The sequence below is a fragment of the Prosopis cineraria genome, unplaced genomic scaffold, assembly GCF_029017545.1.
Source record: "Prosopis cineraria cultivar Desert tree isolate PC_DT_omini unplaced genomic scaffold, ASM2901754v1 PC2, whole genome shotgun sequence".
NCBI lineage: Eukaryota > Viridiplantae > Streptophyta > Magnoliopsida > Fabales > Fabaceae > Prosopis > Prosopis cineraria.
In genome coordinates this window covers 2,092,066-2,234,372 of record NW_026555333.1, presented here as the reverse complement: position 1 = coordinate 2,234,372, position 142,307 = coordinate 2,092,066, and the positions used below count along the sequence as shown (strand labels likewise).

Here is a 142,307-nt window from a genome sequence, read left to right as displayed (position 1 = left end):
CCTGGGCCTTGCTTTCATATTGGGCCCCCAAATGAAGTGTATTATTACTCGGTCCGCAGGTTAATTTGCCCGATATGGGATTTGGGAGAGAGCATATCTCCGTACATATGACAGAATACCGGAAAGTTGCATTTCGGGCAACGGTCGCCATGATATGAGTTCGCTTGCCCGGCTTTAATTCATTAATGTAAAGTAGAAAGCGCCAAAACGTAGCATCAGTGCTTACAAATCAGATGTGGCAAAATCCAAGGTAAGTCCAAATACATGCCGACAGAAAAATGGTTTCAGATTCCCCATTGTAGTTTTTATTAAAGCTCCTTTTCTGAGTTTTTCCCCCCTCCTTGGCTTGTCTCATTTACAGTCTGTAATCCATCTCCTTCTTTCACCACCCTTCTTATTCATTTCTCTCTCATTCCGATGTTCGTGGGGTTGATCATTCAAGGTCCACCCTTTTGGTTTTCACGTCTCTCTACTGGCCCCTTCTACCTTCATTTGCTTTTCCAGCCATCGGAAGGTAACCTGTCTTAATCCCGTACATTAGCTTCCACTATAACCTCCATTTTACATACTGGCCGTGTCATGTCTTGCTAAGACAAGACAAACTTCATGTCAAAAGTCCAGCTGGATGTTCACTGACTACCCATAATACGATTGGTAGCTTCAACAATTGAAATCTACCTTAACAAAAGTGCTCCCCTAGTTAGTCTGGCTTATTTAGTTCATTAATTTCGTCAAATAATTGTAGTTTTGGCAACTAGGTCAGAGGACAAAAAATGAAAAAAGCTCAGAGTAAAAGTAAAATGACACCGGTTTCTTGGCATGCAGCTACTTTTGACCTTTTGCCAGTGGCAGCAGGAAAAGTCCTATTTTTGATAAGAATCTAAAGTGAGAGCACAGAAACCCATGGCCATGGACACGGCAGGGTCACCAGCTTCCAAACGTGGTACCACCAATTGGGCCCCACTCTCATTCCTTTTGACCTTTATGGAAGAAGTGGGCGAGCAAAATTTTCCGTGGTCACTCCGCCATGAGTATTGATTGAGAGGGTAGCTAAACATGTGCTAATTGGCCATGAGTGCAAAATCACAAGTTGGTGTGCTTTGCTGTAAAATGCAAAGGAAAGGGAAGTCGGACGATTGAAGTTTAATCATGCCGGCCATAACTCAAGACATAATAATAAATGGGAGAGATCGTAAAAGAGAATGTGATCGCCCTGGATAAGAGTTCGGACAATGATTTGGGATGCACGACGATCCAACTTCACTCCATCATCCAACCGGTCCCCACACTGATGAAAAGCTATATATATGTATGTATGTATGTATGTAAAAGCTAAACAAAAGCTAAGGGGTTCTCTATGCGTGGATGAATTAAGGAATATGTAGCATGCCTTTTGTAAATGGGATGGAATCCGGAACACCAACCAAGAGAAGCTAGCTGAAGTTTTTGTTCACTAGCCTGCCTACCTTCGTCCATGTACACTTCGTACCCTTGGCAACAAGAAGCCTAGCTAGCTACTGCAAGTATATTTGTTGACATTTGGCGAATTTCTTTTAATCATTCTCAAAAGGCCAGAAAATTGTGTTTTCTGTACTGAGAACATCCATCTGGATGAAGTGGTGATCAAAAGTTGAGAACCATTATATTCTAGACGCTGAATTATTTCAGTGCATTTAGAAGCACCGGTCGGTGATGGTGCATGGGTGTATGGATGGCTGTGAAAAGACGAAAAGTGGATAGGTGATGTTGGTGGGTCCGAGTGTCTTGTACTGTATTGAAACAGACGAGGCACAGGGACATTAGCTAGCTTATCGTCCAGAAAGAGATTCTGCCAAAGTAAGCTTTTCCAGCACAAAGCCGAAAGTTACTGTGCTTTCCATTAACCCCGCCATATATATAGCCTTTACCCGGCAGCGCCATATATAAGGATATTGACTTCCCGTGAGCCATAACTAATAAAATCTTTCGGGGATCTGCTTCAGTTCACTTTCAGGGATTTACCCCAGTATGAATGATATTAACAGTACTATGGGTGAATTAGCATTGGTAGCAATGAAAAAGATGACTTTCTATTTCATTGCTCTAGTGGTGCAGACGTGTTTGCGATTTTTTACAGCTAGCTGGTATGAATCGTCTTTAGAGACCCTGCGAAGAGGATCGAGGAAAAAAATTATCAAAATGAACTGCTGGGCCTAAAATCCATTTCATTACATGTGCATTTCATTTTTGCCTTGCACCGGTTATTTAGAGCTTGGAATTTTTTCTTCTTTATATTGGAAAATTCTATAGAAAATCTGTTCCATGTTCAAAAATTTTGTCTTCAAGAGTAATTCCAGCACAGTCATCAGAACTTCACAAAATTTAGCGAAACCATTTTGTAAAATGAATATCACAAAATAGCAAAAAATTAATACAGAATAATTCAAAAGAAGCACAAGGAGAGAAGAAAAGAAGAGTGTTTGAAGGCTCTGAACTTAAGTCACCAACTGTGCTGTCTACATTGCCTCTTCCAAGCATAAAACTCATGAACACTAGGCAATTAAACACCAGCTAATAAAACCTTAATGTATTTAAAAAAGGTTTCGGAAAATAATGAAGTTTAAACCATAAGTTACAAAATAATAAATTAAATGATAATTAATATTATTAATGAAAATGATAATTCCTTTTGAAATATTATTAAAATATTAAAATATTCAACACTCTTTTTTTCTTTGATCACGAGCGTTCAGAATTGACATTATATTGGGCTATTAATATTAAGGAGCTGCGCACAAAATATTGTATTTCCACTAGCTAAACAAGTCTGCTTAGTTTTCTTGTTAGAGAAGATCGAATCCATATGTAATATCCATATAAATAAAAATAAATAAATAAATAAAATACCTCTGTAAACAAAAGGAGCTTTCAATTCATTTAAAGGCGCGGCATGTTTCTTTTGCAAAGATTAGACGGACGATTTATACATGATCCTTTTCCTTTAAAATTATACTCTAATTATACACGTTAGAAGTCATTTTCTGACTTGGGTTTCACTCTCTCACGTTATTGTGGATGGGGATGTAATTTTTTTTTTTTTAATTATGAAATCCTTGAATATGGGATACGGTCTCGTCCTATATTCAATCTCAAACATTCAGATTGATTCTGAAAGTTTTGATAATGATTTAACTTTGAACTGTTTAATTAATTGGCCAAAAAATGGTTTTGATTAAAGTTTTCTGTACAATCAGAGCTCATTTGGATTTTTGTTGGATATAATTAATTATAAAAAAAATTAATAAATATGTTTGATTTTTATTATAATTGGTTATGTTATAACGCGATCATATTTTGATATTTTTTTAAAATTAATTTTGATAAAATTAAAGATATTTGAATGATTTAGTTAGAATCAATTTTAAGTATTTAAATTACTATAAAGAACATTATCTTTTAAGGTATAAATATTAATATCATTGTATATAAAAATTTTAAATTTGTTAAACTCTATTCAACAAGTAAAGTGTATAATAGTCCAGTTAATATTTATATAATATTTAAAATATATATGATTAATTATGAAAATTATATTAAAAAGTAAAAGAATCTTTTATAAAAATATTATATTATATTATAGTATTAACAAGATTTTTTTTTCTCATCAATCTTCATCACAATCTACTATATATGTTTTGATTTCAAGATCCTGTAAATGTTACTTTTCTATACATATATTGATCCTGCTGGTTAAAGTCTTGGAAATTCTTGTTCACACCATCGTCGTTTTCAGGCAATATAAAGTGTGCCATCCTTCGCTGGAGATTAAGGGTATCTTTGGCAGATTGAAAATTCTGACAAATAATAATGAAGTGAAATGCAATAATTGATTATGAAAAGCAGTTTCAGATTGGTTGAGGCAAAACGGAGTTCCAGGGGAAAATCAATTACCAAAAAAAAAAAATTTTGAGGTGTTTGGGTTATTTTTAGCAAAAGTATGGTTTTGGTGGGTAGAATTGATTATACTAGCATATCCAAACCGGCGCAATTGTATATAATATTGCTTGCCCGTCAGGATCACTTGAAACTGTTTTCGGCGGTGGTTTCATGGGTATGGCTATCCCTTTTAGTTTGTCATTAATTATAAAAAATTGTGACAAGTTATAAATTTGTAAATTATACATAGCAGCATACAATTCGTGCTTCATGAAAACATTTCAATTCAAATGGTTGGGCAGGCGTTGGCATGTTGGTGTATCTGTGTGAGTGTGTTTCTCTCTTTCCTGTAAAAAATGAAGGATTAGATTAGGGGTAAACATTTTTAAAATAGTTGTGGGCTGGCTTTAATCTATACGTACTCTCTCTATACCTTTTTTTTTGTTTATTTTGTTGAAGAAAAAAAGAAAGTGAATTGAACATGTATTTATATTTTATCCATCCATCATGGCAGATACAAACGCATATTAATCATGGAAATGGCTCGGTTTGGTTACACATAAAAGGTTCAGTTTGCATAAAGGCATGTGATTAGTGTAGCTTCTTGCGTGGCGAGATGCAAACCCCTAAAATCTTAACCATACTCTGTTGCGTGACAAAAATCTAATTTAATACAGCCACCGACAAAAACCACCCAAACAAAGAAACAAATCTTGCGAGCTGGATATTGCTTTACCAGTCAACAATTTGATCGATCTGCTCTTGTTTTCGGCTTCCAAGATTTTTCTTTTCTATTAGAAGCATACCAAATGTAAACTGAATATTTAATGGCAATTCAAGTAAAACAAGAAAGAGGTAATGCAAAGAAAAATTCATCCTAACCCCTTTTTCATGTACTTTATGGAAGCAATGCCTGCCTCTTTCTAATAATGTTTATGCTCTCTCTCGATTCCTAAAGGGTTTGATTTAGAATATCTTATTTTTATTTTTATTTTTTTTAATATAAAGCCACAACAAACTGTATAGAGAGATTAAGATTTAATTATGTCTAAAATCAATAGGTTTCTACAGTTGTCCGATGGTTTATATAAAATCACAATATTGAAGTTGTCACATGATGGTCAATGAGCCAAGAGATATGTATAACTATTTACTTCTCTTTAAATATGATCAAAGATAACCAACTAATCTTTTACAATGAGATCTTTAATTTTATTGATAATGTCAAATAAGGAATGACTTTCAAAATAGTTGTGGCTAATGAGTGATAAAGCTTCCATTAAATCAAAGTAAATATTAACTTTGATTAATTTCTCATTCCAACAAAGCATTTGAAAATTTCTATGAGCTCTGTTGCTATGCCAGGGTGATAATTGAGATATTTGTGAAATTCTTTAATCTAATTTCTCTTATTGCCTCTGATGCCTCCACAAGTGGTAATGCCACTAATGCCAACCAAGCTATCAGTGTTAAATTTAATCCATCTAAGTTCAAGCGAGCATTGGCTGATTGTCTTTCTTTAGTTTGTTTTGTTTAGGTCTTTGCCATGCTTTTGGCTTATGACGTTTCTATGCTTTCTCGCTTTGTTTTGTCCTCTGTCAGACTCTTGTTTTGATTCCTGATGAATGAATCTCCTCTTTGGTGAAAAAAAAAATAAAATCTATTTAACATCATATCTAAAATCTGTTTTATTCAAGTGATGGAATTTGAATATAAGCTTTAGGTTACTGTGGATTTGTTGAGTGCAGAAAAAAATAATATCGTTGTTTAGTATCCGCATTTGAAGAAAAATTTATTGCATCTAGCTTTTCAAACGTTTTAACAAGCGTAGGTGAAAAGTATTTGCTAGGGTTTTATTTTTATTTTTTGACTTTGAAGAGGATCTCAAGTTTGATTTGATTTCTTTGAAAATAATAACACAAAAAAAAAAAAAAGAGCCTTACGTAGGGGGAGTGGCTTCGTACGGTCATATCGTTAGCTTGCAAATCGGATGCGCATATTGTCTTTTCCTCATCCCTCTCCCTCTTACCCTCTTTTTTATAATTCAATATTCATTCTTCTGTGTCAAGCAATTAATAAGGCCATCCCGGCGGATTCAACCCCCCACTCCTCCATCGTCGTCTTCTCTCCTCGATTCCCTAACCACACTTCACTTGTGCTTCTGGGTGCATCTCTCTTCTGCAACTCCCCTGATCAACTTGTAATTGCCCATCAAATAGCTGGTTTAATTTTTGGATATCTGACTAATCGCTCACTCCACCTTCATTATTGTCTTCCAGCATGCTGATTGATAATTGACCCAAAGGTTCGATCTTTATATAAATCACCCAGCTAATTTTGCTTTTAATGAACTTGTTTTCTTACAAATGAATAATGCTAGCTGTTTGCATACCAAATTGACGTGCGGGTTTAAGTGATCGCTGCAGATTTTGCATCATTGGAAACCATGAATACCAGAGTTAGGACACGACTTCAACCTGTCAAAGCTCCAATGACACCTGAAAAAGTAATCATAAATTTGCTCGCTCATTCTGCATTTAGTTCCTGTAGTTAGAACAACTTCGACTTCAATGGAGTTCGTGATTACTAAATTATTTTAGAGTGATATGAATAATTTCAAAATATGGCTTCGACTTCGATAAGCACAGCTTCCCGAAAGGTCCAAAAAATTCTAAAAAAGAAATCACAATTATTTCAAGAATATGATGGACCCGTCTGTCCCAGATTAAGGTGGAAGGGAGGAAAACCGTGACAACTGTTACCAAGTCTCAAGAGTTGAAATTTTTCTGTTTACCGTCATTTAATCTTTGTTGTTTGTGTTGTCGTAATGTACTGTGGATCCTAACTTCGTCGCCGTTGAATGAAAAGGCAGAGATGCAGGGAAGCTTGCGAAATGGCACGGCAAGAGTAGCTAAAGGTGGAAAAGCATCTAGCAGAGACAGAAAACTGGCTCTGCAACAAGAGGCATCCGCTTTTTTTGTCTGCTATGATTATTTTTATGGATTTTATTTTTCCTTATCTTCGACCGATAACGGTGCTGAATTCAACGTCATTCAGGTCGATAGGTTGAAGAAGAAGCTCAGGCATGAAGAGAATATCCACAGGGCACTGGAGAGGGCTCTAAACCGGCCTTTGGGAGCTCTGCCTCGTCTTCGTCCTTTTCTCCCCCCTTACGTCAGTAAATATCTCTCCTTTTCTATTGCTGATTTCTTGTTTGGTCCTTCTCTAAACATTAATCAAACGCGGCTTTTAGGAAAGAATGTTGGTCAGTAAGCATGACAACGATAACCGAATTAGGAACTTTGCAAAGACTTGTTATTGAAAGAGGAGTGGCAGAAATTTTGAGTGCTGATTGGATCTTTAAATATATAGATACTAGCGCTGCTGGCGGAAGTGGCGGTTCTGGAAGAGGAAATCGCAAGGCTTGAAGAGCAGGTCGTGGATTTGAGGCAGGACATGTACGAGGGAGCTGTGCACATGTCATCTCCTAGAAGGAGGATGGAGAATTTAGCTCATTTTGACAATGCAAATTCAATTGACAGCCCCAAGCCTGACAAATTGAAGTCTTTTCCCCAAACAACAGCGAATTCTGCTACAACACTTCCGGGTGAGCATTTCGTTTCAATGACCCAGCTTAAACTCTCTGTTTAAAGCATGCATACCTTGAGTTTCAGCTTCAGAGAATTTAATCCTCTTGGATTGTGTTTCTTATTGTCTGGCCAGAGGATAAACACGGAAAAGAAAACCAATCTTGTTCTAATTCTTCCAAGAGAAGCAATAAATCAAAACGTCCAGGCCAAACGGCCAAGACTGCAATTACAAAACTTCCCGTCGAAAACAAATCAGTGCAGAAACGTAGAGGTCCTCCACCGAGGCAGGTACTGATGGAAATGATTTTCAGTCGTGTGATAGGAGTATGTTAAAGGTATCCTTTAGAGTCAAAGGATGTGAAAATGTGAGTTTTCCCTTTCCAATTGTGCAGCCTCAAGTAAGGCTGAACGACCAGCCAATTGCGGAAATAAGAGATCTGAGTACACATGAAAAACCACCCGGAGATGAAAGCCCGAATACAATATCTGAAAATATTGTTAAGTGTTTATCAAGCATTCTCTTGAGAATGAGTTCAGTGAAGAATACTGGGCCCGCAGATGGTATGCCATACATAAGGATTCTGAAAACTCGAAACTCTGTTGAAGGAACAGAATCCTGGGATCCTTACGGTATCTGTTCTGAGTTTGGGAAGAGGGATATTGGTCCTTACAAGCAACTATTTGCAATTGAAGCTAAATCCTTCAATCCAAAAAGAACCGCAAAATCTCTGTTTTTACTGAGCCGATTGAAGTATGTCTTGTTCGACCCAAACTGTACTTTTTTTTTGCTTTTTCTTTCTTTTGGGCCTTCGTTCAATTCAAACGACACTACTAATCACATTTTTCCATAAGCTCTGGTTTTACATGTCAATTATAAGATAGAGAGCATTATAGTTTCCCAAAAATGCAGACTACTTTTTCGGAAACTTGCCTCTGTCAGCTTGGAGAACCTTAACTATCAGGAGAAGCTTTTATGGATCAACATTTATAAAATTGTATATATCAGTAGCATGAGTAAGTCACTTATTATCAGTCTTTTTTCTCAATAATAATTTGTTTCAGATGTTGCACTGTAGTCTCTTATTACTTAATCCATTAGTATAAAGGACATGCTAAAGAGTAAAAGTTCCACTCTACTTCAGGCATTCGTATGAATGGCGTCCCAGAGAGTCCCGAAATGGCTGTTTCGCTGATGCGGAAGGTAGGGCCATCCAAGGACCACTTTGGATTCAAAAAGAAATGTTTAATTTTTCGGGTTACAACAAGCACGAGCGCACCTGGGAGAATCATATTTATGTGCTAATTTCGTGGTACCAAGGCAAAAATTAAATGTGGGCGGATATGGCTAAGTGCAAGCCACCATAGAACATTGCATCCTGAGGCTTCCAAGATTTGGTTGTATGTAACATGACACCGCATCCCTCCATTGGCAAGCCGATGAACAAATATTAGTACAGTTAATGTCTCCTGAAGGACACAGAAAGTTCCAAAACTACTACAACAGTCAAGGCAAGACCCATTCTCTGGTTTTGTTGGCACTCACGCAGTAAGGGTCGACTTTCGTAGAGTTTTTCACTGAGCCTTTATTTTGCGAGAAATTATCTTATGAATTTGATGCTAAATTACAAATCTTTGTTTGGGTATGTGCTTCAGCCTCACCATAGTGATTGATCACTACCAACTTCGATGTCAACTATACAAGGATAGTCCTGAGTTTGATACAAAACGTATAAAAATTCATATGGCCCATAAGTTGTGAATAATATAGTTTACCTTAGCGTAAATACGCAAGATTCGTCATATTAAATTAAGATGACGCCTATTTTCATCAGAAAATACGGTGAAGAGAATGTTAATTCATTTAGATGTAAAATAAAACTTTAAAAACTAATGCTTGGATCCAATTTCAAATAAAAATTTCCTTGATATTGAAAGGAATGTTTTGGGACTCGGTATCTCAATTCATGCACGACATCAGAGACGGAGGTTAATTCTGTTATATTTATATCAATTCGTGCATCACAGTGGCATCGCGGGCCTCAAATTTTTGTTGTTTAGCACTTTTGGGCTGACCGCTGTGATACAAAGTCCAGAAGTTTGGGCTGATCCGAACCTCGTTTCTGGAAGAGCAGAGGTTTTTTTTTTTTTTTTTACCAGCATTGGAAGAGTAGGGTTGACTGGAACCATTTGACCACGAGCGGACTTTTTTCAATCATTATGATTACGGAAATTGGCAATTTGGCATGTCATGGCGATTGTATTTTCGGTGCCCACCGTCTTTTATTTTATGCGAGTCGAGGTCTGTTTCTGTCATGACAAGGATAACCACGCTTGTTGTCAGTATCGCAGGTGGTTACTTTTGTCCCTGGGCCACTCGATATTGATCCATGAATATATACAAATTTATTCCCATTATTTATGTTATATCATGATCACGAATTCACCGCCGCCACCATCATCTTTTTGTTTGAACTTCGAGTGTCTTTTTTCCCACACAAGTAACAAGTAAAATTCTAAACCTACTAAACATCAGATCAATCATTGAATCAGTCAAGGAATTAAAAGTTGAACTTATATTCAAACCAAATATAATAAAATAATATAATTTAAATAAAAAATTTCATGACGTAATATCTTATACAATACCACATATAAATTAAATACAATCATCAAAGCATAATTAAAAAACACAACATTTAAAATATTCATCTTTACAACCCTTTAATCATCAAAAAACCTAAAGCTCATAATAATCAACACCAAAATTTTTATTAATTTCATTCAAATCTTAGAAGTAGGAAATGAAACATTAGGAGATGATTAAGAGAAATCAGAACCACTTCCGACATCATCATTCAAATGTGGACATTATGGAATATTCATATCTCTTCACACTACTAGAAAATGTAAATTAGTAAGAGAATGTGGTGAGAAAATTTTCTATTCCTCTCTAAAATATCAAATTAGTAAGGAATGTTGATTTCGTACCTTGACTTACAGTTAGTGAGAAAAATAGTGAAGGACTACTAATACCTCTTTTTAATAAGATAATTAGCGAGAAATTCTATTCCTAGCTATTATTGCTAAAAAAAAACTTTTGACAATGACTTTAAGTATATATTTAATTATTTTTATTTAAACATAAAAATTAAATTTAGAAATTAACTAAAATATTCATAATAAAAATTATTTAATATTTAATATTTCTTATTTTAAGTTAATTTTCATTAATAAAATAATATTTTATTAAATATGATATAAATAATAGTTTAAATAAAATATAAATATTTTTAACGTATTAATAATTGAAAATAAAATTTAATATATATGTGTGTATTTTTATAATATAGTATTTGATATATTTATATAGTTAAATAATATATATTTAATTTTTTATATACTGACTGCAAGTGCCTTTCAGTTTGATTAGTAAAGAAAGAGAATCCAAGACTTGGAAGGGAGGATGAGGTCAGAGGTTTAATTCTTGGCTTTGACATAAATATAATGAATATATGACATGATAAAAAAGAAAGTAACATGACGCAACGTGGATAATAAGATATCATGAGTTGTCATATATGTGGCGGGTGATAGGGGTGCAAGATGGTAGGTGGCATGGTAGTTGACGAGGCACAAGATTATTGGTGACATGTCACAAGTTGATGTACACATGGCGGGTGATGTGGCATTACGTTTTTAAATATAGGCACATTAACATTAACATTAATCATTATGTGTAAAAAATTATTATTATTATTATAAATAGACATATTAGTAAGCAAGAACCTTCACTGTCTCTCTCAAAAACTGATGGAGCTGTAATATTTTCATTATGCATAGCACTTTTTAAATTAGTGACATCACCAGCATCAAACTCTAGAGTTAGCTCTTGTTCTTTTTCAACAATCCAAAGGTCATAAACTTTTAAAAAATATCTTTCATTTAATACTTCATGTACAAAATAATATTAAAAAAATAAAATAAATGAAAATGATAATATTGAAAAATAATTATTAATAAAATTTATTTTTATCAAAATGATTTATATTTTGAGACGAGGTAGGTAGTATTTACTCATTTAATTCTATTTATAAGTTATTTTAACATATTTTACCTGAATTGAAAAGAAAATCTTAAAACTCATTAATTTTGTTTAAAAATTTAATAATTTTTTAACTTTATTCCTATTGAATATACGTAATTTACAAACATATTTTTTCTTTTCAACATTCAATGCAGGGCAGATAAAAAAATTTATGATAAAAATTTAATGCGATGACTTATAAATAAGATAAAATATAAATCTTCTCTCTATATCTTATAAGTAGGAACAAAAGGAGAAGGAGTAAAATATAACCTAAATTAATTCCTAGCCATTCTTCAAATAATTAATGAAATGAAGTAATTTATGTATTTTATCTAGATTGCCCCCCACATAGGTTATAATAAATTGGGAAAGATGGGTGTGATGATTCGTGTATGGGATGAATTATAAATTTTATATTTGATGGGGATATGAATCAGTTCTATTAAATTATGGTTGACTTGAAAATGCAAAACAACTCTAGAAGATGCACCACCGTTACCATAAATGGGAAGTGGAGAATATTTAAAACCGAATACATTATCATTAAGATCTATATCAATCTTTTAATAAACAAAGAAAGAAGAAAAAAAGGAAAATAAAAACTCAAAGCCACATTGTTTATGAATCACAGACAATGTGAGTCAATCTCGTAAACTCCATGAAATGTGTCGTCTTGTTTGTTAGTTTTTGTCGTAATAACAATTGTAGTATTTTATTGAATCACGATAAGTACAAATTCATAGCCAACTTATGTTATTTTTTAATATGAACATGCTACACTCATTTAGAAGAATTTGAAAACATTACATTAGACAAAACAACAAAAAGTAAAAACAGACTAACCATCCTTAATCATCTAACGGGTGGAGTATCAAAAACTTATGCTTCTCTACCCTCTTACTCGAAACTCTTCTCTCCCTTCTAAAACTTCGAACACAAAATGTATTCTTTATTTTAAATTTTGGCTATGCATTGCAAAACATGCAGCACGCATGATGGTGTGTGGCATAGAAAGTACCTCATTTGTTCATCTAGTCTATGTGTAGCTACGAAACTTGCAAAGGCTATGGTGTGTGGTACAGCAGGCCTTTCTATGTTTTTCTTCCATTTTTTCAGGTCTAAGTGGCCCACTCCACTTTAGCCCCAATCTTAGGGTTGCAATCACAACCAAATAAGTTTATTAACCCTTTATAACCACACACACTACATTAATCTACTCCTCTACCCTCATTTAGTCGAATTAAAGTAAGGAGTTAAGTTTCAGAATGTTACACCTTGCACCATCTTTATTGTCATTTTTATGCACATATGATTAGAGTGATGTTGAGTGGGGGGGAGCTGTTTGGTGTCATTTGTGGATGGGTGTAAGAAGGATGAGAAACAGATATATGACTCTATCCTCGTGAATCAAACCATCAAGAGTGGAGGAGATTATGAAGTTTTAAAGGATTTTGTTGGTCTAAAGATAGAAGGAAATGGATGGAGTTTTGGAGACATAGGTTTGATGAGACAGAAAGCAAAGAGAGGAGAGAGTTAAGAGACAAGGAGAGGGAGGGTGAAAGAGAGTGAGAGAGAAGAGAAGGAGGGGGAAGATGAAGCTTGGTACGAAGATGATTGCGAGGAGAAGATGGAGAGGCAGAGAGTAATATTTTTATATGAGAAAAGATATAAAAAGTATTGAATATTTTGTAATGAAAACATTAAAAAAACAAATTTAACCACGTAACAGGAAAATAATGTTACAGGCACTGTGAATTGAATTTCTTTTTTGATAAACAAGGAAAACTAGAAAGTTAATTCTGGTGAACATAGAAGGCCGATGGCCTTTATCCCTATCAATAATCATAGCAAGATCAACAGGTAAGTGACGAACAGCATGAAAACCAGATAAGGCAGAGAGGCCCTTCTTTGCAAGCCAGTCAGCTGCTTGGTTGCATTCACGTGCTACGTGGCCGACTTGGACTACCTACTCTCTGGACAGCAATCGTTTTATCTCCATAATAGCAGCATAATCCTGATGCTCCATATTAATATTTTCTCGAATAAGAGCCAACACATCGGTAGAATCTGTCTCTATAATATTTCCTCCATATTAATATTTCTAACATTGAGAGATAAAACTAACTCATAATTAAGTTTAAAATACATGATGATCTTTTAAGTAAAGTTAAAGAAAAAAAATGACCATTGATCCAAAAAGACATGACTTTGATTTTACTTTTTATCAACCACTTGTTAAAAAAGTTTTAAGATTCATATTACTTTTCACTAGATGATGTAAATAATAAAACTGTGAATAGCCAAGTCCAACTTTTTATAAAAAACCTTAGCAATGTATTAATATGATTTTTTTTTTGGAAATACAAGACTACACAAATTTGTACAAGGGAGAAGATAAAAATCAAGTAATGTAAGATTTCATGAGAGACTTGCATCCTTAAAGTAGGTGATTAAAAACAACAAGGTTTAAATTTCTTAGTATGCAGGGATAGAACAACCTCATGGCCCCATTGATATAAATATGGGGCATTTCAAATGGATCCCCTAAAAAAAAGTAAATAAATATTTTGAAATATATATTTATAAATACATAAATATTATAATATACCCACTCTATTTAGAATTATAAAGTATTTTTAATTAATATACACCTTCAATAACTTAGTTAATGACATTTAAAATTTTATATTCTTTTCATATTTATACTTATTTAATAGGATGTCTTAATTTAGAAACTTTTTAATTATGCCTAATTATTAAAATTTTAAATATATTTTTTAAAAAAAATTATTAATTACACTCTAAAAGACTCAAAACACCTAATATTTTTTAATATTATATTTAAAAAGGGTTAATGATACTAAATTGATATAATAATATTAACATAGACATGTAACCATCAACCAATCATTATAAATGTATTTTAAATATAAAAAGTATGTCAAAATATAAACTTTCTATGTTTACTTATGTTGAAACTAGTATATTAAATATATAATATATTTATTTTTTACAATGCCATGTTGTTATAAATACCTATTACATTACTATTTTATATTATAAAATTGTTTTAATAAAGTTATTTATTTTTAATGTTAATTTTTTTTAAAAAATAACACTGTATAATTTTTTTTCCATCAATTTAGCCCCCACCCTCTACTTACCCTTATTGGGATGCCTAGCGTACAAACCTATGGTTGTATCTATCAACTTCCTTGAAGATATGATTAAGATGATGGTCTAATCTTTTATAATAAAATCATTACCTTTGTAGTTTTTAAAGAAGGTGACTTTTAAAGAAATTATATTATGTGAGTGAAAGGACTTTTACAATGGATGGTGAATTCCAACAAAGATAAAACCCTTTAAAATGCCAAAGTTTAGTCACAATTGTAAATCGATAATCAAGGTATTTGAAGAATTCCGTAAAAATTTTATTTTATGATGTTATAAGTTGGACCTCAATTGGATCAAATGACTTTGGGTTTGAAGAAAAGAAGGAAAGCAGCATTTGATGTGAGCCAAGTGGAAGAGGTGCATATTCTTATCCTAGTTCTGCAACAGTGACCATCTATATTTATGTTATGCCAAAAATGAAAAGCAACAACTTTATAAATAGAGTTAGAAAAACATGTTGGATCGACCCTAAAATATCAACCCTTGATGGGTTCGGATCCAAAAAAGTCAGCCCGTTTAAACTTGAGTTTTTTTAAGGGGCTTATATATGAAATTATCCCTCAGTATAACGAGCGTAAGGCCAGCCTTGCGGGCTTCAAACCCTTTTACATTTTTTTATTTTTAAAATTAAATAGTTATTCATTCCATTACAATATAAAATTCTCCTTTAATGTTAAATTACATAAACAACATCTTAATTCTTAATATCAATAGTATCTCGATTATGCAAACATTTTCTTATTTCAAATAAACATTAAAATTTATAAATTCCTAATTCAAGTCATAAAATACAAAAATATAAAAAATAATATATATTAAAAAAAATATAATTAAAAATATTAATACATATACGTAACGTGAATCAAATTATTGTCTAGAATCTAAATTGAATCAAACAATTACTTTTTTATCCAAATATATCATTGTATAAAATTAAACAAACCAAACTTTATCGAAAAAAAATTAAAACAAACTAAAGTATTACTCCGGAGTAGTAAATTTTAATTTAAAAAAAGACTATAATAACAACTAAATATTTAAAACATTATTAAAAATATTAATAATATTATCATCATAAATAATATTTTAAAAATATAAAAATAAATGGGCTTAAACGAGTTGGCCCTCGACCCTATAGGGCCAATCTGTTTAGGCCATCGGCCTATTAGGGCTGATCCTTATAAGCCTGTGTTCTGTTTTGAAATTTTAAAACTCAAACCTGGCCCTAATAATTATCAGGCTTAAATGGGATAACCCTATAGGCTTAACTTGTTTTCTCAACTCTATTCACAAGAGCTCTTGTGCCTACAAATAATTTTTTGTCCAGAAAAACCTACAAATTAACATATTAAATTTAATCATCAAATTAATGTATTAATTATCAGTCATTTTTTTATAATTTAAATTTATACTAAGCTAACTGTATCGGAACTTTATACTAAGCCAAAACTTCAAAAGAAATTAAGTTTAACGCATTTTATAATTTTTTTATAACGGACTATATTTTCAATTGATTGTTATTATTTTCATTCCTCAAAGTATTATTTTTATTGTTCACATATATTTTTTTATTAAAAACAATTCTATTTTCAATAAAATTAAACATTTTTTTTAATAAAAATTCAAACATTAATTCACCACATGAAAAACTAATCTTTCTGCTAGAGTCAATCTATTAGTTATCAAAATATTATTTTATGTATACATAATGCTCCACCCACTTCATCGACGGTACTACAAAATGGCAGAGGAAAACAGCCACACTAGCGGGACAATGCCTTGACATGGAAATGCTCCAGAATGGCAAGAGTTATCTTTTGTTTTGTTTTTTTTGTTTTTGGCCTGAATGACAAGAGTTATCAATGGATTAAATTCATTAAAAAATTTATTTTAGTTGAAGAATTCGTCCGCGTCAACCCTCCGGCCTCCGCCTCACTCATTGGCCAAAAAAAAAAAAAAAAAAATCCTGTGCACCCAGTCATTTATTAAATTCAGGAGTCGGGATTAATGATCCACGACGACTTGCAGGACGTTATGAAAGGGCGGCTCTCATACCCTAAATTCCTGTTGTCAATGAGTCAGCCAAACAAATAAATAATCCATGGTTGTCTTATTTATCATACTTTATAATTAATGAGTAAAATACTCTAACCATCTTCCTATTTTACCTTAATCACATAAATCTTCTTTCTATTTTAAAAACATGTTATTTAGTTCAATCCATTAATTTCATTAAAAATATTCTAAAACTTATTTTAAACTAAAATTTATATCAATCCTATTTATTAATCTACCCCTTAACCAAACAAACCATAGATATATTCTTTTGATGGTTACATAATTTTATTATAAACATTTATTTATAAACTTTAAATTTTAAATATTTGTATAATCTCTCAAACTTATATTATTTTATATTATGTGATAAATAATAATATATTTTTAATAATTAAAAAAATATATAAATAAATAAGTTTCAATAAATTTGACAAAAATTAAAATAAAATTTTATAATATGATAAAAATTAACAAATTTTATAATATAATGAAAATTTAAAAATGTATTTATTACATTTTTTCTAGTTGTATACAAAATATATTTTCTTGGTAAATGTAGATTTTTAAGAATTTTTATATTAAAGAGGGGTATTTTATTTAAATTAAAAGCTTAAAAGTCATACTTAACAGTTAAGCAATGGTTCAATAAATAGAAATAAAATTTCAAATATATAAAGAAAGTTTATGTAATACGTATTTTAATTTTAAAGGAGGTTTATATACATTTTCAGAATAGAGAAGAGATTTGTGTAATTAAATTATAATAAAAGGATGATGGATGTATTTTTCTCTTAATTATTAATAAATAGATGGATCCTTCGCTACTCCCTCCCCGCGTTTGTATATCCCTCTGTAACTGTCATGTACATATTTGGTTTCTGAACATTCTTTTGATTGCAAAAGTGGAAGTGATGGTATCCAGCGAGTTCAGTGGCAACAGGTCTTCTCTTCCACATTTTTCTCCTTATTAGTTATTACTCTAGCAATCCCTCCAGCCCCTCCTAAATTCCCCGGTTATATCGTGATTTCGACTGCTTCGTCACCCTCGACGATGCTCAATTTGCTGCTTCTTCCATCCAACAAGGAGGCGACAACAATTTTGCATTTTTTTGTTATTCAGGAATCGAATGCAGCATCTCTCATAGCTGAGGAGCTGTTTGTCGATAGCAAGATCAAGCCCTTGCAGGCTCACCAGTTCACATCTCTTACAAGATGCCCGATTGTGTCTCGTAGGGAGAGAAAGGTGTTGGCCACGTCTTATCTCCTATAAAGAACCCTGAGCCAAAAGAGAGACAAGGAAGAGACCGAACTTTGGCGATGCTATTTCCGTCGAATTCAGGCTGGAGAGGCGCCAGATCCCACTCTCCTCCACAGGGTTTCGCTATATACATGGGTCAAAGAGCATGAACAATGACGTCCACAGCATCAATTTGAAGCTGGCACGAGAGAGGAATCTTTATGATTGTCCCAGAGCTCCAGAAAATGGAGATTGAGGGATTTCTTGTTGTTTTAGAGTGCTTTTGAAGGGCCAAGCTCTAGCAAGGATTTGTAGAGAAAATACTCCACTTTGTATAAGAAACCTGAAGATGTCAAGTCCTCAATAAACAGCCCGACCGGGTCACCGAGAAGGGACCCGTTTGTCCCATGGATTTCACTACGCCATCGAGAGAGCCCAGCCCCGAGATTTGAAGAAGAAAATTTTCCTGCCTTACGAACAGGGCATTTTAGGCAGGCTTGTTGGATTGGGATCTCTCACAAGATAATTCATCCTTCTCAATCCTCTCCACAAACTTGTTCTTCACCTTGTTTCTCTCTCTATGTTTTTTTTTTTTTTGGGTTCGTAGCCGGTAGCCTAAATTTCACTTTTAGCGTGGGTTTGAGCTTTGGTAAACTGGATTGGTTATCCATTTAAGTGTAATTATATACAATAATGTGCATAGAACACTATTTTATGCACTACCTATATTTGTTACCTTTCACATGAATAATTTTGTACATAATCAAATAGTTCTTGCAGTATGTTTGTGTGTCATCTGCAAAAAAGGAAACAATTTAAAGCGGCAATGTTCATACCTTTTTTTTTTTAATTAGTTGCTGCAGCTAAACTATTATCAACCAAAACCTATTAGGGGTGGAGATTTGTGAGGGAAGTAGGTCACATGCATGCTTAATGAAAGATTAGTGTGCTGCATAAGAAAATTGTTCGACATTCTCGACACAGAGACAGGAGATGAATGAAACTGGATCATGTGATGTGAGAGCTTCCCTCTTCACCCCCCCCCCCCAAAAAAATATTCATGTTTTGGTGTAATCCAGTCCATTTGTCAATCTAGTAAGGGTTGGATTGCAAGGATGCCCTTCTATTTTTGTCATGAGAAGGTGGTTTGTCACTTTAGGAAAAAAATTTACTACCAACCAACTGATTATATGTCAAGTACACGTTAAAATAAGGATAAATAAGTAAATTATTTTTCAAATTTTAGCTTCAATAATTATAGACTTTAAAACTTATTATCATATAAATTATTCTTTCAATTTTTAAAAATAATACTATTTGGCCTCTACAGTTAAAAAGTTAATTTAACCATTAATTAATAAAAAAATTAAAAAAAATTTGATCATTGTCTGTAATTTTTTGGATCATTGTTTGTAATTTTTAATTTTTTTATGTATTTTTGGATATCCTTTTCTTTTGTTTTTGTCAACTAACGATAAAAGTTAACTTTTATTTAAACAGAAGTCAAATTATATTATTTTTAAAAGTTAAAAGTTGAAAAAATAATTTACATAATAAATAAATTTAAGATATATAATATTATTAGACTTAAAGTTTAAAGAGTAATTTGTTCTCATATTCTTAAAAGAAAAAAGAACGGAGATTTTGAAATAAAATAACAAAGACCGAATATTGATGGATAATCGAGGGTCCATCATCCTGAATATTAAATGAAATAATATCGTGGTTTACATTTCATATGGTTGGATAAAAGTAAGGGTTGCTCAGATTAAATTGAATTAAAGAAAAAAGAAAAAAAACTCTTGAAAATATAGGATGAAACATGATAGGCAGTCCATTTTTTTAGGGGACACTGATTTTCACGTAAGAAAAATCTTCTTTGCTTAATTTTATATATTTAAAATATTTATTTTTAATTAAATTAAGGCATGTATATTTTTTATTTATTTCATAATAATATTTATTATTAATATATATAAATATATAATATTAAGTATTTAGATCTCATCCTTTTTCATACAAGTACCAACTAATGCTTATTAGGGAGAAGGACAATTAAGTTCTAAGGAATGAATTAATGACAATTAGGTTTTTGATAAAAAATTTTATAAAATAAATATAAATATTAATTTAAATAATTATAAATAGGAATTTTTGCTACAATTTTAAAATTTACATTTGATATTCAATACTTATTTACAATTAAAACTCTTAAATTTATAATAATTTAAATAAATATTATTAATTTTTTTAAAAAAATTTAAAATTTAAAAATTTAAAAGCAAATCTCGGATTACAATCTTGTTATAATATAAAATTACAGGTCTACTATGGAAGCGAGATGATCATTGTATTCTCCTTGTTAGGTCTGTGCGGGATGCCTATAAATTCGAGATGCCTGACCCGACCCGAGCAAAATATGCCTAAACCGAGCCTTAAAAATATTGCTCGATATTATTTCGACATGGTCAAGTTGAGCCCGATTTTCAGGTTGGGCAGGGTTTGTGGCTGGGGTATCCAACCAATTGACCCTGCCTGACCCGAGATATAATATATTTTTTTATAAAAATAATAATATAGGATGTAATTTGTTAACTTGATGGAAACATAAATGGTGTTTAATTGTTTATCTTCACTTCACCCCTCATTTGTTCCTTTTTTTTTGTGAGGTGCCTGGATGATCAAGTTTGTAACCTTAAGTTAAATATTTTTATATTCCTTAGAATTTGGAACTACACAGCACTTGTGACTTGCATGAAAAATTCCTTCCATATTTGCTTTGCCATTAAGTTTTTTGATGACACCATAATATTTTTGCTAGTGATATTTAATAATCTATTACTTTTAAAATAAGAGCTTGAAGTGATTTTTTGATGAAAATAATTAATCTACTACAGTGTATATCAGATTTGTATGGATGGTTCTGATTCTTTATTTTAGTAGCACAAGGCTGGAGATCTTGCCCAAGGTGCTCGATCCATACCCGACCCTGCCCGCTCGACCCCTCCAAAGTCAGGCATCTTTCGAATAGGATTGAACTTTAGGCATAGTTTTTTTGCTTAAAGACATTTAGGACAGGGCATCAGATTAATGAATTACTTTACCGACCCTACCTATGCACAGCCCTACTCGTTACTTTCAGCAGCACACAAAACGTAGAATTTTATATAAGCCAAAAGGGCAACAAGCAAAAGGCAAACGAAATAGCATAAGACGGGAGAAAAGGGCCTGTTATAGTGGGCTGGAATAATGGGTCAGACTAGTGGGTCAAAATATGGGCTAACAAAGTTCCCGGGAAAAAAATAAAGGCGTTCGCCTTGCACATTAGGAACATGAAAGGGACAAGGATTGTATTGTATAACTCCGAGAAACCACATTGGGAACAGGATCATCCTCCATGGCCTTACTTGGTGGTTTATTAGCTCAAACAGCTAGTTGTGTTAGCTAGCTAGAAGTCATTCTTCTCCCCCCCCCCCCCCGGGGGGTTTTGGTGTCAACATCTTGCGAACATGATTTGACAAGCTCCGGTGGTGGTAGTGGCACTCCGCTACACCTACACTTGATCTCTCATGCAACAACAGATTTGTGCCTTGGCCAGTATTACTTGAGCAACTGGCATGAGATAAAATTAGTGTCAGCGACCTTTTGTAAAGCACGCAAGTGCTGTCCATTCATCTTTGAGGGTCAATTCTTTTGTAGGGCTGGTGAGTAAAACTTTGCCTGGAAGCACTAACTCATTATCCAAAATCTCTGAAGGAATAAATCACTGTCTGCTGATGAAGATGAGTTTCTCGCACCCTCCAGAAAACACCATCTCAGAGCCAACATTGCTTTTGTCATGTATATACCTTCCCTTATAAGCCACAAGCACCGAGCAGTTTATCAGGATGTCATATTAAACAAGTAAAAGCAAGGTGGAAATTGAATACAATCAATCACCCATCCCATCACTGCCTCAATAATTTCCAGGCCCCAATCTATTGTCGCCCTTCCAGTATTGATAATTAATTGACAATATCAAAATCTAGCCGAACTTTGAGAATGGTGGCCTGAAACAATTATTCATTCGTATTGGATTTTGGGAATATGCGGTAAGCATACTATAGGACAAAAGGAGAGAGGAACAGAGAGAGGGAACGAGATAGGTTCTTTTCCCCCCCCCCCCCCTTTAGTTGCGATAGGAATCAAACTCTCATGGCATACGTACCGTACATTGGTGAGATGCTGCTGGTCTTCCTGCTTTCACACCGGTGCAGTGAAGACGTATGTCCCACATGGGACAGCAAAGGCAGTTGCTCCAGACACTATTGGTATCTGTGTCGTTTTCAGTCATGTTCTCCCACACACATAATTTTGTAATGCTGCGCCCAGATATTATGTTCATCAAGGGGCGGCGTGCATGCTGCAGGCGTACGTATTGAGTGCACTAGGCGTGAATTTTGAAATGGGAAAAAACACGGATATGCAAAAAATAAGCAGATAAATATAGAGAAACATCAATTAATGAGCACAATACCAAAGGTAGCTTTAGCGAAAGGACATATGATCTGACAAATTAAAGGGGGCATTAATAAATATGAGAAGCAAAAGCAGGGGATGAAATGTATGGGGAGGGTGGGCTGCATCTCAAATAATTAGAGAGCGAAGGGTTTGGAAAAAGCAGAAAGCAAGTGACGTTGATGCTGTCTCTCAAATCATATGTATCCATCAGACACGCACATGCCCCTTTCCCATTTCCACATTACCACCATACTTACCCTTCTCGCTAATCACCATCACCACAACCTGTGGTCCAGCTAGCCTCCCCTCATCTTATCACACTGAACCCCTCCTCCATTTCACATACTTGGTCACATCCTGATTCCATCCAAGCTTTTCTTTCACTTGATCATCCCAATCAAGTAATTAATATATAGGTTGCTTAGTACTCGATCTATTTTATGAGCCGTGTCAGCGATAGATAGCCTTATATGATTGTAACCTTAATATGCCAGAATGCCATCCGTGCGGTCTAGTCCCAGCTGCAACCCCATGGAAACCCCGGGAATAGCGTACCTGCTGCGCCACACCTCCGGCTCCGGCGATAATAATAAGCGCAGCACCGGCAAGTTGTCCAGTGGTGGCCTCCTCAAAGTGTTGAAGCTCTTCCCCATGCTGACCTCGGGCTGCAAGATGGCGGCGCTTCTGGGCAGACCCCGCAGGCCCATGCTGAAGGATAATTCCACCACCGCCACCATCTTCGGCCACCGCAAAGGCAGAGTCAGCCTTGCCATCCAGGAGGATCCCTACAGCATGCCCGTGTTCTTCATTGAGCTGCCCATGCACACCAATGCTCTGAACAAAGAGATGGCCTCCGATATGGTGAGGATCGCGTTGGAGAGCGAGACCAAGACGCACAGGAAGAAGTTGTTGGAGGAGTTTGTGTGGGGAGTGTACTGCAACGGGAGAAAAGTAGGGTACTCGATAAGGAGGAAGCAGATGAACGAGGAAGAGGCGAACGTGATGCAGCATTTGAGAGTGTGTCCATGGGGGCGGGGGTGATTCCAAGCTCTGAACAAAGCGGGGATGGGGAAGTGACGTACATGAGGGCCAGATTTGAGAGGGTGGTTGGTTCCAAGGATTCTGAAGCTTTCTACATGATTAATCCTGATGACGCCCAAGGTCCTGAGTTGAGCATCTTCTTTGTTAGGGTTCACTAGACTAGATCCGTCCAATTAATTCATTGTACGCTCCTATCCTAATCCTTGTGTTGTTAGTAAAACTAAATGAGTCGTGTTGAGTTTGGCCAACCCGCCCTCTACTTTATTACCTGCCTTTGTTTCTGCTGCAATCAGGATAGAAAGTTGATTTTGTAAAGCCCCGATTCCCCAGAAACCAGCTGGTACAAGTCAAATGCTTGAAGTAGAGGATACAGCTTTATCAACAATTCATCTCACCGTAAATCACTCTCTTAACCTTGTTCAATTCATTCGGGGAGAAGATTCTGGAGTGGATATAAAGCAGGGAACTCCTAAAAGGAAGTTTTTGGTGATCAGAATCAATCATTAGAAATTACATTCACTTCAAAATTCGTATTAATTTTGTTAAACTAGAAATCTATTGCTTAATTTTATGATAAATATTATTTTAAAATTGATATAAATTATTTATAGCAAGTGTTTGGTTGTGGTTATTCTTTATACTTATGGAGAATTTAAACCCCAAATATCTACTCAAATTCATATCATCCTTATTTGAGTTAGTCACTTAGTCTCAGCTGCCTGCTTGTGATTAATTATTAAGGGAGATCTTCAATTGGATTGAGTGGACAATTTTCAACTTTTGATTTGTCTTCGGAAGAATGACATCCCTTCCGGACGTCACCACGTTAGACCCATAATCATGCAAGAAGGAGACAAGCCAGGCCACAATCTTTAGGCCAGAACCCCTTTTACTGAACTTTGCCCACAACGCATAATTCGTAATGGGCTTCACCACACTCTGTCCATACACACATCATCAATGGGCCCAATGCAACTAGGAAATCTCTTTGGTTTTTTTTTTTTTTTTTTTTTAAATATGCTCCGAGCACTCTTTTTTAGATACCTTATACCATCGTCTCGCAACTTCTTTAAATGGATTCTTTTTCTGTCATTCGTCTGCAAATGTGAAATCTCTGGTCAGTGATGTGATACACTCCTTGAAAAGTGTTTTTTTTTTTAAAAAAGTTTGGCTTAAATACCAGTCGCTTTGCAAGATGTCTTAAGTGTTACATTATTCCTTGTATTACTGTTTAACACACAGTCCTTAGTTTGTGTGACAATTAAGAGGTGCCGACAGCCTACTTATTTGGGATCAGCACCAAAACACTGCTGTTTGATAGTGTCTCTTTTTTTGTTTTTAAATCACAAACTCATAATAATAATAATGAATGAATATTATAAAATTATTATTTTAATATTTACTAAAAACAAATAAATCTTAAGATATTAAAATTAAACCTGAATAGTTGACTCATTGAAATTTAACTTAAATAATTTATATATAAATTTTAATTTGAACAATTTAAAGTTGTACTGAAAAAGTTAAATTGAAACAAAAAATATTTTTTTATTTTATTAATTTTGCACACTTGTCTATCTATGAAAAAAAAAATATTATTCAAAGTCTGATCGGATATTAAATAAAAATAAATTTCCTAACAAAAATTTAAATATTGATTTGTTACAGTGTAAGAAACTAACTTATTTTACTAGATTCAATTCTAATTTTAAGCTCTTTAAATTATTTTTTTTAAAATAATTTAAACTGTTCAAATTAAAATTTTTATTTGAACTATTCTGATTTAATTTAACATCTTAGTATTTATTTGTTTATTAAATATTAAAATAATAATTTTATAAAATTTATTTATTATTATTGTAATGGGTTGTGGTTTGAAAAAAAAAAAAAAACACTGCCAGTGCTGAGCGCCACAGATGAGCACAGAAACCAATTCCACTTATTTGTTCCATTTGATGAGGAGATGAAGTGTTGGGAAATAAGTGCTGGTCATCCCTCTTTAACTCTTTTGTTGGAGTCAAAAGAAACACCAAAATCATTGAAAATAATACCCAGGAATTCATAGTTTGATAATGGAAGGAAAAGGAATACATGGCTTGGGAACTGGACAGAGAAATTAAAACATGGTGGGCAAAAGCAACGAAAGTAAAAGCAACCAACACGGGATGGGTGAGATCATACTCATTGGAAGAGACTAATTGAAAGGGGAGGTGGGGTGCTGGGGAGTAGCGACGAACTTGGTGAGACCGGCGATGCAGTCGTAGCCATTGGCATCGGCGGAAGCAAAGTAGTAAGGCTGCCGTCGACTCAACTGAACCTCAAAACCCTGCCCACTCCCCTCCGTCGGGCTTCCCACCAGCTTCGCCTGCTTGAAATCGCACGTCACGAAGCTCCACAAGTCCGGCATCACGTACACGCTCTGAGCTGCCCTCCCTTCCGCCGGCGCTGCATACTTGAACACTGCAATCAAACTCACCCAATATAAGCTAAGCATGCATAGCTAAACTAATCCAACAGAACTAACTGATCGACTTAATTCAAAGACGAGACCCAGTGTGTCGTTTATGCGGAAGGGGCTGTTTCGGATGGCCCAGTCTGTGTAGTTTGTGCCGGCACGCCACCCTTGAGAGTCTCCCACCACAATACTTCTGCCTTCGCTCATTCCATTCGTCGCAACGCAAGCTATCGTCACTGCCACCAAAACTGCTCCCACCTTCATCTCCTCCTCCTCGATTCTGGCTTCTAGCTCCCTCTGATTCAATTCGATCGATGTTATTAAAGCCGATATGGGATGCTCTGCTGGTTGGTTTCCACCTGCTACTTATATGCCGAGAAATAGCACTGTTATGATCTATTATTAAATATTAATTGAGATTGATCTTGTATTCATTACCGAATATTTTATGCATTCATTAAAAAATATTTTTGTATTAATTAGATATTATTAAACTGGAATATTTCTACTCTATAGTCCATATTCTCCCTCTCAATCATAATATTGAATATCTTCAAGAAACTTGTTTGGTACAGAATATAAAACATTAAGTAATTTTTTATAATTATTTTTTTAACTATACCCTTACTTATTTTAAAAAATAATGCATTAAAATTTTAATTATTATTATCAAAGCACTTATATAAGGTATGTAATGAGAGTATTATTATAAAAAATTTTATTTTTTAAAAAAAATAAGATTTCAATTAATATTTTTTTAAAACTGTAAATTAGTTATCAATATTTTGTATTTTGGTTAGGAGGAGAGAATTTCATAACCTGCACAATTAATAGACACAGCATTTTCCCCAATTCTTTCATATTTCTATGTATTTTTTTCAATTCTCCCCTAGGCAGTGGAGTTGAACAGGACCTTGGCACTTGGCAGAATCTCAAACAAGTCCACATTTTCACAATGGGGGTAGTTGAATTTTAGTGATTATTAGATGATTAGGTCATTCATCATAAACTTTGAAAAAAAGTAATCAATCCAGATGGAGAAAAATACTTATATAAATTGAATGTATTATGTCATTTATAGTCTGTTTAATTAAAATATTTTAAATAAAATTTTGTGTGGCATTTTTTAATTGATTTCAGTTTATAATAAAATGCACATTTAATTTTTTATTTTTTTTCTATTATCATTAATATTAAAATCATGTATATTTAATATCACTTAAATGTTATATTTTATTGGACAGACTATAAATGACATAACATCTGATTTACCAAAATATTTCTCCCTAAATGGGTTGGGAACGAAAATCTAGAAAGCAAGAGTGCGTTATGGTCCTAATTAAGTTGGGCAGTTGTCCACAGAATGGAACTTTGAAGGTCTCCTTGGGTTGGCGAGGGTTTTATTGTATCTGCCTTCCATTTTGGAAGCGTCACGACTTGATCATTGCTGGCAAGCAACATTGGTGATGGAGTATCAAAAGACTTAACACCTCTCAATGAACAATTTGTTGCGATTGGAATATTTCTTTTTAATCATAATTTTAGAGAGAAACATATAGAGCCATCATTTTATCAATGATTCTTGTTATTAGACCCAGATCTAAATGAAGACTTCATCGCTCCCAATTATTTAAACATTTTCAAACTTCGAAAGCTAGAAATCTAATTTCTCGTCGGCCAACAAAGTAGGACAACAAACTGTTAACACCAGAAATATGACAATAAACTTAAGTTGGAGTCCGCAATATAATATACACGGCAAGGAATTGGCCAATCATATTATTGTTAACCTGTTATGAAATTTCATAATAAACCACCCAGCGGTGAGTAATAATTTAATTATTTACAGTGTTTGGCTTGGAAAAATGAAAAGAAAAGAGGAAAGAGAAGAAAAGAAAATGATAAGATAGTACACAGGATGAAGCAAGGGGAGGGTGATTGATACAGGCACCAGCCAGTAGCCACTGCCCGCTATTTGAAGATAGTCTTTTTTTTTTTTTTTTTTGTAAAATCATTTGAAATGACTTCTTAAATTATCTCAAATATTCTAAACCCAATTTTTCTATTCCTAAATTGGGAATGAAGCATGGAATGTCCTGGAATAAATATACTGGTGATTTAACATGTATGCATAGCTAAACCAAAATATATATATATATATATATATATTCTCAAATTAATTAATTTTTATTAATCTAATTCTTTATCCTGCGGAGTAGGCATCATTATAGATAAGGAGTGGAAGAAGAACGTTGTAGAAGTTAGCAGAATTGGAGACAGAATTATTTCTTTAAAAATGATAATTGGACGTGAGACTGTTAATATTGTTAGCGCTTATGCGCCGCAAGTCGGGACAGAAGCCAGTCTTAAGGAATTATTTTGGGAGGATCTGGAGGGGTTGATTCGACACATACCACAGAGTGAAAAGATTTTTATTGAGGAGACTTTAATGGGCATGTCGGGAGGGAAGCTGGTCAGTATGCGAGGGTGCATGGTGGTTTTGGTTTTGGAGAGCTAAACAATGAAGGGCAAACTCTTCTTGATTTCTCATTGGCGTATGATTTTAAGATTGCCAACACTTGTTTCAAGAAGAGAGATGAGCATCTCATCACCTACAAAAGTGGAACCTCAAGGTCGCAGATTGATTTTCTTTTGGTTAGGAACACAGATAGAAAACTTTGTAAAAATTGTAAGGTGATCCCTGGAGATGCTGTGTAACGACACAACATAGGGTCCTAGTCCTTGATGTGTGTATTATGAGTAAAATCCAAAAACGTCGACAAGTAGTAACACAAGGATTAGGTGGTGGCAATTAAAAGGTGAGAAGCAAGATATTTTCAAGCGAAATCTTTTGGATAAAGGAATTTGGGATTCTCAGGGAAGTGCTAACATCATATGGGAGGATATGGCTAAAAAGATACGGGAGGTTGCAAAAGTAGTTTTGGGAGAATCGAAAGGTCCTGGTCCGAGAGATAAGGAGTCTTGGTGGTGGAATAATAGTGTACAGGACAAAATCAAGTATAAGAAGAACTGTTTTAAAGCCATACATTTGTGTAACAATGAGGAAAATTGGGAGAGGTACCGTATGGCTAAGAAGGAAACTAAGAGAGCTGTGGGTGAAGCTCGTTCTAAAGCTTTTGAAGAATTTTATAAGAACCTTGAGACGAAGGAAGGAGAGCAAAATATTTATAAGATTGCCAAGAGTAGGGAAAGAAAATCAAGAGATCTAGAACAGGTAAGGTGTATTAAGGATGAGAGGGAAGAATTTTAGTTACAGATGATGAAATTAAAAATAGATGGGAGACTTATTTTTCTAAACTTTCAATGATGGAGAGGATTCATCTAGTAACTTGGAGGATTAGTAACTGGTGAAGGAGAAGGAGAACAAAATTTGTCATTCTATCGAAAAATACGTGATAAGGAGGTAAAGGAAGCTCTTAAGAAAATGGCAAATGGTAGAGCTAACGGACCTGATTGTATATCTATCGAAGCGTGGAAATGTTTAGGTGAAGAAGGGGTGAGATGGTTAACTAAGTTATTTAATGTGATTTTACGGTCCAAGAAAATGCCTGATGAGTGGAGGAGAAGTACATTAATTCCTATTTATAAAAATAAAGGAGATATTCAGAATTGTACTAACTATAGAGGGATTAAACTCATGAGCCACACAATGAAATTGTGGGAGAAAGTAATTGAGCACAGGTTGAGATTGGAGACAAGTATTTCTGAGAATCAATTTGGTTTTATGCCAGGTAGATCAACTACAGAGGCGATTTATCTACTAAGGGGATTAATGGAAAAGTATCGTTGAAAGATAAGACCTGCAATGCCAGGATAGGAATTATGTTATTAACACTGGAGGTCCACTTAAGCTGATGTTTTATATTCCATAAAGACATGAATTTCCATTGAAAATGTAACGCTGTGACCTCAACGAAATGAAGTCAACATTTTATTCCACAATTGGTGCTTTCATTTACAGCCAAGTAAAGAGCATCTCCGTGTTAAAATCAATTGACCTTCAAGCCCCGTAGCACATTATTGTTAGGCAGGCAAACAATGCATATGAGCATGTCTTTGCAGAGTCAATAACTTGAAGTGCATAATTGCATGAGAATGAACATGTATTGCGCACAGATCAGAGTCTGACCACAAGAAATCCATGTTTTAATCATTACTAAGATGGAGTACAGCATTAGAGTAAACCGTTTTTACCCTTAGTAGGAAAGCGATGCAGTCATCAAACTGTTTCTCTATTCGGTCCATTTCCATCTCACACCTTGCCTTGATAGCAGAAACAGCTCCACCACTGCCTAGGGTTTTTGTATGATATAAAAATCTAAAGCTAAGCCAAGGATGCGGTTAATGCGGCTGGCAATCAGAGCCCACTACATGCATAAATGACCGATGTAAATAAATAATACCAATTAAAACTTAATAACATGAAAACCAAAGGAAGAGACACGATAAATTACCAGCTTATCGGGAACCACAAAGCACTGCCGCTGAATTGACAACATGTAAGCCTCATGGACTTCAATGACTTCATCCAGAGATTTGGCTGCTGTCATACCTTCACATAGTTCCCGCCATGCACTGTGATATACCTGCATAGAAAGTGTACTGACAGGTAAGACGCACATGTTAACAAGTAGATAATGAGGAAACACGTGCATAGTAAGTGCCCGTGGATTTAGCAAAAGGACATGTGCTTTGCAATTTGCATACAAGTCTTCTCTATGAGTAACCCTTCTTTCCAATTATCTTAAAAACTGCATGTAGGTAAGTTTCTTACTCGATCCATCACATATTGATGAAAAGCATCCACAAACTGGAGGAGTTTCTGCTCCACCAACCAATGGCGTTTGTTGTTGTTTGTTGCAGATCCCCTACCCTGCAAAACGTAAAATCAAGACTGGGTCACAAAAGTTTCATACACCATACTGTTGGAAGATTATAGTTTGGAAAGAAGAATAGAGGGAAAGAAGTGAAGAAACAGATGAGAAGAAAGAGACGAGACAGAGAGAGAACAGAAAGGTAGGAATTCTGAGTAATACACAATAATTCATGATGCTTACATAGCTAACCAGCCTCTTATATAAGCCTCTAAGACCAATAATGTCTCAACCAACAAACGGCTAATTAACCCACAACTAACCAAGTAACTCTAACAGCTAGTTTTATTCAGAATTACAACTGCATAACAACCACAGATGGTGATAGGAACCCACAACTCTTAACGGCTTTCAGTAGAGGGAGGGAGGAAGCCAGGACAGAAGGAAGTAATTCAAGCGGTTTACGTCTAAAGCCAATATCAGCAGTTTCTAGCAGTTGTTGTGGTAGTTTACGATTCGTTATTATGCTGTAATTTTGGTGCCATTACTAGCAGTCATAGTGCATTAGGGGCCAGGCTTGAGACTTATTTGGACTTGTATTTGGACATTCTCCTTGGTTTATTGAAGCAAGTAATGTCTTCAGATTCAGGCATTATTATGTTTGGTAGAATTTCTGTCTCTCTCTCTTCTTAAAGTTAAACCCAAATCCCATCAGAGGGTGTCCAAAATTTAGTTAAAAAAAAAATTTGACCGTCATCCTTAAGAATATTTATACAAGGAACATGATGGAACTACAGCTAAGAGGCCAGTACTGTATAGAATTACCTTCCACATCCATCGTCGCACTTTATCAAGTACAAATTTTGCTCGCTTGACTTTCAACAAAAACCGCATCACCTAAATTTGAAACAAAAGAAAAAATGGGGGGCAAATTAAGATATGAAAGAACCAACCAGAATGCAAGAACAATAGTAATTTGAACTGTTAATAGAACCAAAAGGAAAGCCAATACCTGGTTATACTTCTTAATTGCCTCTGTATTGGCAATGAGCTCAAGAGGCCAAGGGACCTGCCAATTTCAATATGCCCTTTTTAAGTTGAAATTTGTAATTGTAATGAACAATATTCAGTTTTAAAAAAATTGAGGCTAAATGCTGACTTTATATGTGAATTTCAGCATATCAAGGCCATCGATTCCAAAGATATGGGCATGACCATTATGGGATGTTGAAACACTAGCTGTGGCTGCTTGCTCGTCACTGTCAACACCAAGATTTTTTGTTATTGACACTGCCAATGAATCTGGAGCACTTAGCAGCATGCGATCAGCAGAATTTCTGATTGATTCCTGTATTTAATATTCATAGAAAGATTCTTCAAATGGCATAATAAAAGGAGTAAAATTTACATAGCTCCTTGGTCCATGCAAATGCAATATTGGCAATCTCTTCATCCAATACAGGACAAGTCATGTCACATGCTATCAACAATTTGTTCGCTAATTATTATTTGGATAAACAGGCATAAATTATATCGCCCACAATTCTACATGTCCATTATCCTTTCTCAAAGTCTTTACTAAGTAACTTTTGAGACACAACTTCAGGTCCGTTTTTCCTCTCCATGATTTAGAACCCGTTTGTTTCAAAATTTTTAAGCAAAAAAAGCACTTTTTATTACTAAAAAAACGTTTAAAAAACTTGTAGGATGTTTGTTTAAACTTTCAAAAATAATCAGTACATTAAAAAAAAATCAGATCTCTAATTATTTTGACAGGCTCTTTCAAGCAGCATCTAAGTAGCGGAAAATCACTTTTCAGGTAAAAAGTGTCTTCTATATTTAACTTCTGTTTTTCATAAAAATATCCAAATAATAAATTACTTTTTGGGCAACCTGGAAATAACTTTTTTTAAAAAACAAAAAAGAGAAACTTAAACAAACAAGTCCTTAATCTCATCACAACCATGCAACCAACTCAAATGTAGAAATGGCACTGAACAAAATGGGTAGCTGAAAACTCCAGGAGAATAGATAATCACAAATTGGCTTTGTTCCAGGGCCAGCATTCAGACCTACAAAAGTGCACTGGGAAAAGATTGCACTACTGTATATTTCAATCCAAGTAGCTAACAATACATACATACAACTATATATGAACAAAAAGGAAGAAAGTCGAGGACTAGAATGATAAGAAACACAAGCACACTCAACAAGGTCAGAAGACCCAGAATGTTCAGAGTCTCCCTGCCATAATGACAAATCAGCAGAAGAATTTTTAATGAAAGACATGCGGCCATGCATATATGGGGATGTGTAAGTCCTTTCTCGATGAACTACACATTGCAATTACTCTTTAGCAGGGTAAATTAGCCAAACAATAAACTTATTAGTATTACTTTATCTGTTACATATTAAGCACTTGAACAATAATAAGTTCTCAAAAGCATTAGGACCCTAGGATAAAGCTTTATATATAATTTAATTTAATGTCTAGACAAGCCCCAAAGGATGAATTACCATTGATGCTAGATATGGCCTCAAAGTAGAATAAATAATAGCAATGCATGAGCCATGAGGCAGAGAATAGCAGTTAAGAAAAAAGTAAACATACCTGTAAAATTGTGTTTAACTCAAAATCATCATCCCAAGTTTCTCCCTTATCCAGTTTATTGAAAATGACAGTTAAAAAATGTTGCAGCAAATCACCTATCCATGCAAGGTATCAACACAGAACACAGAGAAATTGAAAAGACTTTGACCAAACATAAAGCGGACTGAAAATTCAATTTAATACACAATAAACAGCAACAAGCTTACAGTTTCACATCAACTTTCAAGTACCTGAACCTAATAAGTAAATAGCACGCAGAACTGCAAGCTCATCCATCAATCTCCATTCGTCCATTAACTTTAATAATATATTCCTTCCAACATAATCCACCTGTTTGTTCAGAATGAGTTATTATGCAGAGCATTATCACAGTAAGGTCACTTTGGATTTGTTAACTAGTTTAATTAAGCTCACCTGCTTTTGAATGTAGGCAGTTAGACAGTGCTGCATAATAACAAGAGGAAGTGGAGTAGTTCGCAGGTCAATATTTTGCATCCAAAGAAGAACTCTAGAGGGAAGGGTGCTGTTTCTTTGGAAAGGTAAGAGCTCTGATACAGGAAGGTCATCCTGTTCAAAAACCATACAAGTTCAGTTTCTGCCACACAACCCACATATAAAGCAGGTCAGGGAACTACTCACTAGGAAATAGCAGTACCTGAAATGAAGGCAGAAGAGTAGGAAATGGCAACAGCATTTCCAACAGTTTTCTTTCATCCTGTGAACGAAGATATTCAGATTCACCAAACCGAAAACCAAAAGTATAGTTTGTTCCTTCACTATCAGAAAATGCTTTACCATCTCCATCAAATATAGCCTTTCTTAGAATCTCATCATTTAAGGCAGGCAAGTCAAAATTTTGAGATAAGTTCAATGTTTTCCAGGTAGCCCTATTCTTTCCAAGGATTATTCGACATGGAGTGATTACTGGATTTTCTATGCATGATCTCAAGGGAATCATTTCATGCTCAAGATCTCTAACTCCTCCTTGGTCTTTTATGTGATTATCACATGTGCTTTTACGTTTCAGATTCAAGACAGCTGACTTTTTCTGCAATAATGTATCCACCAAGAACTTGTACCAAATTTTCTCTGAGCATGGCAAAACAGGTGAATTCTCACTACTGTCAATTTTTGCATCTTGATCATTTGCACAAAATGCAAAAGAAGAAACAGAACCATATTTCTGCCAGTCATCCAGTAAAAGGTACTTACAGATATGGTCACCATCACCAATAAGTCCTGCCAGTGACACACAAAACACTTCGGACAAGGTTAGGCCAGAAATACTCTGAGAACCACATAAATTACTGTGTAAAGAACCACATAAATTACTGTGTAAATCTCTGGTACTTCCAATCTCACAATCATTTCCTTTACCATACACTGCTAAGGAATTCATAGGAACATGCTGCATCAGCTGCAATGATTTTCCAGCAGAAACTATTGACTTTACTAAATCCTTCATAAAAAAAAGGGCAAGCTTGATGGTTTCTGATGCTATGCTCTTTTCCTTTGACTGTACCAGACAAAGAAACAGAATCCCTCCTTCCCATTTCCTTCCTGTCATTTGGCACTGGCATGGAATCACTAGAAAAATTTATGGTAGAGTACTCAACGTCTAGCTTGCTATGCTGCAACAATCTCAGTAAATAGCTCTTCTCCCAAAACTCAGCCTCATCAACTGAGACACCTTTGTTGGCAAAAAAGAACATCTGGAAAGAGACAGTGAGACCAAGGATCAACACACCATTTAAACAGCATGCATCACTAGAAAACTCTAGAACCAGAAATTGCTCCATCGTTACTGATTACTTACATCTAAAAGTGATTCCAAGGCCACATATATTGAACTTCCACATTAGTTCAAGGACACACTGGTTGCTTAAATCTAAACTTACATGACTTAGTTACTTGCTTTTGTGATGGCTTTCAGTATTAAAAAACTGAGTAAAACTTCTTTCCCCTCCAGGATAAAAAATTAGGACATTCAAAAATGATTACCTCATTAGAAGGATCATCAAGTGTTCCTTCAAAAAGCCAGGAATCAAGGCCCTCAATATATGGCAATAAGCTTCCAACAAGCATATATAGCACCATATGATAAGCTTCCTCCTGAGATCAACATAATTTTATTTGACAGGATGAACTTGGAGAAATACTTCAATAAATATATAATGTGCTGCTGGACAAGTAGTCACGACCTCACCACCTTGCAGTAGACAAATTTCATCAAGCTTCTTGTAAAGATAGTCGAGTACATGAACAGCCAACTCTGCTGCTGGTATGGATGCAGCAATCTCAAAATACACTGAGGGAATCGTCCCGTGTACTATTTGCAACATGTACTCAGCACCTGAGCAAAGACTAAAATCAATAAATGGCCATCAGATACCATCAAGTAGGTTGCTTGGCACCAGGGGGAGGGAGAGTGGATGGCTTCAGTGACCAAGAAAACATGACGAATACCTTAGGTGACAGTGCATTAAAATTCCAGGAAGACAATGGCCCAGAGAATAAGCTAGCATACACACACACACAATCCTAATTTTAGAGTGTAAAAATTTAACAAATACAAACCTCGATAAAGAACTTGCCAAACCTAACAAGGTTGGAATAGTTGTGTCATTTGCATTGTTCGTCGTTATTTCCTCCTTCAAGGCAATATTCCGCAAACGCTGCTTGACACAAACTAAATTGTTTTTAAAAAAGACAGAAGGTAGAACTTATTGAAGAGCATCCCTTTAGTTTCGTTAACAAACCTTAAGCCAGGCCGAAGCCGAGCACACAAAGGCCTTTAAAGTGGGAGGAGGTTTTGGGACAGAAGCTTCAACTTTGTTGATTGTGATCTCAACCAATTGCAAACATGTTGCAGCATGCATAAATTGATTAAGGAGGGAGTGAAGGCTTGTCTGAGACAGATGACTCAGATATATTCCACTTTTGACACGAAAACTGTTTCCAACATGGTCCCAAAAGAACAGGGAGCCAGGAAAACCTTGTAACATTCGCAAAACCCCCTGTACCTGTGATGGATTTAAAAATAAGATGTCGAAAAATAACACATTCAATGAAGTATCAGGGGAAAAAAACATATAATGAGCCTTGGAAACACAAGAACGATGAAATCACGGCAATTAAGAAACTACCGCGGGCAAACTCTAAAACTGAGGAAATTGAAAGAAAGAACCAAACCAGTTCAACTTCACTGGTTCTCAAGGATGGGATAGGGGCCGCAAAATGAATGTCATCAGCCAACGGAGCGTAGATCCTGTTGATTAAGCTTCTAGGAAACCGAGGCTCCGCCCCCATCTGCTGAACTTGAATTAGTGAACACAGTTCTGTCGATGAAAGGAAGTTGTTTCCCCGGAATTTCAGGTGGTAAAATAAAGGAGCGAACAGACACAATGAGGCGCAGCAAGATCGCAAATTTCTTTCAAATTTTTATTTTTAATGATGGAGGCAAAACTCACTGAACCGAGACAGTTTCTGGGCTATTCGCTCCACAAGTTAGGGATCGAGTAATAATGGGCCAAGCCCAGCTTACTTCCTTTAATTTTCTAATACATATTCTTAAATTTGGGGATGGTTTTGGATTTTTTTTAAAATAATTTCATTGATATTTCTGAAATTTTTTATCTATTTATAAATTTTTAAAAAATATTTTAGCAGATGATTTTTTTAAGTATAGCGAATAATTTTAAAAGTTACTGTAATCTAGAATTGTGAATATGATTTGATAATAATAAAATATTTTTATTTAAATTTTCCCTGTTGAAGGTTTTGAAATTGCAGGTAATTTTAGATAAACAATAGTATTCTGTCTATCTTCACTATTTTTTTCATCTCTAAGATGAAAGAAGTCTAACTTTTATCTTTAATTAAATTTTATACCTTGTTTGATGCACAGAAATATTAACTCTCATTTTTTGTTTGAAGTGAATAAAAAAGGAAAAATAATATTTTAATGAGTTCACTAGAAGAAAAAATAATAAATATGTTATAAAATTTTATTTGAGATATGTAAAAGAAAAAAAATCAATTAAAAAACTTTCTAGCCAATATTCTCTATTTATTTAAAATTGAAGTGACTACAATTTAAAACCCCACTTCCCAACCATTTTTTTTTATCCAAACAAATCATAAAATTAATAGAAGTTAAATTATGAGTTAATATTAACTTGATAATTTTATAAAAAAAAATAGCTTATAGGAAGTGTGAAATAAAATTGTATGTGATTATGGATAAATAATTGTAATAGTAATAATTACTGTATACTTTTATTTCCCCAACATATTTGTGATTAGAAAATAGAAATAAAAAAATAACTTGTTTTATCATAAAATTTGTTGTCCCATAGATAATCAGATATGTATAACAATTTATTTTAATCTATGAATTGTTTTATCCATGTATATTAAGACTTTAAGACATAAAACTATTTTTTAGAATTTTTTCCTTTTTAAATTGTATGAATTTCTTATTTTATTTTTAATACTGACTATATATAACAATGGGAGGGTAAAAATGAGGTCCCTATTGAATGTACCTCAAATATAATTATTTACAATAGGAGAATACTTATTGCCAATAAAAAAAGATACTCCCTCTGTTAAAAAATATAAAGCGTTTTTAATTAAATTTTACTGCTCAATAAAGTAGCTACCTACTTTCAAACTAATCTTATATTTTTATATTTAACTCTATTAAACACCTTATAATAAATATAAAGTCATTATAAAAAAGTACATTTAAAAAAAATAATGATTATATTTCGAAAGACTAAAAATATTTTACATTTTTTAACATCCAACTTCTTTAAAAATGCTTTATATTTTTTAATTGAATGAGTAATAATTTATTTTATTCTTACATAAATTATTTTAAAACATGATATCACGTGCATATGTGATCTTGACATAAATTAAAATTTAAACAACATATTCTAATTGAAAAGTTATACTTTTTAATATAAATAACCACTTATTTTATTTAAGGATTTTTTATCCTCGTACACACAAAACATTTAAACAACACAATTTTTATATGATTATCTAACTAAATCAAACTCAATTATTATTTAGCATAATTTAAAGTAAATTTTTAAAGATAATTTTTACATTCACACAATTTTTTTATTACAATTTTTTTTCACCTTTTCATCATCAGTTTATTTTATTTTATAACTTATCCTTTTATGTATATCAAAAACACAAATGACATTTTATAAACAAAATTTATGACCCTTACACTTTGTTATTAGAATTGAAAAATTAAATTCAGTCTTTTAAGTTTATTATTAAAAGAAGAAGTAACATATTGTTAAAATTTGCCAGTATTTATGAAAAATATTGAATTGACAGTCACTTAAATTAATGACAAAATTAAATTGACTTGAAGATAAATTTATTTTTATTTGGCCATACATAATATGTTAGATTATCAGCATATTTTATACGTCCAATTAATTTAAGGGTTAATTTTTTCAAAACCTAAAAGATTAAAGTGAAAATTAAAAAAAAAGAAATGAATTAAATTCATAAAAATTAAACTTTAGAAAATAAATCAATAATTAAGAAAATTTGAGGGATTTAAAATTTCATTATCCTTTTAAACATAAACAATGTTCTTTATTCTAAAATTCATTACCCCATGGATATTAAATATATGAACACCAACTTATTTAGTATAAAATTTAATGTACTGGTAACAAATTAAAAATACATCTTATGCATAAAAATTAGCAATTTATTTTATAAAAAGTTGTTTTATTCTATAATGTACTACCTTGGGCATGTAGACCTAACTTTCAATGGATGTGGACCTAAAATGTTATAATTTGTGAAAATTAAATTTTTAATTTTACTATAAGTTTTCCATTTTTATTATAGGTTCAATATTTTCTGTTTACAATCATATTTACAATAATAAAGCAGATAATATTGTTTGACAAAATATCTTACAATAGTTCAAATAAATTGAACAATTATTATTATACCGCACGTGACATTCATTAAATGATAGGATTTATTTTAGTCATTAAATTCAAATATAATGTATATCACAAAATTATTGTAGTTCTGTAGTAATCCATTGATAAATTTTACTATAAATTTTCTCCATTTTTAAATATAAGCAAAGTTTTCATATGGTTTGTTGTTATTTTTTATCAACAGAATAATTTTCAAAAAGTATTTATAATATCTTTTCTTAATTACTCTTTATTAAATAGGATTAAATTGGGAAAAAATGTTAATTACAAGTACATTTTAATCCAAGCTTTCAACTTTAGACATAATTATTAAGATTACCTAATTTTTTAAAATCTTTGAATTAATTAAAATTTTCTTATGTATAAAAGGAACATGAATAAGTTTATTGATTTAAATAATAAAATATTCTAATTTAAAATTTTTTATTTAAATTTGCATGTTAAATACAATTAATTACCTTATACATATACAAAACACAAGCAACAAATGATGAATCTCTTACATTTACAAAAAAAAGTACTCCCTCTGTCTAAAAGTATAAGACATTTTTTGAGGAGTTGGATATTCAAAAATATAAAATATTTTTAGTCTTTCAAGGTGTAATCATTGCTTTTTTTAAAAAGTGTTCCTATTGATAATGATTTAATATTTATTGTAAGGTGTTTAATAGAGATAAATATGAAAAGATATGGTTAGTTGAAAAATAAATAATTATTTTATTGAGAGATAAAATTTGATTAAAAATATCTTATATTTTTTAACAAAAAAAGTATTGAATATCATACATATTATTTTTTTTATAAGTTTCATATTTACAAGTATTTTTTTATTATGAGTCCCAGGCCTTTTTTTTTTAATTTTGTTGTGAGTTCGATGTAAACTCTTAATATACAAAAATCAAATTTTTAAAAATATATGACTGTTCATATACTGTAGATGGACAGTACCATGGGATGAACTTTATATTATATATGAACATGTTCAATCGCTGCAGATGAACAATACCAGGGGATGAACTTTATAATAAATACGAATGAATATGATAATCGGGAAAGATAATATTTATGGTAAAGGTCTACTCTTTGCACTAAAAAATTGATTACTATTGTTGGCAAAAAAATTACTACATTTGAAATCGAAGCCCGTCCAAAATCTTTGCTTATTATAGAGTAGTTATTTAATAGCCTGAGAATTGAAATTACTTTAATTCTAACCAAAAAAAATTAGTAATTAAAATATGATATTTACTTCGATTTTTTAAAATATTACTTACTTGATACTGAATTGTTAATTATATTTGACCATTGTAAAGTTGATAAGTTTCTAGATTAGATGTAAAATTGCCCCGTGTATATATATATATATATATATATATATATTTGATACAATTATCTGGCCTTATTTAAAATAAATTAAATCTCTCAACTCAACTAGTTAGACATATACACTACACATAGATGTTAGTATATCAAAATAGAATGACAGAAAGATAGAATACAAGAGTACATTATAAGTGCTGTTCGGAGTGTACCCGAAATGAATCATAACCTTTGTGTTAAATGCAGTTGATACAAAGTTTAAATAGATTGCAGTTACATATAGTATAAAAATACACGTAATAACCGACGCAAGCTAAAAGTTCAAGTACTAAACTTAAGTTGGCAGGAAACTAGAAGAAATAAAATAATAATTTAGCTTAAAAACAATCAATAATTACACATCAGATCGTAGTCAGAGCTAGCATAACTAACGGAGACTCGCTATGTACAAAAATATCTTTTATTGGTACCAGTCAACGAGAAGTTTTCGCTTTCTATTGCCCGTTGAGGTTGATGTATTTGTGACCATTAATGAGCAGGTTGTAAATCCCAGCCTCCAGTGAGGTAAATAAGCTTCCGAAGACACTTGGAATCAGCAAGGAAGAATCTCCGCTTCAAAAGTGCGTGATGAATCTCATTACAGCGAGGGATATGTTGCTGGATTTTGAAGCAGAAACGTAATTGAGGGCAGCTGGTTTCAAGGACGACTGAGGAATTTTACCTTCTGGCAGAGAGTAAGGAGGGTGATGAGATGTAGAATATTTAGAATCCTCAGCATTATATTGTTGGGAAGAATCACTGTCAAAATCAGAACAAAAAGAGAATGAACCCTAATCAAGCACCTCGAACCATATGATCACATCTGACGTACAATGTTAACAATAGAGACGAAATATTACCCGATAAATTTCTGGATTTTGTTGATGATCCGTGAGCTCATGGAGGCTCGAATTACATCACGGTTACGTGCAGTACTGTCTTTGGGACTACGTGAATTTTCCTACAGAGCACAAACAATTCGACGACATGTCAGCCAGTCATGTCTTCAGCCGCGGGCACCCCACGTCATATCTTTTCTTCCTTTTTTGTGTTCATCCCAGGATATAGCAGGATATAATTCATTATGAACACCATAAACCTTATCCGTGGACATGGTCCACTATGAAGTAGAGCGAATATAATTAGCACTTACTTCAGGGTCTTCTCTGGGATATAATTGTGGGCGAACTAAAGCTTCTTGGTCATGCAAATTTTGTACAAAGGCATGCTCAAGAAGCTTTGCTGCTGATGGTCGATTTGCGGGATCCCTTTCAAAACATCTCTGAAGAAAATCCTTTCCGGCTGAAGATAATGTTTCTGGTATTGATGGCGAATTGTGCAGTACCTTGAACATGGCTTGAGGCTGATGTACATAATACAGATTAAATCAGCAAGTACACAAGATACAGGTAAATAGACTACTAGAATCCGAATATCAAACGGGCATTCAAATTGCTCATTAGTCCTAAGAGGCAGCCAAATCTACTAAATGGTTTAGACAAAGAAAGACCACCCAACGCTACAGTTTACCTTTATGACAATAGAATAAATTAAATTCACCTAGAAGGCGTAGATCACTGAGAGAGAGAACATTATTGCTTAGCAGGCATTGTTTTTGAGCTATGATTCTAGTCAACTTTAATGTAGCCTTAATTCTTAAGGCAAGCAGAGATTAAATGTAAGGTACAAAAACAAATCGACACCTAAACTCTAAGTTTAGGAGCATCAAAAATCCTAAATTCATTTTTGGTGCAATGTTTCTTTTCAACTTTTGAAAATAGTACAATTTGAATCCCATCATTAATAAAAATAACAAAAAATTATCAATAAAAGTTTCTTGTTCCTTTTTTGTAATTTTTTTGATCCTTAAAATGTAATTTTTGAGTCTTTAATTGTAATTTTTGTAGTCTTTTTCTGTAATTTAAATCCTTTTTTATCATTTGTTGATCAACTAACAATCAAAATTAACTTTTGTTAATGAAAGAAGTCAGATTGTACCATTTTTAAAAGTTAAAAAGAAATATTGCACTAATAATAAGTTCAGGATCCCAAACACTCTTGGATCTATATTTTAGGGGCCAATTTGATCTTTTATCCTCAAATATATAACAAGAATATTGCCCTCTTTAGTCTTTAGTCAACAAGAATGATTAGTTGAAGCTATACCAATACTTTTTTTTTTTGGGGGGGGGGGGCAGAGAAGCTATACCAATACGAGTGCAAAAGGATGACTGGTTCACATATGATATCTGCTTCACATATTTGCCCGACAAGGGAAGGGCAGTGCTGAGATTAAAAGTCACCAAAATATCTTCCTCGTAAACAAATATTACAAACTCTTCCATACAGTTACAGATATGATTAAATTTATCAATATTCTAGTAAACCTACAAAACAACAACCATTTGGCTTTATTACAGGTGAAATGAAAAGATGAATAAGGTGCTAAGGTACTCACCCCTTCAAAGTCACTCCATGGAGGTCTTCCTGTCAGCATCTCTATGATAGTGCAACCTAAGCTCCAGATATCAACAGCATAGGCAAGGTCAGGATTGTCATCTTTCATCATGGCAGCCTTCATGACCTTTGATGCACAAATCAGAGTAAGTAAGGACATGCCTCAGCCATCACAAACAAAATCTAGATGATACAAGCAATGAAATACCTCAGGAGCCATCCAGTATGGACTGCCCTTTAAAGAAAGGTCATATGATTTCCCTGTTAGCTGGAAAGAGCAAATTATTAAGATATAGAGACTACGGGAAAGACACCAAAAAAAAACAAAACAAAACAAAAGAAAAGAAAAGAAAGAAAGAGGATGCTGCCGTCAATAAAAAAGAATCTAATATAAACAGCTAATAAAGAAAAATTGCAGGTGTGTGAGTGTGCACAGAGTTAAAATGAGTTTAGAACTAGCCAGTCTAGAACACTCACAACTTTCGCCATTCCAAAATCAGCAAGCTTGACAGTGCCTGATGCATCAACAAGTAAGTTTGCTCCTTTGATATCCCTGAGGAGAAAAACCATCCATTCTACCAAACATCAGCAAAATACAGCAATGCCAAATACAGTTTATTGTTGAGAAATCCAAACAGAAGAATGCCCTTTTCCAGAAAACTGGCTATACTAAACAAGAGAACAAGTTTTGCATGATACATTTTTAAGAGTAACATTTTTACTTCTCCCCCAGAATTAGCATGCTCCTCATATCAAATAATAGATCTCAGGAACAGATTGATAACCATTCAAAGAGCTTAAATCAGTCGTGCTAATTCCTTCCATCAAGCATCACAATCACCTGTGGATAGTTTTGGTGCTGTGCAAGTAAGCCAACCCTGAGAGAATATGCCATGTAAAATTGCGAACTACAGACTCTGTCATCGCTTCACCATTTGCCCGCACAAATTTATCAACAGACCCTGGATGAACATACTCCATGTATATGCACAAGTGATCACCAACCTATAAACAAAGAAGTCTAAAAGAATTACTTCTAATTCCAATCGCAAAGGCCCTTAAGCTTTTAATTAGGCTATACCCAGTATATGTGAAAAAATAGTCAATTAACAACTCACTGTTTCACTGCCATAATACTGCACAATATTTGGATGCTGTAGTTGACGAAGAATCTTGATTTCCTGAGACAATGAGAAATAAAACAACAGCCTAAATACCTTCCTATAGGCAAATGTTAAAGATATTACAGCACGGATGAGAAAAAAATAATGTTGTGTTTGGATGTAGGGGGATTTAAATTTGTATTTAGGCCAAATCCACCATTTGGATCCTAACAGAACCCTCTATTCTAATAAGCTTAAAACAAGCAAAAACCAGAAAATAAACTTCAAATGGGACTGAAAATACTATTGCCGAATATTTAAGTTGGATTAAAAGGAAATAATAATTCAAGCTAACCCCATCTCCCTCATACACCCATACACGAAACTGAATAAAGTTACAGGGTACAAGGATCAGTCCAAAATACACACCACATAACAACAACCTAGAACATAAGCCACTCACTAACACACATGATGATCTTCCTCCACCCTAGTACACTAGAATTTCGAGAGGCCAATACTCTCCCAAACAAACTTTAGTCACCAAAAGATTGAACTCCCCTCTCTCAGCTAAATCGGAGAATTTAAAACCCAAAAAGTTACAAAATCAATGCCCCTAACCTTAGCTGCACCTAATCCCTTCTCCTATGTCACTTTTTCCTCTACAGCCAGAAACCTTTGGGTACCCGAGGAAATGATTTGTAAATCTTTTCTAAATCTTCAGCTCTGTCATATCCGTAAAAATTTACATCTTATTATAATTTCTTTGTAATTTTAAATCCCTACTACACCCTAGTTATTTAAAATGGCAGTCACACTAACCCTTTCATTCTCTTCCCATTTTCATTTCCCATCTCCCTCTTTTCATTATCTTTGAATTTGAAATTTTTTATACTATCCAAACAAATAATTTTAAATATATGAACTTTAAATGTGAAATTTTAAATCTAAAATCTAAATCCAAATTCATCAATCCAAACGTAATCTAAAAGAATTCAAACTTCTATATAAAGTCTATCAAAAGTGCAATTGATTGCAATTATTTAGCTCCTATATTAATTAGAAAACAAATTCTGCGCTAAGTCTAATAAAAACTGCGTTTATGTTCAACTCGTACTGAAAGTTCAATTGGTTGCAATAATGTTTCTATAGTAGTCAAAAAAATAAATATAAGTACCAGGGCTCATCTTGTGAACCTGTTTTGTGTATGTGAACACGCTTTGAAAAAGTGAGATTGAAGAGACTACAGCATATTACTTGCTAAATATTTGGCAATCTGGCTTCTACTTGATGAGTTCTTCCTTTCTTTAACCAAACAGAAAAAATTTGATCTTTCATAGTATTGATAAGAACTAGGATAACTACAGTGTATTAAAACAGAAGGATCTACGACAAGATGGAAGATGAAAAAGAACTGATGCAAATGATAAAATGTAGTAGCTCATACTGACATATAAAACTATGTACAAGTGATAATGGACAACTATGATATTAGTTGATGCATGTAATCACATAAGCAGTTAACCTGAAGTGCTAATTTGCTATAGTTATTAATCACTATGTCCAAACAGTCAAGAGCCCAATTCTCCCCACCCTTACCAATTCTAGTTAAATTAAATCTCAACCCAAACAAACTAATATCAGTCTGTGTTTCGTCTAAGGAGGAGTGTTAGAGATGTTATAACAGAGTCTAGGCCTTTTTGAGTTTTAGTAACACTCAAGCTCTGAGAATAGTAGATCTTCACCATAATTGTTGATTTCCAATAAATGTCAACTGGCAGCCCCAAAAAAAAAGTTGGATCAACATTATTTTCTCCAATAAAAGAAGTCATGTTTCTGTACAAAATAAATTAAAAGACTCAGAATAACCTGCTCTAGTTGCTTTATACAGTTGGAAGAGTTAGGGTCATCTAGAATGAGATCCACCTCCTTCATTGCACATGAAGCACCGGTCTCTCTATTAGGTGAATGAAAAAACACAGTAAAAAAACAAAAGTTTAATCTAAAGCAAATGAGAGCCAATTAGCAGACACTAGCAAACGTAATAATTGAACAAATTGCATACAGGTTTGTCGCATGATAAACACTTCCAAAAGTGCCCCGTCCAATAAGTTTTCCTTTCTGCCATTGACCTTTCACTGAAAATTGACTTTCAAATGAATGAAGCTTGGCACTTGATTGACGCTGCACAGATGATTGTGCTGGTGGTGAAGCTCCAGGAGGAAGAGGAAGAGGCAAAGGATGTGCGTCAACATGGTTATTTTCTGGCCACGCCCTGGAATGAAATCTATGCTGAGGTCCATCTAGGATTTTGAGATTGAGGAAAGGACTACGGCACCCTGGGCTACGGAGAGAAGAATGATCTGGACTTTGAACAGTCAAGGGTGGTGACACCTTCGAAGGATGGCCAACTGGGTTGTCATGAAATTCTTGAGCAGTAATGAAATGATCAGTGAAATCTACATTGCTTGATCTCCGAGGACTGGTAACAGGACTGGAAAAAACACTTGTTGGGGCACTCTTTGTGGCCACGCGCAATCTTGAGTCATAAATACTTTCAGAGTCAGTATCACGAGAGATTGCTCGATCTTTACATGAACTGTGACCTGCATTAGCAGCAACGTAAGAAGGAAAAGGGTCTTCCATATTCAACATTTTGAGATGCAAGGAGAATGGAGAAGGTACCTATCAAGAAACTTGCAACTGGGATGTTTACTCTCAAATTAAACTTTGTGCTTGCAGTGGTTGGATCACAAGATCTATCCATATTGCTCCAAGATTTCATATTTATCAATGTATCGTGATCCATCGTCTTCCTGATGATTTTGAAATGAAAGAAAAGGCACCGCAAAGAATCAACATGTTGAAATTAAAGCATTAATGGATGCTGAACTTTGTTAATTCCATCCATGGCGTAACAAGCAGTAAAACATTGTGTGGGAAATACACAACGATATTGTCTTCGCCTAAATTAAAACCAAGCTAAGTAAACGGTGAAAAATTCAGTTTCATTCAATAAGTGGCTCGGAAATTTAATCAGAGTGACCAAATAAAGCCACTTCCTTTCCTTTTAAGCTTCAGGTATCCATGTCTACTTCTTAGTTCGCACCCAAATTTCATCTTCTTCCCGTATAACTCACTCGAGCTATTGAAGACAGAATCAGATGATCATCTAGGTGACCTCTATAAGTCTAGCGTTCATTTCAATACAAAATAACGACCATGAATGATTGTTACCTCCCGAAAGCAAAGCCCGAACGGTCTACGCAAGGAGATCCGAGCTGGAACTGGCCGGGATTGGGACCGGTTGACTCCGGCCGGCGAGTCAACGGTGATTCGGGAAGCGGGAGAGGTTGAGGCACAGCGGAGGAGGACCAGTGCTCGGAACCACCCGATGAGCGAGACTTGAGAGAGGGCGGAGGCGAAGCCAGGAGCGAAGAATCGTCAGTGAGGTGCAAGCCAACATCATGGTCAGTGAGGTGGCGAAGCTTCCGGACTCGAGTAAGGCGGCGGCGGTGGGGAGGTGGTTGCTCCGTGCTGTGAACGAAATTAGCGGCATTGCCAGCGGCATCGATGTCAGTTTGTTTGAGGGGAAAAGGATAAATAGATGAAGGTGTGGATGGGATGGGAGAGGGAGAAGATGATGATTTGCGAGACAAAGGCATCTGAGGGGGTTGGGAAACGGGATGAGTGGTGGGAGTCGTCATGGAAGAGTGGGAGCAAAAGCAAGAATTTGCCAAGTCGAGGCCATGGGAGCCGGGAGGGAGAAGCAGGACTAGAAAGGAAGCAACACGAAACACCTCTGCTATTTCTCGGCCTTCTGGTATCTGACTATAATTTCCAATTCAACGTGGCTGTGTCTTGAATAATTGAATAATTTATGGTCAACAGTAATGACTTTGAGTTTGAGGTGCTTGGCTTGAGGAGCCGAGTCTTCCCATCTCAAGCCTAACTCCGCACCTTATCTAATCAAAGATGGAGTTTCCTTGGACGAGTTAGAGTCAGAAACACGACCCGCCGTTTCACATTTTGTCAATATAATAATACGTGACCCACGCAGGGAGGAGGAAGGAAACGGGGCCACCACCACCGTAAAACCGAGACACTTGCCTGAATTAGTTGTAATCAAGTGATCATTACAACGAAGGATAGAGAGGGAATGCGTCACAAGGTTGACAAACTAGATCATTGGCAGACTGACCCTGCTGCTGCTGCGGTGAGGAAGAAGTTGGCAACAAACAAAAACAGCCCTCAACAGTAAGTTAGTATCACATTGATCGTTGAGACTGAAGGGCCTCGTGTTGTTAATACTCCATAGCCATCTCCGTCCGAGCATGCTGCTCTGAATGTGTTCATCGTTTACCAATCTAGACTCCCAGACGTTGAACTCGAGGACTCTTTCCGTTGCTGGCCAGTAGAGTCGGGAATAAAGGTTGGGCGGGCTGCCCGTTTTAATAAGAGTTTGTGTTTAAAAATTTGACATTTTTTAGGGTAACCGGGCTTTGAAGCCCGGCCCTTTTAAGCCCTAGAAAAATGGGCTCAAGTTCGGACGGCCCTTGAAACCCGTTTTACTAATCACAAAGTATTGTTTTCACCTCTTTCCAGATAATGTGCAAACATTGATTTGTATTTTGTACCAGCAATTGGTTGAATTGTTTTGTATCATTTTATATAGTAATTTTTATATTTTATCTTGTGATATATGTATAGATATATATTTGATAATAAAACAATTTAATTAATAATTATTGTAGGTGATGATGAAGAAGTTTCAGAAATAATTAATATTGAGCCTTCGCCTACATCTTTCACAAGTGGACCTATATCTGAGGATTTTAATATTTTATTTATGGATGATAATGAGGAAGATCTTGATTAGAATTGATGATGATGTTTGCCTTCATCTTATTTGGACTTTTAAATTTTTTGTTTATTTTTTAGATTATGTGAGACTTTAGTTTGATATATATTAAATTTTAAAATATTCTAAATAAATTTTAATGTTGAATTTTATTTTATTTTATTCTTATTCGGGTTTACGGGTCCGGCCCTGAGCCTTATGAATAAGGATCGGGCTTTAATTTTAAAGATAAAATTGAGATAACCGGACTTTAGAACTTAGGTTTACAAAGATCGAGCTTATAAAAACTGAACCCATATGAGTTAAGCCTGCATGTTTACCAACTCTACTGGCCAGGCTCTGCCTTTTGTCTGCGTCTAAGAAATGGGCAGCTTGCTGAAACTTCTTGTGGGTAGATTTATGGGTTGGAAAAATTTTCTCAAAAAGTCAATAGCTCGGAGGGGATAGTCCTGCACGGAACCTTCTCGTTGTACTAAAAAAAGAAATATAAAAAAATTCCCCATTCTGTCAAGCTGCTAAGCGGCAACATCCGCATCTCCCCCCCCCCCCAAAAAACAAAAAAAACCAAAAAAAAAAGGCCGAAATCTGTGTTGTATTGATCATTCCATAATTCAATAAATAAGAATACACCCCTTTTCACCAAAGCTGAAAATAATCTGAAATCTGAACGATCTAAATTTTATATTTTTATTTTTATTTTTTTAAACATAAAAATATGTAAAAATTGTAAAAAAAAATAATAAATATACTTATCAATTTGACAGTCCATATTTAATATAAATAATTCAAATTTAATATTAAAATTTTTTAATAAGTTTATTATTCTATTTAAAATATATCTGCACCATTCAAAATCTATTTAAAAAGTCAATTTAAAATTTTAATATTAAATTTGGACCATTCATATTAAATTTAAATTGTTAGATTAATAAGTATATTTATTAAAAAATTTTACAACTTTTATATATTTTTATTTTAAAAATAAAAATTAAAAATATTAGATTTAGAATGTCTAAATTAAACCTGAAAGATTCAGATTTATGTTGCCTCAGTGAAAAGACAAAGGAGACTCCCTTCCATGAAGGAAAGCTGACTCCCATTTTCATTGAGAAAACGTGTGACTGTTTATAAAAAATAAAGAACCAAAAATAATATTAATTTATTTTACTAAAATCTTTTAGTTATTAAATCCTTTATTTTAAAAAATAAATTATATTACCCAAAAATAATTATTAGTGACCCTAACGATATTTGGTTGGAAGGGAGGAGAGAGACATCCCCCAATTTCGGGGAGGTTTTGGAGGAGACCAACCAAACAAACAATAAAGAAATGTGATGGTACAGTAACTGGCGACAGCTCAAAGTAGTTATTGTTCAGGCCCATGAATTTTGTACCCGACGGGCTTAGGACGACGAACACTGGGCCCATAACTATTATGACCAAAACTAGAGGTGGAGCCCAAAAACTATTATGACTAAAATTATATGTTCAAGTCACTCTAACCAAACTCGCACGGGTTAGAATGAGACGTTGAGTGCATGCGGGGGCTTGAGAAGTTTACTACTTGGTATGTGTGATTATATTTTTTTTCAAAATTGAGGGTCACGGGAATTCGTGTGAAAAGATAACCAAAAAAAAAAAATCTTGAGGTGGAAAGTTCAATTGAGGGGCCCATAACTATTATGACCAAAACTAGAGGTGGAGCCCAAAACTATTATGACTAAAATTTTATGTTCAAGTCACTCTAACCAAACTCGCACGGGTTAGAATGAGATGTTGAGTACATGCGGGGGTTTGAGAAGTTTACTACTTGGTATGTGATTATATTTTATTTTTTTAATTGAGGGTCACGGGAATTCGTGTGAAAAGATAACCAAAAACAAAATCATATAAAAATTTTGCAAAGTTCAATTGGGGCTGGGGGGCGGGGAGTTCAAAATAATGATATTGTGGGATACTTGATGAGCTAGTCAATCCCTATATTTATTAGCATATTCAAAAGCAGGATTCAAGATAACTTTTGCATAATAAGATCTTTGAATTTTTTTTATTATGCCGTCTAGGAAATAATTCAAGGAATATGCTTTGTTGATGAGCAAAAAAATTTCAAGAGAACTAGGTTGATTTTATGAACTTTAACGAGCTCACAAAAGGGTAAGGCCTTTAAAAATATCCAAAAACCTAGCTTCGATGTTAACCAAAAAAATTTAGAGAAGTCATTTATCTAATTCCCTTTACTATCGCACGTGACACTGCAATGGCTGCGGTGCCGTGGTATTTAGCAAAGTCATGAATGTCAATATTAAACCAATATGTTTTGTTGGGGCCTTGATCTGAATTTGCAAGCAAGGCATGTGGAAGATGACGAGCGGGAAAAACGACGGCCGCCTTAAATGATGGGGAGGGTAATATGTAGTCACGTGCCAGCTGAAGCTTAACGAAGCAAAAACAGTGTCTCTCAGGCTTTGTCCCTTCCAATGATGAGTGACGTTTTCAGCTTTGCTTGTGATTCCTAATCGCTCCCTCTGATCCCATCTAATCTCGTTTATAAAACACATTTTTACAAATTTTATTTAATTTTATTTATAAGCCTTGATTAACCTTTTAAATAATATTTAAAATATATTTTTAAAATTATATTTTATAAAAATAATAATATGATATTATTTTTAAATTTATTATATAGAGATATATTTAAAATTTTATATACTTTTATTTTTTATATTTTTTTTGGCATTCACATGGATGAAAAATGATTTGCAGGAGAGAGAAAAAAAAAAAACTAGATGAGTAAGATGCGCAGACCTGTCTCCCTCAGCCTCTCAGGTCAAGCGGAGTGTATGGGGATGGCATCCACCTGCTTTTTGACCCCACGTCTCTGCTACAAGCACTAATCAAAAACTGGGACCCCCATCATCTTGGTCACTCATCCTTCCTCTCCATGGTTGGCGGGGCAAACTAGTCATTCCACGAGTCAACGTAGATAAGCATTGACTGGCCTCTCTAATGCAGTACTTAAAGTTAGACATGTTAGGCTCACTTTTGTTTGGTTTGATGTTGAATAAAAATCGAATCGAATCCAACTATTTAATTTATTTATAATTAAAATCTAATCAATTTTTATAAAATTTAGTTTAATTTAATTTTATTTTTAATTTAGTTAAAATTTAGATCAGACTTCAATGTATTTACTTAATTTTTTTAATCTTCATAAAAATGTCATGTATTAAAATTAAATTTAATTATTTTTCACCCTTTTTTTATAAAAAAAAGATATAAAAATATAATAAAATTTTAATGTGATAATAATAATTAATCATAAAAATTAATATAAATTTTTAAAATTAAAATTATTTAATATCATGCATTTTTATTTAAGTCCTTTAAAATATTTATCTATATATCTTTATTTTAATAAATAATGAAAAATTTATTATGTAAAATTTAAAATAAAATACTTTTTATAGATAAATTGAATACGTGAGGCTTTTAAGTTATAAATAAGTAAATGATGATTATAGCATGATTATTATAATTATTTACTATTATATATTTTTATTCAAATCTTTTAAAAATATTTATCTATTACTATAAAAAATTTAAAATAAAATATTTTTTATAGATAAATGATTATATCTTTTATAAATAAATAAATAATATTTTTTAATTAAATTTGGCTTGAGTTGGTTCTGTTTGTAGTACTTAAAATTAAAACTTAAATTGAACCAGATTTTTATATTATAATAATCGAGGCATGCCTGATTGTTATTTGATTTTAGTCAAAAAAAAATTTAGATTGGTTTGGGCCGATTGTTTTAATTTGAATCGGTTTGAATACCATGACTTACACAGTTGGTTATAGGCTCTGCCACCACACCCGTTTCCACGTGTTCCGTGGAGCTCCAGAGTCCTTTTCAATATGCATTTTTTCATGGCCAGAATGGAGTTTCACCTTTTGGAAATTTGACGTGCTCCCTCAGTTTGGTGAAAACCCCAATCCCATTAATGACTGACTTATCTGCCACAGCGATGTTTTGTCATACGACTTTCTAATTGCAATCATTAGTTTCAACATAACCATGTTGATACAACAGAGTTAACGACATAATATTAGGAAAAATTAAATAAAAAACTTCTAAAGGTATAAAATTTACAATGAAGAATCTCATCGTAAAGTTGATTAACAAATACTAATTGATTTTTCTTGAAATTACGGGTGATATTGAAAAAACCTCCAATATTAACGCTCCCGATTTAAAGATTCTTCATTCTTGTGTGTGATTTTTCTTTAATTACACTTCCAAGTTCAGGAGACTTGGACGGAACAAGGTTTAGACGAAATATATATACTAATATGTTGATTGTAACAACTTCAAGATGATAAATAGTAAAACATTATCAAGTGCCAGCTCAACTCTTATTCTTAACTATATTTATAACATCTTAAAATTTAAGTAAGGGGAATTTATTGGTCCAAAAGTGAGAGTAAGAGTAAAAGTCCTGGTTGGATAACTCCTTACAATTAAAGAGTGAAACTAGTTTCAATTATTTGAACTAAGTCTATATGATTTAATAGCCATGGGTTCGATTAGATAATATAAAGATAGATATAAAATGGTTGTATAAATCTTAAGCATGTTCACTTGTGCAAATCATGGTCTGAGATGATATGGTTGTTTATGCTTTTTGATTGTTTTACACTTTCTCCGCTAAAAAATGTAAGGTATTTTTTAAAGAATTGAATGTCAAAAAATACAAGGCATTTTTAATTTTTTAAGATATAATTATTGCTTTTTTTCTAAAAATGTCCTTATTGATAATGACTTTATATTTATTGTAAGGTGTTTAATAGGAGTAAATATAAAAAAATAAAATTAATTAAAAAGTAAATAGCTACTTTATTAAGGATGAAATTTAGTTAGAAATATATTTTATTTTTGAACGGAAGAATTATTTAATTGTCACACCTTGATATACTTTTTTTAAGTGTCTTAGTTACTAAGATTTTATAATTTTACTCCCATTACTTAATGTTTTTGAAGGGATGATAAGGGTAAGGGCAAGGAAAAGCCTCAAGAGCAAAGCGTTAGGGCCATTACTCATAATTTCTAGTTGCATAGTGTGTGTGATGAAAGTTATTGTTACCTTGCCAACTTTAGGATTTGTTATGAAATTTTAGATACCTGCTTATTTGCATACTATTTAACTTGATGCATAATTTGGAATGGCCATGTGCTTGACTAATTGGCTTGATATACCACGTGTTATGGTGATTTGTTAGCTAAAGTTTCACTTGGAAAATGAATGAAGTTATTCAATCATGATGCATGCCCATCTGTCGTAACTGTCCATGCCATTGTAAAGAGGGCAGGCACTTATATGGTGCAAGAGGCCTACAGGCTCAACTTAGCACATAGCGTCTTAAAATCCTTATTTTGCATTTGAATGGCTTGAAATCGAATCCTATAGTTAGAATACTTACTTATGAGCATGTGTGTTTTTGTTTCACACTGATGGAGGATCTGGGTAAAAAGTTACGGGGTTTATAATTTAATCAGGGAAATTTTGTTTAAATTACGTTGTTTGCGTAGAGTCCGCCGTGAACGCTGTTGGCCAAGGTAAATGTGTTCAAAAGGGTTAGCCACAATGTGCAATGCTGTAGGCCGTGGCGAACTAGCATAGTGAAACTCAAAATATCTATTTTACCCTTGGGCTTTTTTTTTAGGACGCGGCCATCTTTTATCGTCATTTCCATTGACTTAATCTCTGAATTTCTTTCACATGACACCCAGATTGGGATTCCAAATCCTGTCAATTTATTAATGATTACATAAATTATGATTGGCTCTTCAATTAAGAGTTATAATTGAGGAGTTTAATACGATATAATGATGAAGGTCATTGCATATTTAAATATAAATTTTATTACAATAATTAAATTTTATTAAATTAATTTTTTTAAATAAATTTTTGTTAAATTAACTTTTGGACAACGGAAAACTAAATACAAACAAAATAACATAACAAAAGTAATTATAAGGGAGCATACCCCCAAAAAAAAATCGCAAGGGCATTTTAGTCATTAGAAAGAATGAAGTAAAACAGTAGTAAAGTGCTGACGTAGGGAGCAAAGCACGAAAGATTGTATTCGATTAAAATGAGATCGACAGCGATATGATTTATATGTAAAAGGAAAGAGGAGAGGAGGGTGGAAGCGGAGGCCGAAGAAGCCGCGGGGCCATTGGAAGAGAATGGCGGTGACGGACTTCTTCGCGGGCGAAATAGCCACGGAACTTATGAAACTGCTCGTAGACATTTCTCGCAAGTCACTTTTGTGCAAATCAAGTGCGGACCAGCTCCACAACTACATCAACCAACTCCTCCCCATCATTGAAGAAATCAAATACTCCGGCGTCGAGCTCTCCGCCGTCCGCCAATCCCAGCTCGATCGCATCTCCGAGATGCTCCGTTCTGGCGTCGAGCTCTCCCACAAGGTTCTCTCCTCCAGCCGCTGGAACGTCTACAAGAACTTGCAGCTCGCCAAGAAGATGGAGAAGCTCGAGAAGAACGTCTCCAGGTTCCTTAAAGGTCCCATGCAGGCTCATATCTTGGCCGATGTCCACCACACCCGCTTCGAGATGGCCGAGCGCTTTGATAGGTTGGAGGCCTCCAACCGCCGCCTCGAGCAGTACTTCGGAGCCATCAAGATTGGAGTTGGGGGTGGAGGGTGGGTGGAGCAGGCCGTCAGAAGTATGGAAGAGGATGAGAGAGTGGACGGTAATTCTGGGAGCTTTAGAATTGGTTTGGATTTGGGGAAGAAGAAAGTTAAGGAATTGGTTGTTGGGAGACAGGATTTGCCCGTTGTTGGGATTCGAGGCATCGGAGGATCGGGCAAGACCACTCTTGCTAGAGAGATCTACAGAGATGATCATGTTCGATGTAAGCACCCGTTCCTTCTAAAGTCCTCGGACCCTTTAGTTTATTTACCCTCCTCACGTAGCAATTCTGTGTAACGTTATTTGTTAAATCTCCGTGTCATCGAAGTTACTACCGCACTCTTCACCATCATGGAGCACAGGATAACAACTTGTTTTGGCCTTGAATTTATCTTATTTTCTTTTAACGAGGACACAAGGTGGGAGTTGATCATGTTTACTGTGCGAGGTCTGAGGGTGGTGTAATATATTATGGTTTTGATATTGACGGTAGCTCTTCGTCGTTTGTTCTTGTTATGAAATTTATGATAGATCTAAACCATCATTGACTTATTGCTCTTGAAATGATCTGCTATGGAAGTGCTCTTGAAATGATAGATCATTGACTTATTGCTCTTCGTCGTTTTTTTGGCCAGGTTATTTCCAGAGAATCTTGTTCCTGACAGTGTCACAGTCTCCAAACGTGGAGCTGCTGAGAGCCAAAATATGGGGATTTATTATGGGCAATGAACATTTGAATCCTAATCATGTGACTCCACAGCGGAAGCCGCAATTTGAATGCAGAACTGAAACGCGAATCCTGATAGTTCTGGATGATGTGTGGTCGCTCTCTGTTCTAGAACAGCTTGTCTGGAGAATACCTGGTTGTAAATTCCTGGTGGTCTCAAGATTCAACTTTCCCACATTTTTTTCTGCAAGCTACGAAGTTGAGCTGTTGAGCGAAGAGGATGCCCTATCTCTGTTCTGTCACCATGCCTTTGGACAGAAGTCAATCCCTTTAGCTGCAAATGGGAATTTGGTCAAGCAGGTATTGGTGAACTCTATCTCTTTACATTGAGTGGTCTTCCTAAACCTAAAATATTTTGTTGCTTATATATGTTCAGTTTTTGCATCCAGGTAGTGACCGAGTGTGGAAGACTTCCATTAGCCCTTAAAGTCATTGGAGCTTCCTTGCGGGATCAGTCTGAGATGTTTTGGGCAGGTGTCAAAAACAGGCTATCCCAAGGCCAGAGCATAGGCGAATCATATGAAATCAATCTAATTGAAAGAATGGCAATCAGCATCAATTACCTACCCGTGAAAATCAAGGATTGCTTCCTGGATCTGTGTTCTTTTCCAGAAGACAAGAAGATTCCTCTCGAAGTACTCGTCAATATGTGGGTTGAAATTCATGATATTGATGAAACCGAAGCTTTTGCTATAGTCGTTGAGCTCTCAAACAAGAATCTTCTCACCTTGGTGCAAGAGGCACGGTAAATAAGTGAAAACCATTTTTATTCTGTTGGTTTCATGATCTGCATTATTCTAACATGTTTTGATATTTCAATGTATCAGTTCCGGAGGTATGTATAGCAGTTGTTTTGAAATCTATGTCACTCAACACGATGTATTGAGAGACGTAGCTCTTAATTTGAGCAGTCGCGAGAGCATTAATGAGCGCAGGCGGTTAGTCATGCCAAAAAGGGTGAACGGAGTCCCTAAAGAATGGTCCAGATATAAAGATCGACCATTTGAGGCTCAGATTGTTTCCATTCACACTGGTATCTATTTCTCCATGTACCTATCAATCCCTCTCCCAAAAAGGGAAAGATTAAGAAAAAACTTGTATGATTGTATTCGCTATGGATCTCACTTTTTGCAGGTGAAATGAAAGAAGCGGATTGGTTTAGAATGGAATTTCCCAAGGCCGAAGTGCTGATCATCAACTTCTCCTCCAGTGAATTCTTCTTGCCGCCCTTCATCGATAGAATGCCAAATTTGAGGGCATTGATATTGATAAATTACAGTGCATCATATGCTTCCATTCACAATTTTCGTGTTTTTGAGAATCTGGCTCCTTTGAGGAGCCTCTGGCTTGAAAAAGTTTCAATCCCTCAGTTTTCAGATTTTCCCCTAGTAAGCTTGCGCAAATTATTTGTAGTCCTCTGCAAGATAAATGACAACGTGGATGGGGGAATGACAGATTTGTCTAAGGTCTTCCCGAACCTCTCAGAGCTCACACTTGATCACTGTGATAACTTAACTGAGCTTCCCCCAAGTATTTGCAAGATGGAATCACTTCAGAATCTAAGCCTCACCAACTGCCACAATCTAGTCAAACTTCCTGATGAACTGGGAAAGCTGCGATCTCTAGAGATCCTGCGATTATATGCTTGTCCAGCTCTGGAAACGCTTCCTCCGAGTATCGGCCAGCTGATAAGACTCAAGTACATAGACATATCTCAATGTGTTAATCTCGGACGGATTCCAGTGGAGATAGGAAAACTAGTAAATTTGGAGAAGATGGACATGAGGGAGTGCTCTTCGATTAGGGTTTTACCAAAGTCTGCAACGTCATTGAAGTCACTGCGCCTTGTGATTTGTGATGACGAGGTGTCAGGGATGTGGAGAGATGTGGAGAAGGCTAGGCCAGACGTTTGCATTCAAGTATCAGAACAGTCTTATGACCTGGATTGGCTTAATGAAAAATGAAGCTGTGAAGGAACTGTGTAGCCTTGTTCCTTGTAAATGTTTGTAATCTGTCCATAGCCTACTTTTGATATTGCAATTAACTTCGCCAAGAAATTTACCAGCTTGGCCTAGCAGTAGCGAAGTCTGTTTTTATCAAAAGTCTGAAATACCATGACCTGCACCTATCGTTCACTCTTTTACTAAAAAGCTGACTATTGATAGTTGTTTTTTATTTGTGTCGTTACCAATTGCGGAAGGCGTTCGGAAATCTATGAAGATGTTACTACTATTAAGTAACATGTCAGAAATAAAACGCACAACAAATATAAAAAGAAGGCGGCTGGAAAGCTTGGTTGGAACAATTTGCGGAAGTGCTGTTCTACTTAAATTTCAAGGGCTAGGACGAAAATTTTGGAATATTGTGTGCGTGATGATAGAAATCCGACCAATCACATGCCTCCACTAGCAGGACCTGTCTGATTCCTCTTTTCGTCCCAAGAAAACGCGTAAGAGAAGAGAAGCTGAGCTAAGCGAAAGCGACGCTCTGGCCACTCTCAATAGAGTTGTGTGTGGCTTTTGGAATTACCGAGAAGCTTCCTCAGTCGCGCATTGGCCTTTTGGTCAGTGTTTTTTTAATTATTCTCTCCACTTTGGGATTGGGAATATATGTATTTTTAAATTTCTGATAATAAATTATAAATGTAATCAATAATATTTAGGTCTTTGGTTATTAAAAAAAAATGAAATGAAATAGATTTAAAAAATAAAACTAAAAAAATAAGAAGATAAAAAAGATAGGCGAACATATTTATAAAGAAGAGAGATTATTTAATTTATGAGATTGTAAATCATAATTCTTAATATTTTAACGATGTAGTAATTTTTATATTTATAAATATATATATATATTAATGAATTTTATTGTGTTTATTATGAGAAAATGGTGATTGAGTTAATTTTTTTAATTCATTTTATTTCTTTTTTTTTCTGATAACCAAATGTAACCTTGTTAGTTCTCAGATGTATTTCGGAGGTTTATGAACAAGCAAGTGGAATCTGTTCTGCAGTTCGATCTGGACGAATTTATTTCACTCACCTTGGAATTAAAGAGCAGGGTACTTTTATTTAAATTTAAAAATAAAATTTAGTGAAAACCCTAGCTCCCTTTTCTTTTAGTGTGCGTTTGGTTTTCAGTTTGCCAAAAGTTCATTTGGTGAAAATTCATTTGGTGAAAGTCAGTTTAATAAAAGTCAGTTGTTGTAACGAAATTTGTATTTGGATATATTTTTTTAAAAGTCAGTTTGATACATTGAAAGTTGTTTGGTTTGTGATAGTGAGATGTGCTTTTGAATGTGCAATTATCAAAAAGGAAATTGATTTATAATGATTTATAATTTTTATTATACAAATGTAATATATTCAAAATATTTAAAAAATATAATAAAGATTATAAATAACATAAATTTTGATCTATAATGCTAAAAATTTGATCTCTAATTATTTATATTTTTTAATTTGTAATTTTAAAAGATGTAATAAAGATTTGTAATTTTTATTATGCATTAATGCTAAAAATTAACATAATTAATTACTCAATTTATAATACTAAAAAAATTGATACCTAATTATTATTATTAAAATGATAATTATATTTTTAATGAATTAATTATTTTTTAAATAAAAAATAAGAGATTAAACTTAGGGTAGTATGGTTAAATAACATCCTACTTTTTAAATCCACTTTTCAAAAGCTTCAAATAGTTACGTTTCAGAAATTCACTTTCAGCTACTGTTTGAATGTACTTTCAGGATGTGTTTTTTTGTCAAATATTCTACCCAAACAACTTTCAACTTTCTAAAAGTGAAATTTTACTTTCTGAACGTGAAACGGAGGAAAATCAAACGGAACCTTGATCCAACAACACCAACCACTGCGTGACGCGCAGAGGTGGCTTGACCTTGCGCAAAGTGAAGATAGGCGTTTAGATCTGACGGTCGAGAATTGCTAAAAGCGGAATGTCCCATCACTTGCTGGTTATTTTCTTCCTCGTTAATGCGAACAGTTCTAGATTTTTATTCGTCACCGACTCGCGATGACAAAACCTTTCAGACATCAGGGTGCTCCATTATTTCGTTCTGCACGAATTTTATGCGTTTTTTAATGTAAACTAATATTCAAAGACCATACCAACCTACACACATATATATATATAGAGAGAGAGAGAGAGAGAGAGACCATACCACACAGGCCTAGTCACCCATCACCTCTTGCCCTGTCCATTGCCGAAGGAATATTCGTTTATCCCGCATTCGAGGCTTGACGAGCATTCTCCGTCCCGGGTTTTCCTTAAAATTTCTCAAAAATAATTGCACACACCATCTAATATTTTCCAAACGCAGGCCGCATTACCAGCATTTCATGTTTTACAGCCGATTGATAACAAGCATGATATAAAACCAGCCATGCTGGCATTGTTTGATTCAACTTAAACATTTTGCATTTAAGGGCACCCCATATTAAAAAGAAAAAAATTACTAATGTCACATGAATCTAATTTATACAAGGTAAAATCAGGTTGCATGTCAAAATGGTGACAATTTGTCTATATTTTACATGATCATAAAAATTAAAGGAAAATATGATGATAGGCACAGCAGAGCCAGAGACAAGCATGCAAAATGCCTCTCAGAGGAATCTGGAAGGAATATATTCATTTATCCTGAGAGGATAGCTGTAAAACTCGTCGTTTCTTGGATCTCCCTTCCTGGACTGGAAAGGTACCCACCATGGAATTCCTCTGTCATTAGCAGCATGCTTTGCATCAAGCGTGTTGTCAAGGAGTGTTCCCACGATTATTGCCACAGTTGGAGGGGAAGAGAATATGGTGTTCAAAATGTCATTAAACTGTTGTGACACAATCAAATCAGAAAGACGTGTTTTATTTATAAGCTTGCGAAAATAACAAAAGAACCCCCTTTTATCAGAAGGCACATCAACAAGGAATCAAGAACTGAGACACCTTGTAAGTTGTGACTGACTTACCCAGCCAGCATTAGTTCTAGCCGGACCACGACCATCTTCAGTAGTGTTGGTAAGAAAATATTGAGGAATCGAGATCCCTAGAAAGAGAGATAAACCCAAAACATAGAGATTTCTCATGGAGTTGTTATTAGCAAACTGCATAAATGAGATCCCAACAGCAGCTGCAAAAAAACGAAGCAAAATGCTTTCACGCCAATTATTATCATTTAAACTTCCAACCTTGACAACTTACACGACAACAGCAATACCTACCCACGATTCCTAATAAAACACAGTATATGGCAGCAAATATTGGCAAAGGAATCGATGCAAAAAAGGCTCCAAATTTACCTGAAAGAGATGTGATAAATTGATCACATATAAAATTTATAAAAGAACAGGCACTTGCATCTCGTCTTAGGTGAAATATATTACCAAAAATAGAGAAGAAGATCATAAAACCACATGATATCTGCACTACTCTTCTGCTCCCTATTTGTGTTAACCCAAGTAGGCCCACATTTTCACTGCAATACCCGTGTTAGTCCGAATAAATGATGTTGATTTACTAGCATAATGAATAAAAGAGAACTCTCATATTTAGGTCAAAACTAATAATCCTCCCTGTCAAGGTAAAGCACAGGCAGGAGCCAAAAACTAACGTTTCAAATAGCAACAGCACTCATGAAAATGGCTAAAAGAGCATAATCAAATATATACCTACTTTCAACGTGCTCATTAAGAAGAATCAGACAACTATGAACATGTTATTTTCTATAAACCCGTTAATAGTAATATAAATTACAAATGAAGCACCAATGTAAATACTAAATATTTAGCGCAGTCAATAAGTCACTATAGGCCACAACCAAGGCATCCAAAACTTTGAGTAATCATGCTAGAGTTGGGTCAAAAGTGACGCTTGGAACGGTTTTGCTTACACAGATGCAGTAGTACCAACAATAGAACCAAATATGCCTTCAAGCAGCATGCCAAAGCCCTGTATTTAGGAGGTCAAAAAATAATAATCAGTAACTAGTCTTATAACTGGTCTAAATATACAAGATAGAATGAGAAGCCAAAGAATAATCAAATTAAATTGGTTATTAAGAAGCACAATGACTAGTACACTAAGGGCCCGTTTGGATTTCCACTAGGTATAATTAATCAATATGATTGATTTTAATTATAATTGATTATATTATAAAATAATCTGTTTGGATACTATTTTTTTAAAATTGATTTAGTTGTGCAAATTACTACATAGGACATTGCTTTTCAAAATTAAATTATTGATAAAATTATATTTAATATTATTAAATTTGTTAAACTTTACTTAGAAAGTAAAATATATTATTTAATAGTAAAATTGAATCTATAAGCAACCTCTCAGAACTTGTTTCAAAACATGATTCTAGCTCAATAATCAATTATCAATTTTTTTCTGCTATTTGTGTAATTTGCCCCAAAAATTGATTATTCTTTCTGTCCAAACAGGCTGTAATACTATACCTGTAGCCCAATGCTTCGGCTGAGGACATGTGCAGGAGGGGCTGTTGCACCAGAAAGCCTGGCGGCTGCAAAGAAAGTCCCAGTTGACTGCAATGGAGGATTTAAAATTTCAAAAATTCAGAAAATGTAAATCATTAGCACTTCCAAGAGAGTGAAGGTGTCAATCTGAAATGGATCAAAATAACTATAGCAATTTAAAAATAAACATCTACAGTAGCAGTTGCTGGACCTCTGCAGAAGTGACAAGTGCTGCCCCCATCATCCCAAAGACATGACTAGCGCTGAATATGGGGGTACCCCATTGAAATGGATATGGAACTTTAATCCTAGAGTTGGAAAGCAACACATGAGTAATTATAAATTTCCGGAAGAACATTCAAACTCAAAATAAATTAATAAAAGCACCGCTATCTGAACATACCAAGAAGCAGATGACATGAGGTAGGAGCGATCTGTGCGGCAACTAGTTTGTGTCTGTTCTCTAGAATTATTGTATGCACCAGCCACGGTGAGGATAGCAGCAAAAGCCCAGATAACGCCAATGCACATAAGTAAAGCAAACCTCTCAAGCACATGCTGCGCAGCAGGATGAATGATGCGCCTCAAATACTGCAGGATCAGACAAGGGGTAAAAGTCTGAAATTTTCTTTTTATATCAAGAAGGGGCTAGCAGCCACGTTACATCAAAAAGTCATCCAAAAATTGCACAAAACAGGGTACAGCCACCCCTTGAATGTCAAAATAACGTAACTCCCCAGACCACCCTTGAGGGAATGAGCTAAAGATTTGCAGCTCCAAAGGGGAGTGAGAAGTAACATTTTCGATGAGATAAGAGATAATAGACCTGCTGGATTAAGACCAGTAGAATGAGCATAGGTAATCCAATCTCCACACAATTTGCAAGCTGTATTGAAGCAGAGAAGTCACACAGTTAACACTTTATCCTTTAATCTTCAATTATGAACAATAATGTACTCAAACTCGTAAGTGCATTAGGGATATTTACCAGTGGGAAGCCCCTCATGAACAAACCAAGACCAACCACACAAACCACCGGTACAATGACTATTGGGCTAAATAATCTGGTTGAAAAAGAAGAATCACAAAGAATTATAAAACAAAGGATAAACTAAAGCTGCAAAGTTTCTCACTGCTTTTAAGATATAAACATCAGACTGTATAGAATCAGAGGGTGAAAAAGTGAATTAATATGGGAGATTGAGATTAATTTACCTTGTTAAATTTCCCCATGCCTTACTAAACCCAAGGATGACGTTGATGAAAGAAGAAACAATCAGGGAACCTTGAATTGTCCTAACTGTGTAGGTAAACCTCTACAAATATCATCATAATTACATATACTCATATAAAGCTTCAACACCAATTTAAGTTATTGCAAGAGTAGTTAAGTTTCCAATGGCATAACGACTAAAGTTTTTGAAGGGACAAACTTTATGACGTATACAAACCTCGTGATCAGATGAGAAATTACTGTCACTGTAATCATTTACGATGGACATCACTGGGATAAAAAAGGCTATTGAAGAACCCATCACTACTGGAAGCCTAGACCCAAGCCATGTTTGAAGTAAAGTGTTCACTCCAGACATGAATAACAAGGTTTGAATCACGCGAGCTTTGTCACCCTGCTCAAGAAGACCAACTGTTTTAGCATGCTATGAATATCAAAGCCAAGCTTATTTGTTGGTTAATGATAGTATGAAGTTATAGTAGAACCGGGGCCATACTTACATGGCTCCCACCCATTTGAGGCACTAAGGTGCTTGCAATCAGAACTGTAGTTCCAAGCATCACGATGTAGTGCTGAAAACCCAGTAGACATGCCACCGCTGTCAAAATTGTGGACGGATTCAGGAAGGTATTAGTCGCCCAGTGGTCTAGGACTAAGGAGAAAATAGCGTAAGCTGGAGAACTACGATTAAAGAAATCGAAATGAAATTTATATAATTCTTAGACACAACACACCGAATTACGTAAGAGTTAAGATTAGTTGGATTCATTGACGCCACTCTCACAAATAGTAAGTGAAAAAAGGGGAACTTTACTGAGAATCAGACTAGAAAAGGCAAAAAAAAGTCATCTGCAATGAAGCCACTAGAGAAATTTTAAATATGAAAAAGAAACCCAGAACAAGCCACATCATCCCCCTTCAGCCACAAACTTGATAGAGACACGGAGCTGATTTTCAATTTATAAATTTTTTCCTCTCAAAAAAATTCGACTCCTTTTAACATCACAAAGACCTTTATAGCTTTTTGGCATAAATAAAAGAACTTCCAAAGGGAAAAATGAACAAAAGAAGAGCAGAATCAGAGGAAGAGGGATACTAACGCCAGGAAGGATTGGAATGGATGCAGTAGTGAAGCTGGAGGAGTTGTTCGGCGGGTGTCCAAGTGGGCCCCCGTGAGAGTGCGAGATTAGGCAGCGGTGGTCCAGGCTGTGGCGTCTGTGCTGGCGGCGGGGGATGGTGGTGCTCGGTTTCACCCATTTCACAATCCTTGGTCCGAAACTTTCTTTGCTTGCTGATGGAACTCGAGATTTTCCCGATTCTTCTGTCTCAGGGAAGCACCGACCCAGGGAAGGAAGGCCTTATAAGTTATAACTTGCCTCTTAACAGAGTGATTAAATAAATTGAAGAGAACTGAGAAAGACTTGAGAAATAATCTGACGTTTTTTCCCGTAAGATGCCGAGAAAGTATGAAGAAAGCGATGTTGGGTGATCACGTTATGGTTGTTGTGTGCCAAGATGCAATTGCATTCGAAACACTCGCTTTTGAGGATGCGCTGAGCGCGTGGATATTCACTCCTCCTGTTTTGCAGTCTCCGAGGTGCCTCACAGACTTCATGTGAAAATTCTCGAGTTCTTTTTCCCCGGGCTTGTAAGATTTTTTTCCCCGGGCAAGTTTTTCGGACTGAGCTAATGAGATTCGAATGTCGTAATTTTTTAAGCTACTGTGCGTGTTCGAATTAAAAAATTTATACCTTAGGTTAAAAAAAGTTAAGAGAAAAGTAAGTTAATATAAAGTAATTTATATTTAAATATTTTTTCATAAATTAGTTAGATAAATTGAAGTTTATTTGAATGATTTGATTTAAAAATCAGCTGAGATTGTTAATGAAAAAAATAAACATAAATTTTTTGTATATATTTTTTTACTAATTAATAAGTTAAAAAAATCATAAACTTAAAATTACAATCAATAAGTAAAAAAATTAAATATTTAACAGTGAAAAGCTAAAATAAATTCATAAATTATAAAATGTTCAATTGATATAATCTACAAGTTAATCTCTGATTATATTATGAATAATTTTTCATATATCTAAATTTGGTTACTTTTCATATAATTGCAAACTCTTCTTCCATACTCTAAATGTAATGACTTGGGATTTATTTAAAATTAAAAAAAATGATAGTGAGGCATTTTAATGATATTATATATGTTTGTTGCTTGAGTCACAATTTAAGAAGAATGAGAGTTGCTTTGGTGGAGTTTGAGCTAACTTATCATTAGTTAAGTCTTGTGTTCAAGTCCTGTTTTATTTTATTATATTAGCCTCATAAAATTATAATTATGCCCCCACCTTAATTAGAGTTTTTTTCCCTTCTTTCTTCTCTTCTTTCTTCTTCGATCATAAAAATACTAGAGACAGACTGAAGAAGTTAAGAACCCTCTACCATCTTTGTCTTTTTTTCTCCTTCCTTTTCTATTCTCAGTTGGCTGTTGGCGTGAGAGGGAGTTGCTGTGAGTTTACCTTTCAAGCTCTTTCCTTCTCCAATGGAAAATATCAACATCAACTATGTTTCTTCGGTCCATGTGGTTGTGTGTTTGTATTCAGATCTTTTCCAGTCATCTTCATCCTTTCCATCGTTGTGGATTTGCATCTCACAAGTGCATTTAGACTTCTTCTCCCTCTGTTCTAGCAATGTGTCATCGGAGTGTAGCAAGCGGTTTATGGTACTTGGCTGCTTGAATCACAAGTTCTCTTCTTCCTTGTTTGGACAGAGATTGGCTCTAGCCGGCGGCGGCAACTATGGTCTCTCGTTCATCAGCGGACCTGGGAGAGTAAAGGGCAAGCCATCTCAGAGTAACCATAGGACGATGATAATAAAGAAGAAGGCTTAGGGCTCACGGGCTTGTGTAGATAGTAAATAATGAAGAAATAGAAAAAAAAATTAAAAGCATTTAATGCTCCCAACCATTGTTATGAGGATCGAATGGTTCGACCATTGCTCGCTGAGTAAAATGATTTGGTTTAACCAATTGAACTAAATTTTCCTTTGCACAGATTGAACAGGACAGTTCTCATAAAACTGGATTTAACTCGAAACTTAGGGGTATGTCAACCCAGTTTAAAGCCAAAAAATAAAAAAAAAGACTAAGTCACTCAGATTCACGATTTCTCTTCCCTAATCTCAAATTTTCTTCTATCTTCTCTTCTCTAATCTCTTATCTCTCCTCCATGGCTCGTACTCTATCTCTTATTTCTCCTCCAACCTCTGCCTCTAGCTCTAGCAATCTAAGAATCTAACTTTCAATGTTGAGATCCCAAACACCATCAACAAATTAATATTTATTTTTATATTTGTGTATATAAATATTATTTTTATGCAATTTTTATGTTACCAGTTCAATCGCCGGTCTAATCGGTTGAACCATGAAAACTGTGACCCATTACTTTTTCCAGTTCGATGTTCAATTCAGGTTTCAAAACATTACTCCCAACTTTATTTATCCAAATGCCCAAACATTAATGATGAGCTTCGTTAAAAATGTTGGTTTGGACACCAACTATGGTTGATTTTTTTTTTTATTATCCAAACATGATAAATTTAGCTTTAAACATCCCAACTTAGGTTTGAGCCATCCCAACCTAAGTTAGGATGTTATCTAAACATACTCATAGTAAGTCCCATGTGCAGACAACAAATAAAAAAAACATTTTTTTAATCTTGTATATCACCCTTGCCTTTAAATTTAGCTAGATTTTATGTGAGATGCATTGAGACATTATCCCTCTCTTTGGTTCAAATCAAATTGAGAGAAGGAAAGGAGAATTTTGTCAAGTTTCATTTTTAAGAAAATCGAACAAGTTAGGTTATAAAATTTTAGCAGACATTAAAAGAAAAGAGGAAGGAAACAATTTAAAAATTTTAATCTTCTTATTTTCTGTTTTAAAATTAAGTGCAGTGACTTTTTTTCTTTTCCTCCATTCCCCACTAATCAAACAAATCATAAAAACTAAACAAAGTTATATAGATCAAATAATATTAATTTGACAATTTTACAAAAAAGTAATAGTATCTAGAACAATATGCTAATTGATGTTTTAATAATGATAATTTTACAAAATATGACGGTGTCTAGGAGACATAAAATATAAATTTATAAATAATTGCAAATAAATAAATATAAGAAGCCAAAGTAAAAAATTGTGCTATATATGATGGCATCTCCATTTTATTGATTTCAGGCTTTGGTGTTCCATTCTTGTTTCATGTGAACATTTTAATTTCTCAGGGGAACATTGCATATTTAATGTTTTTTTTTGGGCTAAAGATGACAAGCAAAAAGCTTGCGTCAGTAAATATGATTTCAACACAGAGTAAAAACTCTAAAGTAGGACCGTTCAACTTCTCAACATAGATAGCAAAACAAACTACTAGAATTGTAGGAGGAAAAGTGAATTCATGCTCAGATCTATGAGCCTTTTTCGCCTGTAAGTCAGCAGAACCAATGCTTTCTCTATAGGTATAATAAATCTCCACATTCTTGCTGCTAAAAAGAAGCTCCTTGGTGATCTCAATTTCCATTTTTAAAGGGCAGTTAGATCCCTTATCTTAGAAGATAAGATTAAGGGCATCTAAAGAATTAGTAAAAAGATGAATTTTTGAATAACCTAACTGTTGACAAACTTCTAAGCCTGATCTTATCGCCTATAGTTCAGCTGCAACAGATGGTCATGGGTTTGATTTTCTCTGAAAGCTCGAGATCCATTCTCTATCAGAATTCCTTAAGATTCGATTGCAAGCTGTATGTTTTTCAACAGTTACCGAGCCATCCACATCCATTCGAACATAACAGGTGGTAGGGGGCTCATACCTAGCATTATCTCTCATTCCTCCTTGAGTTAGATGGTATTGAACTTGACCAAGGGTTGCTCCTTCACGAACTCCAAATAGCACTTGGTGTTTGCACTCCTTGGGCATGATTTCAACTTGCTAAAATATTTACTTGCGTCTACACAACCAAATTGCCTAGCAAATGTAAAAGAATAAATTCATCTATGACCATTATTTGAAAGCATTTTTACTTGGGTGATGTTTTGCATTCCACTATAGCCACTACTGTAAATCACCAGAAAGAAAACTAGATAGTTATATTGGGTTAATAAAATGAGACCAAGTTTCCTTAGTAAAAGAACAGTCACACAAAATGTGTATAATGTTTTCCTCACTCTAACACTCATAATAGCACTTGGTGTTTAAGGCAAGACCTCTCTTAGCTTTGAGAGAATTCGTGGGTAGTCTATCAAGAGAAATTTGCCACATGAAAAATTTGATATTTTCAGGCATTGACAACTTCCAAAAGCTACTCTACCCATGTTCATTAGCTCTCCCTTAATGCTAATATAAGAACTTATATGCTACTTTCACTGAAAACCATCCATCTTTAGAATTTATCTAAACCCAATGATCTACACCTGTTCCAACGATTTAATAGTTAAATTTTTGTGAATAACCCACTAAGGCAACTATTATTGGAGGCTAATAACATCCCAATTACTATCCTTATGAATCATATCCTTGACCATAGCCTTAGAACTTATACTCTAAGAGGAGTTATTTTTAAAATGCATAAAAGGCTTATCAAGAGTTGTCCATGAATCCCACCAAAATAAAGTATTCTCACCATAACTAATTTCTTTCCAAGACTGATAGAGAATAGATCCCAAACAGCCACCATACTTTTTCTAAATCACAGATTGATTTCTAAGAGTAGACACATTAAGAAAAGCTTATGAGAGACAATTATATTTTGCCCTCGAGCATTAAACCTAAAGTCTATTAGGATTGGTGAGGAAAGACCAATAAAGCTTTATAATGAAAGCTTGATTTTGTTTATATAGCTATTTGAACTCCAATCCTCCAAGACTTTTCTCTTTTTTAATAGTCTCCCATGCCACAAGGTGAAGTTTCCTCGTTTTTTCAGTTTGATTCCACAAGAAGTTTCAACTAAATTTCTCCATCTCATTAAGAACTCTTTTAGGAAGGAGTAGGACTTGCATATGATAAATAGGGACCTTAACCAGTACAGATTTTATCAACAATAATCTTCTTACCATGCTCAAAAGCTTTCCTTTTTAAGATGATAATTTCTTATACGCTTCATAAATAAGAGGTGCAAACTTGGCTTTTGTGATTTTAGAATGGAAAAATTGAATTCCTAAATATTTTCTAAGGTCTATTGTAAGGCTAACTCCTAGTTTTTGGCAAAGTTCATTGGTATGGTTGAAGTAAATATTGGCCGAGTAGAAAGTTGTAGATTTAGACATGCTAAGACAATGTCTAGAAATTTTATAAAATCTCATCATAGCTCACTTGACCACCTCCATTCGAGTCAAAGAGGCTTCTGTGAATAGTAGCACATCATCAATAAAGAAAAGATGGGAAATAAATGGTCCCCCTTTGAATTTGAAAGGTTTTCATTTTCTTTGCTCACATTCCTCCTTGATTAAATGCCCAAGTCGTTCCATACAAAGTATAAATAAGTAGGGGCTAAGTGGGTCACCCTATCTGACTCCGTGAGAAGGTTGAAATTCCTAAGAACTTTCCTTATTCTAAAGAACTTTCATGAAAGCTAAAGTAACACAAACCATGATCATGTTGACAAAATGGTCATTCAGCCTTATATAATTCAAAGTGTCTTAGAGAAAAGTCTGATTAAGTATGTGACATTCCTTTTCCATGTCCACTTTAATAGCCATAAAGCTTTTCTTCCTTTTGTGATTTCTCATTGAGTATATAATCTTTTGAGTAATAATAGTGTTATCACCAATTTGACGTCCTTCAATAAAACTACACTGAGATTCATCTACCAAGAGCTTTGTAATTCCTCTGAGATAGAAGGCCATTAGCTTAGTGAAAATCTTGAAGCTAACATTATATAAGGAAATAGGTCTTAACTCTTTCAAAGAAGTAAGGAGTTCCACTTTTGGGATGAGAACAATATGTGTATTGTTCAGCTTTTATTTTGTCAATATTTTTGAAAATCCCCCAGATAAAGTCACATACTTTAGTCTTGACTACATCTTGTTGAGTTTGAAAAAAAAATTAGCTTGAAGACCATCAGGTCCTGAGGCTTTGAAAGCACCCATAAAGAAAGATGCATTCTTTATCTTAATATCATTGACTTCTCTTTGAACCCAAAGAATGTCAGTTGTAGAGATTTGAGGGAAAGCATTTCTCCACTTATTATCTTGATTGATCTCAGCATCTTTGGTGTAAAGGTTCTTGAAGAAATCACTAGCAAGATTTTTCAAATTGCCTTGATTCTCAATCCAATTACTGTCATCATCTTGTTACTCCTCTTCCTTTTGACAATCGAAAAGGCATGGAAGTACCTAGTGTTTTTTTTTCTACTTCGTCCAATCACACCTTGATTTTTGATACCAGAGGAGTTATTCTTGAGCATTCAGTTTGCAATAATCACTCCAAAGTTTATTCTCTAAACATAGTAGCCCATTATTTTCATTGGTAGTCTTTGCTCTATCTATCCCTTTTAATCTTTTTAAGATTTGTCTTTTAGCCTTAGAATTTTTTGACCCTCTATTCATTCTATGTTATTGCCGAACACTCTCAAGTTTGGAGGCCATCAACCTAATTTTTACCAAGCCAAGCATTATTAATAATACCCTTAAAGTCCTTTTCAAGAAACCAGGCAGCCTGGCAATAAAATTTAGCTTTACCTTTTCGTGTGAGATTACCAAAATTAGTATTGAGCATAATAAGTTTGTGGCCAGATTTAAAGTTGAGATGATAAGAAATAACATGATTGGGAAAATTAATCTCCCATTGTAGATTGCAAAAAACCACCCAATCTAATCGTTCTTGTATTCCCTCCCTACTCCAAGCAAATTTATCGCCCTTGATAGGGACTTCTAGTAAATTAGAATTGTTGAGGCAAGCATTGAATTGGTCCATTAATGTCTAACTTGGATTAGCTCTTCCAATCTTGTCTCGACAATCAAGACACATATTAAAATCTCCTAGGGTTATCCAAGGTTTAAAAAAAGAAGTTGCAATCATTTCTAATACTTCACATAAAACCACCCTTTTGCGAATACTAGTCTCCCTATATACGAATGTAGTTTGGAAGCTAGTTCCTTTACTACAAATAGTAATCTTATAGTGGATAAATTGAACAGTAGAGAAAATTTATTCAACATGAAAATCAGAGTCATTCTAGAGAATCTATATTCCCCTTACAAAACCGGTAGCTTCTACTCTAACCTAATGGAGAAGTATAAATTTCAAACTCTTTTATCTACCTTATCTCCATTAATTCTAGTCTCCGTTAGGCATAAGATATCAAGTTTATTTAAAGCAACAATATATCTAATAATGCTAGGAAAGGTACGACTATCGACCCCCCACAATTACAATTAGCAATAATCATAATTAACTAGTGAGAAGTACTATAGGTATCAAATTACCTAGTCATTGTTGTATTATGGTCCCTCACAAGTTCATCCATGGCTATATTAGATGTTCCCAGTTCTTTTGAAATAACATCCATTGTCTTTAAATTCTAAGGTTGTGACGGATCAGGAGGATCTGGTTTATGCTCAGGAGAATTACAGGTTAAGCTGTTTGACTCAACAATGGCTTTAGAGATATATTCAAGAAGGAAGGATGGAGCGGGGACATTATTTAGCTTGATTGTTGATTTACTCTAGATTGGAATTGGGCTCACGAACACCTCTGATTAGGCTTGGTCCACATATCCACTTACCACTATATGAATTCTTTGGGTTTAACTTGCCCCACTGTGCCCTTATCTTTTTTCCTATATTTGAATGATCATATCATGTAACGAATTCTCTTTTTAGGCCACTAAAATTGGGTGTTATTTATTTTTGAACCCATGTTGGGCTTGACATTTTCTTTGCTAGCTGGCACATATCCCCTTTTTTTCCTAAAAAATCTTTTTTGTCTGCTCTATTTTTTTAGCTTCCCACCTTGTAAGATTTAGCCATCACTTTTAGACTTTCTTTATATAATATCAATCTTTTTTTTGTTAGAATTCACAATAGTCCTCATATCATTAATGTTATGAAACTCCTCGACATTTTTATCTTCTTCTAGGTTAGCTATAGCTGCAAAATGGGATGGTGTAGGACTAAAACATATATGCCTTCTTTCTTATCTACCATATCTCCTTTGGTCAAATCATGGAGATCTTTGATAAGACTTTTTTGCATAATTACCTAGTAAATTGTCAAACATTAACATCTAGATACCCCAAATTTTATCCAATAAGGAAGTCTTTTTCTCTAATAATTTCTTTATTATCAAAAAACTTTGAGAACCATTAGCCCCATCAGCTTCCTATATACTTGAGCTACATTTCTATGGGCAAGCTTTCCTCCTATGTCCATACCTCCCATAATTAAAACATATCAAATTGAGACCTTTATACTTTACGTTAAAAACACCACCAGCAGTAATGATTCTTAGTACAACCTTCTTCTGTAAATCTAGTTCTACATGGATCCTAGCATATCTTCCTATTTCTATTTTTATTATCTTAGTCAACATATTAGATAGAGTATTTATGTCCACCCTTAGAGTTTTGCCAATGCAATCACTAAGCCTGGAGATAAAATGGCCATTATAACAGTGCATAGGTATATGAGGAATCCTTATAGATGTAGTAATTATTCCCAGTGGGTTTTGGTGAGGATCAAAGTATGATGACCATCTTTGAACTAAAACACAATGTTGTTGGATCATCTATGGCCCTTTAAAGAAGACTTTCTTATAATATAGTTGCCACAAATCATCATCTATGAATCTTACTGAAAAATAATTGTTTGGAAGGTCAACAATTTACATATTGTCTTTGTTGATGTTTCATATTCTGGAGAACCAGTCTTTGATGCCATACATATTGTATTTCCTCCTTAGCACTGTAATAACTAAGGTATGATTCTAGGGTTGACACCATTCATTGAATTCCTCTTGCATTATTTGGACTACAGGGCAAGAATCCATTAGCTTCTTAATTTTATCTGATAGCTCTAGCATTTTCCAAAAAACTCTTCCTTCTTGTTAAAAGATTCGTCACAGTCTGTGTGCATAGCTTTGTTAGTCATACTATTAAAGCCAATTGAAGAGTCTCAATATGAGGGGGCTTTTGAGGTTCTTTATATTTCCATTTGGTCTCTTTCGCCATGGCGTCATCCATAATCTCATTCTTTGATTCCCTTTCAGGGTTTACCTCTTCAAACATATAGGTAGTTACTGAAACTTAGGTAAATTGGTCACTAGGAGAAGGGGAATCCTTCTTCTTATTCTTCTTTTTCCCTTCTAGAATTAGCTCATTTGTTAGTCTATCTGGTGATACCTTGTGTTGGAAATTATGCCATAGGACTAATCATCATACCATGAACTTTGTTATTTAATAAACTTTTTCTTTTGTTATCATGTTGATTGCACGTTTACTATGAAAACTATGTCCTTGAATAGACTATAGTGATTGTCCTAAATATTTTTGGTCGATCATTTATGAGGGATCATAGATGAAAAATGACTAGTAATACTTTAATTAATTATAAAGATATAAATCAAAGTCGTAGGCACTTGAAAGGGTACAAAGTGCTGGACCGACCCACTATGAGAAAGCTACATGGTACAAGTCATAAACTTATCTCGTATTTAACCATATCACTAAGCCCTTTGACATGAAATCATCATGGATTTCTACATGATAACCACTAAATTTTAACCAAGTCAAAAGTCACCTTTAACTAAGTGAGTGGTTAAGATGGAATTTTTTTCTCACATTAATTGAGAGATATTATTGGGTCCTTCGATGAGTAAGATTGATAAAATATATAGCCACACTATAATAGAAATGATTTTTCCATTACTATATTCAGTCCACTTAGAAATTGAAAAAGTAATGGTCAGGTAAAAAAGAATGACAATTTCATATCTCATACTTGATTGAAATATTGTGTGACAAAAAAGATGTAACTTATATAATAAGTTACATCAAATCATTGATCCCTATATGAATTGGGTAGTGGTAATATTTTGCTAGAGGCCAGTTGTGACTTGTGGGTTAGTACCATTATTGGCATACTGTCAACTTTATATGGGCCTACAAGATCGCACATAAAAATAGCCCAACTTGAGCTACAATGTTCAAGTTTATTGAATTTGAAATGTGTCTGGATTTTAATGCTTTATATAGGGTAAACGAATTTGTGTGTGTATGTATTTGAATATTTATCTGATATGTGTGTGTGTGTGTGTGTAAAATATAAAATTCAAAATATAATATTATATATATATTTTTTATGTATGATATATATATATATATATATATTATTGTATTAGTTTTATATGATAAATTAAATTTAATAATTAACATAATATGAGAGGATATCATATCAGTTCTATAACTTAAATTTATGAAATAAATTTAAATGAGATATGATATCATATATTTAATTTACGGGATAAATTAAATTTTATTTTCATTAGCTCAGGATGTGATTTTTGAAATAATTGTGATTTTTTTAAAAATTCATTAGGGAAAACAAAAACCTTAATCTATATAGCATAGAGAGGGACTTGCTTTCTCAGAGATAGAGAGACTCTTAACAGGAAAATTCTTTAAGAGACATAAACATACCCTAGAGAAAAGAAAAGCAATGTCCGACTTAGGCCACAAGATCAGATCTTCCAAGACTTTTGCATAGACAGCAGATGTTAAGAGCGTTAGCTCACTGTTTGTAATGAAAGCTATTCATGTGGATATTAGTAGAGGGAGCCGGTCTGTGTTATCAGCTCTTAAGGCCTAAATGCTTAAGGGAAGCTCAAAAGTTTGACATACAAAAGATACTTCTTCTATCTACCTTGACTTAAACGAATTCGATCGGTCCATAATCACAATTGGGGTTTCTAGATTTTTTTTTTGTTGTGCCCCCAATCCAACACCTTGGGGGTACTAGATTCATCCACGAAATGTAGAAATCAAAGACTATAAGGGCACAAATTCCAAGAGAGAGGTTTTCAAATCCTCTTAGAGCCTTTTTGCATATTTAATGCATGTTAAATAGTTTGGTAGGGAGGATTTAAATAGAAGCCCTTTGAATTTAAGATTTTCCCATATATTTTATTGCTATAGGGACCATAAACATTTTCCTCAAATTAAACGAGTATTATAGAATGAGTCATAATGTCATATGTATTGTATAAATTTTGAAAAATAAGTCACCACTATCCATGACTTGTAAATAGTGGCTAGTTGATGTTCCCATATAAGCAAAACATTACAATTTGTCTATATAGTTTATTGTACTTCATCATTGGTCCTTATATTTCTTTTCGATGTATGATGTCTCTTTAGTCTTTTTCATATATATAATATTTAGCCCTTTATTTTTAATTAATATTTTAAAGAGATGATGATGTGCTATTAAATGTGTTAAATTACTGACATATAACTAATGATGTTAGTATAAATGCTGACATGTTTAAACTAAAATAAGTCGACAATTGCTTTCTAATAAAGACTATGCTTGTGAGGATGTTTGTTTGCATAAAAAAAATTATTTTCTAATTACTATGTAGGTCAAGCTTTTTATCTTTATGCATCAAATGTCCTAACAAATTTTTTCAACAAAGTTAAATGGCTTATAGTTTTTATGACAATGCTTATGTTGTTTAAACCTTTGTTATTCTTTTTTTTATTTATTGATTAGATTGTCAATTTGCCACCTTACCCTTATTTAATTGACATTTAACATAACATTTAACAACGTTAGTTACAAGTTAAATAATTTAACATCATTTGTGCCACATCCTCATTCTTATGAGAACATTTAATATCCTTATTCTTATAATCTACTTTAAGCTTAAGTGGGCAACTTTGACAGACGAATGTTAATAGAGGCTTAAAACAAAGAATCAAATCAACTTTGATTGAAGCTTTGTAGAGTAAGCAACTAGAGTGATTAATAAGCTAGTTATTGACACATTGACAACAAGAACAATGATTGCATCTGGGCAAGACCTTTATTTTCTCGCCATCTTGGAATACGCTAAGGTAAATACAACACTTTGTTTTCTCTAATGAGCAAGCAGAGTCTAACAATGCCTGGCGCAAGATTATCAACAACTTCTTGATTGAATTAAGGTCAAGACCTTGCAACGATAAAAGGGCAACTTAACACTCCTAATTGAAGTAGAAGGTAGTAGGAAGGTGGTCCTAGATGAATAAGACTTTTTCTACTATAGGCCTCAAGGTAATGGTTATCCAAGTACAACAAAGATAGCAATGACGTCGAGATTTGAGGCAGCAAGGAGGCTATGATGTTAGTAGACTATTGGTGGTTGCATATGGTGGTGGAAGAAAACCTTACCAATGGTGAAATCATGATGTCATAAATTGTGAATAGAGTAATGTTGTTACATTAATGATACTATGACTAGTTTAAGTATTGACTCAGCTAATGGCTGTGTAGCGGAACATTATGGAGGCGAAAGAGGAACAAAGTAGAGTGATGAGAGCTCACTCCATGTCTTTACTGAAGGGAAGCCATATGAAAGAATTAGAGGAAGAATAAGGGAGGAAGAGAGAGAAAGAGAGAGAGACTGTAAGGAAGGAGGGAGAGTTTAGCCTAACTTAACATTTTTTTAGTCAAAGTGTAGTTCAACTAAGCAATTCTAATGATCAACATGTGAGATTTAATGTCACGGTAGCATACACTCTTATTTAATTCTTAAAGGGTGAAAATGTTATGCAAAATACACTAGGGTATTGCATGCTCATTGGAGAAAATTTTAGGGACAAAAATGTACTTTTATCCTTAAAAAAACACGTTAATTACACATTGAAATTGTTAACACCCTAATTTTTTTTTCAAAATAATTAACCCAACCATGAAAAAAAAGTGTCTATCATGATAAATAAAAGTCAACTAACCCTATATCACAAATCAAAAATACCTAAAAGACATAATGTATCTATACCACTAAATCTCAAGAGCTCCTTCACACACACTGGCATCTCCTCTTTTAAAAATTATTAATCACATAATGAGATTTAAAAGTCCAATAACTTATGTCAATTTATGATAATGTATGCAAATAGTTGAATGTATATTGCTAAATGAGGAAAAACAATTATATAATTTCAATAGAAATACAAGAAATATCATAATCCATGACAAACAACCATCCTTATCTTCTTCCATTAACCTCAAGCTGTAACTCTCACTCGGTGCTAGATTATTTGGCTAAAAGTAAATTAACCAGAGCCCTTACAAGCCACCATTAGACCTCTAATAGGGGCATACCATGTGATACAACAATACTACCACAACAATAACAAGTCTTCTAACACCTCTTATAAGAATCAAACAATTACATATCAACATTTTACAATTATATAACATTACAATCTTTATAAATTTCTCATTTTCAATAATATTACAATATGACATTCCACTTGGCAAAAATATTTAAAAATACATATTCACAATTTTTTCATAAACATAACAAAATATTTCTCAACAACAATTCACAATTTTCTCAATAATTATAGAATTATCATAAAGCAACATTAATCACAAATTAAAATATGGTTATCTCGTAGTTTTTTTAATAAATTATTTCTTATAATTTCTTTTCTATTACAACCTTCACTAATAACACAATCTACACATTATACATGATTTATAAATATTAGTTTTAATTATTAAAATTAATAGAATAACTCTAATAATAGAAATAGAGAGTATAACATAATTTTTAATCTGATTATTAATACAAATCTAGAGTTAGTACTCTCAAGTAAAATTTTTAATTCATCTTTTAATAGTCAATAAATACCAATAAGCTATAAAATCAACTATGAAACAATTTTTGATTATCAAAATTTTCATTTTTATTCTATAAATTAAAACATAAAAATACCCAAAATTATAAACTTAATTTCAAGCTTAGAATCATCATTCTATAATAATAATAATAATAATCTATTTTTCATTTCAAATAATCATCCAAACATTAATAAATCAATTCATATTTTTAGATTTAACAAAAATTTAGCAATAGAGGTTTAAAATTTAACTCATAAGACTCAAATTCAAATCTAATCAACAAATTAATATTATAGAATATTTATTATATTACTAACAATCTCAACAATTACATTTGTTCATTATAAATTCACTCCCTTTCAAACAGTAGATTTTTCATTATCATCAAATCAAAAATTAAAAAGGATAGATGATTAGAAAAAATTTAAAACATTTACATAATCTGAAAAAATTTTAAATTACTTCTGAAGTATCCTATTGTATAACCTTACCTCCAAAAATCGCCCTCGCACGGTCACTATTCGCCCTCGCACTCTATTTTGCATCGCACGGGTAAAATAAAAGACGAAGGGAAAGTGAAAAACGAAAAGCGGTGAGAAGTTCTGCTCAAAAAAAAAAAGAAAAGAAAAGAAAAGAAAAGCGGTGAGAAGATTTTATTTGATTGTGGGTCCTATAATTCCATTCCTTCTCCCATTTCATCTATTAATATCAATTCTTTGTTTTCACAGAGACGTGTGGGCTGTAGCTCTCTTTTACGGGCGCGTGCGAGCGCACACTATTGCATCTTCTTGAATATTTATTATATATATATATATATATATTAAAAAAATATTATCTTAAAATTATATTTTAAGTTAAGCTCGGTAAACATCTCTTAATTAATTTAATTACCTTCAAATATTTTTTTATTAACTCTAATTGATTATAAAAATTTAAATTAAAATGTTATAAAAATATTAAAAATATTTTATATTTTTTAATATGCATCCAACTCCTAGAAAATGCTCTACATTTTTTTAATGGATGGAGTAGTTTTTTTCAAGGGCGAAGCTGGTTGCAAATTAACACTTGTAATAAACAGTAATAAACAACAATCCAGGGTGAGTTTATCCACAAAGCTGGTTGCAAATCACCTTAATCGTTCTGGGGTCCGCTTAATTCCGTTCTAATCTAAATTCTGGCCCATGGAACCACTTGTTGTGAAGTGAAAATTAGCTAAGTGATCGCAATCGAATCGATGTGCGCCACAGGTAGGTGAATATACGGACACGCGCAATCAACATACCGGCCATCAACAAATTTTCAAAGCTTTCATGATCATTGCTCAACTTTTTCTTTTGTCGTAAGAGAAAAGGGATCCATATCTGATACGTCCATCTCATGAACCACATTCACACTCGCTTTTTTCCCTTAGCTCGCAAGTCTTCCTGCCACCAAAACAAAACAAAACAGATAAAGTCATAAAGCCAAGAGGAGAGGGAGGGGGTGGCGTTTAATTTTTGCTTTTATCCACAAAGAGATATTCATCCTCTTTTTAAATACAGAAAAAAAAAATCCATTCATGCAGTCTAAATAAAAAACTAGTTAAGAATAACAATGACCTGTGCAATTAAAAATTTGGATTAAATTATCTTTATAATTAATGAAATAATTTTTTCTGATGAAAATAAACATTGACTTTATAAGAGACATTTTGAAAAAAAAATGTCATGAATATTTCTTGAAATTTTATATTTTATTAATAAAAACAAAATTCATGATAATTTTTCTTATATTTAACAAAATGGAAAGAGTAAGCCGGATGGAATCGAGCAATGAAGCCTCAGCCAAAAAAAAAAAAAAAGCCAAAAATTAAAATCTCATCATTGAAGCGCGAGAAACCTCAGCCCCCACAGCCACAGGCACCGGGGTATTCTTTTTCATATCACCATTTATTTGAAGCCAGGTGTTCTGCATTTATACTTTCTTCTGTACTAAAAGTCGGTTGCACCGCAGCAATAAATATTAAAATATATTATATATAATTATATAATGGAGTATTATATAGAAAAGAAAACAATAAAAATTTCATCACATATATAAATAATAATATGTCTCTTCAAATGTTATAATTGTTCTGAAGGTTTTGGCTATTTTTTTAACATCAATAATTTTATATTAAATAATTAAATTATGTCTTGTTTAAAATAAAAATAATATGTTTAGCCTAATTTTTTAATCACAATTTTTATTTAAATAATCATAATTTTTATTTTATAAATAAAAAAAATTAAATAAAAAATTATAATTTTTTACATAAATTTTTTTATAATAAAAAAATTTTAAAAATAATTAATCCTAATTAAAATTTTTATTTAGGCAATCATAATTTTAATATTGTGAATTTTAAAAATTAAATAAAAAATCATAATTTTTTTATAAAATTTTTTTTATCATTGAAGTTTAAGTATTAAAAATAACTATTTATAATTTTTGTTTAAGCGCAATCACAACTTGTATTTTATAAATTATAAAAATTAAATAAGAAATAATAATTTTTCATGTGAATCTATTATTTTTATTTAAAAAAAATATAATTTTGAGTTTTTATATTTTGTTTAAATTTTGTTACTGATCCTTATACTTTTTTGATATTTTCGTCCCTACAAATTTTTTTATTATTTTAGATTCATTCATTGTGTAGGGACCTAAAATGTTAAAAAAAAATATAAGGATCAATTAAAATAATAAAAAATAAAAGTATAAGAACATAAAACACCAAAAAAAAACATAAGGACCAGTAACAAAATTAGAATAAAATACATTGACCGAAAGTTATATTTTTTTTATTTTAAATGAGGAACAATTTAATCATTTGATTTAAAATTATTAACGTTAAAAAATATATAAAAATTTTAAAAAAATTATAATATTTTAAAGCATCTCTTTAGACATTCAATAAGATTTTATTATTATTTTTTCTTGTTGCATGACTGGAAATGGAAATTAGAAATAGAGGAGGGGCATTATTGGTAATTTAGTAAAGAGGATGGTGACTGGGAACTGCGAAAGGAATACAGCCCGAGGGTAGCAGTCCGGCAACGGTCATGAGCATTTAAAAAACCGTGCCAGGATGTGGAAGCCACGTGAAATGTGGGGCCACGTTTTTATCCCTGCCCGGAGAATAATTATATGTTTATTTTTTTTTGTAACTAAAAAAAAAACTCATTCACTTCAAGTCTCTTGCCACTCGCACTCGTCTCTCAACTCTGTGTCTCATTGTGGCCACCACTCACACTCGTCTCTCACTCATTCACTTTATGTCTCTACCTTTACTTCTTCAAATCCTCAGTGAAGACCTTCATCGCCCACTGTCTTGTGATTGTGAGTGTAGGTTGCTGTCAAGTGTTACTCTCACTTGCTATGTTGCGAGCTCCCCTCCCTCACGATTGAAGCCTAAAGACTAAAGCTATTGGGAGTCGTGATTCAATGTCTCCCTACGAATCACAATCTGAAGAGAAGATGAAGGTTGAATGTTGCCAAAGTTGAAGCCTCAACCCTACTAATAACTCGTTCGCATCTCCCTTTTTCACGTCACGATTCGAAGTTTCTAACTACTCAAGCCTCGCATCTCCACTCCAAATTGGTAGATCCATAAAGTCTCGTCTGGCTTCTTTGGACAAATTGTGCAAATTTATTGGTTAGATTCTAAATCTACAAGTTGAATTTCTCCGCTTGTTCCTAATTTTATCATGTTTTTTTCTATAAATGTATTGCAATTTTGAAAATTTGCAAGTAAAAATTAGCTAATCGAAATCCACCAAGACTATTGCAAGTTAGCCCAACCATTTTTAAACATGTTAAAATGAATTGACTTTGGGTACGGATAGCCAACACCCATTTTTTCTTATATAGGTAAATTATAAGTAGCCCCTTAAACTAGCTTGTTTCACGTGTTACTCAATCTTGCTTGATTCAACCTCAAACATTTATACACTTTTTTAATATTATTGTGTTGTATTTAATAATTTTATATTAAATGATTAAATTATGTCTTATTTAAAGTAAAAATAACATGTCTAGCCTAATTTTTTAATCACAATTTTTATTTAAATAATCATAATTTTTATTTTGTAAATAAAAAAATTAAATAAGAAATCATAATTTTTTACATAAATTTTTTATAATAAAAAAGTTTTGAAAATAACTAATCCTAATCACAATTTTTATTTAAATAATCATAATTTTAATATTGTGAATTTCAAAAATTAAATAAAAAATTATAATTTTTTTGTAAAATTTCTTTTATTATTAAAGTTCAAGTATTGAAAGTAACTATTTACAATTTTTGTTTAAGCGAAATCACAGCTTATATTTTATAAATCATAAGAATTAAATAAAAAATAATAATTTGTCAGGTGAACCTATTATTTTTTATTTGAAAAAATATAATTTTGAGTCTTTATACTTTGTTCAAATTTTGCTATTGGTTCTTATATTTTTTTAATATTTTAGGTTCCTATAATTTTTTTTCATTATTTTAGATTCGTTCATTGTGTAGGGATTTAAAACGTTAAAAACATATAAGAATCCATTAAAACAATAAAAAATAAAAATATAGGAACGTAAAATATCTAAAAAAAAGTGCAGGAACCAATAACAAAATTAAAACAAAATATATTGACCTAAAATTATATTTTTCTTTTTTATTTTAAATGAGAAATAATTTACTCATTTAATTTAAAATTATTATTGTTAAAAAATATATAAAAATTTTAAAAAAATTATGACATTTAAAGTATTTCTTTAGACATTTCAATAAGATTTTATTATTATTTTCGTTGTTGCATAACTGGAAATGGAAATTAGGAACGGAGGATGGGCATTATTGGTAATTTTGTAAAGAGGAGAGCGACTGGGAACTGCGAAGGGAAAGCAGCCAGAGGGTAGCAGTCCGACAACGGTCGTAAACATTTAAAAAATCGTGCCAGCATGTGGAAGCCACGTGATATGTGGGGCCACGTTTTCATGCAATAGTAGTGTGTTTTTTCCCCAGCCCAGAGAATAATTATACGATCGATGATTGTTTCAGATTGAGGTACGATACAGGGGAAGGCAACAACTGCCATTCGGTGCGTCCTCGCGGGGAGACCGTGTTTTCTTTTCTTCGCTTTCCATTTCCGTCCTTTTGTGTTTACAACTATTTAAATTTAATTCTTGGTAAAATTATTATTTTAATTTTATATAAAATATTATAGTTTTAAATTATTTAGATTAAAATTTAATAGATTATAATAATTTTATCAAAATTTAATGAGTAAAATTTAATGATAAAATTATTATAATCTATTAAATTTTAATCTAAATAATTTAAAACTATAATATTTTATATAAAATTAAAATAATAATATTATAGTTTTAAATTATTTAGATTAAAATTTAATAGATTGTAATAATTTTATCAAAATTTAATGAGTAAATTAGCTTGATGGCCCAAAAAATAAAATTCCAATAAATTATAAATAAAATTTATAAATATTTTAAAATATGATACATTTATAAAATTAAATAGATGTGATTTTTTATTCTCAAAATAAATATATTATTAAAACACAATATATCTTCTACAATTAATCTTTAATTAATTGAATTGTGCATTTATAATTGTTCTTGTAAAAGAGGAAAGTCTCATATTCCAATTCTGTATGAATGGACAGAAATGGGAAAAAAGGGAAGTGTATGTGGTTTCGCACATGTTGACCTGCAATCTGGATTTTTACGCCTTCTGAATAACAGCTTGAAGGGTCAACTTCGCCATGGTTTTATATTTGAGCGGTTGATCTTGTGCGCGAGCGAGTGTTTTTTTTTTTTTTTTTATTAGAGAAATATATATTGGCAGTCTGAGGTTGCAAGTGAGGTTTAGCTCAGTGACCTCCTATTTGGAGGAGAGTTTGCGTGCCATCAGGTTATAAGACTATTAAAGGTTGACCGTGTTTTTCAAGTGGGGTGAATTTACTATTCGTCATGCCAACCAAAAAGCCATCCTATTTTTTTTTTTCCTGGATATCAGTATATCACAAACTCTGAATTAAAAAAAAAAAAAGGCACCCAAACGTACAGCAGCCTCCGATATTAGATTATTTTTAATAAATCGTGCCACCAGTGGGAGACAAAATGGTGGCACGACCAAGCAAGGCCTTGAAAAAAATAAAAATAAAAAACATGCAACTTCCGAGCTAATGTGTCATTGAACTCGAAACATAAAGAGCACTTGCAACTTCATTCCAAAACTCACCAGAGTCGTAGGCCATGTGTTCAAAGAATATTGTACGGGTTAAGGATGCAATCCCAAAAGCGTAAATCCCCCATCCCAAAAAGCAAAAACAAAAAAAAACAAAAACAAAAAAAAAACGAAAACGAAAACGAGAGAAAGAAAAAATCATTAGCTTTATTTAAAATTTCAGGTATATATTTTTACACATGTACAAGTATAGTCTCATGAAATGTACGATAAAGGCCTAAAACAGAAGGCTGTCAAAATCATAATTAAGAAGGAACGTGATCAGGATACCAAGTCCCGGAGGACTTGTTGGAATTCATATCTTCCCAGTAGAGAATGGGTCTGGATTTCTTGAAGGCAAGAGGCTTCAGCTGGTCAGCCTCCACTCTGGCCGCTATCTCAAACCGAACCCATTCAACTCTGCGCCTCTCGCGATTGTGCCATGCCTCCTCTTCCTCTCTACGTCTGTAATTTCTTCTGACCTCTCTTTCCAATCCTTTGGGGAGTTTGACAGCAGCTGATGCCTTTCTGCTTGCATCCAAGGAAACAGACACGGGATTTTCAAGCAGCCTAGGCCCCACGAGGCTCCTCCAAACTTTTTCACCAATACTCATTCTCATACTCAAAGGATGAAAAGAGCACGATCGCTTATTGTACTTGCGAGCACCGCGGAGACTCTTATCTGGAAGCAGCGGAATGGCATCCTGTGATATAGAAACAGTAGTTATGCGTAAACCAGGGTTTCGTTCTGCATCAGCAGCCAATGACGCGGAGCCAGGGATATGCGTACATAAATTAGTTGAATGCACGTGGATGACAACATAAAGGGCCGAAAATCACTCGCATACTCGTCCAACGTCATGCTTCCATCCATTGGCAGATCATAATTGGAAGAGTAATGGAAGGACACTTCTAGAGCTTTTCTGACTTGTAATGTGATGCCTTCAGCAACAAGGATGCGTTTCAGATCAGCATATGAGATATTCATCTGCACACGCTCCCCACAAAATTATGTTTTTAATTAAATTACAGTCAGAACAGTACAAATGTCAGCCGTATGCATGCATGCATGCATGTCAGTCATTTGCAAAGAAAGAAAGATGATGATGCTAGCAGTTAAATTTTCTGTGATAAGAGATTCGTCCGTGGGAAAACGGTTCTCATATGTGTCCTTGTATTGTTAGATTAGGTCTCAAGCTCTATCGAATCCAAACAGGATGTCAGGATCGACGAGGTATATACTTTCCATTACTAATTAAGATAATCATTGCCTGTCTCAAGGTTTCGATGGCTAAGCACTACCTACTTGGCCATTTGCTCACAAGAAACTGGTTAATCAAGTGGAATTGAGAATTAAATATCAAGAAATTCTTCACTATTATATTATTCCTAAAAGAGAATTCCTGCGGACAACTTCATCCCACAACATAAACACTGTTAGAGTGTAATTGAGTCCGCGTACGAAATGTTTTCTGCACAATTCTTCAGATGAAAAAACAAATATAAACATCGTTAAAAAAAAGTGTGTGCAGTTTTAGATGGACATGCTCTTGGAACAAGCAAGGGAAACCGAGTACAAATTGAAGAATCAAATAATCTTTTAAAGTAAGATTAAGAAAGAAACCAAAGGAAGTTGGATAACTGGCATACCGGCAAGGTAAGTGAGAGTTGATGAGGAGGATCGACCCGTAACTCATTAACCTTCCACTTCCAAGGTATCCAGTACAGCCCGGGAGTAACTCCATGAATCAGAGTATAAATCGGATTTTGGCTTTCTAAATTTGCTCCAAGACACAAATGTGTCCGAGAATTTGATAGTGGCAAACTGGCTCTTGCCCAACTTAATAGAGATTTCGTAGATCTGGGAGGTGTCAAACCTCGCCTCCCCAACGCCCAACTCGGAAATTCTTACATCCTTCAAATTCCAGTTCTCACTTGCTGAAATATTCTTCAAAACATCCTGATATGGTGTCGATGAAACAGCGACAAGTCGTCAGATGAAAACATGTATAGTCATATAACAGAATCAGATAAAGAGTGTAAGCAAGAAAGAAGAAACAAAAGAATCAGAATGTTCTTATAAATTAAAGAAATAGGCAGATAATGGGGCGCACCTGCAATGTGGGCAAGATTGGTCTGAGACGAAGAGGCGATTGCAGGAAGAGGAAAAGTAGATGCTAAATGTGAGGAGTGATAGAATTGGAAATGGATCAGAAGCAAGAAGAATAGCACCGGCATGGGATCAGTTGCCATTCTCGCCTTTTCAACGAAAATGGCTTCAGCTTGGGTTTCTGATTGCCTTGTGACGAATGTGCAAGCATGCAACGTATTTATTTATGACGGCAAGATTTTCCTTTATTTTTTTTTTCTTTTACTGAATTTTCTTATCGCCGGTGAATGGAGCAGGCTTGGCTTCCTAATCTAGTAGACACGTAGATCATTTGGCAGCTGCTTTTATCAACATGTCTTTCTTAACCAATCTATATACAAGTTCCTGAGTGAAGGAGGAAAATAGCTTTAGATTCAGAAGTCAGAACAAACTCCTCGAGTCCTCCCAACCACCAAGTACTGCCCGCCCAAAACTTCTACAAGAACTCCAGCAGCAATTCATTCAAAACGAAATTTTTGGAAAAATTACGTTTTATATCAAATACAAATATTGCAAATGCCAACAAAAAAGAAAAAGTATTCCATGACTTTGCCATAAAAAATACATCCGTACATTTTCACATGGTTGTGGAAGAAGCTGCTGCAGCTTCTTCTTCTTCTTCTTCTTCTTCTTTTTTTCAATTCGGCCAAATAATCAGTGAAGCTTCATTGTCGACCTTAGAGGCAGGCATCGGCACCATGAAGAGGCCTAAGAGTCAAGATACTACTGATGAGAAGGTACGAAACAAATCAATCAACATGTTGCTTTCTTCCCTGAGCCAAAAAAATACTGTTCTTTCTTCTTCAACTTTATTTTTCTGAAAGCCCTCTGCTCTCTCTCTCTCTCTCTTTTTGGGGGGGGGGGGGAGGGGAACAAAAATGGCCTTGCTCTTTTTCAGGAGCACGAATACTCAGAACGACTAGAGTAAGCATAGTCAGGTTTTCTCATGTCATCGATGAAACATGACATCAATGAACAAGATATTCACGCCGCACGTTTTTGAGAGTGGACAGCATATCTGGGCCAACATAGAACGAAGCCACCAACAGTTGATGTCAAAACATTGCCACGCAATTTTTGGCCGGAGGCAGTTTGAAAGCCTCGGATACCCTGGATGGAGGCCAGTATCGAAAAATGGATCTACCGACAATGTTCTTGATAGGTAGAGGACCCCTGACACACAGACACACACACACACAACACAATTGTCAGAGATCTTAATCTTAAAACAGGAGCTGTGTTTAATTAAAAAAAAAAGTCCCCCCCCCTCCACAACAAAACACACACAATTCTAAAACAAATTTAATTTTCTGATGGCAAGTGTACATATGACATATGCAAGACCTTCTGAGAATGACAGCATTCATGGATGGGCCAAAATGGATCTTTCATCCCTCTAAATCAATGCCTTCCAACAGAAACAATAAAAGATTAGTGATGAGAAGAAACTGGTTTTACCAGTTATGCGAATCAAAGCTGTTATTGCGATTGTCTCCCATCACAAACACATGACCTTCTGGCACAACCTGCAACCAGTTTATTATTTTTTTTTAAGGGAAAAAAAAAACCAAACATGTTGCCAATGGCAGGATCAACCAACCAAATTTCATTACAAGTTAGAAAGGAAAAGAAGCAAGCCAGCTCTGGTGTTGTCCGCATGCCCACTTAGCTGGGCAAACTGAATTCATGATCCAAAGCAGCTGAACTTGAGTTGAAAAGTTGTTTTTTATTCTTCTTCTTGTATTTTTAATGATTCGTTTGGTTCTTGAGCCAACCAGTTAAATTACAAATAATAATACATTTTTTAGGCCTTACCAGCGGGTCCATCTCATAAGCAGGTGGCTCCAGAATGAATTCTTCTTCTTGAGCAATACCATTCACCAGCAACTTTCCTTCACGAACCTACCAAAAATTCAGAATGCATCCAAGAAGTTAATAATCAAGGTGTGATAATTTTAAAAAGAAGCAAGAATAATAGCTAAAGAAGCCTTGAACCAAATGCCATCGTTGAGTCAATATTAAAAGCTTACCTCAACACAGTCCCCAGCCTTCGCCACAATTCTTTTTATAAATACATCACCTGAACAATAACCAATTTCCTACAAAGCCCCATATGTTAAAAAAGTAAACATTAATACCGCACCTCGGCCTCAGTACAAATTAAATTAACAGAAAAGCAAGAGAAGAAAAAATTCCTCAATCATTTTACCTGCAAAATAGGAGGCGCCTTAAAAATTACTATATCTGAAACATCAGGCCTTCTAAAGAAGAATGAAACCTGTTACATCATTCACAACAACCCATTGCAATCAGTTTATGAAAGCTGAGGCAAAATTGGAAGAGTTACCAAGTAAACATAACGTGCTATATTCCCGAATAAACCTAATCACCCACTTTTCAACTATAAGCAATAAGAAAGCATCATTAACCCTTTCTATGGGACTCAAGGAGACACATGCAAGAGAAGGGCATCGCTTCTTAATGCATGGAAGATAAGAATGATATCAGAGGGCGGAGGAAAAAGGTGATCTTTATATGTCGATAAGAGATTCAACGTCAGAACTTCGTCATTAATTGTACTAATAGTGATATTTTCCACAACATCTGAACTCAGCAACTTACTTCAAGGAATCCAGACGCAAATTAGAAGCCAAGATTCTCGCCATACTGGGGCAGATAATATATAATTTCTCCTGTTTTTTTTTTTTTTTTTGGGGGGGGGGCATGATAATACATAATTTCTTAATATAAAAGCACAGACTAAAAATACCAGCTAAATTTGTGAAGGACAAGAATTCTTCAAGGTCACCAACCTTCTCCGCCAAAATGCGGTCACCTACATCCAGAGTTGGGTGCATTGAGGACGAAGGAATGGATCTCGGTTCAGCCAAGAACGATCGGAAGAGAATACTAACAGTGGCTGCAGTAAACACAGCTTTCGCATCCTCTGAGTGGAGTCGTAAAGAGCGCGAAAGCCAGTTTGTCTTCTCAATAACGTTGGAACTGTACCCCGACTCCCCGTTATCTTCCCCGCCAAAGCAATGTGTTCCGCCTTTATCCACCACACAGCTTGTGAAAGAGGGAATCGACTGGTTACAAGGAAGCCACTTCGACCCCTGTAAAAAGGGTAAAATCGAAGTGGCTTTCCACGGGGATATACCGCATACAGCCGCACCCGCAGCACATGAACCAGATACACCGACAGTTGAACTCATAATCGAAATCAAACCCGATACGAACGGGTTTTTATAATTATAACCCAAAATTCCCGCTGCGACAGTCGTATATGTAGATGCTGAATCCTCACGGCAGCAACTGAATTTGGGCCGCCTGAAAAAGGAATGGTAACTACGGACGCCGCAAGGGGGTGAGGAATCAACATCAGGCTTCTCCTGGGAAGGACAGAATATGCGAGACCGGGTCCAGCATTCCCGGAAGCATGGGGTAGATGCGACTCGAACAACGGCCGACGGAACCAAGCTCCAGGCGACATAGCCAGAATAGCTGAAGGTAACGCGGCTAGCCATATCTGCAAAATTAACTAAGTTGATGAAGATTGGAGACAGCGGTTTCGCAGACCAAGAAATGAGATTAGGAAGCCCTAGCAATCAATCGGAGACATTTAGAAAGGGGGACAGGAGAGGAGAATTGAAACCACGAGAGAAAGGCGGGGTAGAGAATTGCAGGCAAACCAAATTCCAGGAGAAAGGGGATGATGGAGTTTTCAGGATAGGTGAAAAGCGGCTCGCGAGCCTTCTTCAGAAGCCGCTAAACGCTGCTGGGAATGGGGGGAAAATATAAGTTGTTTGGATTCTTTTGAGATCAAGATACGTAAAACCGGATCGATTATGATACTGGATCACAAGTTAGTGATTTAATTAAGGTTGAATCAGGGGTTGAATTGATGGTAAAACGGTCATGATTAAAATTAAGGTATGTAAAACTGGACCGGTCATTGAACCGGTCATGGCATTAGGTCACAGGTTAGTGGTTCAATTAGGGTTGAACCGGTGTCAAACCGATCATGATTAAAATAATACAATTTAAATAAAAAGACATTAATTATAAAAATATTCAACTAAATCCAACCACTCAAAAGTCTAACGGTAATAAAATATAACATTTTAAATATCTATCATTATAATTACAACTCTTCAATTTCAAAAGTCTAGAGAAGAGATGGAAATAGAGTTGGAGAAGAGACGGAGATTGAGCTGGAAAAAAGACGAAGAGTCAGAGACTAAGCTGGAGAAAAGATGAAGATTTGCGACAGAGATAAAGCTAGAGAAGAGATGGAGATAGAGCTGGAACCTGAAGAAGAGACGGAGACTAAGCTAGAGAAGAGACGCTGATTGGGTTAGGGCGAAAGAGGAGAGACACAGATGAAAGGCAGAACTAAATACTGTCTGAAAATCTGAATTGGACTTAACGTGCTCTACCTCTAATTTTTTATTTTTTGACTTTAGTTTTACTTTTTTTTTGTTATTTTATTTCTGAATTCAGCACTCTGAAAAATAAAAAATAAAAAAAAATCTCAAAAAAAAACCTAGTTAACCCAGTCAACTCACCGGGTTAACCGGGTTATATCGGGGTTGAACTTGGTTTGACCGAGTTATACCAGTTCATTTCCTCACCGGTTTAGGAGTAAACCCAGACCGAACAAGGGACCGGGTCACCGGTTTTCGGGTTGACCCGGTCGGTCCGGTCCGGGTTTCAATACCATGATTAAAATAATACAATTTAAATAAAAAGACATTAATTATAAAAATATTCAACTAAATCCAACCACTCAAAAGTCTAACAGTAATAAAATACAACATTTTAAATATCTATCATTACAATTACAACTCCTCAATCTCAAAAGTCTAGAAAAGAGATGGAAATAGAGTTGGAGAAGAGACGGAGATTGAGCTAGAAAAAAGACGAAGAGTCAGAGACTAAGCTGGAGAAGAGATGAAGATAGCAAAGACAGAGATAGAGCTAGAGAAGAGATGGAGATAGAGCTGGTTAGGGCTAGAGAGGAGAGATATAGATAAAAGGTCGAACTAAATGCTGTCTAAAAATCTGAATTGGACTTAACGTGCTCTACTTCTAATTTCTTATTTTTTGACTTTAGTTTTACTTTTTTTTGTTATCTTATTTCTAAATTCAGCACTCTGAAAAATAAAAAATGAAAAAAATTCTCAAAAAAAATAACCCGGTTAACCCAGTCAACCCACCGGGTTAAGGGTTGAACCCGGGTTGACTGAGTTATACCGGTTCATTTCCTCATCGGTTTAGGAGTAAACCCAAACCGGATAAGGGACCGGGTCATCAGTTTTCGAGTTGACTCGGCCGGTTCGGTTCAGGTTTCAATACCATGTTCAAGACAATTGATTTTGCTGTTAAGTTTTTTTTTTACCAGTATTTTGCAGTGTAGTTTTAGTAATATCGTTTATATTCTTTAAATAACGATATAATTTTTGCAGAACTAATACTTTATAATTAGCATTATTCAAATAAAAGCATGTTCATGAGATAAGAAAGAAACTAACCTATTTTTGAGTGATTTATGGAAAGCAAGCAGATAATGATGATGACCTTTTCAATTTCAATTAGGAGCATGTTTTTTAAAGGTGCAGCACGTGTTAGGAGCTTGGAAGATATAGAGAAGTTTGCCCCTAATTTTATCGGTAAACCTTCATTGATCAATATGTCAGTGATCATTGCTCGGAAGAAAAGGCCAGCGGAAGTTTTGTTTTTTGTATTTTTTTTTTTTGGTTTTTGTTCTAATGTTGCTTGTCCCCCCCCCCCCCCCAAAAGATGATTTGCCTTGGACTTTCACATTAACGAGCGCCAAAAGGCTAGAACATAATCGCAATATATTCCTACAAAAGATTTATTTAAAAAAAATTATATTAATTTTTTACATAAAAAAATTAATTATTATAAAGTTCATTGATAACTAAATTAAATTGTATTGACAACACAATCAATTATTAATGCAGTTTAATTTAATTATTAATAAATTTTACAATAATTAATTTTTTTATATAAGGCTTGATTATAATTTTTTTTTTAAAAAAAAAGCATGGAGGCAGGCAAGGTATAAGATGCAAAGCAGACCACCATTTATGGCAGCAAAGTTTATCTTCATGTCATTGCGAGAGAGAGAGAGAGAGAGAGAGAGAGAGATTGTTTAGAAACCAGTTGGCCTCCACATTTCCTGACCAAGGCCATTCAGAACTTGCAAGACGAGCCTCCACGATCCACAGTCATCTGACCTGCGTGGAAGTTGATTGTTGAGTGGCGTCCCAACATCTCCCCCTCACATCGCTGGTGTGATAACGCTCCCCAACCTCGCAGCAACAAATCCTCCGATACATTACATGTCCCCCTCCCTCCACGATCAATACTTCCTCAGGACAGGAACTGGGCTTTCCTTACTTGGCCCATCATCATCCGACCCAACTGGCCCGAACTTCAACCACACATCCCACAACACACTCGTTTGTTTCTCTCACGCATGCCATCTTATTAGTCCAGCCCAAACGACAAAAATCGGTATTTTTTTTTCTGGAATGACTTTTTGGTCACGATGAAATGCAAACCCGGTGAGCGGCTTCTTTTTCTATTCTTCTTCTTCTTCTTCTTCTTCCGTACACATGGCCGTTGGATTGAAGGAGAAAAGGGGGAACAAGAAGAGGAAAGAAATGATTGGTAATGAGAATGTCTCCTAGGCTGAGTGTGGAGCATGTTTGCCATTTGCCAGTTAAATCACGCGCGCTGCCAAACTCATGAATATGAGGACGAGTGGGCCCTCGTCTGCGACCATCTTTTAATTCTCTCACTGCACTCGCCTCTTTATTCTCTGAAAGGATCCCATTCAGATTTCAAGAATCACTCGTTTCAAACCGTAACCAAATAATTTTAGGTTTAAAAACAAAGCCATGTTGTTCAAGTTCGGGCTTCGTTAACTCGAAAGGGCGTGCAACATTTTGTCGCAATTTGAGTTTGACCGCCTGCCTTCCAAATTAAATTCAGAAGCAATGCCCACGCCTCGGACCCCACATCGTATTACGCCTCTTCCCATCATCTGTATCCTTCCTATAAACAAGTGCCTGCATTTGGAACATCTTAACAGAAACAATACATCATAATAGACACACGAGATATATTTTAAAATTGTTTAATTGTTTAATTGTCTTCCATTAAAGGGCCGTTCTCAGCTCTCACGTCTCACTTAACTCGGCAAGTAATGAGCATGGGTGCGAGAGCAACCTCGCCGTGAAGCGAGAACCGCTCCAAGCACTACGAGGTATTCTCGCAATGAAATCAACAAATCTCAATGGCGCCTGCTAATTGTACAAACTTTCATGCTTCGAATATGGCACATAGTCTAGGCCCAGAAAAGGGGGAAAAAGTTGGCACATAGTTCACAGTTATCTGATCCTTCTCTTTCCGGCTCCGAGCCATCAATAGCATTTCTTTAATAAAGCATTATTTATTTACTCAAGCACCATTTCCTTCCTTTTTTCTTCAGAGGAACAAAAGTATCCTCTCCTCATGATCGCGCTGACATCTTTCTTCTTTTATATATATATATATATAGCTATTAAAATTCGAGACTAGTAAACACAGGCAGTGGGAACTCCGTCTGGTTTAGCAAGCACGCGATGGAGGAGAGGCCGGAGACGGAGCTGATATCAATACCGGCGACGCCGAGAGTGTCGACGCCCGAGATACAGACGCCGTCGGGTCAGAGGTCGCCGAGACAGGGGTCCAAGGAGGCGAAGTCGTCGAACGCGTGGACTCCAACGTCGTTCATATCGCCCCGGTTCCTTAGCCCCATCGGAACGCCCATGAAGAGGGTGCTGATCAACATGAAGGGTTACCTGGAGGAGGTGGGCCACCTCACGAAGCTCAACCCTCAAGACGCATGGCTTCCTATCACCGAGTCTCGCAATGGAAATGCTTACTACGCCGCCTTTCATAACCTCAATGCTGGTGTTGGCTTCCAGGCCCTGCTTTTGCCCGTTGCCTTCGTTTATCTTGGCTGGTACATTTCTTCTCTCGCTCTCTCCCATCCTTTTTCTCCAGGAAAATAATTCACCGCTTTCGTACCTATTATTTGTAGACATTTTAACCCTATTGTTAATTTGTTACACACAACACTGAAGCCGCCCTGCCCCCAACACCCCCGCGCACACACAAGCCAGTGCCTTCTGAGCTACAGTAAGACATTAGTTATTTGTTTAAATGAAGAAGTGTGAGGTGCATTTGTTTTCTGCCGCACCACGGCGCCAGCATAGCATATGAAGTTGCTTTAATTATTATAGTATTAATCACTGTTGCTAGTTCCTTCTGTCCATAAACTTTATTTTTCGTTATGCTGAAAAACTGTCTCTCTTTAGCCTCAAATACTCATGAGACATGATAGCTTGAAGGATTTCCAAACACGCTCGAGTTAACCCGTTTGGTGCTTGAGGCTCTAGCTTTCCCTTTCTCCGAAGCTGAATATTTTCAAGGAAATAGTATCACAGATTCACAGTATCATCCTTCACTGGGTCCACCGGTAAAACTGTCCAAATTCTTTATTTTGATGGCTATAGACATCTTTTCCTGCACCGTTGAGCGTCTTGAGAGCACTTTTTGACCGTGACTTCTTTTTTGGTCTACGCAATAAAATACTGCAAAATTTGTCCAATAGGATTATTGGACTGATTAGCAGAGATTATAGATTAATGAGTTGGGGAAATATTCTGCAGGAGTTGGGGAATTATTTCCTTGATCGTAGCATATTGCTGGCAACTATACACCCTATGGCTTCTGGTTCAACTCCACGAAGCAGTTCCAGGGAAAAGATACAACAGATATGTGGAGCTCGCCCAGGCAGCATTCGGTAAGCTACAAGTTCAAACCAACGCATACCATCGACTTCTGTTCTTTACCTCTCCGTGGTTTGACGCTAGATGCATTTATTTTATGCAGGGGAAAGATTAGGCGTGTGGCTATCTCTGTTTCCAACGGTTTATTTGTCGGCAGGAACAGGAACGGCTTTGATTCTATTCGGCGGGGAGACCATGAAGTTATTTTTCCAAATAGTTTGCGGTCCTTCGTGTACCTCCAATCCCTTGACCACGGTGGAGTGGTACCTCGTCTTCACTTCCTTGTCCATCGTTCTCTCTCAGTTGCCGAACCTCAATTCAATCGCTGGGCTTTCCCTCGTAGGGGCTGTCACGGCCATTACTTACTCCACCATGGTCTGGATTCTCTCCGTAAGCCAACAGAGGCCACCCTCCATCTCCTATGCACCTCTGTCCTTGCCGTCCTCTTCTGCTTCTGTTTTCTCCGTCATGAACGCCCTTGGAATCGTAGCTTTCGCTTTCAGGGGCCACAATTTAGTGCTCGAAATTCAGGTATGCTAATCACGTTTCTCTAGTTTCACCTTACTAAAAGCAACTCGAAGGTTTACGCAGGGTTAATTTCTTCTTTATTTCAGGCAACGATGCCATCGACTTTTAAGCACCCTGCTCATGTGCCAATGTGGAAAGGTGCCAAGGTTGCATATTTCTTCATCGCAATGTGCCTCTTCCCTGTTGCCGTTGGAGGTTTCTGGGCGTATGGAAATCTGGTAAGAGTTTTCCAGATTTCTTAGTACCTGATGCCTCGTATTCATTAATTAGGCAGGGTTGAATTTAACACTGGTTGTCAATTGGGCGGTTGGCTGTTACAGATGCCTCAAGGAGGGATTCTGGGGGCTTTATATGCATTTCACAGCCATGACATTTCAAGGGGGCTTCTTGCCTTGAATTTCCTTCTTGTCGTGTTTAGCTGCTTGACCAGTTTCCAGATATACTCGATGCCTGCTTTTGATAGTTTTGAAGCAGGGTACACCAGCAGAACTAACCGTCCCTGCTCGATATGGGTGAGGTCAGGCTTCCGAGTTTTCTTCGGATTCGTGTCCTTCTTCATAGGAGTGGCACTTCCCTTTCTCTCGAGCCTGGCCGGTTTGATGGGAGGACTCACTCTTCCGGTCACTTTTGCGTACCCGTGCTTCATGTGGGTTCTCATAAAACAGCCCACCAAATACAGCTTCAACTGGTATTTCAACTGGATCCTGGGTTGGCTGGGAGTTGCTTTTAGCCTGGCCTTTACCATTGGAGGTATTTGGAGCATAGTCACTAATGGACTCAATTTGAAATTCTTCAAACCTAGCTGATTTCCTCAACGTCATGTAATTGGTAGCAGTGCCTTCATATTATGCACTTTTCTTATGTCGGCTGTGTGTCAGCTCCTTCCTGAATGCTTTACATATGTATAACAGATATCAGGTAAAAAGAAATCGTTCTTCACTTGAACGGCTGCAATATGAGATGCTTTCCTTGCTCAAGTTACTTTGCGACTTATCTTCCCCGATGAGATTCATGTCACATGAACCATTCATTATTTAATAATAATTTTAGTTTTGGTCCCGTTGATATAATTTGCAAGCAGTTCTCTTTAATATTCGCGGTTAGCTGTTAAAAAGAATAGGGGTAAAATAGAAATATTCGCTGGTGACAATCATATGCATGTTATCTCCATTCCCGGATGCGAATACGGAAAAGATTTATAGCTTCAATTCAAGAAGCAAGAAATATTCGCTGTCTACCTAGTAGCTTTTCCGTTTAATAGTACATCATTGGGCTTTGGGTTCGATCACGGAAACAACGTCATTGAGGTTGTTACCAAAACATGGCACTAGAGAAGCAGCATGCAATCCTGAGCTTTTCCTATCTCATTACCACGTCGACCAGTCAAATCATTGATGTTGGAGGACACTCAATCATCTAGCAAGCAAAGAAGTAATGACCGAAATAAAGCGAAAGGGCAAAACCAGAATGCGAAGTTCATGTTGACCGTCTTTTGAATGCTATTAAAGTAAAGATGGTATTGGGAGGTCTCTAGTTGAGGGGCTTCGATGGCGGTGGTCGGTGGCGCGAATAACGTAATGAAGCATGAAGCGAGGGAAATGAGGTTTGACAATTTGACCCAAAGCGCGACGTGGCACATTTAGGTGGCTCTAGTGCAGCAGTTGAGGGCTGACATGGCATCATGCTTCGTGCTTCAATCCTTAACTTCTACTTTCTTCCCAAACTTCTTCACATGCTTTGTGTGAAGATTTTAATATTTCTATCTTTAACAATTCATCCTGGACTGAAAAAACTTCATGATTTTAAATATGATTAAATTTTAATCTCTCTTGCATGATTTTCCATTATTTTGTATTAAAAATAAACGGTGAAGTTTGTAATGATTTATACATATTATCTCTTCAAGGGATTCACTTATAAAGAAAGAGTATGTCACATTAATCTTCCCAGAGTTTTGCTGAAGTTGTAACTTCTTATCCATTAAAGATACCTCTAAGATAATGTATTCTTAAAGTAACTTTTCTTCGGGCCAACAAAACAAAGTATCTCTCTATGACGTAATTATGCACAAGTGGACCAGGTTATATGAAATGTCGAATTAATTAAAAAAATTGGTTAATTTTAGTGGTTCAAGTCTTGAAAGCGGCATCAAAAGATGCATTATTCATAAAATCCGTGCAGAAAATCCCACCGGGCAAAAATTACTCATTTATTGTTATCGAAGGAGTAACGAGAAATACGCGGTAACTCAATCCACGAAACTATCTGGACTGTTAACTCTGAAAGATAATAGCAACACAAGGTCACAAGCAAACATAGAAAACTAGCAATAATGTAATGCTTACTTACTGGAGCATATGATATTGCTGGTACTATTATTCAACTAGGAACGACACATCCCTGCCATCTAAAGTTCCCATGCATACATGCACTGGTGAAATTTGGAGCAGATCTGACATCTTAATTCCTGGGCCTGATTTTCACATGCAGGGGTTGGAGCTTGTGTGTGGTGAGGCCCACAGTATCCACATTGTCTTCTTCCCCTCCCACGAGCTCCCACTCAAACTCCTGAACAAGTCTGCCAATTGCAATGCAAGATATTAGCATGGCCTGGAGGGAGCCTGCACACACCCTCTTTCCTGCTCCAAACGCCATCGTCTTGTACAAATCCCCGCTATCATAGCTCCCATCCAGAAATCTCTCTGGCTTCCACTGGAAAGGATCCTCCCACTTCTTCTTGTCCATGTTGCATCCATATATGTTTATTGCTATCTGGTCAACACCATATTCTCGTTATCGGTAGTCCCATCATATCATTACCCACAAACCCTAGAAAGTAATTCAGACAAAGAGATCAATTCACCTCGCTTCCCGCGGGAATGTGATATCCTCCCAACTGGGTGTCTTCGTGGGCGTATCGAAGAGGCACAATTGGAACAGGACTGTGCTTCCTCAACGTTTCATGGAAAACAGCCCCTAAATATGGTAGCTTTGATAACTGTTCTTCCACGGCCTTCTCGTGTCCACAAACATTTCGGAGTTCCTCATACAGTCGCTCCTGCAATCCAAATACAATGCCAATTGATTGATTATTCACACCGACCAGTCTATTCTTTGAAAAAAAAAAAAAAACAGGACAAATGGAGAAACAAATAAACCTGTCTGCTTTTGTCCCTGGCAAGTTCATACATAGCCCATTCCGAAGTCACTAGTGTTGTATCTGATGTCTCGACAATGGTCTCCCAAAGCAGCATAAGAATCTGGTCTTCAGTCAGTTCTTTTGATTCAGATGATAACAAATTGTGAAGGTAACAATTGACTACCTATAACATTCAATGGGAGAGGAATCAGGACAGCCACCATTACCCTTTTTTTGCGCAAATTAAAGTTGTAGAAATACTCAGGTAAACTCACCGTTCCAGATGCAATTCGCTTCTTTTGATCGTTCATCAATGCCCTCATAACCGCTCTTCTGCGGAAATCGACTCCACGAATTTTTTCCTCCATGCTTTTATTCGGAACCCATTTCAGGTATGGGAAGAAATCGCGCCAATCCACCTCGATGGCACCCTCCATCAAGTCAAGTACTAAAATCTTATATATCTCATCTTTTGATATGGTGCTGCCAAGCTCCTCCACATGGAGGGCATTCACAGCCTCTCCCACGACCTGCAAATGTCATCCTTCTCAATCTACTAATCGTCACTCTATGCCCTGAAAAGTACTAATATGAAATGAAAACTTACTAGCTTTAGAGAGAGTGCAAAAAGTTCAGGCGCAAATATATCCCTGAAATTTATAGCCTGGTCCGGGGAGGTTTTCAGAAGTTCATTCAACTGCTTTGACATGTTGTCCATCATGGCTTCTCTGTGGCAACGGTGTTGCTTCTGAAAATTGGTTGGAAACAACAACAACAACAACAACAACAGATAGATCTCACGGCTTCTTTGGCAATCACGGGAAAATGATTACCCATGCTCAAACACTTAACAAGGTAACCGGAAAATTCGTTCATGCAACCAACCTGTGCGTTCGCTCCCAGAACGTTTGAGAGAATAAGTCTTTTGATCATTTTGTGAAAATCAGTGTAGTCACTCATAGCAACCATACATTTGTTAGAAGTGAGAATCATGAGTGCATTTGACAGCTTCCTTGATGACATGGAGGAATATCTAGTCACCATCGCCTGAAACAGCCATAAAAGTCAGAGGCCACTCAAACAGCAGAGAGGTAGGATGAAGAGCGTTGGCTCCGGCAACTAATTGCGAAAAGAAATAGCGCTTCCCATGGATTCAACTAACAAATTGACACATCATATATGTTACAGACCTCCTTGGCCACCTCGGTGGTGTTGAGTACGACAAGAGTGGAAGCACCAGCTCGGATGGAATAAATTGGTCCATATTGCTGAGCCCACTGCGTGAACGTCTTGTAAGGCTTTTTATCCTTCAGCTGCAGCAGATTCCCGATCAGGGGTAGTCGTCCTGCAACCTCTGTGAGGAATATTCCACCGTTCATCATTTCATTTTCATGCAACGGCATCTTTTGTGGACGAATTAATAGAATATGATCATACAATTAATTAGTTGATGCATTTGACCGAGTTTGATGACATCAGCATTCGAGATTCATGGTTCCAAAAGCCAAGAGAACTTTAATCCTCAAAATAACTAACCACGGACAATAATACCTGGCACTGTAGGAAGCTTAGAACGCTTGCTTTTGAAGAAGCTGCTGAATCTTCCAAGCAAGAAGATGAACAGAAACAGAGAAAAACCACCCAACGCAACAGTGGTGGCAAGGGCCCCTCCGGCAACGAGTTCATAGATGTCTCTCACTGAAGCCATTGCTCTATTACAGATAGATATTCGTTCTATTTTTTGGTTAGAATTAGCAGGGTCCTGTTAAGGAGACCTGTATTAATAGCATTTACAAGTTACAACCACCTAACATGGAAATTACTCGGATGTCCCCATTTCTTTCAATGTCAATTATTAATTAAAGGGAGGGGGTTCAATGCTGTTATTGCTAACAGAAAAAATAGCATTGTCATCGTCACTGATATTGCGAGAAATTGAGATTTTAATGTGGTTAATTTTTGAATTGATTTATTTTTTAAATGTCTTAAAAAATGACAAAAAGCGTTCACACATGAGAATTGGCATAATACTATAAGATTTATTATTTGCTAGTACTTTTGCAAGAACCAAGAGAAAATCTGGAGCATTAAATGTTCCTGCAAACAGGGACATGCATGTACTCAAGGGTAATGAAGCATTTCCCCTGCTTTTTCTTCCAACCAATGAGCCGATGATAATAAATGGAATCAGATGTTTCCGCACAAGGTGCACTCACGAAAACTTTCATGAATGTATCATATGTCATTTACCCAGCGCTGTACATTCTTTGTCTCGATATATCACATACTTTGAATGTTCCTCGTGAGTAAATGTAGATAATATCCAAATTTATAACTATAAATATTAAAAAAGTAAATGCTATTAAATGCATTAATTAAATCTATTTATTTTTAAAGAATTAAAATGAAATAGAGCTGATAATTGAAGTCAATTCAAAAATATTTAGCACCTGGAGTAATAAAATAACGCATAATGTTTAACTTATTAATATTTGTCCTTATTTATTATTGATATTTTTAAAAAATTTATTAATTATACACTGAAAAATTAAAAATATTTTATAGTTTTTAATATACCACCATGTCTTATATTTTTTTAATAGATGGTTATTAAGCATTGATTTGAAATTTTGAAAAAAATATTCCTAAAAACAAATATAAAAAAAATGGACGGAGTAATTATTATTTTGTGATTTTAATTTTTTTTAGAGTGATTGCTGATTTCTTTTACTTTTTTAAAATTGTGAATGCATATCCTCTTATTGAATGCGGGCATATATTTTGGTAAAGATTTAAACATTAATTTAACATGTTGTGGGGGATTATTTCTCTTGCTAGACCCAGCCCTATTGGCAATTACTCCTGCTTTAGGATTTTAATAGATTGTTTTTTTTTTTTTATGTAGGAGTCCCGTGGATTTTAATATAACAACTTGAAATTTTATGTGCGCACATATATCTTAGCATTTCCTCTTGTTTATATTATAAGACATCTATAGATATCGCCGAAATTAAGGAAATATTGTTAAGTAATTAACTTTGTTTTAAAAAAAGAAATTTTTAATTTACTCTATTTAAATAAACAATTTTCAAATGTATAATGTATCATCTCTTATAATTAATAAATTTAAATAGAGATAATTAAAAAATATATTCAATAACTCACAACGTGTTTTGTATTAAGGGCCATCCATCAATCTCTTATAAAAGTCACCTTATATTTTTTTGATTTTATTTATAAATCACTTTTAATGTATTTCTTTAGAATCAAAGAAAACCCCAAAATTGAATAACTATGTTTAAAAATTTAATAAATTTTTAATTTTATCTCCATTAAATATATACATATATATATATATACACACACTTTAACAATTTATTTTTTCTCTAACATTCAATCAAAGATAAAAATAAAAATTTGTTACGAAACTTTAATAATATGACTTATAAATGAGATAAAAAAAGAATCTTTTTTCTCTGACTTATAAATAAAATCAAAGAGAGTATTTCTATAATACTATTTACTGGTCAAAGAGAGAAAATTAATTTTTGATTATATTTATATAACACTTCATTATTTTCTATATTCATCTCTACCTTTTTTTAATTATATATTAAAAAAATTATTTAAAATAATCCTTTTTGTTTTAATTAAAGATAGAAGTGAAAAAATATTAAATTTTAAAATTTTATTTTATTTTAATAAAATATATTAAAAATTATTTGTAAATAGTATTGGAACTAGAAATAAAAAGAAGAGGGGGTATTAATAGAAAATTATTGAGACATGGGCGGGGATAATTGACTTGGATGCGGAAGAAATGCTGCCATTCCTGAGAACGAGAAGGCATGGCAACATAATGGGCTTTGACCATGAGAACAACCTCCAGTCATTTACCACCATAATTATCTTGTCCGGATTGCACGATCACGCGGTGGCCCATAATTGATAGGACATTTGTTAATATCTTCTCCTTCATCATATCTCATCGCCTCCAATGTGGTCATCCAGATTGTCACCTGAGCCCATCCTCCTCTCCATTAATTATTTCCTGCTTATTATATTGCCTTCCTCTTGAGTTATAAAATATTTTTTAAAAAATTAACATCTTAAAATATAAAATATTTTAATAAAAATATAGTTTTATTAAGAAAAACATAATTATTAATCTCTATGGTTTCATCAAATTTTATTTTTAATTTATGTAGTTTGGTTTCAATGTTTTCAATTTTTATAGAGACTCAAACTATTAAAAACACTGAAATTATAAGAATTCAATTAACAAATACCACCAAATCTTATTGAAACTATAGAGACTATAAATATTAAAAAAAATATGGAGAGTAAAAGCAAAACTTGTAAAGCTATAAAGATTTATGCTTATATTTTTTTTATTAATGATACTTTTTTAACATTATTCTTTTTATATATTCTCTTTCTTTAATATTCTTTCACTAGTGAAATATTAAATGATGGATATTATTAAAATTTTATATTTTTATCTTAAAAAAAAGGTTATAAAATATATTTAATAAACTTTATTAGTATGTCTAAAGTTGTTTAAGAATATCTTTATAATTTAGAATGAAGAGAGTATTATATTTTATGGAAGTCCCATTTTGTCTGAAATATAAAATATAAAGTAACTTATTAAAATATAAAAAAATATTTTTTTAAATTTTGATTATCTTCAAAAGTTTAAACAAGTATCATAAAAAATCATAAAATAAATTAAAAAAAATAAGTTATTTTTTCATGAAATAAGCAAAACAAATGGGCCCTACATTCAGTTTAATTAATTTAAGTCATGCACTATGAGGAAAAATAATATCAATTGACATAAACAAGGACAATTGAATTCAATTAAATGAAATCCAATTAAGATAATGGCTAATTCTAGCAGTTCAAGTCTCCAAAGGGACTTTTAAGAGATGAATTTTATCCATAAAACCCATGCAAAAAATCCATTCAAGCGCAAAAATAATAATACTATGTTTGGATACATATAGATTTAAATTTGTATTTAGATTTGAGTCAAATTTATTATTTAGGTAATTAAAAATGTATGAATTTGGATATAACCCAAATTTAAATTTAAATTCTACATCAATCTTTTTGTAATTTAAAACCCTTTTTCTATTATTTTAAATTCTAACTCAATTTTTTTTTTTTGTAATTTGACCTAAATCCACAAAGGTTTGATTGGCACGTCAATAGTGACTGGATCGGACCACCAAAGCTAACAGAACCAAACTGCCACCGTTGATTAGGATCAAATAGCCACTGTTGATTAAGACTACACTGCCGGCGCCCATTGAGACTATGTGATCAACTGCCATTGGGACCAAACTGCCTGCACTGGTAAGGATCTAAGTGCAGTTGACAGGGACCAGATAGCCTACTTTCACCATGATCGAGTAGCTTGTGCAGTTTCGGTGGAAGTAGGCCATTAGGTCTCGATCGTCGCCATCGATTTGGTCCCAGTGAAATTGAACTGTCCGATCCTGATCGTCGCTGTTAGTTTGGTGTCGGTTGTTGCTGTCAATTTGGTCGTGGTGAAAGCCAATTATCATAGTCGGTCTGGTCCTCGTGGAAGTCGTTATCCTGTCCTGGTCATCATTGTTGATCTAGTTTAGGTGAAAGTTGACTGTCCAGTCCCAATCAACATTGACAATCTAATCTTGATAAAAGTTAGCCATTCGAACCGTCACTTTTGACTAGAAACAAACTGCCTACGTCATCCAAATTTCTTTTAAATTTAAAATTTAAAATTTAAAATTTTACTTAATATCTAAACAAAGGATTTCAATATTATAATTTAAAATTTATCATTCAAACAAAAAATTTTAAATTTATGAATTTTAAATATAATATTTTAAATTTAATTTTTTAACTTAAATCCACCCATTCAAGCGGAACATAAAAGTAGTTAGTTAGAAGTGGACAACTCCATGCACAAAATAATTTAAGAACTTGATTAAAAAATTCTTAAAAGTATATTCAAACTATATCTGACATGTACTATCATCAAACCTCATAAATAGTTAAATATGTTAAATAGATTTTTATTAAATGTAAATTAAAAACTAAACTCACGCTAAGTAGTTCTTATTGAAGGATGATAATAGCCAAAAGGGGGAAAGCAGGGTTATAAAGTTGCCATGTCTCAGAGACACATGTAGAGTTCAATTTTGGAAGAGAACCAGAGTGACCAAATCCTCCCCGTTAATTCCTGGGCTTGATTTTCGCAAGCAGGGGGTAGCGCTTGTGTGTGGTGAGGCCCATAGTATCCACATTGTCTTCTTCCCCTCCAACGAGCTCCCACTCAAACTCCTGAACAAATCTGCCAATTGCAACGCATGCGATTAACGAAGCCTGAAGGCTGCCTGAACACGCCCTCTTTCCCGCTCCAAACGCCATCGTCTTGTACAAATCCCCACTGTCAAAACCCCCTTCCAGAAACCTCTCCGGTTTCCACTCGTACGGATCCTCCCACCTCTCCTTCTCCATGTTGCATCCATATATGTTTATTGCTATCTGTTGAACACAATTTTCTCATTATTGGCAGTCCCATCATATCATTACCCTTAAAACCTAGAAAGTAATTCAGACAAACAGATCAATTCACCTCGCTTCCGGCGGGAATGTGATATCCTCCCAACTGGGTGTCTTCGTGGGCGTATCGAAGAGGCACGATTGGAACAGGACTGTGCTTCCTCAAGGTTTCATGGAATACAGCCCCTAAATATGGTAGCTTTGACAACTGGTCATCAGTGACCATCTCTTGTCCACAAACATTTCGGAGTTCCTCACACAGTCGCTCCTGTAATCCAAATACAATGCCAATCGAGTGAATATTCACACAGACCAGCCTATTCTTTTTTTTTTTTTTTGGGGGGGGGGGTAGCACAAACGGAGAAACGAATAAACCTGTCGGTTCTTGTCCTTGGCGAGTTCATAGATAGCCCATTCCGAAGTCACTAATGTAGTATCTGATGTCTCAACAATGGGCTCCCAAAGCAGCATCAGAATTTGGTCTTCGGCCAGTTCATTTATTTCCGATGATGATAATAGATAGTCAATGTAACAGTTTACTCCCTATTACATTTAATGAGAGAGGAATTAGAACAGCCACAATTATTTTTTTTTTGGCACAAATTAAAGTTGCAGTAATACTCTAAGGTACCCACCATCCCAGATGCAATTCGCTTCTTCTGCTCCTTTATCAATGCCCTCATGACCGCTTTTCTGCGGAAATCGATTCCACGAATTTTGTCCTCCATGCTTTTATTTGGAATCCATTTCAGATACGGGAAGAAATCGCGCCAATCCACTTCAATTGCACCCTCCATCAAGTCAAGTACTAGAATCTTATACATCTCTTCTTTTGTTAAGGTGCGGCCAAGCTCTTCCACATAGAGGGCATTCACAACATCTCCCACAGCCTGCAAATTCCATCGTGCTCAATCTACTAATCCTCACTCTATACTCAGACAATTACTAATTAAAATTAAAAACTTACTAGCTTTAGAGCCAGTCCAAAAAGTTCAGGCGCAAATATATCCCTGAAATTTACAGCCTGGTTGGGGGAGGTCTTCACATGTTCACTCAACTGCTTTAACATGTTGTCCATCATGGCTTCTCTGTGGCACCTGTGTTGCTTCTGAAAATTGGGGGAAACAAACAAACAACAACAACAAATAGATCTTCGCCTTCTTTGACAATCACGGAAAAAGAATTAACCGTGCAAAAACACTCCACAAGGTAACCAGAAAGTTCATGCATGTAACCAACCTGTGCATTCGCTCCTAGAACGTTTGCGAGAATATGTCTTTTGGCCCTTTTGTGAAAATCATTGTAGTCACTCATAGCAACCAAACATTTATTAGAAGTGAGAATCATAAGTGCATTTGACAGCTTCCTTGATGAAATGGAGGAATATCTGGTGACCATCGCCTGAAACAACCACGAAAACCAGAGGCCGCTTAGCCAATTTTTTCAAGTCATACAGACAGCACTGAGGTGGAATGAAGAGCGTTGCTCCGCTGCATGTGCAAGGTTCCCGCAACTAACAGTGAAAACAAGTAACATGGCACATGGCATGTGTTATAAAGAGTAAACAGACCTCCTTGGCCACCTCGGTGGTGTTGAGAACAATAAGAGTGGAAGCACCGGCTTGGATGGAGTAAATTGGTCCATATTGCTCAGCCCACTTTGTGAAAGTCTTGTAAGGTTTCTTCTCCTTCAGCTGCAGCAGATTCCCGATCAGAGGTAGCCGTCCTGCAACTTCTGCGACAATTGTTTCACCCAATTCCACCATTCATCATTTCATGTAATGACATCATTTGCGGACGAATTAACAGAACATGATAATACAATTAATTGCCTTATAAAAAAAGTCGTACACAATTCTCTAGGTTTGTTTTTCATAAGATAACCAACCGGTTTTTTCCGGGCCTAGCGTGTTTCTGAGTGTCAATCGCTACAGAATACAGCCGTATGGTGCACTATTTTTATTGATAAGAAAATCGGATTTGAAAGTTTTGTAGGTTGGGCATTTTCTTTCCCAGAGGTCGAGCTTCTTCCGACTTTTTCTTCACAGTTTATCTCCTTCCCCTTTCGCTCCTCCGCTTTCATCTTCTGAAACAGAACTATGGTAGAACCGCAGAACAGAGAAAAGTGGAGCAAAGCTTATATTGAGAAAGAAGATGACGGCAAGAAGCATATGAAACTTTACGGCCATTCATGCCGAGTAAATTTTATTTTCTTTCTATATTTTATAATTGTTTGGATTTTAAACGTGAATTTTTAAGAAAATCTATCTAACTCGCCTGACTCAGTCCAAAATCGACGATTCAGCCAAGTTTAACTCTGATTTTAAAGCTGACGGAATTTAAAATCAGGCGCAAGTCTGACGGAATTCAAAGCTACTCTGATTTTAGAGGCGTTTTAACTCGATTTTGTTAAGTCAAGGAAGTTTTTAAACTCCGCTCCCGAGTTTATATGTCCTTATCAGTCGACACAATTGAGCGAGGTGGGTGACATCATTCGAGATGCATGATTCGAACAACCAAAAGAACATTAATCGTCAAAATAATTAACCAAAAACAGCAATACCTGGCACTCGGGGGAGGTTGGGGGAATGGTTGCTTTTGAAGAAGCTGCTGAATCTTCCAAGGAAGAAGATGAACAGCAACAGAGAAAAGCCACCCAGAGCGATAGTGGTGACCCGGGCCTCCCCAGGAACATGTTCGAGGATGTCTTTCACTGAATTCATTGCTCTTTTAGAGATGGATATTCGCACTATTTCTGACACAGAATCAGCAGTCTTCTGTGATGAGACCTGTATTTATAGCTGCCTCTCTCAATGGTAATTGTTAATTTGAGAAGAAATGTTCAATGCTATCATTAATAACTGAACAAATAACATTGTCGTCACACATGTTGGGTGGGGGAATTCGAGTTATTAATGTGGCTAATTATTTTAATTCATTTGTCTTTTTTAGATATTTCAAAGAAATTGATAAGAATGTTCAGCTGCGCAAATTAGAAGACATATTTACTATTTATTATGATGATTCATGTATTAGAAAAAGGGATGCTTCCTTGGCATTGGCCACATGCGCATATTTGCCGGCACAATTGTACTGTATGATGGATTTTGTTTTCTTTTTTCTGCAATCGGCAAAAGCTAACTATTCCTTTAAGCATGTAATTAGTGTACAGTAATTGCTTTGATTTGCATCTATATGAGGTGCTGACAGGTGTGGATATGACTTGTGATTAATAATTAATAATTTGTTAAATTAAAATATACTTTTAATTTTCTAACTTTATATAATATTTTAATTTGGCCCCTTAATTTTATAAAGCATCTTTTTAATCCTTCAACTCCAATATCATTTGTTTCAAATTATCATTTTTTTACATCAATTATTGTTATTTCGAAAAAATTAAACTCAATATATCAACATCTGATAATATTTGTCAATATTTAAAAGTTTAATGTAAAAATTTATTGAAATAAAACTAACAGCATTAGGGTTGAAGGATTAAAAAATACTTTCTAAAGTTAAGAGATTAAAATAAAATCTTGTGTAAAGTTAAATGACTTAATGTATACTTTAATCTAATTTGTTATGAATTTTATATCACATATTCTCTCCATTAAAAAATGTAAAGCATTTTTTGAGAAGTTGAACGTTAAAAAATTTAAGGTATTTTTAGTTTTTTGACGTATAATTATTAACTTTTTTCTAAAAGTACCTCTATTGATAATGACTTTATATTTATTGTAAGATGTTTAATAGGGATAAATATAAAAAAATAAAGTTAGTTTAAAAGTAGGACAATATTTTATTAGGGATGAAATTCAATTACAAATGTCTTAGTATTTTTTAATGAGAGAGTAACTTTTGTAATGATTATTGATCATGACTTATTAGTCATTATGTGATTGTTGTATATTTTAATACTCTATTGTTTCAATTCATAATGTATATTTTGATAAAATCAAATGTACCAATTCAACTTATTAGATACTGTTTATAATTTTAAGTTTTTATAAACTTTTCAAAAATATTTTTGTATTAATAAGAAAAAGTAAGGGAAATCTATTTACAAAGTGAAATAATGATTGATAATGTATGAATAACTATCATTAATGAATTTTTTATGAATAATAAAACTTTTTTTTCAAAATATTTTATATTTTAGGATAATAAATCATCTTTAAAAATATCTTATCTTATAAAATTGTAGCAAGACGCAACATCAAATAACGTTAATAGTAGGGTCCATTTGGTTTTCTTCCGTTTCACGTTCAGAAAGCAAAATTTTAGAAAGTTAAAAGTTGTTTGGGTAGAATATTTTGCAGAAAAATACATCCTGAAAGTACATTCAAACAGTAGTTGAAAGTGAATTTCTGAAACGTAACTATTTGAAGCTTTTGAAAAGTGAATTTGAAAAGTAGAATGTTATTTGACCATACTACCCTAAGTTTAATCTCTTAATTTTTTATTTAAAAATAGTTAATTCATTAAAAATATAATTATTATTTTAATAATAATAATTAGGTATCAATTTTTTTAGTATTATAAATTGAATAATTAATCATGTTAATTTTAGCATTAATGTATAATAAAATTACAAATCTTTATTACATTTTAAAATTACAAATCTTTATTAATCTTTTAAAATTACAAATTAAAAAATGCAAATAATTAGAGATCAAATTTTTAGCATTATAGATCAAAATTTATGTTATTTATAATTTTTATTATATTTTTAAATATTTTAAATATATTACATTTGTATAATAAAAATTATAAATTATTATAAATCAATATCCTTTTTGATGATTGTACATTCAAAAATACATTTCACTATCACAAATCAAACAACTTTCAAAAAAATCAAACTAACTTTTGAAAAAATATATCTAAACATAAATTTTGTTACAACAACTAACTTTTATGAAATTGACTTTTATCAAATGAACTTTTGGCAAACTGATCAAACTTACACATAGTTGTTGGGGAACTAAAGAAAAATGTGGAGCATTAAATGTTGCTGCAAATTAAATGCGGCCATGCATGTGTAATCAAAGGTAACGAAGCATTTCACTACCCTTTTCTTTCTACCAATGTGGCCGTCATTGTAAATAGAAACAAATGTTTATGCGCAAGATTCATTGCAAGAACTCATATGAATGTACTCTCTTTGTTTTAAATTATAAGCTATTTTAAAAAAAAAATTAACATTTTAAAATATAAAATATTTTGATAAAAATAAAATTTTATTAATGATAGTTTTTTAATATTACATTTTACATATATTCTCTCTCTTCAATATTTTTTCATCAATGAAGTATTAAATAAATAATATTTTTTAAAGTTTATATTTTTGTCTTGAAAAAGTAAAGTTGTTAAATATATTTAATGAATTTTATTGATATATAAAATTTTATCTAAAAATATTTTATAATTTGATACAAAGAAAGTATCATGTATCATTTACCTTGCATTATGAATATTATTTAATTTGTCTTGATATATCTCATGCCCCGAACATTGCTTATTAATAAATGTTGATAATCTGAATTTGTCACTAGAAATTTAAAAGAACAAACGCCATTAAATGCGCTAAAAATAATAGATTTCTATTAATCAATTGTATTTTAGTCATAGAACAAGGACTCTAGACTAAAATGTATTCTAAAATTCTACTTTCTATAGGGTTGCGCTAGGTTGCATGATTCAACTGACACAAAGAAATATTCATAAATCATTTGCCAACCAAGACTTTATGTTGAAAATGAAATCTAAATGGTACACATTCTTACAAGATATAAACATTACCGATTTTTATTAAGGTTAAAGTATTAATCTTCTCCTAAAGTTTTTTTTAGAGGCGGAATTGGTATTTTAAAATATTTAAAGGTGTGATATTGCTGAACATTTTTGCCTTGCCATGATGAAAGGCCCGCGTTAACCATTAAATCCTCCATTTTTATCAAAATCTGCAGAGTGACAAGTTATGTGGGCTGAGTTCGATTAAAACTTGTTTCCTAGTCATTCCCACGTCACTCACATGGCTTCCAAATTTCTCAACCATCCTATTCAAATCTTCATCGTCCCTCGGCATCATCTTCGTATCCCACCGATCCTTAACAATGAACTCGAAATCTAGGGGAGGAGGATGAGATCTGTCAATGCCCCAACAACCTTGCCATATACAAGCAACACTTGGCAGTTCCTTTCCGCTGGCGAATCCAAACTCATGTTTGCTGATACGACTGTTAAGGTGAAGAAGCCAATTTATAAGTCTCTCACAATTAGTCTTCTTGATCTGGTGATGCTCAGATCTGGTGTAAAAAAATCATTTATGCTCAGATCGGTTGCTGCTTAGATGGGTCATAAGCTTGTTGTCTTTCTTCTTGCTCAAATTGGCGTCATTGCTCCTTCCTCCCTCCTTTGATGTTGATGCAGCCACTCCCTCCTATAAAGCTTCACGTATGTAGCCAGTACCGATGATGAGTCCTAGCTTGTTGTGATAATTTCACTAACCCTTGCACTATGTTTGAAAAAAAAAAAAAAACTAAGGTTTTGTCTTTTTTATTTTGGATTATAAAGTTTGGTTGATGGTTTAAAATCGAGACAACAAATATTTCGAATGAAGCAAGACTATTGGAAGTCACATCCCTAGAAATTGTAAGAATTTAAAACCCAAACTTTTTCATTGGGTATATTGCCATGCCTGTACTCTTTAATTTGATTTCAACTTAGACGATTCCTCACGGTGGTTTTTGCACTACTATAAAAATATTTTTTAATGTTGATAATTTATGTTGGTTTTACAAAAAACTGAAGTGAAAAAAAAAAGGCAATGACAATTTTATAATTTTTTAAAAGAGTTTTCACATTGATTTTCCAAAAAATTGACATAAGAAACATTTTTCACATTAGTTTCAAAATAACCGACATGTAATATAGATACCATGTTGGTTTTGAAAAAAAGCCAACATAATATCTCAATTTAAAATTTAAAAAGTCGCAAACGTGACTCTTCATATCTATTTTTCTTTAGCTTTTTTATATTTATGATGCAATTTTTCTCTCGTCTCTTATTCTCATTTTTCACTTAAAACTTTCACTTTTCTCCTCCCTCCACCATCTGAAGTCTCGTCAATCACTGCTTCATAGCTACCTTGTCGCCCTTCGCTGTCTCCATCGCCGTTTGGGTTCAATAGGTATGCATATGTCATTTTTCTTTCATTTTTAACAGAACTAGAAGGGTAAACATTTCTTCTTCATCTTTATATTTCCCTTTCCATTTGAAATACTTTTCCATTCCTTTTCTACTCTCTTGGCCATCGATGATGCATGGGTCACAGTAAGTGGTACATTCGTGACTGTCAATCTGTGGATCTCCCACTTGTGGTCTCCTCCTTGCTAGTTTAATTTACGAGTGTGGATGTTGCTCATCTTCCATCTTCCTCTTCCACTGAAAAGATTTTGCTAGCTCTTCTACTATAAGTCTTTACTTTTATTTATTTTTTTAAATTTTTATTTTTTGATGTTATTATGATTGATTGATTTAATTGAATATTTGTGCAGTTGGGTATTTGAATATATGAATTTGTGCCTTCAAATATTTATTTTAATTCTCAAATGTATACTTCATTATAGTTGATTTAATTGAATATTTTTTATATTTGAGTATGCAGATTATTGAATTGATTTAGTCAACATTGTTATAAATCTTAAATTAATTATATATTTTTATATTTTTTAGTATTTGAACAAAGAAGTGCGTGTGTGGATTCACATATTAGTTAATTATATGAAGAAAATATTATATTAGTTCATTTTAAAAATATGTATTTAATATAATTGTAACTTATTATATAATCACTGTCACTTTGTTGATTGGTTATTTATATTTGTTGTATAATATACATAATTTATAAGTTTTAAGTTTTGAATATATAAAGAAAATAATTTTTTTAAAATAAACTTTTAATAACAATTATATAAAAAAAAGTTGTGAAGAGTGTTTTATATTATTATAAAAAGTTTATTTTTTTAAAAAAATTGCTTGTTTGTTAAAGACATTTCACGTTAGTTTAATAACCTATGTAAAAAAGTTAACTTTTTACTTTTTTTTCCACTTTTTTAAATAATTGATTTAAAGAATTTAAGAAAATTGTTATTAAAAGTTCTTTCTACAGTAATATTGATTGTGATTTGCGGACACAAAATGTTCTTGGTTTGTTTCCAAGGTTTTAGTGAGACTTGGTCAGGTGGAATGTACATAAAGCCGAGCAAACAGGCTCATCCTAATGGACTAGCCCGTTAGCTCGCCATTTTTTATGGTTTGGTTGACAAAATAAGCCCGCTTTTTAAAATGAGTTGGGTTAGCCCAAGCCATAAAATTAAGCGGGCTAAACGGGTTAGCCCGCCAACCCATTTTTTTTTCAATTACTAGTTTGCTACAGTGCCAATACACACGCACACTGCCACGTCACGCCCACATCCCACATACACAGTATGCTGATACACACACTTCACACACAGTCCATACTCCACAGAGGTCCACTATCAGCTAACCCAACTTCCCAAGCATCTAAGTTCCAATTTAAGACTCAAGAGCTGTAAGGTCCAGATCACTCCAGAGTCTAATACTCTAGTATTATGAGGCTGTGAAGTGCGAGGCTGCGAGCAGACTGTAAAGTGCCAGAGTCTAAGTTGTAAAGTCCAGACGTCTACTCATCCAGTACTCCAGTATTGCGTCTGTCTAGGTCTAGCCAAGATAGTCACAACTCACAAAACGCAGAAGCCAAATCCCCTTGAGCTTGACGGATGAGAAGGAAATCTGAAAGTCTGAAACAAACTCGATAGAACCCTAGGCTAGGACGTTCACGCAGAGTCGCAGACATGATTGGCAGTCGGCAGTCGGCAGTCGTGCCTTCTTTTGAAATCTAAAGTCTGAACTCATTCTCTTGATTCCTTACTCAAGGCTCAAGCTCAACTCTTTGATTCGGTCTTTTTTCTCATTCTCTGGTTTGTTCAAGCTCAACACCTCAAGAAGATCGTAAGTCCTTCTTTTGAACTCATTCTCTCGATCAACTAAAATGGTAATCGCTCTTCTCACACTTCGATCTGTGCTCAGCTCGTCATTGCTTTTCTTCTAACTTCACATCTCTGCTCAAGTGCTCAGCTCGTCGTTGCTCTTTAATTCTTTAGTCTTCACCTTTACCCCTGCTCAGCTTGTCGTCTCTATTAAGTAGTGCTTCCTCCTTGACTCAGTGTCTCAATCTTTGGTTCTCGGCTTCTCATTGACTCTGTCACTGCTCAGCTTCCTCCCTTTCTCACACTCAAGTATCATCTATAACTCTACTTTAACAGCTCAACTTATTTCGGTACCTTGGTTAGATTGAATTGTAACACTTAGAGCATAGATGGTGGTTTCTAATTTTTAATTTATATTTGTTAGATAAAATGTCTGCTGCCTGTAGATGGATTGATTCTGATAAGTTAGACTTAGAAGGGTTTGGAACTGATGATAAGTTAGAGCTAGAAAATATAAGTGTTGCTAACGTTATTGCTCTTATTGTTGATGATCAAGAAAGAAATGAATGCGGTGGCACTGATGAGAAAAACAAGAAAAAAAGAAAGACAAAAGGAGAGAGATTTGTTGTTTAAAAGTCTTTTACTAAGGTGCATGTTAATGGGATACCAAAAGCAAAATGTAATGGTTGTGGAATGTTATACAAGATAGGTAGTAAATCATATAGGACTTTTACTCTTCGCCGTCGTGCTCAAACTTGTCAACCCCTCACAAAATATCATGATGTTGGTGTAATGATGTTAAATCAAGAAAAAAAGCTTGTTTCTAGGAAAATTAATCTTGGAGTTTTAAGATAAATGCTTTTTATGGCTATTGTTGAGCATGATCTTCGTTATTCTTATGTTGAATACAAATGGATAAGGAAAATACACCAATATCTAAATCCTGATGCCACCCCTTTTTCTAGAAAAATTGTAGTGTTAGATATTAGAAAATTGTATGTTAGTCAAAATTTTTTTTAAAGCTAATGATGCTAAAGAGTCCTGGTAGAATATGCTTAACATCTGATTGTTGGACTGCAATAACTTCACAAGGATATATGCTTAACTGCTCATTTTGTTGATGACAAGTGGAGACTTAATAGCAAAATACTCTCTTTTTGTAAGATGGAGCCACCAAACTCTGGGGTAAAATTGGCAAGAAAGGTGCATGAATGCTTGATAGAGTAGGGAATTGATAAAAAAATATTTTCTATTATATCAAATAATGCTTCAGCAAATGATAATATGCAAGAAATATTGAGGGAGAGATTGAGTTGGCAAAATAGGTTGGTATCCAATAGAGAAGTTATTCATGTAAGATGTTGTGCCCATATTTTAAATTTAATAGTTTAAGAGGGTTTGAAGGTGGCAAGTTTTGCATTGCAGAAGATCAAGGAGAGTATTAAATATGTTAAACAATCAGAGATGAGGACGATTACTTTTAAGAGGTGTATTGAGCAAGTTGGGGGTATTGACACATCAATAGGCTTAAGAACAGATTGTCCTACTAGATGGAATTCAACATATGCAATGCTTAAAAGTACAATTAAATATCGTTGTGCTTTTAATAGCTTTTCCATAACTGACAAAAATTATAAGTTCAGCCCTTTAACTGAAGAATGGAGGAGAGCGGAGGAGATGTGTACTTTGTTGGAGCCTTTTGATGTGATTACCAATTTAATTTCAGGGACATCTCATCCAACCTCAAACATTTATTTCATACAAATAGCAAGAATTGAAATCTTGTTGAATGAACACATGATGAGTGATGACTCTATACTTTATTTCACAAGTATTGGAGTGATTATAGCATGATTCTTGCACTTAAGACTGTTCTTGATCCACGAATGAAGTTTGAGGTGATTGAACATTATTATCCTTTGATTGTTCCTCTACATGGCCATGCAAAGATTGAAACTATCAAGAACAAGTTGATTCACATATTTGATCAATATAAAGAAATGAGTGGTACATCATCATCTCCAACTACTCAATCATCTTTGGGGCCAAGGACATCTTCATCGAATCATCAATCATCTGTTGGTTCACATAATATAGTGGAGAAAAGGAGGGATGAGAAAAAGGCATTATCTCAAGCTTATGGTGTAAGTCTTTAAATTTTATATATTTATTCTTGAAACTTTATTTTAATTAACAATTTATTTCAATCTTATGTTGAACAATTTATTAGCAATTTTAATTTTATCTCAAGCTTATGTTGATCAATTTTATATGTTTATTCTTGAATCTTGATATTTCATTTGAATTTGATACAGGATTTTCTTAGAGTGAAGATCCGTGATGCTTCTTCCATTACAAAGTCTGAGTTAGATTATTATTTGAAAGAAGCAACTCTTGATCTTAATGCATTCATAGAAATGAATGTCTTGGATTATTGGAAGAATAATCAACATAGATTTCCAATTCTTTCAAAAATTGCATGTGATGTCTTGAGCATTTTAATCACTATAGTAGCTAGTGAATCAGCCTTCAATATTGGCTCACGCATTCTTACAAAGTACCAGTCTTCCCTTCTTTCAGAGAATGTTCAATCTCTTATTTGCACAAGGAATTGGTTGCTTGGATGGAATTATGATGGTAAACTGTTCCAAAATGATATATTTTATTAATGTTAACCTCTATTAACATACTCAATTTATAAATTGTAATATATATTGATTTATGTTTGTGGTAGGTGAAGGTTCTGATGATAAAGATGATAATGACAATGATGGTGAAGTTGAGTTAATTATATCAGATGAAGATAATCAGGCAACAAAATAAGCTTCCAATGTCATCAATTTAACATGAGTTATCTTGAGTATTATGCGTATTTGTATTCATTTGAAGTGAAAGTTGGACTTAGATTATTAATTGTTATTTGATTTGAGTGGACTTTTTTGGAGTTTGGACTCAAGTAATGTTAATTGTTGAACAATTTAAATTAGAATGACTATATTTAAAATTTTATATGCTTGTTAATTGTATTGTGAAAAAATTTGTTAAAAAAATAATTTTGATGTGTTTAAACAGGCTAGCCCACGGGTTGGCTAGCCCGTTATAAAACGGGTTGGGCTGAGTTTTCTAGCTCGTTTAAATTGGCGAGCTGGTTCAACCCAACTCGCAAAAAATGCCATTTGCCCAATGTTAAATGTACATGATGATTCAATTTAATTGTTTTTTTTTTTTGGCAATCAAACATTGCGCGCATTTACATAAACCAACTCATGCGATAGATTGAATATTTTTTGATATATGATTGCTTGTGCATAGACTTGTTTTATTCTTTAGAAATTAGAAATGTATTTCAATGAGTTGTTGCTCTGTGACAGATATCATGATTTTTCCAGAATCATCTCTTACTGATAAAGGATCGATGTGAACTTGGGTTTCGATTTGTTTTGTTTCAATTTGCATGCCTAAATTTATCTTTGTTTGGGATTCAAGGTTCAATGCGCGGGAGAGGAGAAAAGGTTGTTCATTTTTTATTAATTTTTAAAATAGTCACATCAAATGTGGCGTGCCAGATTTAGGTATGATGATCAAATAATAAAGGTTAATGGTGAACATGAACTTTCTACCGTGATAGGGTAATACATTCTCATTTTAAAAAATGTTGGGGTCATAATGTGCTTTAAATACTTTATCATATTAATTGCACCTCTCAAAAACTTTAAAAATAAATTTGTATCTTAACTTTTTTACTAATTGGACATACCATTATTAATTATACTAGATTTTTTGTTGCAATCAAACAAAAAAAAAAGGAATTTAAGTCAATTAAGAAAATGTTGTACAGTTTATTTTCTTAATTGTGGTATACCAAAAAGTTATTGTAATTTTATATAATTTTATTATGAGGATTTAGATATTTAAAAAAATTATAATTTTAAGTTTATAATTGATTTTAATATATAATAGAGTTATTTGAATAATTTTAAGAAAATCATGATTTTTTATTCAAAATTAATTTCAACAAGCAATTTGTTTAAAATATTTTTACAAAACTATGATTTTATTTGACTTTCAATCCTATTTTTTAATTACAGTCAAATTCAATTATATAAATTAGTTACCACAAAACTTAATTTTTCAACACAATTCTAAAAAGGACAATACTTATTTTTATTCAATTAAATTAAAACAAGTAAAATTTTAATGTGTTAATAATATTTATAATAAGAGTTTGTTATAGGATAAATAATAGATAAAGAATTCACATATTTTTTATTTAATTAGAAATAAATTTTTTAAATGTTTAAGGCTAAAAATATAAATTTTTTCCTCCCAAAAACACCCTCAAGGATATGTGTTTGGTTTGGCCATTTGGGGCGTGGGGCGTGATCCTATTAATTTCAGAGACGAATTCACATGGGGCAACCAGGGGCGCTTGCCCCTCAAGTTTTTTTTTTTTAAAAAAAAATTGTTAATATTATATGTTTTTTAACGTTAAAAATGTTAAAATTAATTTTGGTGTCCCATTATAAAGTAATTTTGTATTGTGGGCTCCATGAAGTGTGTTCTAGATCCGTCTCTGCCTATTATGCTAAATATTTTAATAATAAAGCAAATATTAATAAAGCATGCACTTGGCACCAAAAGATTCCCCGTTGCGTTTAAAAAAAAAAAAAAAGAAAGAAAGAAAGAAAGAAAAAAAGATTCCCTTTTGCAGTAATGAGTGGGAACTGCTGGGCAGAAAGATTCCCTCCTTAGTCCTTAGCTTTATCCGATAACAAGAGATACACCACGGCAACCGACAAAGAACCGAAGATTACGTTCACGTTGGGCTTCAGTCACATCTTGATTTTGGGATTTCTTATCTTCTACCATCGCAACAATTTTACCTCTATTAATTAATTAGTTATTTATTTTTTAAATAACATGCCGCGAAAATTTTTTATTTTATTTTAAAGCACTATGATTGCAAATACTTTATGCAGGATTTACCCTGGAAATCAAAAACAGCACACCATAATATATATACTCCCTCCTCCGCTTTTATTCCACCTTTTAATAAAATAATTATTTATTTTTAAATTAATTTTTTTATTTATTTTTACTAAATATCCTACAATAAATATAAAATTATTTATCAATAAAAATATTTTTTAAAAAATAATGATTATATCTTAAAAGATTAAAAATATTTTATTTTTTTAAATATTAATTTTTTAAAGGAGTACATAAACTTTGCCAAATAAATCTCATTATTTATTTTTAAATAGATTTTCTTAAAAAAAAAAAGAAAAGAAAAGGAATGGGCTTGGAGGGTAATGGGTGCATGCAATGGCGGAGCCGCGTTAATTCCGAAGGGGGGGGGGGGCGCTGGGGAGATGCACCCCTTAACAGTGGTGGTAATTTAACATGTATAAGAGGCGCGGCCATGGAGAGAGAAACTAGAAATAGTTAAGTGTTGAGAATAATCATGCCACATAAGGAAGGGAAAGCTGGAATCGTGCACCTCGCTTGGCTAGTCCGTCCTCTTCACATAATTTCTATTCATTTTACAAGATAATCTTATTTTACATTAAAAAATGTAAATACTTTATTTTACTTCTAGATTTTATAATATTTAAGTTTTTATATTTTCTGTTCAAGATATTTTGCACACCTCACACTTATTATTTGAAGTCATTTGTTCTTGTTTTATACCTAACTATATTTTATTTAAATAGTTTTTTATACATGCCATATATGTTTGTGTCATAACTTAACTCACATATCACAACTTAATAAATTTTAAATATAAATTTCAAACTCACTGATTTTATATTGAATATGTCATTATTATTTTCATTTTCATATATCAAATAAAAAAGTTCAAACAATTTTTTAAAAATTATTTATTTTTAATTTCGTATTCAATGTTTTTTAAATATGAAATCACAATTATATGATATGAAATTAATTATTAAATATTTTATTTTATTTTTAAAATAATTTATTTTTAATTATATTGCACTTTCTGAATCCGAGTCTTGACTCCGCCACTGGGTGCATGTAGGGTCAGGTTACCTGAGTTTCTGATTCTTGACCCTTGAAATTTATCTCCTCCATGGGCGGTCGTTTCCTGCGGATTCCACTAACCCTGTGATAGTTTTCAGAAGAAAACGATTCACGCCAAATCGATTTTTCCTGTTCAGATTTCTGGAAACAAGAAGTATGGATTCTTGGTTAATGTAACATATTTGTCACGATTTTATGCTGTAAACTGTGGGACAACAAATAAAGACGACAATTCAACGTTAGCATTTTTTTATTGGATTAAAGTATAAATTTATCCTGAAAATTTTTTAATTGATATTTTAAAATGAAAAAAAAGCTTATATACTTAATTTTATATTTTTAAAGTGCTTATATCTAATTAAATTAACATATGTAAATTTTTTATAGATTATTTATTTTATAATAAATTATTATCATTAATTAAAGTAATATATTAAAATTCACATGATTTAATTGAATACAAATATCTTAAGCATATAAAATTAGGTAAATCAATCTTACCCCTTTAAAATATTTAAAGCTATAATGTCATTCCAACGTTTGTAAAACTTTACTTCTTTTATTTTAAATTATAAGATATTTTTAAATATAACTTTATATATTAATAAATCTTATTAAATATATTTAACAGTCTTATCGTTTTAAAATAAAAAAATAAATTTTTAAAAATACTTATTATTTAATACATTGAAAAAAATAAAAATTAATTATAAAAATATAATATTAAAATAAATTTATTTAGTAAACTTTTAATTTTTAAAAAATATTTTATATTTTAAAAATTTAAATTTATTTTAAAAATGTTTTATAATTTAAGGTGGGAGGAGTATAATTTTACTCAAAGGCAACTGAATTAAACTTTTCACCGCACGTTAGCTTATTTAAGCTGACGTGGCATCCTCATAAATTGTCTGCATCATGTTTTCTCATCCCTATATTGAAACTTAACAGGTGTAATAATAATAATAATAATAATAAAATATAAGTGGGTCCCACCTGATCGTCTTCCTCCTCTTCTCTTTCACAATCTCGCGGATGATCTCCAGAAAGTGAATCATGAGTTATCCCCAGAATCTTTCATCACCGTAACAAAAGCGCATTTACTTGTGTTTCTTTATTAAAAAAAAAAGGAAAAGAAAGAAAGAAAGAAACCCAACCCAGAATTCAAAAAATAAAGATCTCATCAGCTATTACCGCACTTTCCTTCGACAACATTACTGCACAAGATTAGCAAAATGCAGGACCTTGATGTGCATCGGTGGAGTGGGTGTTCTGTGCATTCAACGCACCGTCAACCTCGTTCAAGATATGAACTCTGACTCCCTCCAAATCTCAGTCACCCACTCGTCATATCCTCGCCCTTCTCCCTTTCCCAGACCCAAGTTGATGGCTTCGATCATTGGCAACGTCGATTCTCAGCGATGTCGTTCAGATATGGTTGCCCACTCGCCATATCCTCGCCACACGGTGCTTGTCTTAGTTTGTGAAATTTCAATAGTCTTCTGCTTGTCTCGGCTCGGGGTCTGGGTCTGTAAAGTTTCAATCACCTTCTTTGAAGGACATGCTTGTTAAGAAGCCATGTTGAAATCGTTGTTTGGAATCATAGATTTGAGTTGCGATTCAATATATTTGCTTGAATCCTTTCAGCTGTTTACTCGATTTAATCTTGAATATACTAAAACCATTTAATCAGAGTTGAAATCCTCTTTTGGGTTGAGTGGGTGCCGGGTCTGGGTTTGAATATATGATGATGAATCTGATGTGTTATCGGTCAGAAAAGCCATGGCCCATGGCTGCCGGATGAAAGAAAATCTTTTGGCGAGGAAGTAAAAGAAGATTGAACACGTGGCAATGATAAATTGTTCTTGGCTTTCATGGCATTAATGCGTGGGGCCCACGTGACTTGTGTGACATTTCACAGTCAAACTAGCCGCAAAATCTGAATTTATTAACAAAGGACAAAATTGCATCGTTTTGAGAAAACATCAAGAAATTGATGTGCCCATTTTTTTTTTAAACTGTATTAACTGACATATTAAGTCATATTAACATATAAAAAATCTCTACAATTTGAGGGCGCGTGTTAAAAATAAATACATTAAAATTGTTGTCAGATATACCCACTTTTTAACCCTTAATCATTTTAATATATCTTATTTAACAAATTGTCTATTAGTTATAAAAGTTTTTTAACTTTTGATGTAATTTAATTTTAGCCTCTTCATTGGCCGTGTATTTCGAAAAAAGAAAAATTGAGGGTCAAATTGTGCTATTAAATATGTTAGTATATTAATTGCCTTTGACCAAAAACGTTAGCATAAATTTATACATTAGTCCTTTTTTGTTTTATGTTCATGAAAATTTGTATAAATAGTATTGCTCTCTTGTCAATTTTATCATTGCATGTATCAGTTTTCAAGGCCACAGATCATCTTAAATTAGTTGAAATTTTTTAATTAAGTCAATTACATTAATTTCAGTTAATTTACACCGTGGACCTTGAGAAAAAATCATTTGGTCGTTTTTATAAAACAAATCAATCACATTAAATTTGACATTCTAAAAATTAAATAAAAACCTTATAAAAATATGAATTGAAACTCTAAAACTTCCTTTAGGTACTAGTAACCTTGAATTATACATGATTGAAGACAATAGGCCTTAATTATAGTTTATTATACTATAAGCTGGATCGTGCGGCCGCAAGCTGTAGCAAGAGGCAAGTAGTTGTGATTTGAGCAAAAGAAGTGTAAATATAAGAGAAACATGTGAATAAAAATTTAAAAAACAATATGATATATTGTTACAACAACTCTTCTTCCAATTACAATCTGGCATGCATTACAATGGCGTCAGAAGACCAGTTAAGGCATGTAAAGTGACCAACTTTTAAGATTTCATGTATTGCAAAGAATTTGATTAGGCTCCATTTAGTAGCCAGAGATGATCGGCGGAGGGGGTGATGCATATGAGGCACCAAAAACTGGAGGAAGAATGATGTTATCATCTGAAGGAGGAGGAGAAGGTGGTGGAGATAAAGTAAGGGGAGGGGGAGAGAGGATAGGTGGTGGAGGTGAGGAGAAAACTGGGACCAGAGGAGGAGAGTGGACAGGAGGTGGTGGGGAGAAAATTGGAGGTGGTGGGGAGTGTATCGGAGGTGGAGGAGAATAGATTGGAAGTGGGGGAGAATAAATCGGTGGTGGAGGTGAAAAAAATGGAGGTGGTGGAGAGTGAATAGGTGGTGGAGGTGGAGAGTATATCGAAGGTGGTGGGGAGTATATAGGAGGTGGGGGAGAATGAACATGGGGTAGAGGTGGGGGAGAGTACACTAAGGGTGGAGGTGGCGAGTATATAGGAGGTGAAGGTGGGGGAGAGTAGACTAAGGGTAGAGGTGGTGAGTATATAGGAGGTGGAGGTGTAGGGGAGTGAACTGGTAGAGGTGGAGAGTAGACTGGTGGTGGAGAGGAGTGAACTAGTGGGGTTGGAGATTGAGTCTGGTGTGGTGGAGAGTAAGTTGGGGATAAGGGAGATTGAGATGGTGGTGAGTTTGGTCGGTGGGGGTGTTTAGGGTTTCTATCAAAAGGATCAGGAGATGGTGCTTTTGGTGATACAGGGCTAGGTTGAGGAGGCTGAGGTTTAGGAGGAGTTTGCTCTTTTGGTTGTTCTTCTTTAGGTGGATGGGGAGGTTGTGTTTTAGGAGGTTGCTGTGGAGGTGTCTGAGGTTCAGGGTGTTCCTCTTTAGGTGGATGGGGTTTCAGTTGTGGCTTGGTAGGTTCTTCTTTAGGGGGTTGTGGTTTTGAAACTAAGGATGGATAGCCACATTGTTGCTTACTACAGTCGATAGGCTTGCTCGTCACAACAGAGCAGACATTTGCTTCTTTTTGCTTTGACTTATTTGGCAAGCAATTATCAGTATCATCAAACACGACATTCTTTCTAGAAGAAGGTGCACAACCTTGCTCCTCACCATTGAAATAATTATCGGCAAATGTAAAATTCACCAAGCTAGGCAAGCTACATATACTTTGTGGGACAAAACCTGTGAACTTATTGTGGGCAATTGATATCACTTCTACCTTTTTGAGTCCGTCACAAGATTTAGGCAAGATGCCACCAAATAGGTTTTCACTTACATCAAAAACTGTTACACTTTCGAGCTTTCCAATTTCTGTTGGCAGGCATCCAGTGAGATTGTTATTGCTGAACACAATCTCATTCAATGTTTTTTCCATCTTACCAATGCTTTTAGGAATGCAACCTTCAAAATGGTTATTGGAAAACACTATTACAGAGGCTAAAGAATTCCCTAAATTTTCAGGAATTGTGGATGTAAATCGATTATTGTTCAAAAATATAGCATCGGCAGGCTTATTAAAAAGCTCTAAAGGAAGTTGGCCTTCAAAGTTATTGTATCTAAGGTCAATGTATTTAAGATCAGGAATTGGTAGTATACACTCTGGAAATGGCCCAACAAAGCGATTATTGCTAATATCTAGCTCATATAAAAGCTTAAGCTTGGAGAAGCTATGGGGAAGAATCCCACAAAACCTATTAGAGTTAATGTGAATTAAAGCAAGGTCGACCATTAAACCAATTTCGACAGGAATATAGCCTGCAATATCTGCATGGTTAAGATCAACTCCAGCCACAACAGTGATGTTTGGATCATCCAAAGCTGAGGCACAAAAAACTCCATTGTAGGAACAAACATCTTGTCCTACCCAATTCTTGGTAGTCTCGAAAGGGTCTGAATACATCGCAGTTTTCCATGCTTGGAGTGCAATATAAGCACTTTTAAGTCTATCATTGGGAAAAGTTAGGTTTGTTTTGTAAGTATTTGCATAATTTTCAGGCAAACCTTCATTTTCACGAAGTGTTAATAATTGTCGACGAGCAATAAAGGAGATCTCAACATTAGAAAGAGAAGTTGAGAAGGCTATAGATGCGAGAAGGAATGACAAAAATAAAAAACAACACAAGACCTGCATTTTAAGAAGTATGAAGTGCACTGCCCCCCTTAGGAAGGCTAAGGCAACTTGAAAGACTTACTTAAGAAGGAAAATAAATGAGACATTATATTGATGCGTTAAATGGTGAACGAGTGATCCTCCAATATTTTCTAAGCATCACCCTTATTGCCATAAAATTCTCCACCTATAGAGTTATAGTAGCTCTTATAATGAATGGTTTGTATTATGGCCTTGATTGAGTCAATTAAGCTTTGTAACATGTTTCTTGCATTATCTTTCGGTCATTTAGCTTATCCATCCTTGTTTTCTTTGCACCCCTCTATTATCATTATCTAATTTTAGATAAAGACTTCCTTAGTTTAGAAATCTTTTTTCCTATATGCGTCCATGGCAATTGATCTGGATGTTGACCGTATATCATATATTTCATTTTCAATTTCAAAATTTAAGAATATAATTGATTGGCAATTGACAGAATAACATAAACTTTCCCTCTTAGTTGAAAAAAAAACTATTGTTTCAATATTTGTCATTGATGTGCAACATTTTAATTTTAAATATAATAAAAAAAAGTTAAGTATGTGTTAGCAATACACTTAGCCAATAACCCAGTTCTACCGCAAAAGACAACCATCTACATGCATTACAATTTTATGTGACTACCTGCCAATGGAAATTAGACAACTTTAGATCCTAAAAATTACAATATGTAGTAATTTACAAAATTTACATCAATTAAAATGTACTATTATATCGCAAGAGTTTTGATGAAATATTTTGCACAAATATAAATTATGTTAAATAAGGAAGAACTTCAAAGCAACAAATGATTCCATATTTCATATTGTGCCATTTTACTAACAATTTCATATTTGAGGCAAAAAAATGTCAAAATTATATGGATATAAAATATGGTTGCGAAGTCATTTGATTTTTATATTTTGTTGCAATTGTTAACAATATATATTTCCCCATATTGTTAATAACATATATTCTCCATGAGCCTCCACCATTTGTTTATTACGGTCTTGGAGTGATGACTATCGACAATGGGTTAGGCAGATGCTTCACCTATTCAAACCTTCCCCTTTTGAGTTCTCCACTTTCTTTTTTACCCTTACTAATGGTTATCCACTTTGCATGAGTTCATGCTAAAATTGGTCCTTAAAAAGTTCATGTTGAAATTTAATAACATTAGATGCTTAGATGCAAAAAAAATGAAATATCATGACATTGTGTGTTTAATTAATTTTAGGTTGGAAACCATCATTTTAGTGAAAACTGGTAGTTGTTTTTTCCCCCAATCAAAATGATAATAATAATTTTAATGGTTTTCAACCAAAAATTAATAAGTTGCTTCAAATTTAGACTTGAAATTGAAATCAATCTTAAAGCTTTTAAAGTGCAGTGTTGTTGTTGTTGCTGTTTTTTTAACCAAAATATACAAATTCTCCTTAATTTTTATGCTAGATATATATAATCCCCTTATCTTTTAAAATTTAAAACCCATATCTTTATCTTTCAAATTTTGACTCTTAACCCCTTACTGTTAAATTTAATAGAATATTCCATCTTAGATTAATTAGATTTACTTGGCAAATGACGTGGAGTTTATGTGTGTGTGTATTCATAATCAAGTTTATAGATTTGCCCAAGGGTAGTTTTGTTATTCTGCCTATTTCAAACCTTGATTCCTCCCCCTTTCTCGCCTCTTCCCCTCTCTACTTCCAACTTTTGTATATCAAACATTAAAAAAAGAAAAAAAAAATAAAATGTATTGCCTTCAAAATATGAGCTCATGATCATGATAAATTTTCTAGCAATTGTAGATGACAGAAGCATCTTAATGTTAAAACAAAGAAGGATGTCTGGACTTTGATGAAAGAACTGATCGGATATTATATATTTCATTTTCAATTCAACATTTAAGAATATAATTGATTGATGATTGATAGAATAGCATAAACTTTCGCTCCTTATCAAAAATAAAACTACGATTTCCATATTTGTCATTGGCATGTAACATTTTAATTTAAAATATAATAAAGAAATTTAAGCAAGTGTTGCATACGGTTTGCCAATGACCTAGCTTATTATAAAAGATAACTATCTACATGCCTTTCAATTCTCTGTGGCCACATGCCATTGAAAATTAGACAAATTTAAATTTAAATCCTAAAACTTGCAGCATATAGTAATTTATAGTATTTAAATTAATTAAAATGTAGTAGTATATTGTAGTAAGAGTTTTGCTAAAATATTTTGTACAAGTATAAATTATGTTAAATAAGAAACTTTAAAAGAATAGATGATTCCATATTTTTTTTATATTGTACAGTCTTACTAATAGTTTTATATTTCAGGCAACATATATGAATATAAAGAAGTTAATTGGTTTTTATAATTTTTGCAATTGTGCCCATTTCATGTGTTGGAAGAGATTTTGATATAGATGGAAATGGATATAACTATGAAATTGGAAATGAATACGAGGCATAAAAATATGTTTGGTATAATCATGAAAATCATATGTAATTCTTAATTATTTTATTTATTTAATATATGAAATGACCAAGATACCTCATAAGAAAAAAATTTATCATTGAACTCATAACAAAAAATTTATTAATGAACCTAGACATTTGAATAATAATTAACCTCTCAATAACCATCTTGAAATGGAAAGGCAGAGATTAACCTTTTAGAAACATCATCCATTTCCAAAAATTAAAGGAGATGAATGATTTGTGATCTATTTTAAATTATATATCTCTAGTTTACAATAGGGTCAAGACAAAGTAAGCCGCTAAATACAATCTCAATGGGGTCTGTTTTTTTTAAACTCTATTTTTTTCAATAGCAAATTAGTGAGCACCATTGCCATTGCTAAGAAGGTCAAGGTTCAACACAAAGAAGGGGGATGAAAAAGGAGGTTTTTGTCAAACCTTCATCAGTGCAGATGCTAGAGGTCTGTAAAATTGATTGGTTAAAGATGTGGAATACCATAGTTACTAGGTCTGATGACGAGTTGCAAGACGGAGGTTATCTTAATTGATTGTCGGAGGTCGCCATCATTGAGAAGCTTGTTGACACTAGGTGAGAAGTTTGCTAGAGATTCTTAAAGGTTGTTTTGTTGGTCTAGTGATCATGGGAGACAAGGACTCTAAAAATAAGGAGGACAAAAATGATTAGACAAATTTAGCTTCTGTGGAATGTTTTTAAAATTCCTTGGGTAAGCAAATGGAACTTATTTTTGTCATTTTTTATTGAACTGAATTTCACATGAAATTAAGATATAACATACCAAACAACTTAAAATTTGAATTTCAATTTCAATTCTATTTCCATGCTCCCCATTTCTAGTATACCAAATAGGGGCACAAATATTTCCTCCATTAAAAATGTCAACCAAGTCTTCTCAATAAGCTTTCACCATTTATTTACTTAGGTCAATGAGCCAATGACCATTGACATTGGATTGGACTATATCCTTCACCTATTCAAACCACCCCTTTTTAAGTTTTTCACCTTTCATTTTTACCCTTATTAATGGTTCTCTACTTTGCTTAAGTTTATCTTGAACTTTTCCTAACGCATGGATGTAGAAAAATGAAACATGATGACACTACGTGTTTAATTTTAGGTTGGGAACCATTGTTTTAGTGAAAACTATTAGTTGTTTTTTTTTTGCCAACTAAAATAATAAACCATTTAAATGGTTTTTAACCTAAGGCTAATGACTTGCTTCAATTAGGGGCTTCAAATTGAAATCACTCTTGCACCTTTTAAAGTGTGTTGTTTTTGTTTTGCTGAATATCTAGATATATATATATATATATATAACTCTTCTTAATTTTAAGTCAGTTGCATATAATCTCTCATCTTTTAAAATTTAAAACCAATATTTTTATCTTTTAATTTTTGACTCTTAACCAGTTATTGTTAAATTGAGCAGAGGATTCCATCTTAGATTAATTAGGTTTACTTGGAAAATGACAAGGACTTTTTTATATATATAATTCATAAATTAAGTTTATAACTTTACTTAGGGTAGTTTTGCTATTCTAACCCATTTCAAACCTTGATTCCTCCTCTTTTATGGCTTCTTTCTTTCTCTACCTGCAACTTTAGTTTGTCAGACATAAAAAAATGTCTTGGCTTCAAAATATGGCCACATGAGTGTGATAAATTTTCGAACATTAAGCATCTTAATCTGTCCTTAGTTAATTAATGGCCATTTATTGAATATATAGCAATGATTGGTGTATGAGGTAATGGAAGAGTTAGATTTTAATTGTAGTCCAATTTAGATCCAGTTGCATAATGTGCCTTTGGCGGCGATGAATTTGGAAAATGCTGTACAGATTGGAAGACGAGTAGGTGAGGTTGTGATGGTGGAGAATCTGTAGATTAATGGCAGATTATCTTGAGGTTTCTTGAAAGTTTGTGTCATTTTGAATATGCAAAAATCATTAGTATCTAGTTTTTAGTTACTAAAGTCGGACAAGGATAAGACCTGGATCTCTATGAAGTATGAGAGATTACAGAATTTCTATTACAAATACAGAATGATCGGGCATGATCCGCGTGCTTGTAAATCAGAAAGGTTAATGTCAATTGTTGATTCAAGTAAGCCAAGGTATGGTACTTGGACCTCTCCTAATTCTGTTAGATTTTGGGAAGAGGTCACAGTGGTATTGAAGGAGAATTGGTCGAAGAAGACTCAAAGTCGTTGTAATGAGTCTATTATGAATGTGGTGAGTAGTGGTAAGGGGAAGGGTGTGTCTAAGGATGTTAGTAAGGACCATAAAGATGACATGTTTGTGATTAAGCTGAAGAAAGGGGGAAGGAGTATGAAGCAGAAGGGGACTAGTTAGATTCTGCAGAGTCATATTGATTATAAAGAAGATGATGTAACAACTGTGCAGTGAAGTTGTGGTTTTAATAATAAGGAAAATGAGGTTGTATCTAATAAGCTGAATCTTGTTAGATCTAATAGAAGTAAGGTGAATAAGGGGGAGGAGAAGGTATTGATTGAGCTGGCGAATAATATAAAGCTTGTAGTGGGTTGTAGGAGGGTTAATAAGAAATTGAATTGGGCCATTGTTCCAGTGGTCAAGCATGAAGTGTTCAAAGTTGCTAAAGGCCTTGAGAGTTAGGGTTTAAAAAGACGAGTAGATGATGATGTTGTGCCTGAATAGAGTAAGTGAAGGAGGATGAAAAAAGCTGTTATAAATAGTGAGACTATTACTTTATTTTTTTCATGGAAGCTTGAAGGCTGTTAAAGCTTCTTTGAGGAAAAATGGTGGTAATAGCAGAAGTAAAGGGCATAGGAGGAAGGTGGAAAGGATGAAAGAGGATGGTGGTGAGGCTTGTATTAAGGGAATAGATGTTTCTGAAGGCTTAGGTGACTGGCCTATTTTAGCTACCCAAAGGCCATAATGCTATTATCATAGAACTGTCAAGGTTTAAGGGTAGCCTTGACAGTAAAGAAACTAAAAGAGGAATATATCAAGACTAAGCCCCTAATGGTGTTTTTAATGAAAACAAGATTATGTGACAATAGGATGCAGAAATTGTGGAAGAAGTATAAGTTGGATGAAGAGTTTTATGTGAATCCGGTAGGAAGAAGTAGAGGTTTGGCGCTATGGTGGGCAAAGGAAGTCATGATTAATGTTTGGAATTTTTCTAAGAATACTATTCATGCTAGCCTTGAATCGTTTTCTGTAAAGGTGCCTAGTTATGTTACTTTATGTATGGAGCCCTCAGAGTAGAAGATAAGATGAAGATGTGGGATAAAATGTGAAGTATTTTTGTTGGAGTTAGGGGCTCGTGGATGAGTCTCGGTGATTTTAATAATGTGATGTTGTGTTCTGAGAAGTTAAGTTTGTTCCCAGCAAATATGAGAAGAGTGATGAATTTTCAATATATGTTGGTTGACTGTGAATTAATGGATTTAGGATATAAGGGTAGTGCGTATACATGGTGCAATGGTAGAATTGGTGATGCTTATGTTAAGGAAAGGTTGGATAGGGTGGTTGGGAATGTTGATTTCAGGGAAGAATTTCCAAATGCTGTGGTACTGCATGTTGAACCTGTAGGTTCTGATCATCATATATTAATGGTGAATTTTGAATTTAAGTTGCTAAGAGTTCCAAGAATGTTTAGATTTGAGGCTTTTTGGTTTGAGCATGAGGAATTTTTAGATACTATGAGAAAAGGTTGGAAATTGGGGGTAACTTGTGATGATGATAATGTGGTTGAGTTGGTTTAGAGGATTAATAATTACAAGAAGATTATTTCTTAATGGGCTAGAAATACTTTTCCAAATGCTAAAAAGAAAGTGGAAAGACTTACTATCCAACTTGAAGAGTGTAGAAGAGGAATTTTAACTGAAGCTAAAAGAGCAAATATTAAATGTCTTGTGAAGCAAATTGAGGAAGCCTGGGATAGAGAGAAAAAATACTGGTGGCAAAGATCATGAGTTAGTTGGTTGAATGCTGGAGATAGGAATACTAGATTTTTTCACTCAAGCACTATCCAAAGACATATGAGAAATAAGATGGTCAAGTTATGAGGTGAGGATGGTGGCTGGATTGAAGAGGAGGATCTAATTAATAGTGCTTTTACTAACTTTTACAATCAATTATTTGCCTCTGGTGGAGTAAGTAGATTAAGTGAGGGCTTGAATTCATTGATTGTAAGGTTACTAATGAGGAAAACATTTTGTTAAAAAAGGGTGTGATAGAGGAAGAGATTAAAGTTGCAGCTTTTCAACTTGATGGAAATAAGGTAACTAGTCTGAACGGCTTTTTGGAAAAATTTTATCAAGCAGCTTGGCAAGAGGTAAGTAAGAAAGTGATTGAAATAGTTCAGCATTTTTTCAATAATAATGTTGGTTTGAATTTGATTAACAAGACTAATATAGTATTAATTCCTAAAGTTGAGAATGCTAAGAAAGTAGGACAGTTTAAACCAATTAGTTTATGTAATTTTATGTATAAAATTGTATCTAAAATTCTGGCTAATAAGATACGTGAGGTGCTGGCAAGAATAATTTCTCATAATCAAAGAGCTTTTGTCTTTGAGAGGCTGATTTAGGATAATTTGATAATTGCATATGAGGCTTTTTATTACTTGAAGCATAGAAAAATAGGTAAGAAAGTAGCGATGGTAGTGAAAATTGATCTTAATAAAGCCTATGATAGATTGGAATGGTACTTTATTGAGGAAGTTATGAGGAATATGGGTTTTAGGAAAAAATAGATTGAATGGATTGTGGAATGTGTGGAGTCTGTGAGCTTGAATTTAATGGTGGCGAGGAAGAACATTGTTGAAATTAACATGAGAAGGGGTGTGAAGCAATGAGACCTCTTATCTCCTTACCTATTCATCATTGCTGTGGATGTGCTGTCAAAAATGATTTAGTGGTGTGTTAATTTTGGTAAGCTGAAGGGAATTAATTTGGCCAGAAACTGTCTTGTTTTATTGCATTATCTATTTGCAGATGATGCTTTATTTTTTCTCAATGCTTTAAAGAAGAATTGCAGTGTTTTGAAGAGCATTATGGATGCTTATTGTAGAGCATCGGGTCAAGCAATTAACTTGGATAAGTCTTGTATTTTTTTCTCCAGCAATGTAAGTGAGGTTTAAAGGATGATGTTTTTGGTGCATTGGATATTAAATCAACTGAGGACCCTGGTATGTATCTAGGACTTCCTATGGTTTGGGGGAGGTCAAAATCTGAAGCTTTGGCTTTTGTTAAAGGGGAGATGAGTCAGAAACTGCGGAATTGGAAACAAAAGTTTTTGTCTTTTGCAAGAAGGGAAGTCATGGTTAAGGTTGTAGCTAATGCAATACCAGTGTATCCTATGGCTTGCCTTAAGTTTTTAAAGAAGGTGTGTGCTAAGTTGGAGAGCATGGTCTCAAACTTTTGGTGGGAACAGAAGGGGCAAGAAGGTAGAGTACATTAGAAGGCATGAAAAATGCTTCGTAATCCTAAAGTTGAGGGTAGGATAGGATTTAGAAATTTTGAGTTTTTTAACAAAGCATTATTAGCAAAAACTTCTTAGAGATTGCTGCAGAATCTGGATGATTATTGGTGTCAGATATTAAAGGGTCTTTACTTTCCTAAAAAAGACTTTATGCCGGCTAAGAAGGAAAGTTTGGCATCATGGGGATGGTCAAGCATTCTTGAGGGAAGAGATTTTTTGAAACATGAATTGTGTTGGAAAATCTCTTTTGGTTTAAAGGTTAAAGTTTTTGAGGATAAGTAGATTCCTACAGCTATTGATCATGGTTTAAAACATAGGGATTTGCTTGATGATATCAAAAACATCAGAGTTTGTGAAATTATAAAAGATGGTAGATGGGATCTGGGGTGTATTGATAGTTGGGTGAGTTTAGAAGAGATAGAATTGATTAAGAAGGTTAGAATCCCATCTGTAGAAGGTGAGGATAGATATGTATGGCTGGAAAGTAGAGATGGAGAATATTTTGTCAAGGATGGTTATAAAGTTGCAATGGAAGAACTCAGAGTCAATGTCGTGAGTAAACCTGGTAAATCTCATAGGCCTTCAAAGATTTTATGGAATGGGATTTGCAAGATTAAAATGCAACCTAAAGTGGCTCATTTCTTGTGGAGGGCTGCCAGTAGTGCATTAGCGATGAAGGAAGCTTTATACAAGAGGAAGTGTGCTAGCAATCCTGAATGTGTCATTTGTAGGAAATAACTTAAGACCATTAAGCATATGCTCTTTTTGTGCCTGTGGGTAAAGAAATGTTGGTATGGTTCTCCTCTGTCTTTGAAATTTAGAAAATGAATTTTGTTAAGTTTTGATAGATGGCTAGAGGATTGGTTGTTGACTCATGTTGTGGATGACTTTTCAGTCTCTTTTTTTGTTGTATTCTGTTGGTCAGTTTGGAAGACAAGATGTAGTTATATTTTTGAGAATGTTGAGATCAATGTTGCATTGTGGGGTAATACGTCAAGGTAGAAGAGTGTGAAGCATGTTGATGTGGTGGAGGAGAGATCTGTGGTTTGGCATTTACCTAAGAAGAATTATGTGAAGATTAATGTTGATGGAGCATTTTGTGCCAGAAATCAGAAGGCAGCTATTGGAATTATTGGTAGAGACTGGAAAGGTTAATTCTTGAGTGGCATTGGGAAGCTTGTGCAAGTGGATTCTGCATTCATGTCTGAATGTTTAGCATTACTTGAGGCTCTATAGATTAAAGATTTGTTTGGTGGGGGAAATGTCATTATGAAACTGATTGTCAGGTTTTGTATAAAACGATTAAAGCTTTGGAGGTTAAAGGTTGTGAATGGAGGTGTACTGATTTTTCTACATCAGTGTCTTAAGTTGTGCAGGTTTGATGATAAATGTTCTCTTGCCTTGGTGTCTCGAAAGGGAAATAATATTGTGGACTGGATTGCAGCTAATATCATGAGTAAGATGGTACTGCAAGGGTGGATTGATCAGCCACCATCCTCTTTGGTTTTAGTTTTGGTTGAAGACTTGTGTAATAGCAATTATGATGTGGAAATGAAGAAAGGAATTGGCTAATGGGTTTGTTTTTGTGTTTGGATTGGTTTAGTGTTTTGTTGCTTTATTTTGTTTTCTTTGTAGCTTGTATGGTAGTTTTATTGCTTTGGTTTTTTTCTTTAGTTTGTACTCTTGGTTGTTTTGTTTTTTCTTTATTGGTGTTTAATGTTTGTATTTTGCTTTTGATGATTATAAAATGGTCTTCTTTTGCTAAAAAAAAAAAGCATCTTAATCCTAAAACATAGAAGGAAGCCAAACTTTGATGGAAGAATTAGCCTTTTATGAATTGTCATTGCGTAAAAGGAAATAAATGGGCTAACTGAAGCTTAAGTTTTGCCAAGGGATGCTTTCTTACGTATTTGATTTATGATGTTAGGTTTTATATGTATAAAATATTAGCACTAGACATAGCTTTATGCATATAAGAAGCTATAGAATAGAGTCGAGGGGAGCGCATGTGCATAAGAAAATGATAGAAGGGAAAAGGGTTCGATCTTCAATAGGATTGAGGAAAAAATGTCACCCAAAAAAGGTGCCATCACCATATTTGAAGGATGTAGACGATGGAGAAGAGGTGCATAGAGAATAATAAGAATTGAGTTAAATGGACCCGCTGAGGGTCTTTAACTTCCCATGATGGTTTTATGTACTAATTAATACTCCCTCTATATATATATAAATATAAAATTATATCATATGATTTAAGAAAGTTAGTTAATCATAATAATTATATTTAAAAATAAAAAAATAAATTAAAATACCCTATGTTAATTAACATAAATATGTATTAATTATTTTTTATTAATGTAAATCATAAGAGGTAATTTAGAAAATGTGTAATAAATTTTTATTAAAATAGGTAATTTTACTTATATAAAAAATAAATATGAAATGATAGTTTCTCTTATAAATAAAAAATTTAAAACAAAGGGAGTATATTGACTTATTATTAAAAGAAGATTGTGTGCATTCTAGAAGCCAAAAAAGATGTCCTAAAAAGAGGGGGGGGGTTTTCTTACTTTCTCTCATTTGCTTTCCTCCCCTTCTATTATCTTTTCATGATAAATTTAAATCGTTTAAATTAAATTCATATTTTTAAAAATTATTAAATTTAATTTAATGATTCAAATTTGTAGTGATCCCCCATCTACTCTCTCCTCTCCTGCAAAAGAGAAAATCTAAATCCCAAAAAGAGAGGGAGATGATGGGATTAGAGGTTTCTTTCTATTAATAGAATGATAAAATTACCTTTCATGCATGTTTATGCATTTAATCAATAAAATATCAAAATTTTATTTCACTTGACGAGTAATCCCATACAGTGCATGTTTTGTTAAATTTAACGATTAGTTTAATTGTAAAAGGTTAAAGATGAAATTGTTCGTTAATTTTAAATATAAGGGGAATTATATATAACTTTCCTAGACTTGAGGAGGGTTACGCGTGCACCAACATAACATAATATAACCAAGAAGAAGGAGAAAGACGGTATGAAAAGGTGAGGTATGAAAAGGTGAAGCAAACACATGAGAAATAGATGATAGGATTGATTTTGCGAGGTTGTAGGCAACTGTTAGGATCAATTTAGATTAATTTAACAGTGCATACGATGCAGAGTAATACTACTAATTTTGGTAGGAGAGGTTCAAATTCCCCATTTTGATTTTGTTGTTTTAAAGAAAAATGAACACGTGACACTAAACAAGTGTTTGGACTAACTACATAATGGAATGCTTTTGATTATGCATGATTTTTTTTTTTGCCTAATCTAATTATTAGAGGGAAGAAGAGGTTAAACTAGGTCAAGTCTTTCTTAAATAGGCCCATAACAAATGTTTAAGGCTTGAATTTATATATAGGTTTGTCTTTTAGGCTCGGGCTTAAACATATTATAAGTTAGATCAAGTTTAAAATTTTTTTAAAGGTTTACTTATTAAGTATAAGCATTTAAAAAAGTTTTAGAAATAAGCTTTGACGAGCTTTTATTAGATTTCAAACCTACTTAAATTATTAATAAGTTTCAATAATTTAGCCAAAAAAATAAATTAAAATATAATCACATGAATTAAATGTATATATAAATTAAATATATATATATATATATATTAAATAAAAAGTTATAAACAGGACAGGCCTTGATATAATAGGCTAGTCCTATTTAGTGAAAATGAGCTTGTTTAGTTATGCAGGCGTAGCTAAATATGTCAGGTTTTGGCTTATTTCTACCTCCGCGGGTTACCTCCGCGGATTATGCACCAACAAGACTATAATACACTCGTGTTTGTGGATTAAATATACGCTGTTTTGCTGATTAAAGGTTCAGTGCCTCCCCTCACTGGCCCAATGTAAAGAGTCGATGTTGCTGCTGCATTTTTGGTTTGTTATTGGTCCGAACCTGAAACCAAAAACTTGAAACGGCGTCGTTTTCCGGAAGTAAGATTGAAGGAGAACAAAAACTGCCCAACCTACCGAGGACCAACCTGGGTGGCTCAGCTCTTCCAACTGAAGGACGCCAGCAAGATTTGCCGAAACCATCTTCCCGGAGGGGTTTTGCAAATTTCCCCCCCTGCCCTGAAACTCCCCAGGTGATTGCTTTTTCTCTACCTTCCCCAAATCTTAGGTTTCACTGTTTCTCTATGTTTTCAAATCACCCTTTTGCTTTGATTCCTACCGATCATTCTCGTCATAAATTTCAGATGCTGCTTGGTTACTAGAGAGCGCCTACTCAAAAATTAATCTTTAATTCAAACGGGGAAACGGGCTTAATGGCCTGCCGGGACTGTGAGGCGACCTTAAATGTGAGGAGGCCTCACTTCTACGAGCTTTATTCCTCTACATCGAGCTCCGAGAGACTGGTATGTCAAGTCCTTTTCTCCCTTTCAACATTTTATTTTTGTTTCCGAATGCGTTTTTTTTCCCCAAAATCTTTTTTATCATCCATGCGGCCGTTATGATGTTGAAATGTTGATATATTTTCAAGTGAGCAATTGCGCTCGAGTTTGAATGTCCAATCTGAATAACGCGAATAGTGTGTGAGTTTGAATGTCCTTCAGTTGAGAATGGATACAGTACTCTTGTCATATGTTTATTGTTGTTATATGATGTTTAACCTCAGTTTTAATCTCCCCAATATTATGGCAGGGATTTATCATTTTGTCATCAAGTTTTCTTAGACTTTTGGTTAATCTCCCCAACATGACTGAAATGTATCCAAATATTGCGTATTGCTATCTTTGTTGTCACTCCTTACAAGGAGCTCGTTTCATTGTAAAGGTGTAATATATCGTACATATGTTTTCTGTCCATACCATAACAGTGACAGACTGAACTGCACTGTGCCATGGACAAATATTTTTAATTTCCTGTAAGGAAGTTTTTTTCTTTTAGAAAATGAAGCTTTGAAACTAAATGCTTTGGGATTTCTCCACCTAAAAATAAATGCTTTAAGATTTGTACTGGGTTGACTATCGGAATTCATGGCACCTTAAATTTTCCTACATAATCATTTTGTGAGCCATTTCTGGTCGTCTATTTTTGAAGTGCCTTCTAAGGGTTTGAGGGACGCCTGAAAGTTGAAATTGTTGTCTAATGTATAATTTGGCCATGGACTTGTCTTTCTTGGTTGCCAATGTATCTAGATTGTATGCATCTTGGAATTCTAGCAGTAATAAAAAAAGCAATCTCTGTTGGTGCAGAAAATTCCGGATGGATTCAGCCATTACATGGAAGGCAGGACGTCTGGTTTAGTCTCACTGACAGGTCCTAGCGGAAATACTTGGCATGTTCAATTGGTTAAGGAGGGGAATGATCTTTTCCTCCATCATGGATGGCCGACATTTTTGGAAGATCACACTATAGAAGTTGGTGACCTTTTGGTTTTCAGATTTGAGGGTCATTTAAGCTTCACTGTGCTAGTTTTTGACCAAAGAGCATGTGAGAAAGAAGCAGCATTTATATCTGAATGCAGTCAATATGCATGTGACCTCAACCATTTTAATGCACATAAAAGAAGTAGGGAGGAGAACTGCTCTTTGAATTTTGTTGCTGAAGGTTTGCTGAAGAAATTGAAAGGGAGTACCTTTGAGAACCAGCAACTCAAGACGGATATAGGTAATAAAGATTTATCCTTGCTTGAGTGGGTAAAACCGATTAATATGTTCAGAGAAAAAGGAGAATCCTCCAAAGAAGATGCACAACTTAGATGCCCAACTAGTGATGTTGCTGTGCCTTCTCAAATGGAATATAACAACGAATGTGAAGGTAAAACTGTTAATTTAATCAATCACATTGAGTCTCACAAACAAGGTCAGTATAATTATTTGTATGTCAGAATTAAGTCTTGACATAAACACGCACAGTAAGCAAACCTTAAGTCAGAAATGCATAATTATTGATCCTGAATACCATGCGTAGCATATACCTATTTATTGCTCAAGTTGGATCATGAGGAAAAGTAATCCTAAATCTTAATATGCTGATTTATTTAATTGTTATATTCAATACAGAGGCTGCTATGCAGATTGGAAGTGGGAAAGAAGATGATCAATATATGCATAGTAGAGTCTGTCTGTCAAAATTGTCATCATACGATGAGAAAAGAGTAGCTCAATTGTTTACTTCCTCTTACCCGTATTTTGTGAGAATCATGAAAAGCTTCAATATCAGTGGTTCATATACTCTGGTGTGTTATTCCCCTTGTGATTCTTATTTTACTTTCTATATAATTTTATTTTATTAGGTAGTAGCTGCCTTCTGTTATAAATCACTTTTACAGTTTGATCACACCTTCCCTGCAGAAGGTCATTTTGCTTGAAAATATGCTTGTTATCATCCCCATCCCTCTATCAATATCCATTGACATTCCGACACAATTTTTGAATTTGATATATGAATTTGAGTGGTATAATACAGAATATTCCGTATCAATTTTCAATGGCACATCTTCCAAACTGCAAGATAAAGATCATCCTTCATAATATAAAAGGGGAGCGTTGGACTGTTAATTCTGTGCCAACAACAAGAGTACACACGAGTCACACTCTCTGTGGTGGATGGATGGCTTTTGTTCGTGACAATAACATTAAGGTTGGAGATATCTGCATTTTTGAACTTGTGCATGAGTGTGAATTACGTGTCCGCATTGTTGGAATAGGAAGGGATGGTATAGACTGTCACGTTGGGAAAGTAGCTTTTAGTAGGCCTCTTACAGGGCATTCCATCAATTCCCATAGAACTTCTCAGTATATGCCAATCAAGGCCAAAGTCAATCCAAAATGCAATGGAAATGTTGATCTATTTGATAAAAAGCGGTCAAGGATGGGTCAAGATGCTGTTTTGTCTGTGGATGCAAAGAAACCTGGCAGAGTGTCGAAGACTTCTAGGAAGACAGGGATTTGCCCAGTGTCAAAAGCTGCTCATAGTAAGTTGGGTGAGGTTTCTATCTATTTCTTAACTAGGCTATACAATCAAATTTTAATTCAATATGAATTGATTGCACAACCTTTCTGCTTGGCCAAAGAAGGGAAATTATTTTATTAATTCAAATTGGAATCTTTGCAACTGATAATTCCTGAAAGAATATGAATGTTGAATATCTTTTTTTTTTTTTTTGGTTTTATATACAAATGTTGAACATCTTTAATCTATAAAAGCACGTGTTATCCAAATTGTGACCTATTTCATATGTCTATTTGTAAACAAAACAGTTGTTCAGAGAAGGCATCGAACTGACGATGAGCTAAGCTCACAGGCTAAAGCTGGTTTGCGAATGCTGTTTGCACTTGATGAACAAAGAGTAGCTCAAGCCTTCACTTCCTCATTTCCTAGTTTTGTAAAAGTCATGAAAAAATTCAATGTCAGCGGATCATACACTTTGGTGAGTCATTAGAAATTATTT

The 142,307-nt window shown here is 34.1% G+C and overlaps 13 protein-coding genes and 1 pseudogene across 21 annotated transcripts in view; 5 read left to right on the top strand and 9 right to left on the bottom strand.

Annotated features, from left to right (window-relative positions):
• Positions 1-5,892: 5,892 nt before the first annotated feature.
• On the top strand, positions 5,893-18,241 carry LOC129301837 (uncharacterized). The gene is made up of 11 exons (XM_054940443.1): positions 5,893-6,220; positions 6,342-6,421; positions 6,784-6,879; positions 6,973-7,089; positions 7,288-7,522; positions 7,639-7,793; positions 7,898-8,256; positions 8,416-8,519; positions 8,648-8,706; positions 17,948-18,070; positions 18,167-18,241. The coding sequence occupies exons 2-11, from the start codon at positions 6,362-6,364 to the stop codon at positions 18,239-18,241; spliced, it is 1,383 nt and encodes a 460-aa protein (XP_054796418.1). The 5' UTR covers positions 5,893-6,220; positions 6,342-6,361.
• A 4,465-nt stretch (positions 18,242-22,706) lies between these two features.
• Positions 22,707-23,853, top strand: LOC129302432 (protein MIZU-KUSSEI 1-like; annotated as a pseudogene).
• Positions 23,854-25,643: 1,790 nt separating this feature from the next.
• Positions 25,644-26,406, bottom strand: LOC129302431 (uncharacterized). The gene is made up of 2 exons (XM_054941313.1): positions 26,156-26,406; positions 25,644-26,065 (listed from the first exon to the last, which is right to left on the bottom strand). The coding sequence occupies exons 1-2, from the start codon at positions 26,322-26,324 to the stop codon at positions 25,800-25,802; spliced, it is 435 nt and encodes a 144-aa protein (XP_054797288.1). The 5' UTR covers positions 26,325-26,406; the 3' UTR covers positions 25,644-25,799.
• A 3,484-nt stretch (positions 26,407-29,890) lies between these two features.
• On the bottom strand, positions 29,891-36,909 carry LOC129303574 (uncharacterized). Its single transcript, XM_054942973.1, is given in 17 exon segments — positions 29,891-30,382; positions 30,385-30,448; positions 30,536-30,667; positions 30,856-30,954; positions 31,721-31,792; positions 31,908-31,964; positions 32,055-32,243; positions 33,507-33,601; positions 33,737-33,836; positions 33,921-34,073; positions 34,162-34,977; positions 34,979-35,218; positions 35,508-35,618; positions 35,708-35,870; positions 36,084-36,181; positions 36,266-36,529; positions 36,699-36,909. Coding segments are annotated over 17 exon segments (2,925 nt in total). The 5' UTR covers positions 36,816-36,909; the 3' UTR covers positions 29,891-30,227.
• A 4,091-nt stretch (positions 36,910-41,000) lies between these two features.
• LOC129303344 (mitogen-activated protein kinase kinase kinase 5-like) lies at positions 41,001-48,441 on the bottom strand. Of its 2 annotated transcripts, none has more exons than XM_054942615.1 (12): positions 47,653-48,441; positions 47,101-47,231; positions 46,481-47,021; positions 46,285-46,372; positions 44,431-44,493; positions 44,154-44,317; positions 43,790-43,865; positions 43,521-43,580; positions 43,314-43,439; positions 42,009-42,218; positions 41,716-41,816; positions 41,001-41,540 (listed from the first exon to the last, which is right to left on the bottom strand). In XM_054942615.1, the coding sequence occupies exons 1-12, from the start codon at positions 48,120-48,122 to the stop codon at positions 41,534-41,536; spliced, it is 2,037 nt and encodes a 678-aa protein (XP_054798590.1). In that variant the 5' UTR covers positions 48,123-48,441; the 3' UTR covers positions 41,001-41,533. The 2 variants fall into 2 exon arrangements, with proteins under 2 accessions (XP_054798590.1, XP_054798589.1); XM_054942614.1 differs by having other exon boundaries at positions 41,001-41,614; positions 47,653-48,428.
• Positions 48,442-55,448: 7,007 nt separating this feature from the next.
• LOC129303572 (probable disease resistance protein At4g33300) lies at positions 55,449-58,895 on the top strand. Its single transcript, XM_054942970.1, has 5 exons — positions 55,449-56,216; positions 56,629-57,020; positions 57,110-57,465; positions 57,548-57,753; positions 57,855-58,895. Exons 1-5 carry the CDS (start codon positions 55,529-55,531, stop codon positions 58,682-58,684), a joined length of 2,472 nt encoding a protein of 823 aa, XP_054798945.1. The 5' UTR covers positions 55,449-55,528; the 3' UTR covers positions 58,685-58,895.
• A 2,285-nt stretch (positions 58,896-61,180) lies between these two features.
• On the bottom strand, positions 61,181-66,032 carry LOC129303889 (nucleobase-ascorbate transporter 3-like). 2 transcript variants are annotated; one of them, XM_054943456.1, is made up of 14 exons: positions 65,550-66,032; positions 64,950-65,101; positions 64,667-64,843; positions 64,431-64,531; positions 64,204-64,279; positions 64,042-64,101; positions 63,619-63,806; positions 63,427-63,523; positions 63,198-63,284; positions 62,627-62,685; positions 62,121-62,212; positions 61,959-62,036; positions 61,707-61,867; positions 61,181-61,568 (listed from the first exon to the last, which is right to left on the bottom strand). In XM_054943456.1, exons 1-14 carry the CDS (start codon positions 65,704-65,706, stop codon positions 61,350-61,352), a joined length of 1,704 nt encoding a protein of 567 aa, XP_054799431.1. In that variant the 5' UTR covers positions 65,707-66,032; the 3' UTR covers positions 61,181-61,349. The 2 variants fall into 2 exon arrangements, with proteins under 2 accessions (XP_054799431.1, XP_054799432.1); XM_054943457.1 differs by having other exon boundaries at positions 64,950-65,047; positions 65,550-66,028.
• Positions 66,033-85,743: 19,711 nt separating this feature from the next.
• On the bottom strand, positions 85,744-91,524 carry LOC129303319 (thylakoidal processing peptidase 1, chloroplastic-like). 4 transcript variants are annotated; one of them, XM_054942549.1, is made up of 9 exons: positions 90,559-91,524; positions 89,955-90,023; positions 89,776-89,844; positions 89,561-89,647; positions 89,204-89,271; positions 87,711-88,918; positions 87,247-87,556; positions 86,387-86,584; positions 85,744-86,300 (listed from the first exon to the last, which is right to left on the bottom strand). In XM_054942549.1, the coding sequence occupies exons 1-6, from the start codon at positions 91,270-91,272 to the stop codon at positions 88,801-88,803; spliced, it is 1,125 nt and encodes a 374-aa protein (XP_054798524.1). In that variant the 5' UTR covers positions 91,273-91,524; the 3' UTR covers positions 85,744-86,300; positions 86,387-86,584; positions 87,247-87,556; positions 87,711-88,800. The 4 variants fall into 4 exon arrangements, with proteins under 4 accessions (XP_054798524.1, XP_054798526.1, XP_054798527.1 ...); XM_054942551.1 differs by having other exon boundaries at positions 85,744-86,584; positions 87,711-88,181; positions 88,319-88,918; XM_054942552.1 differs by having other exon boundaries at positions 85,744-86,584; positions 87,711-88,090; positions 88,319-88,918.
• LOC129301836 (uncharacterized) lies at positions 85,863-87,849 on the bottom strand. The gene is made up of 4 exons (XM_054940442.1): positions 87,711-87,849; positions 87,298-87,534; positions 86,437-86,538; positions 85,863-86,344 (listed from the first exon to the last, which is right to left on the bottom strand). The coding sequence occupies exons 1-4, from the start codon at positions 87,847-87,849 to the stop codon at positions 85,863-85,865; spliced, it is 960 nt and encodes a 319-aa protein (XP_054796417.1).
• A 3,372-nt stretch (positions 91,525-94,896) lies between the features above and the next one.
• Positions 94,897-98,210, top strand: LOC129301981 (lysine histidine transporter-like 8). The gene is made up of 6 exons (XM_054940633.1): positions 94,897-95,042; positions 95,337-95,783; positions 96,493-96,626; positions 96,716-97,143; positions 97,227-97,358; positions 97,461-98,210. The coding sequence occupies exons 2-6, from the start codon at positions 95,401-95,403 to the stop codon at positions 97,944-97,946; spliced, it is 1,563 nt and encodes a 520-aa protein (XP_054796608.1). The 5' UTR covers positions 94,897-95,042; positions 95,337-95,400; the 3' UTR covers positions 97,947-98,210.
• A 1,123-nt stretch (positions 98,211-99,333) lies between these two features.
• On the bottom strand, positions 99,334-102,005 carry LOC129304095 (ent-kaurene oxidase-like). Of its 2 annotated transcripts, none has more exons than XM_054943741.1 (8): positions 101,831-102,005; positions 101,470-101,633; positions 101,165-101,326; positions 100,887-101,027; positions 100,555-100,809; positions 100,299-100,463; positions 100,004-100,198; positions 99,334-99,912 (listed from the first exon to the last, which is right to left on the bottom strand). In XM_054943741.1, exons 1-8 carry the CDS (start codon positions 101,985-101,987, stop codon positions 99,601-99,603), a joined length of 1,551 nt encoding a protein of 516 aa, XP_054799716.1. In that variant the 5' UTR covers positions 101,988-102,005; the 3' UTR covers positions 99,334-99,600. The 2 variants fall into 2 exon arrangements, with proteins under 2 accessions (XP_054799716.1, XP_054799717.1); XM_054943742.1 differs by having other exon boundaries at positions 100,299-100,400.
• A 4,230-nt stretch (positions 102,006-106,235) lies between these two features.
• On the bottom strand, positions 106,236-109,648 carry LOC129304094 (ent-kaurene oxidase-like). Its single transcript, XM_054943739.1, has 8 exons — positions 109,397-109,648; positions 108,405-108,568; positions 108,074-108,235; positions 107,802-107,942; positions 107,470-107,724; positions 107,210-107,377; positions 106,908-107,102; positions 106,236-106,816 (listed from the first exon to the last, which is right to left on the bottom strand). The coding sequence occupies exons 1-8, from the start codon at positions 109,554-109,556 to the stop codon at positions 106,505-106,507; spliced, it is 1,557 nt and encodes a 518-aa protein (XP_054799714.1). The 5' UTR covers positions 109,557-109,648; the 3' UTR covers positions 106,236-106,504.
• A 14,956-nt stretch (positions 109,649-124,604) lies between these two features.
• On the bottom strand, positions 124,605-126,926 carry LOC129298677 (pollen-specific leucine-rich repeat extensin-like protein 3). Its single transcript, XM_054937099.1, has one exon. The coding sequence runs from the start codon at positions 126,882-126,884 to the stop codon at positions 124,827-124,829; it is 2,058 nt and encodes a 685-aa protein (XP_054793074.1). The 5' UTR covers positions 126,885-126,926; the 3' UTR covers positions 124,605-124,826.
• An 11,907-nt stretch (positions 126,927-138,833) lies between these two features.
• The window catches only part of LOC129303869 (B3 domain-containing protein Os01g0723500-like), a 3,933-nt gene continuing 459 nt past the window's right edge, over positions 138,834-142,307 (top strand). The window contains exons 1-6 of one of the 3 annotated variants that reach the window (XM_054943418.1): positions 138,834-138,996; positions 139,108-139,266; positions 140,107-140,671; positions 140,917-141,092; positions 141,323-141,830; positions 142,117-142,286. In XM_054943418.1, coding sequence (XP_054799393.1) covers positions 139,177-139,266; positions 140,107-140,671; positions 140,917-141,092; positions 141,323-141,830; positions 142,117-142,286 — 1,509 coding nt within the window. In that variant the 5' untranslated portion in view covers positions 138,834-138,996; positions 139,108-139,176. Of the gene's footprint in view, positions 138,997-139,107; positions 139,267-140,106; positions 140,672-140,916; positions 141,093-141,322; positions 141,840-142,116; positions 142,287-142,307 lie in introns of all 3 variants that reach the window. The other 2 variants (XM_054943419.1, XM_054943417.1) reach the window with 2 other exon arrangements.

Bases quoted from the DNA above. Each gene is read 5' to 3' on its own strand.
- LOC129301837 (XM_054940443.1), top strand. From the start codon at position 6,362: ATGAATACCAGAGTTAGGACACGACTTCAACCTGTCAAAGCTCCAATG. The intron at 6,422-6,783 runs GTAATCATAAAT...TTGAATGAAAAG, and splicing joins CTCCAATGACACCTGAAAAA to GCAGAGATGCAGGGAAGCTT. The intron at 7,523-7,638 runs GTGAGCATTTCG...TTGTCTGGCCAG, and splicing joins TTCTGCTACAACACTTCCGG to AGGATAAACACGGAAAAGAA.
- LOC129302431 (XM_054941313.1), bottom strand. From the start codon at position 26,324: ATGAAGGTGGGAGCAGTTTTGGTGGCAGTGACGATAGCTTGCGTTGCG. The intron at 26,066-26,155 runs GTCTCGTCTTTG...GTTTGATTGCAG, and splicing joins CCGCATAAACGACACACTGG to TGTTCAAGTATGCAGCGCCG.
- LOC129303319 (XM_054942548.1), bottom strand. From the start codon at position 91,272: ATGGCTAGCCGCGTTACCTTCAGCTATTCTGGCTATGTCGCCTGGAGC. The intron at 90,024-90,558 runs GTTGGTGACCTT...ATGATGTAACAG, and splicing joins ACCGCATTTTGGCGGAGAAG to GTTTCATTCTTCTTTAGAAG. The intron at 89,648-89,775 runs GTAAGCTTTTAA...AATTTTTGGTAG, and splicing joins AGGCTGGGGACTGTGTTGAG to GTTCGTGAAGGAAAGTTGCT.
- LOC129304095 (XM_054943741.1), bottom strand. From the start codon at position 101,987: ATGGCTTCAGTGAGAGACATCTATGAACTCGTTGCCGGAGGGGCCCTT. The intron at 101,327-101,469 runs GTCTGTAACATA...TGGCTGTTTCAG, and splicing joins CCACCGAGGTGGCCAAGGAG to GCGATGGTGACTAGATATTC. The intron at 100,464-100,554 runs GTGAGTTTACCT...TGAATGTTATAG, and splicing joins AGCGAATTGCATCTGGAACG to GTAGTCAATTGTTACCTTCA.
- LOC129303889 (XM_054943456.1), bottom strand. From the start codon at position 65,706: ATGGGTGAAACCGAGCACCACCATCCCCCGCCGCCAGCACAGACGCCA. The intron at 64,280-64,430 runs GTAAATTAATCT...TTTTTCAACCAG, and splicing joins GCATGGGGAAATTTAACAAG to ATTATTTAGCCCAATAGTCA. The intron at 62,686-63,197 runs GTATAGTATTAC...TCCTAAATACAG, and splicing joins GCCGAAGCATTGGGCTACAG to GGCTTTGGCATGCTGCTTGA.
- LOC129301836 (XM_054940442.1), bottom strand. From the start codon at position 87,849: ATGGCAACTGATCCCATGCCGGTGCTATTCTTCTTGCTTCTGATCCAT. The intron at 87,535-87,710 runs GTGCGCCCCATT...AGAATATTTCAG, and splicing joins CAATCTTGCCCACATTGCAG to CAAGTGAGAACTGGAATTTG. The intron at 86,539-87,297 runs GTTAATGAGTTA...TTGTTGCTGAAG, and splicing joins GGATACCTTGGAAGTGGAAG to GCATCACATTACAAGTCAGA.
- LOC129304094 (XM_054943739.1), bottom strand. From the start codon at position 109,556: ATGAATTCAGTGAAAGACATCCTCGAACATGTTCCTGGGGAGGCCCGG. The intron at 108,569-109,396 runs GTATTGCTGTTT...CAATTGTCGCAG, and splicing joins CAACCTCCCCCGAGTGCCAG to AAGTTGCAGGACGGCTACCT. The intron at 106,817-106,907 runs GTGAATTGATCT...TGTGTTCAACAG, and splicing joins ACATTCCCGCCGGAAGCGAG to ATAGCAATAAACATATATGG.
- LOC129301981 (XM_054940633.1), top strand. From the start codon at position 95,401: ATGGAGGAGAGGCCGGAGACGGAGCTGATATCAATACCGGCGACGCCG. The intron at 95,784-96,492 runs GTACATTTCTTC...AATATTCTGCAG, and splicing joins GCCTTCGTTTATCTTGGCTG to GAGTTGGGGAATTATTTCCT. The intron at 97,359-97,460 runs GTAAGAGTTTTC...TGGCTGTTACAG, and splicing joins TCTGGGCGTATGGAAATCTG to ATGCCTCAAGGAGGGATTCT.
- LOC129303344 (XM_054942614.1), bottom strand. From the start codon at position 48,122: ATGACGACTCCCACCACTCATCCCGTTTCCCAACCCCCTCAGATGCCT. The intron at 47,232-47,652 runs GTAACAATCATT...CAAAATCATCAG, and splicing joins TCGGGCTTTGCTTTCGGGAG to GAAGACGATGGATCACGATA. The intron at 42,219-43,313 runs GTGAGTACCTTA...TATGTACATCAG, and splicing joins CATGGAGTGACTTTGAAGGG to CCTCAAGCCATGTTCAAGGT.
- LOC129303572 (XM_054942970.1), top strand. From the start codon at position 55,529: ATGGCGGTGACGGACTTCTTCGCGGGCGAAATAGCCACGGAACTTATG. The intron at 57,021-57,109 runs GTATTGGTGAAC...TTTTGCATCCAG, and splicing joins ATGGGAATTTGGTCAAGCAG to GTAGTGACCGAGTGTGGAAG. The intron at 57,466-57,547 runs GTAAATAAGTGA...TCAATGTATCAG, and splicing joins ACCTTGGTGCAAGAGGCACG to TTCCGGAGGTATGTATAGCA.
- LOC129298677 (XM_054937099.1), bottom strand. From the start codon at position 126,884: ATGCAGGTCTTGTGTTGTTTTTTATTTTTGTCATTCCTTCTCGCATCT.